Genomic DNA, 106,866 nt, shown 5'->3' with positions numbered 1-106,866 from the left:
TGCGGTACCCAGTCTGCAGCAGGTCAAGGACAGAGAAGTGCCTTGGCAACGGCAACCAGAGGAGTCCTTACGCCTTGAGCAGAGGTGGATGGGCTGAACAAAGCAACTATGGTGCTCGCCAAGCAAAGGGATGGCAGCGGCATCCTCTGTATGGCTGGGAGAGGGCAGGTGGGGAAGCTGGCTGGGGGCAAGGTACAAGCAGGATGGGGCAGCCGCAGGCTGCACATGCCAGAGCTCCTGCCCTTGCATGGCCTTTTCCTTTCAGTCACCTGAAATAGTTCAGGGGATGGTTCCCCTGATGGTGCACCTGGGCTGTCCCCATGGCGATGGCTGTGTCCCCCTTCTTCTCCCATCCCTGCCATCATTAGGTGTGTGCTTGTGGCTTCTGCAGTCTATTGGCTCATTTTGCCAAGTCAGGTGATGCCACCTTGGGCCGGCACTGCCACCCCTGCTTTCACCTGCTCCTTTGGTCCCCAGATAAATCTGGGCTGGGGATGTCCACTCTGGCCAATAGCCTCTTCCTGACAGACATGCGCAGAGGCCGCAAGCTGCTGAACGCTGAAGGTGAGGATGGATTGTACTGCAAAGTGACATTTCAGATGGATAATGCAGGAAAGAGCCTGTGCCCATCCTGCAGCCCCACAGCTGGCCCTGCTCCTCCTGGCCAGAATGCATGGCTGCACAGCCCCCTTATGTCCTGCCTCTGCTGACACCCGCTGCTGATTCTGTGGCCCTAAACCTACAGGGAATACCACTTGGGGTTCATTTTCTCTTGCCCTCTGTGAACTGCTGCTCAGGGTCCTGCTGGGGCTGGAAGGAGGAAGAGGAGCATCAGGTACCTGGTTTCTACGTGGCAGCGCAGTCCCTGTGATGCAGACATCCATGCAGTAGGTCATCATCTCTTTCAGTTTCTGTTCTTACTCCAGGCTATTCTCTGGGCACTTCACCTGAAAGATCACAGTACATCATTTCTTAACAGGAGCCGGGAGCTGGAAGCTAAATCCATTCTAACATGGGAGAGAAGTGATTCAAAAAACTTCCCTTTTTTGACCAAATGAACCCTTGCATGCACTCCCCGGGTCTTTTGAAGCAGTTCCATGGTTAGGGTGATGACATTACTGCTTTCAAGGGATGCAGTGACAGATGAGCCTGAAAGAACACAAGTTTCAAGAAAAGAAACAAGTGCTGTGCCTTAGGTCATTGTATTTGAGAGCTGTGAGCAACAGCAGCAAGGTCAGAGAAGGCAGTTTCTAGATTTCTTTATGCTGTTTGGAAACAGAGAGGAAAAGCCCCTCACCTAAGTGCTGTGGCCCTCACCTAGAGCTCTTCTGCCCCAGAGGCAGTGTGTTCGCTCACTCCTTCTGGCTGTGCTTCCCTCCCAGGTCAGCTTGCTGCCCAGGGCCTGGCCAGCAGTGCCCATGGTTACATTAACACCCCTGTGAAGTACTGCCCTGCCCAAGTCTAGTCTCATACCTGTGCAGCATACATATTACATATTTGCTGACAGCTACCCATCCCTTTGAGAGGGAAAACCAGGGCTGTTGCCACAGATGTGGCAGGTTTGAAGGCAGTTGATGCAGAAAATGCCATGCTGTACACCATGCTTCCCACCCTGTTTCTTTCTTCTCCCTCTGCTCAGTTCAGGTCCCTTCCCTCACCCACCACACCTCCTGTGCTGTCCTTAATCATTTCATCCACCACAGTCACCCCTCACCCCTCCTGTACCTGCTCACTTCCGAGCTCCCCACACAAGGAAGGAAGAGGATTTTGCATGCAAGTGGTCTGGTGCATCTGCTTCTTCATGGGCATCCTGCTGGGAAAACCACTGGATGTTTGCCACCACAGTGCTACTGTGGCACCCACAGTGCCTTCAGCCTCTGCCTTGCTTCTCTTCCTCCAAGCTCTGTTAAGGGTCTGGAAGAAGCCTGATACTTGTTGAGCTGCTGGAGGAAACAAGCCCACCCTGGCCTTCCATGGAGGGGGATGGCTACTGCCCAGTTCTCCCCAGTCTATGATGGGGGGAAAGCAGGACACACGCCACAGTACTGTTGACCTCGTACGTTGAGGCCCAGACTGTTCCTGGTCCTCCAGCAGCAGCAAGATGCTGTTATACAGCCATCTCCATCCTTTTCTCACAGCTGCACGCTGCTGCCTAGCTCCTCTGATGCTGCAGCCACCTTATCTACCCCACCGTAAAGCATTTCCAGCAGCCACAGGATATGCTAGCTTGTCAGACTGCATCTTTTTAAAGATATTTTGTGCTCAGCCATACCCATCTGTGCTACATGGCCTGCTTTAAAACTCTCTGCTCATTTCCTCCCTCCTCCCACCAGTCTCTGATCTGCCTGGAGCACTTCTGAGCCCCGATGCTGGGAACTGCATTCGGGCCACATCTCCAGCTCTAAGGGTGGTGTCAGCCACAGCCCTTTCATGCAGCAGAGCACACCAGCCCGGTTTGCCTGCCTTGTACTCCAGCACAGAGGCTGCTGCTGGCATTGCAGACCAGAGCTGATGAAAGCAATCTGGGCATCAGCCACGCCAGCAAAGACGTCTGCCTGATGCAGTTAATGAGCATAACAATGCGGCAGCTTCAGCCTTTGATGTAAGCTATTTCCCTACTGCTACTTACTGTAGTTGGAACCACAGGGAAGTGACAACAGAGCAGCTCAAAACAGTTAAACCACAAATGGAAATCTTGGCCCACTAGAAGGAAGTGCCCCATAGAGTCAGCATGGGAAACATTATAGAGTTGTTGAAATGCATGTGATAGCTGTATCTCCTTTGGCTTCATGGTCCTTGACTCTGAGCATCTTCTGTCTTGTAAATACCTAAAATATTCCTCCAGGGAATGCAAATCCATATTCTGCTCATTTAAACCTACAGACAACTAACTTTCTTGGTGACAACTTACAAATAGTTTCCCTAAAAGTGTTCTGTCACCTTCTAGTGTCTGCAGACCACATGCTGAAACCACTGTCTAGACACCAGCCAAACAACATAGGAAACAACCATTCCCATCACAGAAAACACTCCTCATCCGAACATTAGATCTAACTGCTTTGTGTCAATACCTTGGCACAGGACCCAGCATGATGGAAGCTCAGCAGAAAAATGGATGAAACCATTCAGGTCAGTCAGTTGATCATTTATGTACCAATTTTCTTTGATGTATTATTTAATGCTCTGACATTGATGGTCTTTCACTGCAAGCAGAGCGCATGTGACCAACTTAATCACATCACACACTGCTTGGCCCTCATTCTGCCTTTTAAAGTCTCTTTTCAAAGAGAGCAAAAGAAACCAGACACAAATTGTGCCTGAACTGACGAATCATCTGGTGCTTAAGGAGATGCGCGAGTGTTGTCACCCTTGTAGCTGTCAGCAAATACACTGCTATTAACTATCCTTGGAGAGCAAGGGGCTTAGGGTTCCTGTTAGCCCATTCTCCTTTATGGTGTGCTGTCAATGCCCATGACAGGCATCACTTACGTGTCCAGGCAAGAGGTGTTCAGCAAGGAAGACATCTTCTGCTTTCAGAAATAGCACAGAGGGCCTTCAAAAATGCTCTTTCCTGTAGGATCCCCTTCTGGGCTTCTGCATCTCATTGGTTATAATGAGTGCCTGTTCCAAACAGATTATTATGAAAATGTTAATTACTTCAAAGAGAGATGAAGGCTGAGCCATATCAACCTGTTACCCTACTGTTAACCCAGAAAGCAAACTACATACTTGTTCTCCAGACCCTGTCATGTTCATGCTTTCTGCCTGTTGCCATGGGGCACCTTGCCCAATTTCCAGTGAGCTCCAATGAAGTTGTCTACTCTGAAATACAAAACGGTAATGCGTTTGTGTCTGTGGCCTCCTGGGTAGGCCTCGTAGGATGGCAAATAAAAACTGCTGTTGAGATACCATTTGCTACTGCTTTATAACCAAAGAATTTCAGAGCAATTTCTTCCCCAAGCACAGAGTTTTCAAATCCAGGAAGGATCACAGACAAGGCGCTCTATTAAATAAACTAAACAGCTTCCATGGCTGCACCCCAGCCAGCAGCTAAGCACCACACACCTGCCCGCTTACTCCCTGTTGATGCCAAAACCAGTACAAATGTGCTAAAGCATTTATAGCTGGCATTCCTACACATAGCCAAGCTTGCTGCATACAGAGCTGTATGAAGTGAGGGGTTTTCTCTTGTAGGAAGCAAACTGAGGCCTCCCACTGTTCATGTTCTACATTAAAAGCATTAAGTGTTTCTTTTTCTCATTGTAAAATAGAAATTGTTGACTTCACAATCCCAGTCATCATGAAGTAATGGTTTTTGTTGTTTGCACTGACTGCTAGGAAAACAAAAAAGGAAGCATTTTTAGCAAGTGATAATAAAGCTATTTCATAGTATTATATCTATAAATAAATATTCATTCATCACCATTATACATCAGAGTCCTCTATTATTAATGCTAAACTTATACCAGAGATTGTGAAAAGAGACTTAGCTAACATGATATAAAAGCTGCCTTACAACAGGGTGCTTCCAGTGCAACCCTAAGATGAGCAAGGATCTTTCTGATTACCTGAAGGCGCAGATACTGCCTGGGACAAACATTAGCATCTGCTTTACATGTCAAGTTAGAATGATGTTAATGGTGGGTTTCTGACACCTGTCTTCAGTCAGAACAAAACCTCAGCTCCATGAGCGCTCCCAGTAAATGGAACAGCACCTTTGCCACAACAAACCATGGAACCTGGCCCGCAACAAACTAGCAGCCATCACACAGCACTGGAATAGGTAACACTGCTATCCACACAGCACTGGAATAGGTAACACTGCTATCCACACATCTTTCGTATTTCCTTGCACAGAAGCCTGGCTCACAACAGTAGGAGGCAGCAGCCACAGTCCATCAGAGCTCCAACAAGCAGAGCTGGACCACTGCATTCTGCTGATGTTCCAGCAAGATAGAATCTCTCTGTCCCTTGAAAGGAAAAGATGCTGACAATGGCTTAAACTTTAAATGAGGAAATTGATGCTGCAGTAAAAATTTAGGCTGTGGGGAGCAGGGGGGACATAAACAAAAAGCAAAAATAACATGCAAGGAAAGTAATCCAGATTCTTGCTTCTGTGTGAGCAGCCATCAAGATTCAGCAGTTTTGGCCCTTCTAAGCAGAAAAGGCAGGGGCTGGCATGAGGCATTATTTCACTGTGTTGATGCTGTGGGAGTATGGAGAGGCTGCAAGCCATACAGAGAGTCCTGGAAGCTGTCATTAGCAGTTCCTACCAGGAACACAGGAAAACCTCACAAGAAGGGCTTTCTTTGCCTGAGAAACAACCTCAAGCAGGACATCAGGCAGAGCTTACAAAGGAAGGAAAAATGACTGTACAAAACAGAGTTAAATCTTAGAGATCAAGAAGGACAAAGATCAAACAGGTCTCAGCAACTTCTTCCCTTAGACATGAAAAACTACCTATAAATTACAAGCAAACAAGTGAGATCACCTGGTACTGCTGCTGCTAAAACCAGCAAACTTGTCCAGGTATGGCCTGAAAACCACCCTATTGCTTTGTCACAGCTTTCAGTAAGGATGAAGAACCCAGAAAGTCCAGAATTTTAAAGGAATTGGCACATGAAATCTCACACCAGCAACAAGGCTTTTAAATAAGGCAGACAAAATAGAGTCAGGGGGCAAAGACCACCAAACAGAGCCCTTGCTCTTCTTACACGCGCTGGTTCTCAGTAGTGCCCCCAGACTACCCTGATGGAGAGCTGCCAGCAAGGAAGTGAGAAAACAGCACAAGTCACCTGCACTGTGCCACACGGTGACAGCGCTCACAGGGCTGAGACAGGCTGAGAACTGCGGGGGCAGGGGAAAACACCAAGTGAGCATCACTGCTCCAAGGCAGAGGTGATAAAACCTGCAACTGGATGGAAGAAAGGGGCCAGAAGGAGCTGCAAGAGCCTAGAGGGTAGCTGGTAAGGAGCCGAGGTGGAGAAAAGAAAAGCATGAGGATCCTGACCCAGTGGTGTCCAGCAATCAGGCAGAGACCCCAGAGCCACATCTGGAGACACACAAGGTCTCTGCAGGTAACACTTCATCGTAGCTTTGCCTACTGGTAGCTGGTGTTGAGTTGCTCTGACATATCCTGGTGAGCCTGATGATCACAACCAGCTGTTTTGTGCCTGGTAACATGATTTGTCCCTCCCTTGAAGCCTCACCAGGCTCATGGGAGACACAGCTGCCCTTGTCTGGTGACCACAGCACCAAGCTGTGGATGGGAAGCATCACACCAAAGAGATGTTTTGAGCTCCCTTCAGGCTTCATTTTGCCTGCTCATGGTTAATACTGCTAGTGATTGCCTTGATACAGACAATAGGAATGTGTGGACAACATCTGAGGATGATGCAAAGTGAAGTGTTTTCTGTACAGTGGTGAAACTATCACAACCCAGGAGCTGGGTGACTTTGAAAACTAAAGTACTAACAAGGACCATGACATGAAAATGACAGTGGTTGGGGATCAACGAGCTGGGCGTACTAAGTCAGTAACTAATTTATAAGCTTCCACCAACAAGCAGCCTAAGAAAGGCAAAATCAGTCCCTGGAAACTCAAGAGAAGCATTTAAACCAAGCTCTATACTGAGTATACTCTAATAACAAGGAATTAATCTCAAAGGCTGGTTTGTAATGCACAGACAGACAATGCAGAATCACTTCTGAAGCTGCTTTAAGACAACCTGGAAAGTGGGAAGGGGAAATGCACTTGCCCAAGACAGCAGTTCAGGGTACTGCAACCACAGAGCAGTCACAACGTCAGCAGGTACAGGGGCACAGTGCCATGTATTCTCAGCATTGCTGGTGGAACAGAACTATGGAACATGAGAGAATTACTGTGATTCAGACTGAAAACCTGTTATAACAATCACAAAACTGTCTGGAAACCACAGCACTCACTGCTCTGTGAATGGGACTGTGGGCCCATTCAGGTGGCAGTCCCACATCAGCTCCAGCAGCAGCAGTGGTCTAGAAGGCAGAGAGAAGACCTCAGGATGCTTTGAACCCCCCAGTAGGTCCCCTACAAAAAATGTGCACAGCTCCAGGAAGGTCAGCAGCAGTGGTCTAGAAGGCAGAGAGAAGACCTCAACATCAGCAGTTCAGCATTTCCACTGCTCATGGAGATGCATTTGCTTTCCTTCATTTCCCCTTTGTCACAGATCACTTTCTTCTTATTTCCTTTGCCGAGATTCATTATCCCCTCACTGGTGCTGTTGCTCTGAAGGGGAGAACAGGCTGATCTAACGTGTCCCTGCCCGCCTGCCTCCAAAATGGGTTTGATTTGTGATGTATGTATGCATTTTCTGAGCAGGAACAAGCATCTGGTGAGCTGTGGGAACCTGGGCCCCTGCTCCTCCACCTCCCTCTGACAAGCCAGGTGTGGGCAGCACTGGGAGCTTTCCAGGGGACTAGTGAAGCCCCACTCTCCAGAGTGGCTGCCCAGGTTAGCTCTGCTGTGCCTATTGTCAGCTTGAGCTACTGATGGGCTATAGAGTCCCAGTTTGCTGGTGCTGCTGCTTGGCACTGTGCCCTGGAAGATGGCAACATGAAATTCAGGTTTTGCAGCAGAGGCAGATGTCAGAGCATCCTCTCTTCACGGTCAGGTTGCCCAAGTGCTGGGAGTTGAGACTTGCCAGAAAGGGGTCACCATGCTCAAGCTGCCTGTGCCCATGTGGTCCAGACAGCAGCCATACCCATGGCATGGGGCTGGTGGTGCTGCTGTGGCTCTGCATGGCCCAGGTAGATTCAGGGCTGTGCCAGTGTCCAGACAGGAGGGAACACAGGGTGCACCACTGGGAACTGGGAAGAGTCTGAGAATCACAGAATAGTTAGGGTTGGAAAGACCTTAAGATCATCTAGTTCCAACCCCCTGAATGTGACCTGCAGCAGAGTGAAACAAAGAGTTTGCTGGCTGGGTGCTGTGGACATTCAGTAAACTGAGCGTTTCTTCTAAACACTAGAGTTTTTAGAGCTGGTGTTTCCTGCCAACAAATGGCCGTGCCATTGGCACTGGGCTCTGCCCTGTCATACTGGAGCAAAGGGTGCTGCGGTGTGGAGTAAAGCAGGATACAGCAGTGACCCTATTACAGATTAGGAGGAGAGAGCTGATTCATAGCAGACTGTTTTCTGAGTGAGTTTGAAATTGGTGAGGAGATTGCTCACCACCAAAGTAACTTAGTTGTGCAATTGATTTTGATAAAAGAGCATTGAGCTGGACAAACCTGCCTGAAAGAATTGCCCTGCAAGATCCCTTTCAGATCCATTTCTTTTTCTTGTCTATCATCTCCTACTTCAAAGAAGTGGATGAGATGAGAAAGCTGAGAAGGAAGGCAGCATGGGACTTGCCCTTGTTCTCTGCTGCCTTTCCTTTCATTTGCTCCTACTCACCAGCCTGACATGCTGCAGTCCCTCTATGGTCTCTGTGTCTGCTGAGGCTGCTGCCAGGGTCAGACCATCTGGTTAGCTCTTAATGGCACAGTGTGCATTGTGGTGGGCAGTGACACCAATGTGGCATCCCTGATCTGCTTGTGAGGGGCTTGTGGGCTTCTGAGCAGCCTTGGCAATGAGGAGATCTGAGCCATCATGTCCTGAGCCTGTCCTGGCTGCAGCCTGTGGGCCTCCTGTGGGATGAGAGTTTGGCTGCGAATGCCAGAGCACACATTCATTTTAAAACCACTGGACTATTATATTCAGTTCTGTATTTTTGGATAAGTGTCTGCCACATGTACCTATTTTGACAGAGTTATTTTTGCTCATTAGAACAACCATTTTTTGGTGTACTGTTATTTATTGCTTCTTCCCTTTGTGACTTAATGATAAGAAAAGATAACTCTGGTTCTGGCAGGAAGCATTGTTTTTCTTCTTGAACTAATGATAGCCTTTGAATAGCTTCAGATAAAGGATTAGCGCTTGGTTTTGGCAAAAAGCTGTTTTTACTGCTTGAAATAGTCTGGAGTGTGCATTTTGAACGGGCAAGTTGCCATTAAAAATTATTTGTGCTCACCTAACTGAACAAAGCCTGGCTATTTTTACTCCTGGGATAAAGCAAGGCAGAAAAATGTATCCTAACTGGGATTTATTTGAACATGGCTCACCTGGAGAGAGCGCCTGGCCAGTTCCTCCTGTTCCCATTCAGTGCTGATTTACCATGGGCCAAAGCATCCTTGGGCAGGTATTCCAGCAGACACCTGTGCAGAAGGGAAGGCTTTTCCAACCAGTGCAGTCCTCCTCCTGTGCTAGATCTGAGGAAGCGTTTGGGTTACACAGCTGTCCATAGCCCTCTCTACTGGGTGGTTTGAGCCTCCTGCTCTTCTTGATCCATGATGGCCTGCAGAACATGGTTACAATGAGCTGGGTTCAACGGTGTTTGCCAATGAGCAATGGCAAAGGGTGCCTTTTGTGCCTCCCAGCTCTATGCCTGGTGGGTGACTGCCCTGTTCCATCCGCTTGGCTTCCAGGGCTGTCGCAACTGTTCCAGAGCCAGTTGTGCCCCATGCTTCCCTGGGATCTCATGGGATTGTTCCAGATATTGTCTCTGTTGTGGGAGAGAACAAAACTTGATTTTAAAAGAACTTTGAAAAAATTGGGAGTTTAATGTGGGATGATGAAACAAGCTTCCTCTGCTTTGAGAGGAGAAAACTATTGTGTGTCTCTGACAGGTTTCTCAGAATGCAGAGGAAAGTGTGAGGGAAGAGACAAATCATTGTACAGCAGTTTGAGAACTGAAGGTTATGGGGCTGATTCAAAACCTATGAATCTCTTGAAAGTTTTGGTTAGAGTTAAATCAGTCCCCATCTTCTCTGAGAAAAACCAAGACCCAATTTATGTGGGATTGGATCAAAACTACTAATGCCCTAAACTGAAAACATGGTCTTGTAGTAAAACTGTTCCACACGGCTATTCAAGGAAATGGAGCATTTGGAAACATCAAAGGCACCTCAATAGAGTTAGAGATGCAGTAAGGCTTTCCTGGGGGGTTTGGACAGAGGTGGATTGCTGTGCTGGTGCCCCTCTGTACAGGTTGCACAGAGATGGAAAGGTAAAACAATAATGTCAATAGTGAGGTTTTAGTGCTGATGGCTGGAGTAGTCAGGACCTGCCTGAAGGTCCATCATGTGAGTGCTGCTGAGGAGGTGCTTATAAGGACTAATACAAATCAGTTTCCCACAGAAAATGCTTCTCTTCTATCTGTAAATATTATTTTAGTTACCTGTCCACCTGTAGCCAGCTCAGTTTTTAGCTTTTTAGTGTAAACAAGCATCTAGAAAGGTCATCTTTTTGATGCTGAGTTTGGATGAGAAGTGGTTTTTCAGCTGTTTGGAGGTGCTGGTTTCAGTGCAAGTATGGAGGTAATGTCTGGCAGTGGGAATGACTTGTCTCTGGAACAGATGGGCCAGGGAGAAGGTCACAGCACCTCACCCCAGCTGGGTGCAGGTTCCCTGCCAGGCATCTTCCTGGGAGAGCTGCCTGAATAATCAATCCATATGACCAGTAATGGTGAAATGCTCATTGGACTAGTTGGTTTTAAACAAAGTGTGCCTGAGCAAGTACTGTGATGGGTGATCAGCACCCTGCTGACAGGATGGGCTTGGTCTTGTTCTTCCTGGAGAGCTGTCCAAGCTCACTCAAGTACAGCCTCTGGGCAGCACATGCAGGTGAGGTCTGATTCTCTGGATCAAATTATACATGAGAAATTGCCCTTGTTGGTGATAGTGGTGCACAGTCCCAGGAGCCCTGCAGAGCTCCAGCTGGCAGAGAAGCCCTTGCCCCATGTTGCAGTCCCTGCACTGCCAGACCCCATCATCCAAGCAGCAGAACAAACACATGGGCAGGCAGAGATGGATCAAGCAGCACAAGCAAATAGGGAGTAGTAGGGAGCACCCAGTATGGGGAAGCTGGCTGCAGAGGGTACCAGGTCATATGTGGTCTCCTCCTGATAACAGTGTGAACATCCTGCAGAGCAGGATGGCAAGGGCATTTGGAGTTCTGTTGTCCAGGGCAAGCTGCATGCTGCTCTCCACTTCCAGCAATCAAGGGCTTGGCTGGGTATAGGAGGCTTATTGTGAGGGTGAAACTGGGGCTTTTAATGCAGATGGAGAAGAGGGCTGGCAGGGGAAGCACCTGAATCACTAAATTGAAGTCCTAGAACAGATGTGTGAATGTTAGCTGTACAGGGATAAATCACAGCACCTGCTGAGTTCTGCTTCCCTGTGTGTGACCATGCATGCAGCTACTGCTCTCTGTGCTTCTCAAAACAGGTGGTGTTCAGAAATTTGACCTCAGCAATTATAAATGAGAGAATCATGTTTTTATTAATATCATCTTATTCTTTGCTGTCTTTCTGCATATAGAGTACCTGTGTTTTCTGTGGAGGACGTGGTAGGTATACTAGTGATAATGACATTTATAGTGATTGTGCATGCTATAAAGATGGGGATGGATGAGGTAAGAAAAACCCAAATGGCAGTCCAAATGGCAGCTTGGTTACCAGGATCTCATTTTTTTCTCTGACAGTGGAGGTGAGCAAATAGATGCTACCTGCAGCCCCAGGTCAATGAAGGATGCGCACCAGTGTGAGAGTGGTCAAAAGCCCTGATTCTAACAGAAGATTATGGCACATGTGCTGAGCTTGCAATGAGCTTTACAAATACAGAAAAAGCCTTGGGACGTGGTGGCTTGGTAACAGGGTCCTTTGTGAGAGCTGGCTTTACAGCCACCCCATGCAGATAGCTATTAATGGATTATGCCATTTTAATGCTTGATTTCCCCAATCAAAATAAATCTGTAAATCTGCTTTTCTCTCTGCAGAGACATTTGGTAGGCAGGATGTAGGGATTTCCCTCCCCCCCCCCCCCCTTTAGTGTTATTACCCAAAAACACAGATGACAGCACTCTGGCTTGCTCAGCTCACCGCTCTTCCCACCCATTGCTCTGTGGTGCCGGTGAGCTAGAGTGGCAGGGGGATGCAAGGCTGCACACCAGGAATGCTTCCCCTGTGCCACTGCTGTGTGTTAAGACTGCTTTCCCCAAACACCCAAATTCACGTGTTTTTTCCTTGCATAGGTGCTTTTCCTGCCATGGGGAGGGCTGGGCACCTTGTGATGGGGCAGCAGAAAGAGCCACTTGCTTTGTCACTCAGACTGTAACCTGGCAAGTGGGACCCAAATGAAGCTGCACTGGGCAGCTATTTCTGCTGCTGGATTTTATTGATTGAAGTCCTGCCTGCTGACAGCAGCACTGACCCATGTGTCTATTGGTTTGCTTGTGGCTGTAGTGGGAGTTGCCGACCACTTGTTAAACCACTGACTCCCTCCAAGCTTTAACAACTCCTTTAAAACTTACTGTACCCTTCTGCAAGTGATACTCCCCTTCTTTCAGAAACAGTACCCAGACATTCCTTCTGCTCTGATCCTCAGCTGTAACTGCTGGGATGAGCAACAGCTCATTCATAGATAGCTACAGCCAGGTCACATTTCTAATTGCATGTGATAATCCCCAAATCCCATTGTTCGATGCTCTTAAGCATAACCCATTATCTTATTCCACAGAATCAAGGTTTTCCTTTGCTGCTTTTTTTTTTTAGCTTTTTTTTCCAGTGAAAGGAGACAATTTAGGAACAATGTTATCAGGAGTAATGAGTAACCAGTGACAGTTATCATGAATAGCCAGTAACCAGTGGTGTCCCTCAGTGATCGGTGTTGGGACCGGTCTTGTTTAACATCTTTGTTGCTGACATGGACAGTGGGATTAAGTGCGCCCTCATCAAGTCTGCTGATGGCACCAAGCTGTGTGGTTCGGTTGATACCCTGGAGGGAAGGAATGCCACCCAGAGGGACCTCGACACACTTGTGAGGTGAGTTGATGCCAACCTTATGAAGTTTAACCATGCCAAGTGCAAGGTCCTGCACCTGAGTCGGAGCAATCCCAGGCACAGCTACAGGTTGGGCAGAGAAGAGATTCAGAGCAGCCCTGAGGAGAAGGATTTGGGGGTGTTGGATGATGAGAAAATGAACATGAGCCGGCTTCAGTGTGCGCTTGCAGCCCAGAAAGCCAACCGTATCCTGGGCTGCATCAAAAGGAGCGTGACCAGCAGGTTGAAGGAGGTGATCCTGCTCCTCTACTCTGCTCTTGTGAGACCTCACCTGGAGTATTGTGTGCGGTTCTGGTGTCCTCAACATAAAAAGGAAATGGAACTGTTGGAACAAGTCCAGAGGAGACCACAAGGATGATCAGGGGACTGGAGCACCTCCTGTATGAAGATAGGATGAGAAAGTTGGGGCTGTTCAGCCTGGAGAAGAGAAGGCTGCGTGGAGACCTCATAACAGCCTTCCAGTATCTGAAGGGGGCTATAGGGATGGTGGGGAGGGACTCATCATTAGGGACTGTAGTGACAGGATAAGGGGTAATGGGTTAAAACTTAAACAGGGGAAGTTTAGATTGGATATAAGGAGGAAATTCTTTCCTGTAGGGGTGGTGAGGCACTGGAATGGGTTGCCCAGGGAGGTTGTGAATGCTCCATCCCTGGCAGTGTTCAAGGCCAGGTTGGACGAAGCCTTGGGTGAGACGGTTTAGTGTGAGGTGTCCCTGCCCATGGCAGGGGGGCTGGAACTTGATGATCTTAAGGTCCTTTCTAACCCAAACTATTCTATGATTCTATGCTCTAACAGGCTGTTTGGTACAGCTTTGTTTTTCTTCCTATCATACTACTGACATGCATTTAAGGTTGTAAGCACTCCAAAGCAGTTATGGTTTTGAGCTGTTTAGAATTATTGTGTGTGGTTTTTAATTGCTGATGCATTTCAAAGCTTCTGAGTCAATATGCAAAATGGAAAAGGAGCACTTTGCAAAAGCATGCTTGCAACATAGCATGAACAAGCCAGCACATCCCTAAATAATGCTTTGTAGCTGCACAGTCAGTACAGCTGTTATAAAGTTGCTTGTCAAATGTTCTCCAGGCATTTGACTGGAGTGGGACTGCATCATGTGTGGATGTAGCTATGTGGTAGACCATATGGTATTCTCTGTACGATGGGGCATGTGGCTGTAAGTTTGTGCCGAGATGTTGAGCTCTTGGAGGTCAACATAGCTCAGTGGTACTGGATCGCTGGGGGAAAATGATGGCAATGTCTGTACCAGAGCTGGCTCTGCACACTTCATTTTCCTTTCTGTCCCAGTGTTCACTTTGTCGCTGGTGAGAGCCACAGAGGAACTCTGCCAGTGGGTTACAGGACAGGTACTGAGGAATGGAAGTACCCACATCTCAACTCCCCTACCTAGAGCCCTGGTAAGCTGAATGGCAAATTTCTGTTCTCTGGTGTCATTCACACTGTTGGACATAACTGTGTTGGCGGCTATTGTTGCAGAGACTGTCTGAACATAGTTAAAACCAGCTTGCATTTGTGGTGTTGATAGTCTTAGCTACCTTAATTGTATTCCCAAAGGAAGCTGCCAGTCTCTCCTGTCCAATTTTGTAGCATGCTGCAGTGAACGGAAACACAATTCTCACCAAGTTGTTGTTACAAGAGGGCGGGATGTTTGTGTCAGAGCCCAGCTGCCCTTCGAAGGACTGAGGTGGTTGTCTCCCACGGTTAGCTCCCCTGGAAGCCCATAGAGGAGGTGGGTTTCTGCAGGACTCCAGAGCGGCTGTGGAGGGCAGCTCTTCCCTGCCTGCCCCTCTTCACCATGTTTCTAAGAATCTGGCCCTCCTGCCAGCCCCTGGCTGCAGTGCTGGGCTCTGGCAGCATGCTGCTAATGGGATTAATGCTGCATGTGATACCACAAAGAGCAAAGCCCCTCCAAACACTTGTGGCTAATGGGCTAATTAACAAAGACTGGTTTGGACTTGAATGGGGAAAGGATAACCTGGTGTTAATAATCATGACTAATAATCAGCCAGGGCAGGGGCCGGTGAAGCCATGCTGTGAAAGTTCAGTATTGACTCTGCTGGCTCCCCCAGCAGGCTTCAAAGCAGCAAGGCTCTAAGCTTGCAAGTAGTACAGTGTGGCTGGAGAGTGTGCATACATTTAGGATGCTTAAGCCATCTATTTGAGCTCTAAAGGGTGGGGGAAAAAGAAAAGCTACTAACAGTAGCTGCACAATTTGATCTGGAAGGACCCAAAGGGACAGCGGCTACTCCAGCTGCTGCCATAATGGAACATCTGATGAGGCTGTGGCAGTGCCTGACTTGGCCTTACTAGCTCTGCCCTTGACAAAACAGAGCACTCCACTCTTTACTCAGTGTGTATTTCAGCACGTGTCTTGTCCTCTTGGAATCTGAGATGCTCCAAGTGACAATGGCTGCAGCATCCTTCTTTGGAACCAGAGTAGAGTGGGTGAGCAGAATGCAGTGGTGCTGCTGAGGCCGTCGTCACTGGCTTATAACATTAACAGCTCCTTCTCCATGCTCTGAGACCATGTGGAGAAAGCACATATTTGAGGTACCCAAGTTAGGAAAGCTTAGGGTAACTTGGCCACTGTGTAGTCATTAGCTCATTGCACAGCTATCATGTTCTCTGCGGACTCGGACATGTACGGGGCTTGTGCAGGGATGCACTTACTCGTCTAGTAAAAGAAAGGCACTGAATGAAGCATTGCTGATACCTTCTCTAGTGTCTGCAGTTGAAGGTACCAGGTATTTAGTAATTATACTGGATACTGGAAAAAAGGTAACACCAAGAACTTTGGATACATGGAATGTTCATGTGATGTCACAGAGGTGTCTGAAACATCTTCTAGTCTCTCTATGCCTCTCCAGCTCTAATTTGGTCCTTCATGCAGTCTCTGTGGTTTCTGACCATCTTCCTCTCCAAGGGGGCTTCTGTTAGGAAGCCAGCATGGTGTGCATGGGCTGTCTGGCACTTTCCTTCCTGGCAAACTTCTGCTTCACCCAGCTTTGACAGCAATTCATTAATTCCTGACATCTGCATTGTTTGGCAGAGGGGAGTGGATCAAGGGGCTGGGTTTCCTTGGTGTGAGCAGAATTTGCAGAAAACAATGTATTCCAGAGGAGACTGCTGGGACAGGATCATCTCCGCTCCCAGCCCTCGTAAGTGGAACAAGAAGTGAAAGGAGGCAGTAAGTGAAACTAAAAGAAATACATTGCATGCCAAGCTGATGAGTTTCTCTACTATTTTTATGCTGTTGTACTTCTTGATTAAGATATTAATGAGCTGTGTTTTCAAGTAATATGTTAAAAATAACTGTTTCCAGAACTGAAATATCTTCCACCAAATGTCGGTATATGCACTCATCCAGTTGGTGTTTGTGGAAGGAGCTGGCACATTGGTTGTGCCACGTCTCTGACCTAAATGTGATCTTTAGGCACAATACACAGCACGCTGACTCCAGTGGAACAGGAATCCTTAGAGGTGTGAACTTAGCCACTGAATCTGTAATCCTGAGATGTTTCCTGGGGTTGTCTTTAATGTGGGCTTCTTGGAGTCCACTATAAACTGCTTGATGGGTTAGAGATTAAACTGGGGCTTGTTATCTTTTAGCAAAATGCTGCTTAATCAAAATAGCTGTCATGATGGAGTCTTGAAATTATGCCCTTGACTATATCTTTTTCATTAGATGTTAATATGGTGCCTGAAGAAACTCTAATTATGCAGAGCCCCAGTGAAATATTGTTGTCACTGATGTTACTGAAAGTAATTGAGTTCTGAGGTTTCTTAATTTATGAATGAGAAAAGCTTTGATTAGGTTAAATAAAGATGGTACAGGAAGTTTCTGCTTAATCAGATGGGTAAAATGAAAAAGTCTGTGGTCCTGGAGGTGCTGTGTGGAGCACTGACATCCAGCTCCCCCAGGCAGGTAGTGCAGCAGTAAGGAAAGTGATTGATGGGGATGAGACCTGCAGGTTAACTGCTAGGGTTTGCCAAAGATAGAGACTCTCACAAACTTTTGGCTATGTATCCAGTCCTAAATGCACTGAAGATGGGGGTCTTCCTGCTGACATTGATGGGCTTTGGCTCAGTTGCTGCTTGCCAGCTGCAATATTTGCTGTCTCTATGGGTTGTCTGGAAGAGTGTGTGGGGAAAGCAGAGTTTGGCTCTTATTTATACCTGCATGGGACTTGTCCCTCTCTGCAAAGGAATCTCCCTGAGCAAGAAAGCACAGTTACTCCTCTGGCAGGAGGAATCCATCCCTGGTTCCCATAGAGAGGTTTGTTCATGCCAACTTCCTCTCCTTTAGGGGTTCTCTATAGCTGCCCAACAGTCATGTCCCATGTATTGAGCCTTGACAACGCAAGCGAGGCTTAGCAGACAGCACCCTGGGGTGAGAGATGAGTGAACTTCCAGTTGAGAAACATGGTCTGAGTGCATACCACTGTTACATCTGACTGTTTCAAGCTCATGCATAAAAGCCTGATTTTAGACACCAAAGGAATGCAAATGATAAGTGCACATGGGCCATGTGGCTCTTGGGCACCTCATGAAAGCAAACTAGGGTTTCCAGCCATGTAGGTCTTTACTCAGCTTGCAGTCTCTTACACTCATTGCAGTTGATCACTCAGAGGCAGCAGCAGGGAGAGGTGGCAGTGTCTTGGAGGTCATTGTGGAGGACAGGGAGTCCTTCTGTAGAAGATGCTCAAAGCCGTTGGTGTCCCTGTGCAGGAAGGGCAGGAATACGGCAGCATGGACAATTGCCCATGTTTTAACCACCATCCAGCACTGCCCTATTTGCTTACAAAAAGGCCAAACCTCTAATAACATAATTTTCATCCAAAGGTGAAATCATGTTTTGATGCCGGCTTGGATGAGTCCAGTGGGAAGCTGGTGTGCACTACAGGAGGGAGTACAGGTGGTGAGCTCGGTGCCAGGGTCCTTGCAGCATACCAGGTTTTAAGGAATGCTGTGATGTGGATTGTATATAAGTCTAACAAACAGTGCTTCGAGTCAAAGGCTGGAACTTGCTCTGTCACTACGGTGGTAATTTTGCCAGCTATTTTTGTGTATGTAGAGCTGGATCCCAATGATAGAGAGCAAAACCTGAAATATCAGATGACTAACAGCCTAAGCTCTGAATTTTCTGGCTTTGGTCAAAGCCTATCTCAGACTTATTGTTGGTTTAAAACGGAGCTATGTGTTCATGTTTATAGACTATTTTGATTTCCAACAACATCACTGTAGCAACAAATGTGCAGTTGATATATTTACTCTGGATTTGGGATATTTTTAACCTGGTCATTTAAACCATTTCTATTGGACTGGAATTTGGTACTTTTATCTCCGTGTTTTGTTTTAAACAGGTTTTTGTTTAACATTTGCACATTAAAAAGAGACATTCAGGTTTTCTTGATAATGTGTACATAAGTCCATTATACTTTGAATTGGAAATCATAGACTCATAGAATACCAGGTTGGAAAGGACCTTGAGGATCATCCGGTCAAACCTTGGCAAAGCATGACCTAGACTAGATGTGTGCCTAGCAGGGCACTTGCCGACCTGAAGAGGGCTGTGTGAGTCTTGGTGAACTGAAAAAATAGGAGACCTCACTCAGCAGGTGCAGAGTCCTTTCTGCCCTTAAAGGTTTGTAAATGCTGTAAATTCTGAGTGGGAAGTTCACACTATTTTCAATCATGGTTGTGTCCTTTCCCTCATGAGTACACAATTGTATACAGGCCTATCAAAACACCAAAACTAACCACCAGCAAAATAGAGGGAATTAAAGTCACCGCTCCAGTGTGGTTTCCCACCCTGTGGCATGGAAAAGGAAGCTGTAGTTTTATCATGACTCAAGCTCCAGCAGACTTGCATTGCGAGCTAGTTGGCAAGTGAATCCAAAATTGATTGAGATCCTTGAAGATGTTTCTGTTTGGTCTAGACATGACAGAGATAATCACACTGAAGGCATCTTATGGATTTATTTTTCATGGCTATGTTCTCTGTAGTGCTTATTACTCACCATTATTTGGAAACCTGTGCTCCTTTGGCTCAAGGACACCCTTGTCTTTTGTGTGAGGGATGTGACATTTCAAACAAAGCATTGTAGTTTCCTATTTTCATAGGAAGATATAATGGAGAGATGAATTTTGCTTCCTGGAAGAAAGCAGCATGCTCCCAGCAGAGAAGTCTAGTAAATCAAATTGATGGATGACTACCCTCAACCTCTCCATGCCTGTCAGACTGCAAGTTGCTGCCAGGCTGGCATTTCCTGGCTCCTCTGTGCGCTCTTTCCTTGCATGGACTGAATTTTTGTCATCAGCTGCTGCAATAGAAAAGGTCACCGGATAAAAGGCTTAATAAAAAGAATGGTTTCTGTGTTGGGCATCAGGAGGACCAGTTGCTACCAGTGGGTATTTTTAGAGTGGTACCTAAGGAAACAAACTGCTGTCCCACGAGCTGAATTAAAATAAGTTGGAAAATTTTAGAGCAAGGCAGTGAGCTTAAAGAGCAGAGTCATTGTTGATCAATCTAAGGACTGGCGTGTCAAAGGCAGCCAAGTGATGCTGGCCTTCTTATCTACATTTGTGTCCCAGTAAAGATGTAAACGTGAACAACTTTGAGCTCTTCAACTGACCAGAGAGCGTCTCTGGGTCTTTGGAAAGTTCCTGGTGCCTTTCTCCTGCCCGTGTGCTTAACCCATCTGCTATGGGTGTCCATCCTGGCAGCTCTTGCCTGCTCCCTGCCAAGGGGTGCGGATCGTGCCCCAGGCTGCGGGCTCCTCGCCTCCGGGCTTGTAACGCCCGGTCCTCGGCTCTCCCGGCAGCAGAGGCAGCTGAGGACCTGCAGGGCTTTGGCACCTACACAGGGTGTCAGTGTTGCTCCACTTCAGCACAAGGACTGAGCTCCTGGAAAGCGAGGCACTGGGAAAGGACAGCAAATCCTCTGCCTGCCTCTTGGCCTGTGATATCTGTTTGGTCTCTGCGTGCACTGTCTGACCTCCAGGCTCCCTCACTAATATTTCTGTGTGCTGTAGGTGACCGGGACCCAAAGCCGGGATGTCTCCTGGTGCCTTTTGCACCCCAGGAACAGCTGGATGACTGTGAGTGAATCACAGAGGTATATGCGTGGCACTGATTTTGTCTATCTGACAGTTCGCACTCTGTTAACTTTTCTGGCAGCAGGGAAACACCAGCAGCTGCCTATCCCAAGGTGGACAATCCCATGAAGCCCTCCCTCTTGTGCTCTACAGCTACTGCAATGGGCATGTGCCTGCTAGCTCACAGATCACTTTTACCTCCCGTGCTGCAGTTTGTGGCCTGCTCCTTTTGCAGGCAGGTATGGTTTGGGAAGTAATTACCTTTGATATCTGGCTGTGCTTCTCCCTGCTTGGAAAGTCATCAAGACCTCAGCCAAGCAGGGAACTGGGACTGCTATGCTGCCTTGAGCAAGGTAATGGAGCCAGTGCTGTGGACACAGGCACTGCCCACTCACCTGGGAGCTGTCCCAGTGCTTTGAGGAAATGGCACTGGGGTGGGCTGAACAGGCAGCAGCTTCTGGCTGGGGTGTGTGGGATGTTTGGAGTGAAGCAAAATGCTCACCTGGGACTGGCTTTCGGTGCTACAGCTGAATCTTTCTGCAGCTGTGAGCAAAACCTGCCCTGGGTTTAAACTGGGCTTGAATTCCTCAGTTGCCCTTTCCTATAGGATCAGACCCCTGTCACCACCTCTGGAGTTGATGGGTGAGTGCGGGGAGCAGAGGAGGGGGCACCCCTTTGTGCTGCACCGGCAAGCAGCTCTTGGGAGCGTGTGTTTTATGCACTTCTTTTGAATGCAGCTCAGCACAGCCCTAGGCTGGGAGGTGATCCCCTGCATCAGCATCCCGAGCTGGCAGGGCTCCCAGGACCTCAGACATGGCAAAAAGGATGTCCTCACCACACTCATCATTGGCCTCTAGCATGTCCAGGGCAGACACAGACCCCTTGGCACCAGCAGTGCTGGCAGCATCCTCCTCAGAGATGGGGCCCAAACTCTTAAAGCTTTGTTTAGAATATGAGTATCACACAGGTTTTGTGCTAGTCCTTCTCCCAGGGGTCAGTTATTGTGTCCTTTATGCTCTTATTGCTTATTGTCTTTTTTTGTCTCCTGATTTTCACCTTGGATTTTAAAAAACCCAAGCCAAAAGCAAGTACGCAACACACCTTTTTCCTTTGTACATGGGGAAGAGGAAAAAGCATAGTTCAAAAAGCAACATTTAGTCCATAGTAGGATAGGATGCTGGGAGTCTGTTCCTGCTTGTTTTCTTCACCTACACAAAGGATTCAGACTGGATATCTGGTGGCTTTGTGTTTCTCAGCCTTAATGAGAGGGGAAAAAATGGCTGCAGGACAGTGATCAATGTTTCAAGCCAGCTTTCAAACCTTTACCCAGCCTGCTGAAGGCGAGGGTTATTTTAGACCACCCTTTAATACTGACTGATATTGCATGAAGACTTTGCTTTAGAATACAAATCCCTTATTCTTTTTGCAATAAGACAGTCACCAGCTGTGATTGGGTAAGGGGGTGAGTGCTCCCACACGGGCTCCACTTCCCTTTCTTGTACCAGGTTAAATACACTGCATGTTTCCTGCTAACCCTTTGTAAGTTAAGATACAAACCTGTCACCGTTGCCTCTCAGCATGCCCCCCATGACAGAGGCGGTGGCCAGGCGAGCCCTCCTGTACTTCACGTCCTTGCGGTGCTGCTATGGGAACAGGGTGGCAGGGGAGCTGGTCTTCCAGTGCCTGCAGCAGCCAGGCACCTACTGAGTGGGTACCTCCAGAACCAGCATCTTGGGCAGCTCTTGGGAGGGGCTGGGATAACTTTCAGTCAAACAGTAGCATCAGGCCATGAGGAGCCATCCATTCATTAAATGAAACAGCTTCCATCCTACTTTAAATGTGAGCATACAAGTGATTTCCAAGGGAAGTCTACTTAAGAGCTGACATTCAGCTTTTATAGCTGAAAGGTCCATCCTCCTCTACAGTAAAGCATCACGTAGAAGCATTTTCCGACAGCCCAGCTTTGGCAATAGGGCACTTTCCTTACCTAAACTGCAGGAATCTACCCTGCAGCTTGGTATTTTGGGAAAAGGCAGAGTGACCTGTAAAGCCCCACATCCCAGCCGTTGTGAACATTTCGTTTCACAGAAAAAGTGGGCTTTGATTCCCTGGTTTCATTCCTCTATCTGAAGATAGTTATTGCAGGTTTGGTGCTTGCTGGCTCTGGGGTCGGTCCTGGTTTGAGGACTGGCTGTCCATGGGGTGACCCAACAAACCAAGCTGGTGGGTTCTGTGTTAGGCTTTGCTATGGGTCCTGCTTGGCCAGCTGGCCAGGGGTGTGCTGTTGTGCCCTATTCTGGGGCTTCTTGGGTGAGAAAATGCAAGAGCATTGAGGAACAGGTTGCTGGGAGTGCCCTATAATAGGCACTGTAGAGCAGATATTCCTTTGTGCCAGCGCTTGCTCCAGCTAGCTTTTTCTACACAAGTTAGAAAAATCCAGGAATGCTCCTGAGACCTGGCATTAGCGAATCACAGTTCACATTTAAATGCCTACTTTGTACAAGTTGGTTTTCTGGTCAGTGTGTGATTTTTCTCTTCTAGTATCGACTGAAGACATTCAGTGAGTCGAGGTTAAGCGAGTGGGTGTTTGAGCCCTTCACCAGTAAGTGATTACCCCAAATCCCACTGGAATAGCTCTTCTGAGATATGACCTATACATTGGAGCTGGGGTCTGTGGCAGTGCTCTTTGTCCAGGGCTCATGTAGCTCCTGGAGGTGACTTGATCCTGGTTTAACATGCATCAGGTGGATCTGCTCCCTTGTGGCTATTTGGACTCTGCAGCTCCCACAAAGCTGGGGCAAAATGCCTTTATAAGCCTAATTTGCTTCTCTCATTCTAGGGGAGGTTTTGTGGCATACCCTGGGAGCAGAGGCCCTTACTTCCCAGTAATTTCCTATCAAGTGCCACGTATAGGCAAAGATTGAGATGGACATCTGTGCGCAGTGAAGCTTTTTATGGGCCTGCTGAGGAGTGTGGGGGAGCCTCAGCCATGGATTTTGGGTAACAGCTAATCCCAGGTGCCTGTATTGCCTTGGGGGTTCTGCTGGGAGGGCTGGGGAGTGATGGGGACTGTCACGGTGGCAGGAGGATGCTCAGCACCTCAGGGTGCCGTGGACCATGTAGGGTCAGTACCTGGTGTGATGCTCACATGGGGATGCAGTCTGTGGGTCCTCAGCAGTGCCAGGAGCTGGCCAGCATCCATGCACCACCTCCAGCAAGATGGGTAAGATGCCATCCCCTCCTGCAGAGCCCGGAGCAGCTGCACCCCCCCCAGGGATGCCCCAAAGGACCTTTGGGATGGGGAGGTTGGGCATCCCCCACTCTTCCAGGGCAGGACATGGTGGTGCCAAATGCCCCGCTCAGCACTTGTCAGAGTGGGTCTTCCCTTCTTGTTAGCTGCTTGTCGAGCCCCTTCCCCATTGATGGCCTTGTGGGGCTGGGGGACCTTCCCCATGATACTCAGCTCCTCAGGCATCTTTTGCAGTTCTCATTTTCTTTGGGTTTTCCTCATTAAACACCAGTGAAAACAGTCAAGATCCCTTCTTCCTGGTGTTTTCTTCCTCTCGAACTTTGAGGACAAATCTTGCTGCAGCCTTTTTGAGAAACAGCAGTGGATAATCTTTCCTCTTTTGTTATTTTTTTTTTTCCAACGTTAGGAGAACATTAGTTTCCATGACAGATCCCATTTAGCTTTTGACAAGCTCTATAGCCAGACAATTTATTTTACTTTTTAAGTGAAATGATGAATAACAAAAAAAAGTACTTTCTTTTGCCAGCACTGCACAGATATTTGCCTTTGTTAAATAATTATTATTTATGACTCCTTTAATGGTCATACAGCACAATTTTATGATGTTGGATTCTTTCCAATTCGGGGCAGAATTTTATCACTGAATATAGATGCAGGAAGGGTGCCTGTGCATAATATGACATACCCAAAGTCCCCGGGAAGCTCTGTGCATGAATAATCTTCTGAGTTCAGGACTCAGATGCCATGGTCACGGCTGGTCCAAGTGCAGGGTGTGCCATGGGACAGGTCAGGTAAGGAGCTAGAAAACCTTCTGCCAGGCTGCATTTCCCATTCCTCTCAGCTCAGGTTCATTTGTAAAATCGCAACACATTCTGTCTTATTATGAGGGCTGGAAACATGGGGCAAATTCTGTTTTATTCCCCCTTTGCCACCCTGTATCCCAAAGTGGCTCATGTTCAAATCAAGCTTCCAGGTCCTGCAGTGGTGCTGAATGGGGCTGTCAAAACCCTGCCCAGGTAGCAAAGATGTCTTACCCTGTCCTCAATCAATAGCCTACATGTTATGATGGTGAGAAGGAGAATTTGCTTCTGCGCTGTTGAAATTGGGTCAGATCTTAGGCATGAGATAAGAAAAATGGTTTGCTGTCTTTCAGATGTGCTCATTTCTGTGTTTGGGGTTTCTGAATGAGAGAGGAGGCTTAACCCAGGGATGTGAGTGCAGCCATAAATCTTGCCTCCTGTCTTTATTTCTCCTTTTGCACAGATATTCCAAGGCAGCCAAAAGATGTATTGTTATTGCACAAATTTGCCACTTAAAGTTCATCTGATTAAATACAAATACTTAAAAGTATACTGCTAGCTAGGAGAATAAACAACATGTATAAAACCCCACATGTGTAAGAAAAAAAAGGCATTTCAACCAAACTGTGTCTAATTTGCATCACTAGTGAGTTTGACTGGAACACCTGATTGATCCAGGGTCACAGTTTATGAGCTATTTGGTACACTCTTCCTTTGCAATGTGTGTACTTGACATACACCTTCCTCTGCAATCTTAACTTAGCAATTATTTTGCTAATGCGCATAAAAGCTTTTGATTTATAAACCTGATGTGTTTCAATTTGAGCAGTCACTGCCTGTTTTAACTCTTTCATGTGCTTGTAGACAAGGTGTGTAACGTGCAAGGGATCCCGACACAGGCTAAAGCAGCAGAAGAGATGCCAGCTTTGCTCAGGCACAGGTCGCAAAAGGTACGAGGGGCTCCATGAGACATACTCTACATGCCTGTGTGCTTTTTCTACTTTCTACCATGAAGATCACCTACCAGATAAAGCAATACAGCAATAAATAATAAATACAGCAATAGCTTTATTCTCCATGGAAAATGGTTAGAAATGGACTTTCCCTGCTCTCATTTTTAAAAGAACTTTGATTTTAACATCTATGATTCTATTAGTCTATTATTATGGTGGTGTTCACGGCCAGGTTGAACAAAGCCTTGGGTGACATGGTTAGTGGGAGGTGTCCCTGTTCATGGCAGGGGGGTTGGAACTGGATGATTTTAAGGTCCTTTCCAACCCTAACTATTCTATGATTCATTCTGTGTGCTCTCTCAGCCCCAGTATTCAAGGACCAAGCTGGCATCCCAAACTTGTGAGAGCAGCTTTTAAGCCTTTGGAAAGTAATAATGTTTTGGCTTGCCTTTTTTTCCATCTATTTTGACCTTTCTGTTACAGGACTGTCACTTTTCCCTGCTCCTCTAGGAAACTGGAGGAAGCCTTGGGTTTTCCAATGAAAGCATGGGATGGGCCTGGATGGAACTGCAAACTCCAGTGCTGCTCTTAGGTCTGGTTCCTGCAGTGCCCGTTTGGGGTTTGGCAGGTTTCACAGCCTGTGCAGCCTGGGGAATTGTTACCACCCTCTCTTTTTACCAAACATGAAACAGGCTTTAGAATGTTCTTTAAGTGACAAAAAAAGAGAAGGTGCTGTTCTAAAGCCGTTTTGTTTATGTGGCTCCATTAAGTTTAAAATAACATAGGTGGTATTGTGCATATTCATGGCAGTCATTTTAAAGCATGAATCCACTGGGGCTAATGATGGCTTGAAGAGCCTTAATGAATCAGTTGTTAACTGCTGCTAATCTGTGCTGCACTGATGCAATCAAAATGCTCCATGCATAAGCATATGCCTCCTGCATCTGTTAGAAGCACATGCAGTGGCATCTTCCAAGTGACACTTGCCTTCCTACCGTTGTGTGGGGAAATTGTGATTATCCCTAATTAGATGTACAAATGCATTCTTTGACTAATTCCGCATTTACAAATAGATTTGAGGTTGGAATTAGTCATTTCTTTTTCCCAGCAAATATGTTGCATCCCATGAGTCACAGACCAGGGGGGATGTACGCGTGGTGCATGTGCTATTATTGACTTCTGTAGCTACTGAGCTATACAAACACTCTGAAATAAATCACTCCTGGGTCCACAGGACTCAAAATGGACAGTGTTTGCATCCTGTTTAAACCCCATTTTGTTGCATTCAAAGGTGCAATACCTGTTCTGGTTGGGGCAGCAAGACCTGTGTGACCTGTCAGGGAGAGAAAAAGCTGCAGCATTTCAAGCAGCTGGTGATAACCTGGTGAACAGCATGGGTTCAGAGCTGTTACTTTTATTCCTTATTCTACTACAAGGTTTGGGAGCTCAGCTGGGCTCCCTGAGGAGAAGCTGGGAGAGTATTGCCTTTGGTCAGGCAGAAACAAGGGCTTAGAGGGGCAGCTTTAGGCCTTAGTGATGGCAGCCTTGCCTGTGGGGCATGGTAGGGGCTGAAGCGGCTTCACAGAAGTGAAGGGTGTTCCAAGGGCACACAAGAACTCAGAAATGGAACTGAGCTTGGTACGAGCTGACGCAGCCCAGACTCAAAGCTGGGGCAATGTTCTAGGGCATTGGTGACCCAAGGCTGCTGGCTGTGGTGTTGCTCTGGCATTTCCCATTTGGGAGCTGTAGTGCCAGAGATAACAGATAGGGCTGAAAAAGATCTTAGTTTGTGAGGTTTAGCAAAAAGCCCGTTACCTGCCCTGCTGAGTGCTTCCTGAGTACTTTCCCATTTTGTACTAAATGTCTTCAATTTCCCTGCGTGAGCACCTTCGTTTTTCAAACACCATCTCTGTCCATCCTGGGAGATTGAAAATTGTCCCAGCCATGCCCACCTCACTGGTGGGACTCCTGGGGGGTGCACGGCCCTACAGCTACATGATCCCAGACAAGCACAGGTCTACCAGATGAGACCTCCAGCTCCTTTGGAGGCCATCGCCAGCTGCTATCCATGCCAGTGTCCTATGGGTAGTAGAGCAAGATGGTTCCCTGCAGTAGGAGCTGTGGCTTTGGAAAGGGAAGAAAAGACCTTGTCTGCCGCAAGGAGTTAATGGACGTAGGAGACACCAAAAGCTGTAGGGGAAGGTGATCACCATGAAGGTCTGATTTCAGGGTTATTTATGAGGAGTCATCCATGATTGTTGCATACACACAGTGATTAAGAAGCTAATGAGGGAGAGCACAAAGGTTGGGCAGGCATGACTGTTGTCCTTGGGAGCATTCAAGCATTAACTGGGCATTTAGAAAGAGCCTGGAGATAGCTCAGGGCCCTACAACCAGTCTCAGATTGGTTGTTTTCCCTTTCTCTTGCAGGAAGAGCAATGTCTTTGAATTTGTTTCTGAGCATCATCTGAACTTCCCAGGAGAGCTGCTCAGCAAAGTCAGTAGAGAGAGTATATGTAAAGATGAAAATCTGATGATGAATGCTACTCCCAGGCCAGAGGGGATCCCTTCTGAGTGGCTGTGAAAAAGGGGAATGTTCAATAGCTTCTCATGGTGACCAGCAGCTGCTATGGACACAGCAATGAGCCACTGCCCCTTGGTAGTGCAGAGCATCCTTAGTTTTCCCTGAGGAACTGAGAGTTGTTGGGTTTTCGGTCTGACAAAATGTGACCAACCAGTGCTGCAGCAGTTGGTGCTCAGTCGCCACAGGTTGCTTTTGGTGGCCATTGCCAGAGTAGCAGAACTCTCTCAGTAGTCATCTTCATCTCTCCAGTAATAGCAGGAGACATCCAATAGCACATCCATCCCTCGGGATTTTTCTGTTGCCCCTTGTGCATTTCCCACAGCTTGCACAGTACTGTCAGTGCTATTGGCTGCAGGCTTTGTAGGGAGACAGCATGGGACAGCAGCTCCTGCCCCCTGACAGAGCGCCTGCATGGCACTGCCATCAACAAGCAAACCAGGAGCTCATCTCCAAGGTAGGAGTCAGGATCCAGCACAGAGTTGCTGTTCTGGCCAGGGCTGCTCACTGGGCTGCTGTGGGTACCTGCAGTGCAGAGCCCTTAAGCAAGATGTCCATCAATGCTGACATCTCTTGTCCTCCAGCTCCTGTGGTACAGGGCTCCTGGAGGGAATCTGCCCCTATAAACCTGCAAAATTCTGGGGCAAAACAGTCCAAAACCGTCTGAAGCATGGTGTTCTCTCACAGCCAATGCCATTTCTGTACTGCTCAGTCCTCAGCCTGAGTTTCCTTTTTTAATGCAAATGCGAGTGAGTGAGGGTTTAACTGTGCCTTTTTATTATTTATTAGCTGTTTTTCAGTAACCTGTAGAAACTTTAGTCACGTACTAGGCCTGGGAGATAGGCAGCATCCAAGCACAAGCCAGCTCTCCCCCAGAGAGCTATTACTCAATGTCATGCATCTGTAGTGAAGACTTTGCATCTGGTGTTGCAGAATCCCTTTGGGTTTTGAATCATGCTTTAGAATCTGAGTCGCTCTCCAATGAATGCTTTAGATCTGAAGTCCTATGAGCATTAAAATCAGCGGGACTCTCACATAAACAGCTATCACTCCTGGCTATGCAAGAAGTAACTGCATTCGTAACTAGTTCTGCTTTGCCCCAAAAGCCCGGTAGGTCTGTAAAGTGCCCACATTCTGAGGGAAAACAAAGGCTTTAAAAAGCCTTTCAGGTTTAACAGTGCTGTGCTGCTGGAAGAAGGTGACAGCAAATCCTGATGGGGCACAGAGTCACCCAATGCCAGTTTTTAATCAAACCTGCCAGCTTAGGAACAGCAGCCTCTCCCCATGCTGTCCTGCTCTATGGACAGCATAAACCTCTGTCTGGAGAGGCCAGGCACTATTTTGGACACTTCTGCACTGCAAGGGTGGGATGGACATGCCTTTGTGACTCTGACCTTAGTGTTTATTCTACATATTGCCATTATTAGCCCAGATCTTCCATTGTAACAGGTGAAATGAATGTATTTCTCAAACAGGTCTCCCTTCTGCCCTGTTGGGTTTATTTCTTGCAGGTGTACCCCATCATTGACTTCCCTGGACCCGAGATCTCCCTGGCCTAGCAGTGAGTCATTGCAGAGCACAGAGCAGCATTGGCCACGTCCTCCTGCATCCTCCAGCAGGTAATGGGGAGCTGCTGGCATGTTCCCCTGCCTGCTGCACACCCTGCTAGCCATGGTGGATTAGAGGCTGGTTAAACACAATAAGATGTTGGGAATAGTCACTCATTTCCTTTCATTTAGAGGTGATCCTTAGCAAATGAAAAGGAAATTATAATTACCAAAGAGATCTTTGTTATCAAGTGAAATACCAGGGAAATAGTTTCTTTGAAATGCTTAGGAATTGAAGGATGTAGGTGACTGATGTTGTTCCTGTTCCTTTTACCTTTCCAAAGCCCTGGCAAACGTTATTTATTGCTGCTATTTTTATCTTAGAAGCTACTTTAGAACAAACATTAGGATTGCACTCCATCTGATTCTCGCTAGTGTGTCGTAATGTCTGCTGCTGCTATTATAAATATGATTGCAAATGCAAAAGTTTAGCTAGAACATACTGTCTTTTCACCCACAGGAAAGAGAAGGTTTCACATTAAAAATGCAAGTAAACTTCAAGACCAAAATAAACTTAAAGGGAGATGGTTTGATTTTCCATGTGGTCTGTCAAAACCAGCTCTTTGGCAAATTTCTGCCTTCCAACTTAATTCCAGCCTATAATTTCCACTTCTCAGCATCAAAGGCAGTTTGCTCACTAGGCTGCTGCATCCCAGCCAAAGCATCCCTTAACTGTATAGGCAAGCAGGTGCTGAAAACCTGCCCTGGCACATCCATGCACCACGTGGTATTTATGTTGATCCAGGCTGCCTTCTCCTGGCGCTTTCCTCATTGAATTTTTCACCCCCTCTGCCTGTGGTTGGCTGAAGTTGTTCTGCTTAACAATGAGCATCACTTAGAGCAATCTGGAGGAGGGTAAAATCTCCTCTTCTTTGCATGGCTGATGCTATTCTGGCTTCTTATGGTGTTGGCTGTGTGCTGGAGGTAAATATCAGGATCATAGATAACCTCTGGAGTTAGAGGGGCTGGAGCCCAGCAGACATTGAGCTTTATCTAAAACTGAGGCTTTGCACTTGTAATTGCAGCAGGAGGTGAGAGCCAGAGTGGGTCAGGAGACCTGAATGGCTGCTGAGCACCACAAGGAACGGAGCAAAGTAGGGCCCTCCATGAGGAGGCAAGGTGCCACCATAGCACTGCCTCCTGTGATTCAGCTGGGAATAATAATTACCACAGAAATGGAGATGAAAGCATCTTCCTTCCCCCTCAGACAGGAAGGGAGCAGAGCAGCAGAGGTTAAATATGCAGCAATTTTTGCTGCAGTAACACAACACGGTGCAGGCATCACTGGTGGAGGTGCCTAAAAATTGGGGCTTTTTTCTACACTACGTGTGTTGGTCTAAAGCAAGATACAGCACTTGCTCCAAAGTGCTTATTTAATTTGAAGTTTTCCTTTCCCAGAGTCAAACAATTGAGCTAATCTCCCTCACAGAAGTTCACTACTAGTATTCAGGGAAGCCTTACCTCTACTACATCTATGGGCTCCAGAACAAGGTGTATGCACTGGACTACCCTGAGAGGTGCTGCTGCAGCTGTGCCATCATCTGAGAGTTGGTGCTGGGAGAAAAGCATGATTCTGGCAGTGATTACCTAGTGAAACCCCTTCAGGGAGCAGGGATGCTCCAGGACCTTGCTCCCAGGCATGCTTGAGTGCAACATGCCTCTCCCTTCAAACCCCTTGTATCTCAGAGCTGGGGCCAGCTCCAGGACTCCTGCTGGGTGCATATCAGGCCTCTGGGTAAAGATTTCTCCCTTTGGATATTTTCCTTTCTCATTGCAATGCTGTATCATGAAGGTGATGGGTATCGACATTTTCAGTTCAGCTATGCAGTTTATGGCTGGTCCTTTCTTTGCCCATTTTATTTGTCCATTTTCCTGAGTTACTATATAATCTATAATGATGTATTTTTAAAAATCTATCCAATTAGCAAGTCAGACTTTAAAGGATTCCGTTTTTAAATACCCAGCATCTGAGGTTGTACCAATATGAAAATCATTGTCTAACAACAGGCTCCTACTGTTATGTGCTGTGTGTGATGCCCTTGGCAGCTGTGCCTGTGGGTTGGGGGCATGAGCTTTGCCCTGGGGCTACTCCTGGGCCTCATCCAGACAAGGGTCAGTGGCTCAAGTGCCTGCAGGTGGCAGTTCCGCCCTGTTCTCATTGTTTTCTCTATCACCAATCCGGCAATGTTTATCCCAGAAAAGCTTGCAGGAGAACTTTGGCTTGCTCTGGGTTTCAGGCTAATTTAATTTAAGTGCAAACACTAGTGTTTGCAGTGTAGAACTTGAGGAGAGGAAGCAAACAGACCCTACAAATTTCAGAAACGTGCAAGCAAACAGAAAGACACCAACATTCATATTTAAACACAAATCAAAAAACCCTCCTCTCCTCCCCGGTGACTTTTTTTTTTTTTTTTTTTTAAATTTTTACATAGTTCTTGTGCTGTCTGGGGCCTTACACAGGGGTTTTGCATGGGTGGTATGGGCAGCCCCCAACACTGCAGTGTCCAATGGGGGTGTGCTGGCTGCAGCCTGGTGCTCTTTGTCACTGGGGTGCCAGCGGGGTTTGTAGGTCATCACAGCAAAATCCAAATGGGAGAAACAGATCGAGGGGCTGGGAAACTTTGAAGACTTAGAGTGCCATACATCAGCTTGAATGGGGATTGTGAGGGGTGAGAGGAAAGAGAAAACAACTGGGAAAGGACATTTAGCATCTGACAAGTTTTAATCACGTGAGTTGAAAATTAACTTGTAAAGGAAGTGTGTTCTAATGCTATTTCTAAAATGAACAAACCGATCCTGTTCCTGCTAATCTGAGCTTTCTTGATTTTGTTGTGGGGGAGAGACACACGCAGCAGCTGCTGTCCTGGCACAGAGTGATGCTCCCCAGTGCCACCCTGCACAGAGCAATGCGCTCCTCCATCAGCCCCAGCACTGCTCTGCCGCAAAGGGAGTGCAGGCGCTAATAGCCTCCTTACTAAGCCATGCTGAAACATTTGGGGTTTTAATTGCTAATTCTGGACCGGCTCCTTACCTTTGCATGCCCATACAAGCATGCCCCAGAAGAGAAAAAAACACCACCTACATTTTTCCTAGCAAAACTTTGTTCAGTTGTAAAAATCCACAAGGATGTCACTTCTTTTTTTTTTTTGGCAAACCTTCACTTCAGAGCTTTGAGAGCACAAAGGAGGTGACAGCAGGTTTCCCTAGGCAGCACTGCAGGATGCACATGCAAAGTTGGTCCTTCCCATATGTGCTGTGTACTTACATATAGATATATATGCATTTTCTATAGCCAGGCTTAGTGGAGCAGCCCATGGGGGCACATTAATCAAGCAGCCTGCCTGCCTGGTAGTGACAGATTGCTTTCAGCAGGTTCATCTAATGCACTTTTAGCCTGGCTTTACTTGGGTTAAACAAGTCCCTGACCTGCTTAAGGCTGACAAATGACTGGATGAGCTTGATCCTGCAGCCCATCAGGCTGGGTGGCCTGTGCAGCACTGAGCAGCAAGCTCCAGTGCTGGGATCCCCTGGAAATAGCTGCAGGAACCATCACTATGGTCATGGAGAGCTCACACTGTCTACATGCAGGAACTTCACTGTAGTCTCTGCAACCACAGGCAGGGCTTAGTTTTGTCTTGTGTGAAAAACTAAGCCTGGGTGGGAGCTGAGCCCATTCAGCTTGAAGCTGGGCAACAAATCAGCAGGGAGACCTGAACTGCTGCGCATCAGCATAGAAATGGGTATGATTTGGTGCATACACAGAAGGTAAATTGTAGAGAACGACAACAACAGAGAGCACAGAAAGAGCTGGAGATGGCTTCCACAAGGCAGGGAGTTAGGGCTGGCTGGTGAGGAGGGAGGTGCAGGGGGGTTTCAGGCTCAGAGGCTGGGATGAGCAGAATCAGCAGCCAGGCTGAATCCCTGTGGGAGCATCAAGATGCAACTACCAGCCACTCTGCAGGTACAGTCGTGTCTTCTGTAGAGGGTACCTGAGGGAACCTTGCTGTTTGAGAAGACCACACAACACCATCCGGGCAAAAAGGGAAGGAAGAAGGGTGGCTTTCTTCCGAGCCACCAACAGGGAGGGACCAGACAGTTTGCACAAGCTTTAGAAGCAATCCAAATAGCCTAAATAATCATCAGGCTGGATTCCTTTTGGACTGAGCAGTTGCTAGTGGTTGTTCAGAAACAAATACAAACCCCTCTTCACTCTCATCGAGTCATTCTTGAAGCACGAGATAAAGTTTATCCTCTCTGCATCTGCTGCCAGGGCAAAGGCAAGAGGCATTCACCACGGGAGTGCTTGAGAGCTCTGGATTCTGCTAGATGCTCAAGCCTGCCTCTGTTCCCATGCTTGGAAATGCTGTGGCCACGCATCTTACCTGGGAATGGTGGGGTCGGGAGGGATAGTGGGAGCAGCCAGAGGGGGGCCATCAGCCCTTCCTGCACTCACTTGCTGGGCTGCAATCCCTGTGCTAAACCGTTACCCAGACAAGGCAGGACGAGCATCCCTGGATGAAGGCATGTGTGGGAACAAGGGACTGACACCAGAAGCCAGTGCCGGCTCCCTCTGTGACAGTTTTGGGGTGGGAGCCCTGCCATTCCTGGCGTGTTTTTAATAGAACTTCAACTATATTTAGATCAAAAATAAATACATACTTGGCCTGGATATACGTTTCAATGCCTGATGAATGAGTGGGACCTCTTCCACAGGAAACTATAAAATTCCTGGGGAGATGGCTGGCCTCTGCCAGGGCAAAGGGAAGCAGAGCTCTGCCCTCCTGCTCTGCCTGCCAGCCTGTGCTCCAGCGTCTGCACTAGCAGAGCACCCGGGTCATTGCTGTTATTAATAACTGCACTACTAATTTTATTATTAATGCTGCATGGGAACAAGGCAAGAAACGTGATGATGTTCAAATCCTTATCCCGTGCTTTAAAGAAAGCAAAGCTTTGTAAGGTGCTGCTGTGTGAGAGCAGAGGCACCCTGGGTTGGCTTGACTGTCAGAGATGCTCTTTAGGGATGGCAGATGAGCATGGCTATTTTCATAGAATCATTGAATGGTTTGGGTTGGAAGGGAAGTTTTCTGCCATCTCCTCCTCTCATGCTCCCCAGCACCATAACTAGGGATGCTTGGGGGCCTTGCCTAGCTCCTTAATTTCTCTTTATGGACTTGCTGCCTAGGGAGTCATCCAGCATCCTCCTGGGCACCCGCACCCTGTGTGCCTGTGCAGCTGCCTGGAGTTACAGACACCACAAAGGCAGGCTGCAGCTCGAGCACAACTGTGTGTTTGCTTAAATTGGCTGTTACTTTGGTTGCTGCAGCATGTGTCTGATTAACTTGTTAGTGGATGCCCTGTCTGTGACTAAAAGAGCAAACTCTGCCAGGTGAGTCTAAATTTTCCCACTGCCCCCCTCCATAGCCCCTGGGTCTTTAAGGGTTTATAAAACAAGTTCAGTCCTTTGACAAAACAGCCCCCAAGTGCAATTTCATGCAATAAACATGATAAATTGTTCACAGGGGCTGTGCTTTCAGCTCGTGATCTCCTGTTCTTGGTGTCAGGGAAGTGCAGCATCACCAAAGACAGGAGGAGAATGGATTCCTGGTGGGTTTGGTTGGGCTCCCTGTGCTGACTCACTCCCTGCAGTCCCCTTCCACAGCTCTGTCCTCCTCCAGGGTCCTGAGCTCACTGGGATAGCTCAAACACCTCCTCCAGACCAGAGGGATGCACCAAAGCCACCCGTAGGGCCACCAGTGCCTGCTTCAATCCCAGGAGCTGCAGGCAGCAGCGTGGGACAGGGGGGGAAGGAGCTTCCCCCCTTCCTCAACTCAGTTTAGCCTCATCATGTGTTTTTGCTTCTAGCACCCATAAAATAATGTTTCCTCCATCTGCTAGGGCAGGTTCATCTCTTTACATTGAGAAAACAAAGGCATACTGAAGAAACTGTTCCAAAACCAGTATCTGCCCAGGGAAAAAAGAAATTCTCACAGCATTGATCTGTCCATCTGTCTTAGCACTGAGGTTCTTCACAGATTGACCTCCTGACACAGCCTGCCTTTGTGGAGAAAACTGCTCTGAATCAGGCTGCTTTTTCCTCTCATCTTTCCAGGTCCTGGTGGGTTTACTTCCAGTGTCTGAGGCTGCGCAGGGCTCCCGAGCTCTCAACATGGCCATTTCATATCTGTGTTTTGCGCTTGCTAATCACCAGTCAAACTCCCATTTTAGGGCATATTTTCACTGAATTGCTGCCTTATTTGGCCTTTTCCTCTCTGCGATTCCGGTGACATCACCCACCAAGCAGTCAATTCAAACCGCTATCACCCTGTGAATCCCTGTGCTGCAGAGCAAGGAGCCATGGGGCCGGGGGGGTTGTGGGGGCCACAGGGCCAGTGTCCCTTCCTGGCAGGGACCTGGGGACAGTGGGGCCATGAGCCTGAAATATAGGCTGGGCAGTGCTGGGATCTGTGTTTGAAGGGAGCTTTAAACCTTCCTTTGCAGCACAGAAACTGGGATGCACTGGGGCTTTGCTGTGCCACATCTTGCCCAGTGAAAAACCTACCTCCAACCACCTGCTGAGTCCTCTCTTACACGTATCTCCATCGTACACGGTGTGTTACAGAGCACACAGGGAGACGTGGGTGCCACCTAAGTACCCAGCTGTCCGCAGCAGTGCCTGGTGATGGTGAGGCAGCTCCCACTTTGCTGGCTGCAGCGAGCTGGGTTTTTTCCATGTCAGTAGTTTTCCTCTCTCTGCCCTCTCTGCAGCTCTGGCTGATCTGGCAGTGATTTTTACTGGTGATAAAACCAGGTAAATTGGTGGCAGCTCTGCAGTAAATTAGACATGCTATTTCCTCCGCTACAAGCCAGACATCTTTTGCCCTTAGAATAACAATAAACCAGCTTCACAGCTTACGTGAAGGTCTCGTTCTAAGCCATGCTCCCCCCAAACTCTGCTATTCACTGAATAACCCACACAAAGATCACACACTGGAGTTTTCTTTCTCTGCCCATCTCACAAAGCATCAGAGCCCGTGATTGCTCAGCAGCTGGTTCTTGCCTGGCAGCTCTGGCTGGAAGAAGAGCACCAGTCCTGATGAATGTGAGATGACAAGACCAGTGTCTTCACTGTCTGTTATTTACCCCAGGGAAAGAGGAATTCTCCTGCTGGGACAGGTTAAGGATCTGCTTCCCAAAGTACTTCCATCACACGTTTGCAGACACTCGGGCTGCCCTCCATGCCAGTGCTCCAAGCCCTATGCCCTGGCAGACCCAACAACATGCCAGGGTGGCTGTGTGCCCAGCACACAGGGTATGGCATGGGAGAATGCCATGGTTTAAGCTGGCTTTATTTCCCTGGGACAACCAGCTTTATTTCCGTAATCCAGAACTTTCTTATTGCCATGTCAGAAATTCACAACCCAGCTCTATAAATCTCCCATTGGCTGAAACACTGCTATAAAAATGTCCTGTGCCAAGAGCTAATTAGAAATAAAAAGAAGATTAATTTTGGAAAACCTGAGATGAAGTGGGATATTTCTGGGTTAGGGATATTTCCTGATTGCATAAACCCAAACAAAACAAAACTCGCATATTAATGACTCCTAAGAGATAAACCAATTTATTTTGCTACATTTAAGAATTAATCTGAGTCATTTTATTACAAGAAGGGGTTTTGCCAGCTCGTGCTGCCAATATTTCTGGCAATAAAATGGCTGAGGCCTGTTTAGTGTGGGATATCCATTGCCACTGGCTGGGACTGGGCGGCCAGGACCATGGTCATTCAGTGACAGTCGCTTATGGATGCTCACTGCTGCCTTGGGAAACCCTGTATTTAGTGCCATGTACCTTGTGGGTGTTGAAACGGCTCAGTAAGGCATCCCAGGAGGAAAGGGAGCAGGATAACCTTGAGGTCAGCTTTCAGGTGGGGATGCAGGAGCTGATGGAGGTCCCAGTTGGGGGATGCTCTTCCGGATGTCCCTCCACGTCCCTGTCAACAGAACAGAAACAGGACTCCCCAGGGACACAACAAAGACTATAAAGCACATTTTCCAGCGTAAGCTGCTCTGTTATAACAAGAACCTAGAGAGTGGAAAAGCATTAAAAAGCCTTCGTATTTGAGGCAATATTCATGAAACAGCAGCAAGAATTGTGGTAATCCCTTTGGTAACTCCATGGATGTTGGAGCTCTTTTGACTTGTTGCATCTATTTTTAACATGGAACAGCTCAGATGATGAAGACATCAGCTAGCCATGCTCACACTGCTTTATGACAAACACGGGAAGGAAAAAAGCCCTTAAAGCTAATTCAGGGGTCAAATACTCAGTGTCTACCCATGCTGTAAGCAGGCACGTGCAGGGCAGAGTAGCACCAGTGTCATATCCGCTACTGCAAACTGCTTATAATATGGTTTCCCTGAGCAGGGTACTGAACATGGGGCTCTGCTTAGGAAACAAATACACAGAGCCCCATGGCTGTGCAGTTCAAGACCTTGTAGCACAATCTGAGTGGTAGGTTTGCAGTTCCTGGGGACTGCTGGTGATCTGATGCTGGCAGGTCTTTCTGGCTGGGAGGGCAGAAGCATTCTCTGCAGAGACCCCAAGATCATAAGGCTTTCTTCACCTTGCCAGCAAAATCAGAGGAAAGGATCAGCAAGACCATTTATATGGTATAAGGAAAACACCAATTAGACACATTCTGTAACCCACTGAAATGCAGCATTATCGGCCTTTGTTTTTTTCTCTTTCTTTGCCTACGTTACTCCGCTCCCCCCGATAGGTGACATGTTTATGTGCCTCAGCTGCAGTTGGGAGCTTGTACAGTCTTATCACTGTCAAAGCACAGACTAGCAGAGAAGAGATTTTATCTTTTGCTCTCTGTTATTTTTGCTCCTTCAGGGCTGCCCTTGCAATAGAAAAGTAATTAGTAATTGGGCAGCAGCTCAAAAGAGGTTTTGTGCTCCTCTGTGCAGCTCCTCGCTTTCCCAGCCAAGCAAGTGTTTCTCTTTATTTTGTATAGTTCTTGGGTTCAAAATGACTATGAATTAGCTACAAGGCTCGCTATCATAAAAGAGTATGTTTTTAAGGACAAGAAAATACATTAATTGGTTCAGGCACTAAGAACATATGAAATAAATTGAAATTCATTTTGGGATTAAGGAGGAAAATCTAGGTAGGTTCCAAGACAAATTTGAGCAAATATGATAGCTTCAGTTCATTGAAGTGTTTCAATTGAGTTTTTTCTCTTAAACGTTTGAAACGTGTTTTCCCGGAATTGGGATCTTTCACAGAGAGCTGTGATTTGGGCTCACACATTTCACTTTATATCTGATACTTCAAAACTAACTGGAATTTTGCATCCAGCTGCAGTTAAAAGCAGTGCCAGGATACGTAGATTACTGTCAGTGTTGTATTTTCACAGGGGTTTTCTGCTCCTCTCCCTTTCCAGTCCTCCACTGGCTCTTTCCCAGCTGAGCAGCGCTGTGGCAGTGCTGATGGGATGCAGCCTGTGGCTCCTGGGAGGGGGGATGCTGCAGGGCTGGGGCACCCTATGTGCTGCTTCTGCCAGGCTGAGGCAGCTCTTGGGGTGCACACAAGTGTTTGAACTGCTCAGACCACCACGCCTTTGATCCAGCAACCATGGCTCCAGTTTCTTTGCTTCTGTTTGTTTTGAATTCATAGGAAAATAATAGCACCCAGATGTCCTGAGCGTAGAGAGCAGCACTCACCCTACAGTGGGTGCCAAGAGCATTGCTGTAGCTGTTTCATTGGCCCTCTGCTCTCACCTCAGCTCCTACCCCAGAGCTGGATAATTTCAATGATGTTTTCACTGCAGCTTTCAGACGTGGCTTTTGTGCTGGCTGTTACCTGGGAAAGATTGATGAGATGTATGAAATAATAATAAAGATTTCTATTTTATTCTAAGCCACTTGGAGGAAAAGAGCTCCTCTCTGCATTAAAACAAATAGAACAAAGGAAACACTGGGATCATGGGCATCCTCAGAGGGACATGGTGTAACAGCACTCTCGCAGAGATAGTGCAGAATGAAGAACCTGGCTCTGGAGCAGGCCTCAGCAGGCTGAATATTCTGGTTTATGCAGCAAACCATAAACAAATATAATCATCATCACTATTACAAACATAATCATCATCACATTCTCTATGCAGACATCGAAAACCGCGGCAAAAAATTGAGAAAGCTGAAATCCAGCTGGAAGTTACCCGAAGCCCTGGAACTGCTGTTAATGGTGGTGCAGTCGCAGGGCTGTTACTTATGGAGAGCGTAAGACAGCAACAGCACACCCTTCTGCTTGAACCAGACTTGGAGTATAAGTTGCAAAAAAAAGTGACGTCTGAGGAAATGTGGTGCAACCTGGACCCCACTGATGGTACCCATGAACTCAGCAGCAATGAGTGGGGCACCACAGCCTCCAAAAGCTCCACTGTAGCCAAACACAGCCCCCTGCATGATGTCCTTTCCCACCACTGTCCCCACCATTCTTTCTGGGCTTTTTGTGATAACCACTCAATGCACATCTCTTCCTCCTAGTTCTTACCATGCCAATACTAGCTGCCTATCATCCATGAGGGAATGGCTGGCCTCTGTGTGTATACTTAGAATTATCTTTGCATGCAAATACAGATGTGAGCTATGAGGCAAGGGCAAGGCTTAAATTAATATCAGTGTTTCAGCAGCACAAAAGAAAGCAGAAGCATTGTTGCACTGCCTTGCAGGAAAAAGCGTTGATGTGCGAACATCAAGCGCAACCCTAAACTTCCAGTGAAGGACAGGAGGAGATGAGAGGACACTGATTAGATCTTCCAGCATCACCTGCAACAGGGAGATCAGTGTGAAAGCAGACCAGTCCCTGCTGTCTTACTCCTCTATGGGGTCCACAGGTGACCTGGCACCGCTGTTGTTAGAAAGCCCGCCTGCAGAGCCTGGGGCAGTGAGGACACCAAAAGTGCCAGTAGTGCTGGAGGTTTCTGGGATTCGGGCAGAAGCCCCCAGAAAGGCTATTTGCAGCTGTCTGGTGTGAATCTTTGCTAGCAGCAGCCAAAACAGGCAGCAGACCAAGTCCTGTGCTCTACGGGGCTGGTGTTCCTGCACAGATGCTGCATGTTCCGCTTTCTGACGGCTGGGAACGGGCTCCGTGAGCAAGCTGCAGGCTCTGTAGGGACTGTGGTTAGTGTTTAATACCAAGAGGCTGGTTGCCTGAGGCCATAGACAGCCCTTTGAAGATGTATTTTGTCAGAGGCCCAAAGCGATGCAATGGCTTCCTGTTACAACCAAATGCATCTGGTTTGGGTTTTCGGATTTATCCCTTGATCCCTGCCATCAGCAGCTGGTGCTTTGCCAACCCATTGTTTCTCAGTTGGAAACAGATGGCATGGGCTAAAAATCTGACTGCAGTCAAAACCAGCCCAAGGTATTCCGTGTCAGCCTGTCGGCCAGATGCAGTTTTAGAGACCAGCCCTTGTGCCACATGAGAGCTCTGTCCCCTGCAGTGGTGGTGGTGGGTCTGTGGACCTGGGGATACAGCACACAACAGACATGCTCAGGACCCATCCCCAGCCCTGGTCTGAGCTCGCGTTCCTGGGGCAGACAGGCACCCCATGTTTGAAATCCATGAACCCATTCATTTCCATGTTAGAACTGATTTGCCGGATCCTGATTCACCTCTGCCTGGGGTTTTTCTGCAAACTAAGTGAAATCAAGAACAAAAGGTGATCCAAGAAGTTAACTCTGATGAAAAGCTTACTTCTTCTTGGAAGAAGGTAAATAGATTCTCACTTTCATGGCAGCCTTTCTAAGTCAGATTTTTGGGAACTAAGAACCATAAAGAAAAACTATGTCAGGGAAGACACATTTATCTTCATACAACATTGGTTGTATGACCATCAAAATTGATCAAAACTTAGCATTAGAGTTTTGCAGGAGCTACTGATGTTTTAAAATGTGCCCTGATCTAAAAGAAAAAACAGACAGACAGCCTTTTTCCCAGGCATTTGTAGGAAAACCCTTGAATAATCCTGGCTTGCTTTAGTGAAAGATCCTGGAGATCCTGGGGCAATTTTTCTGGTGCTGTAAATAGATATTTTTCCCTTAATCCTCTGATCTTCGCCATGAAGAGTGCTGTCTACAGTCTCCATCTCGCCAGCACTTGTGCTTGCAGCAGCCCTGACTCTTTCTCCAGGCTGTTATTCAGCCTTCAAAACCTGATGCCAAAATTCTTCTCTCCAGGCAGAGTGGGCCAGGTTTTCCCTGCTGCTACTCAACTGGCTGCAGCGAGTTTCCATGGGGGAATGTGACCCGATGAGTTTAATCACAGGGTACTTTCATGCTCTTCTGAAGCATAGATGGAAGTCACATGAGGGACTATGGACTGGGACATGACAACCAGAAATCCAAACGCCATGCCCTGCTGAAGTGTTTAAAGCCAGACCAAGAAAACAAGAATAATATAAAAGGAAAGAAAGGTTTCCTCTTGAAGATCTAAGAGCAGGCTGCAGCCTTGGATAGATCAATTGCATTGAAACTGCCCACAGGGTGTGAAAGAGAAAAGGGCAGGATTTCTGGTAAAGGTAAAACAAAACAAAACAAAACGGGGCCAAGGATGCCGTCAGCTGCACCCTGCTCCTTCCTATGGGAAAAAGTGACACTGGCCTTATTTTCATAGGTACCAAAAGGTGCTCCTCTTGGAGAGCAGCTTTACTTCCTACCCAAGTCAATATCTGTGTCATGGTATTATGGGCTGGGCATTTCAGACTCCAACCAGCAACAAAGGGCAGTGTCTGTATGGGAAGGCTGCAGACAGCTGAGCACTAACTCCATCCCAGCCAGCCCCCGCACACTGGAGAACAGGAGAGAGTGGTGTGGTGAGAGCTGGTGCCGTTTGCATGTCCCTGGCTGATGTGTGGGTCCACGTGGCATTTATTGTGGTTAGTGGAAAGCATGCGCCATATGTTGAACTTTTATGGTTTAAATATCATGCCCGACAGTCATGTAAATTCTTGTATATCCTAAACAAAGCAGAAGATGCAGTTTCTTTGCTGGTTACTTTCAACTGTAAACACTGGGGGTTGATTTGTCTGACTTTTGTCCTTTTTGGGAAAAAAAAAAATGTCTTGAAGGATAGGGCATTTGTAACTTTTTCAGTCTGTTTGTACTAAAAAAAAATCACAGGGCTCTTCTTTTGGCTGGTGTGCCTCAATGAGCACATCTCTGGCATGTTAAGGAGGGCAATGTGGGTGCCGGGCAGAACAGCTGGAGCTAAGGCAGCTTCCAGAACCACCAGGAACTCCTTGAGGTGGCCTCTCCTCAGGGGTTTATTTCCCGTAGTGTGGGTTATTCCCTCTTTATTGTGGTGCTTTTGGGACTTGACAAGTTTTATCAAGTGTTGGCTTTTCCCCAGGCCAACTTGCGCTGAAGCAGCAGGATAGCAAAGAGTGATGGAGAGGTCTTGATGTCCCTTTCTTTTAACCCAACATGATGTATTGAAACAAAGCCTCACCCCAGAGCTGTGCACATGGCAGCAATCCAGGGCAGTGGTTTGGTCAGCTAGCACCCAGGGAAGAGCTCTGCCACAGCCCCAGGCACAAGCTCATCAGCTCTTGGAGCTGGAGGACACCCATGAGGCAGTGGTTTTAGATGAGCCACACTGAAAACTCTCAGAGACATCATCTTGTAAAGGCATCTGGGCTTTTCTTCCTTGCTTGCTTCAAGTCTTCTCACTTGTATAGTTTATGGCCATGGCCAGCTTTTAAAGAGGTGCCTTAGAGATCTAACATCTGGTGACGGAAGGTGGCGTTCTGGATGCTGATATGTCATGGTAACACTTCCACATCCTTTGGGCAGTGTTAATATTTGGACAGTGTTAAAATACAGCCGGTGTTTCTTAGTTTAGATTAATGCCCTGGCTGTGCCCCAGCCCTTGCCAACCTGCGAGACACTGCCTGGATTTCCTCCCAGTCCCCCAACAGCACAGGGCTTAGGGCTTGACATTGGCACTTGGTATTTAAACAAAATACACATTAATATCTGTGGAAGTAATGCCTGAGTAATAGCTCAGGAACAGACACGATTAAATGCTGTGGAGAAAAACAATTAAGCTGATCAACCAAAATATTAGGAAAGCAGCTCTGCAAATACCGTTTTTGCCTCTCTCAAAAACAGAGAAGGAGCCTGAGGTGGGTGGGAGCTGTGCTCTGAATATTCATGGGGTATTACGGGTCCTCCGCAGCGTTCGTTTGCACAGGGGATAAGGAGAGCCACCAACTGTTAACCTTTGTAATATAGTCTTTCATTTCCCCCATTAGTACACTAGGGAAAAAGCTCAGAGTGGCAGTCATGGTGTATTAGCCCTCATAATGGCAGTGTGAAATCAGTCTGAGCTCCCTTGTTTGCCTGGATCTGAGCCTGGGTGGGGAAGAGGGGGATTTTCTCATAGCCCAAGAGCACTGGCAGCTCCACAGGGGCAGAGGGAAGCACGAACCTGGGCTGAGGGACTGCTGGACACTGACAGGCAGTGTTCCCATGGGATGAATGCTCTGACCTTTCCTCCTGAGAGAGCCAGAGGTGAACACAACAGCTCTGCTTGCTGACCAGCCTTGAAGGTCCTGCTTGCGTCATGTTTGTTTTGAGTTTATCATCTAGTCATGATTAAACTCTGTCATTTAAAAATCAGATGCAAAGAGCTGCTGACTGACCCCGGAGGCACTCAGGGGGATGGGCATGCTTTTGCCTTTACACTGTCAGAGGCAGGCAAATAAACTCTGGTGCAAAACTTGGAGCTGGTTTGGATTAGGTAGACTGCCCAAGAAGGTTTATTTTTCTCACCAGGCCCTTGTATTCCAGCACACCCAGGCTCTCCTGCCTGTCTCTTCATTTTGGGGCAAGTCTCCCGTTCTCCATTATTTGCAGATTCTTCTTTGGGTCCGGTGACCGGTGAGTGCTATGTGCCATGTGATAGATGCCAGCACTATGTAGGATGGTGCTACAGAAAGCAAGTAATTCCTTTCCAAAGCAAAACTTCAAACTGCAACGTCATTTTGCTTCAAAGGATGAAAACTGAAGCCACCAAGTAGTGCAGATCTGGATTTACTCATGGTGTGTAAAGTGGGAATGTGGGAAGGTATATATTCTCTGGAAGATCTAAAGTATAAGCAGGTATGTAGAAACAGAACAGTCTCTTGTAGCTCACTATGAACATACTCCGACTGCAACGGGGATGACTCAAGGCTGTCACTGGTTTGCACATCCCCCCTCCCTGATACTCCTGGTCTCCTTGGTAGGTGCTGGCAGCAGTCAGGATGGAGTCAGGAAGTGCTTACACTGCCCATAGCCACCCGCTGCAAGGCTGCAGGTCCTGTCCCCATTCCCGAGCTGCCTCCACCCTCACCCGTGCTCGCTGCTGGCACTCACCCGGGAGGTGCGGTTTGGCACCACGGGGCATGGAAACACCCATGGAAAAAGCAGCCCGAGAGCAGCATGGCTCTGTCTGTCCCGTGGCCCAGCTTGTACAACAGCCATCTGTTTGCTGGCCTCTGTGCTGGGAGGAAGCACTGGTGAATTAAAGGCTGAGGAACAAAACGCTTCATTTTGGTTTGTGGCATAAGCACGTGTGCAAGGGCAGCAGGAAGCATGTTGAGGGCTTGGTTTGGCTTCCTCCCCGCCAAGAAAAGTAAGATGTAACTCCAGCATCTTGCCCATTTAAGGCCACGCAGACACCTTGCATGGTTAGAGACAAACTGGCTCTTAGAACGTTCCTGACCACAGCCCAGCTCCGTGAGGAAAACACAACCCAAAAATGGAGTCCCTGTGCCTACTGACTGCTGGGATGCTGCCCATCGCTGGGAGACACGGGGAGGAAGAGCATCTCAGTGCTGCCAGGGGTCACACAGCCGGGATGGGGCCATGCACAGCCCTTCCCATGCACTAATACACTGGAGAGCAGCCTGGACCTGACGGCTGGGTCTCCACTATGGGAAATCACCTCACCCCCTGTGCAGGGGAGGGAAGGCTCCGTGCCCATGGGATGCTGTGGAGGTGATGTCCCTGGGTGTGGGGCAGCCATGTGGCATGTGCCTGGCTAAGACTGAACAAACCCTGTTTGTCATCACTGGGCTCGCAAGCCTGGTTGATAGGAATGCAATGCTTGCTGGAGCGATTATCATTTTTCCATCCTAACCTGCCCCTTCTTGTTTTTCCTTGAGTTTCTCATCACATGGTTTAAGACTTCTTTTATTAGCATGGGAGCCACAGTGGTGTACCTGTAGAGGGATGAGCATGACAGACTCGGCCATAAACTCAGATAAGTACGCATTAGTCATCAAGAAGCCCAGGAACACAAAGGAACTTCATTAAAGCAGAGCTCTAGTGCAGACACGAGGAAACCACTGTACACACACTATTTATAAACTGGCTGATGGTGTTTGCAGAGGGATCCCCTTGAACCACCACTCCTTTTTGTTGTTTGTTCTCCATTCTAGGCAGGCCAGCACTCCTCCTCTTCCCTAGCACAGAAGCACTACTGAAGCTGTTTGGCATGACTCCACTCTTTTCCAGCCACAGGAAGGTCCATCCCAACATTGGACACAGTCAATATATCAAGAGTAGTTAATTAAAGGCAACTTGTTATTAATTTGGAGATTCCCAGATTATGTGATTGTTTAGTCCCTGTAAAGTTTACAGAAAGGAAGAATTGCTGCAACAAGTTTTCCTTGGATGTGAAAGATTACCTTTATTTTCTGAGTAAATTCAGAGCTGTAAAACCAGAAGGCTGGTGCCTTCCAGTTGAATGGCTTTTGAGTCCCATTTCACTAAAAGGGTTGTTTTTCAAGCCTTGTCAATCTAAGGAAATTTATTTAGGCAGTCTCAAGGGAAGGTCTTGGCCAAGTATTAATAGGTCTCTTTTATAAAAGGGACCTTTATTCGCTGGTCTTTAAGTTGGCCTGTGTCTCATTTGGCTTTTAAAGTTCAGGTGCAGAGAAAATGTCTCTCTTTGACAGTTTCCATGCTTCAGCACCGTCACAGGACTCCGAAGGAATTTGCTAAGCTCATAATGAAACATCTGGCTCAACAATAATACAGCTGTGCACAGCTCCTTCTCATGCCAGTGGTGAGGTGCTGTAGCCCTTGCCACCATGGACATCTCAACTAATGTATGTGGCTTAGTGCAGCCTGGAAGTGGGCAGTATGCTGGGTGATTCACATGCTTTCTTACCCCAGACCTGTTGTATCTTGCCAGCTAAGGTGCATCAGGACAGAAACTGCTCATGGAAAATCCCTTTTCCCCCTCTGGATGGTAGATGGAGCTAAAGAATGGGCAGTTGGAACCCCAGGGGACCGAGCATGCTTGTTGCGTTTGGGACGTGCAGACCTGGACTCGCCACGTGGATGTTTTGCCCCTTGCCACCCCACGGCCACCTTCCCAAAGCTCTCACCAACACAGGCTACTCGTTTTGAACCTAGCAGCGAGGAATGGGCAGAGGGTACCCAGGTGATTCAGTGGGACAATTTCTAGCAAAGGCTGTAGAAAAGCAGTGGGAGAATTATCCTTGTCAAGCAAGTGGAGCAATGAAACATGTTAGCAAGGCCACAGCTCAGCCTCACATCAGCAACCACAGCTGGGTGCGCTGCACTTCCTTGCTCAGTGGGGTTCCCTGTCTGCAAGACGCTTTGAGCCGACACATGGAAGTTGCTTAAACAAGTACAAGTGGTTATCTGAACACTATTAGGCATGATTTGTTCAGAAGGCACTTTGCAGCCTTGTTCCTTTCAGTTTTCCTTTATTAGCAATACAACACAGTACACGGATACGCAAAGTCATAGATCAGGTATTCCAGCAGATGTGCAAGGCAGGATGGGATTAGCACCATCTGATGAACACTGTGCCATGGGGCTGCTGGAGACCCTTGCCTGCGTCAACTCTTGAAATAGGGCAACACCACATAAAAACCTCATTGTGGAGACGTTTACATTTGGTGATTTGGCTGAAGAAGTGTAGTTAAAATGTAAATAAAAGCTCAAATGAGATTTATGTAGGCATAATTAACCTCACTTTTTCTACAATAACACTTAGCCATATGAACTTTATTTAGCTTGCTCCTAAAGCAGCAGCTGTTGCAAGCCTGTGGAAGAGCGTTTCCACTGAAACACACCAGCACTTCATGAGGACTTGTTTTTTCACCTCTTAGCTCTTCTCTCAGAGGCTTTTAAGCAAGTTTTATTGTAGTGTTTATATAGCCACCTCACTCTGCCTGTGGTTTATGTTTTTCTCACCTGAAGCCACTGAATTTTGAGTTTATCAACAGGTATCTGAAATTACATTCTTTTAAGAATAGAATGAATTAATAAAAGTGTTTAAAAGTTTCTGTTTAAGTCAATTGTCCTCCATTCAAGTATCAAATTCTTATTGAATTATACTCAAGATCAACAACTTTTCTATAGGTGTTACTCTCAAGGTAAATAACAATCTCATTGGTTCCAACAAGTCACCACCAAGTCTGTTCATTGCAGAAATATCCAAGCAAACAAGTTTCTTTCTTGAAGTAGATTGTGAAGGGAACACTGCTTAGCTTTTCTTGCCTGGAATGATCTGAAACACAGCCCAATCTAAACTTCCAACTGCTGGGCCAGAGCACAGCAGCCTCTTCCAAGTGGAGCGGAAGAGTCGTGCAGCACAGAACTGCTCTCACATCCAAAGCTGTGCCCTGCAGGAAGAGATTAGAAAAACATATTTCTTCCCCTCTTTTAAGGGTTTTCTACCTTTTCTGCACAGCCCTAGAAGCCTGGGGTGTGCAGAGTTGGCCCCAGGCCCGCACACTACCTGTGCCCCGCAGCACCCAGCTCTCACCCAGTCACCATCCACTCCTGACAACAGAGCTCCCCTTTCACCAGTTTAGGGCTCAGAAGTAAATCACAGCACCCAGGTGTTTTCCATAAACCCTCGAGGGGAACTTCTTAAATGCCCTCCTTTTGACCCTGCTTGGGGAAGCCTATATAAAGCAGTGGTGGGAGGAAGCCTTGCTGTAATATGCTAACCAGCTCCTCAGTACTGCTGGGTTGAGTGACATCTAGCCTTGAAGGTAAGATGCTGTCCTCCTGTCTCAGGAATAGCTAATTTTTTCTTACCTATCTAAGCTGAGAAATTTTATTTCAAGTTTTATTGTCTTAGTCCAGATATTGCAAATACAAACCAGGATCCAGCATTCACTTAAGCAAAGGGCTCCCTTCCTTTGGGCCCTTGCTGAGGTGGATAAAGGTATCACTCCATTGACTGCTCACTTCTTGTCTTTATCCCTGCCTGAGCAGTGAAGGCTCCAGGACAGCGCCCAGGGAGCCCCCTGAATGGGGTCCAGTTCCCCCTCTGGTGTTAGGGAATGCATGGTCCAGCAGGGAAGGCAGACGGGAAACCTGTGAGAACAAAGGTGACCTGAAGGAGATGCTGTACTTAAACAGCCTCTGCCTTTACAGTGCTGAAATCTTCCCAAATCACAAACAGACAGTCCCTTCTTCCTCAAATATTTCTCAGAAAAAAAGGACCGCAAGTGAGACAGCACTGCAAATATTTGCAGATTCAGATCAGTTCAGCTTTGAAAAGCTTCAGCTTGCAAAACTTCAGCTGAAATGTGATTTCCACCCAGTCAGAGGTTATTTTCTCTCTGCTGGTGGGTTCTACCCTCCCTCCCACTCACCCTGTGTTCCTGGTTGGGTCTGCAGTTGCAGGGAGCAAGAGAAGGATCCCCTGTGCTCAGCACAGCTTCTTGTACCCCAGGTGGGTCCTGAGGCTCATCCCCTGGCTGCCAGCATGTGCCAGACTGTGAGCTCTGGGCCAGGGCTCTGGCACAGCCACTGCTCCCTGCCAGAGCTGCTACACTTCAATACTCATTTCTCCTGCACTAAAGAGTTTGCTTTCAAAGTGATTCCCCTCTCAGACCATTGCAAGGAAATACTGGAGGTAATAGCACTCACTAACTGGGTTAAATCATTAGCCTCAAATAAGTAACAGCACTGGGCAATGAGTTAACTTTATCTGAACAGGAACAAGCATCCACATGTTTTGCAAAGTCAATCAGGAAGCTTCCCCAGGAAACCTGCAGGCAGCTCCTTGACGGTAAATGCACGCCTCTGCAGGCAGGGCTCCCCAGGCTGTGACTTCATGTTAACTGCATCCCTCCGTGCGCCCCTGTGCTGCTGTTACAGTCTCCTTCTTTGGCTCTGTCACAGCCTTTTTTACCAACAGTGTCTCAGCCATAGGGATGACAGCGTGCTCTGGACTGTGATAAGCAGCAGCACCTCAGACCTTCCTCTGTCGCCCCACTGCAGCTCCTGAGCTGCTGCCCTGAGACTGGGAAGGAAGCAAAGCAAGACTTGGGAGACTTTCATATCCAGGACCAGTTTAATTGAAGTTTCAGGAACATGTTCATGTATTGTCAGTCTTATTTAGGAGAACAGTTATACAGAACATTTGAGTTTAAATTGGAGCTAAATGTTTGTGTAGGAGGCACAAAGTCTTTGCACTCACCATCTTTGGCCATCGAAAGGCAAAGTAAATATGTTTGTCCTTTGCAGATTCACAGGTTAAAATACTGGTATTAGTTGCCAAAATACATGATGCTAAATTGACCATTGGACAATTTATCCTTATGCTTTCATAGAAGTATTCAATGGATATTAAAACCCCCCATGTGAGATGCTCAGCTCAACAGTTCAGCTTTTATGGACTGCTCTGGCCTGCAAACACCAGTGCTCTGTGCCATCCTTTGTGCCATGCAGCAGCATTTGAAGGGAGCAGCATCCATGTCTGGACACAGCTGTAGCACAAGATGCGTTTCAGACAGTCACACAACACAGGCTTTGCCCTTAGTCTATCCTATTATACATAGTAACCCTGGGAAACTGCTCTGGTTTTATTAATTTTCAGGACAGACCCCAATATGCTCACTGATGGCTCTGTAAATGTAACCATCTCGAAAACCAGAGCTCATGACCTACAGAAGGCAGCTGCAGCAGCTTCCTTTGCTATAGCTAACAACCCATAGCAAAACACAGTGTAATGTCTTCACTTGGCACAAATATCTTCTCATGGTTACACTGAGTTTCAATTTTAATAGCAAAACTGAAGAATCACATACATCTTGAGCTATTAGATGCATTAATTTCAAGCTTTTGCTCCTAACACTTGAGAGGTCCAGGATTTTGTTAAGCTGTGTAATTGCAGCAATTTTTCTAGCAATGTTTTACAAGCTGCAGAAATACCTGAAAGGTTTGAGTGGATGCCAGCAGTCCAAAAAGCCTGAAGCAAGCATGTGTATACTGAAACAGGGACTTCAGACAAGATTTACAATTTATAGATCACAAAATCAAAATCCAAAGCTTTGGGTTTTGATGCCCATACAGGCATCTTCTCTCCAAGTAGCCAAATAAAGGTATTAGTGATCAAGGATTGTGTTCATGGAGATAGACTGTGCAAGAACTTGATGCTACTGTGTGCAGACTGTGGTCACAGCGCAGCAAGATAAACCTAACCAAGATAATATGATTGAGATCCATACTTGTATGTAAGGCAGGCTTGACCTCTGTCATTCAGAGACCATCCCACTGCAGAGAGGGTGGTGGAATGACCCAGCCCTGCCCTCACAACCCCAGACCGATGACTCCTGCCTTGCTGCTGCACTGGGGTGCCAGTGCTCCCCCCGCAAACTCCCATTCTCTCCCCATGCCTCTGCTCTGACCTTTACCCAAGCTCCCACCATGCACATTCTTCTTCAGCACAGAAAACAAGAGCCACCTCTTCTCCACCTCCTCCCTTTGAGCCTCTATTGTAATCCTGTCTGCAGTGGAAGGGGCTCATTCTATCCCAAACCCTGAAAGGACTATGCAGCCAGCCGAGGCAAAACAAACACACACCACTCAGGGAGAAGAGGGCAGCATGCTGTGATGGCAGCAGTTTAGGTAATAGTGTCTCACATTGACAAACTTGATGTTTTGTTGATTTTATTTTTTCCATTTAATTTCCTTGCAGACACCTATGCAGTGGCCACGCACCTATCTTGTAGGTGATCACCTTAAGAGGTAACCAGCTGTGTTGTAAATGGACACCGACTTTCCATCAGTGAATGCTGTTTGGATGTTAATGCCTGGCCTTTCATTGGTGAGTCACACTATTCCTATCACTGCTTACACTGAGAGTATGCACTTTTGGCTGCTTTAACATCACAGGGTTTAGAAAGTGTCTTTAAAAAAAAAATGTATAAAGATGTAAAACCATTTCCTTTGGAAAGAAAAAAATGAAGAAGAGGCAATAAAGCTAATAAGCACTGGGCTTTATTTTTCATTCCCACTTTACTTACAACCAAAGAGCCCGTACCCAAGGTTGATCCAAGGGAGCTTTATTATTCCTAGCATTGCTCGAGGTCTATACATCCTCTCTTGACTTGAAGCATCAAACCCTGGCACTCAGCACAGCCATCCACTAACCCGAGATGGACAAAGGACCCCAAGAGCATAGGCATCGTGACACACTGCAAAACACATCCATTACCCCACAGCTACTGCTGTGGCTGCCACCTCAGGATGTTTCTATTCCATTTCATTTACCCCCTTCAAATACCCCAGCATTTCCAGGAATATCAACCATGCAGCAGCATAGAGCTGAGCAAGGCTTAACCAGCACTGTGCCCTACATGCAGATATGTCTTTATACCCCCAAAACACATGGCAGAGGGGCACAACCTGGCCCACAGCTCAAACGCATCTCAACCCTGCAGCATGTACAGTTCCCCCCAACTCTCATTTGCAAGTTATTTTATCATAAGCAAGCAAACATCCACAGCATGGAGCATGCTTTAAAGAGAAACCAGCATCTTCTGTAGCAGAAAGAAAACCCAGTGACTGTGAGCTCCTTGCACATTCACCTCTGCAAAAAATATTCCAGTTCTCTGGCAAATAATGTATGTTTAATATAGGAAAAAAGACTGAGCACAGACATTTGCCAGCCTGGACTAGCTGAGATTTTCAGTGACTACCAGAAACATTGCTTGATGTAGGGAACAAATACTAATGGCAGAGACTCAGTGCCAGATCCTGGGATAGTGTCACCCCTATCAGACCCAGGAGGTCACAGGGACCTTCCCTAGGGATGGGAGAGCTGCAGGACAAGGAGCAGGGCAGAGTCCAGGTCAAGAGTGGTGCCAGCTCCAAGAGGAACAGTTCCCTGGTGTTTGGAGGGGGTCATTGACATTACAGGAAAATCCTGGCACTGCAACGTTTCAGACAGCTTAGGCTGAAAAGCTGCTTTCTATAACATTCCTGGTCAAACCCAGCCAAAATAAAGGCTCACACTTTAAATACTTAACAATGTCCAGCACTGCAGTAGAACACAGTGCTGCTCTGTGGAAACACACTTGCCTGCAGTAACAGCGGTTGGAGGGAGGCAAGGGGCTGGGGAGCCTGGTTTTGCATTCCCATTTCAGGACTAAAGCTCACAAGCAATGAGCTGTCAGTGTCCTGGGGCAGAGCTGCACCCTTCCCATCTCTCCAGGGTTAAACCAGTCTCCCTGTGTGCCAACTTGTTATTTATGCATTACTGTACACTAAGGAGGGGAAAGCCACAGCTACATGTTGCTGCAATTTTATATCATTTGCTTTCAGAAAGTAATCACCCGGGTTAATCAGATTCTTCAAACCCATGGCTTTAGTACAGCTGTCAGCAGCCTGTTAGTCTAAGCTTCCAGTATGGATTTCCAAAAATATGAATAACCCTTAGTTTTGACCACAGCCATAGGTTTAGTATGCCAAAAGTGACTCTTGAGATGTGTTATTTCCAAAAGCCTATTGCAAGATCATAGTCATAAGAAGCTTGGAAAGACTTTATAAAAAGAACAGCACAACACAGAACCTCCTTCCAGTCCCTCCTAGTCAGATACACTATGTACCTCCCATCCACAGGCACATGAGTTTCTCTTGCTTCTTCCCCAAGGGAAATAATCTCCTGCAAGCTGTATTGGATGCAAGGGGGCACTTAGTTGCTTGGAAGTGAATAGCCAGGCTCTTAATTGCATTTTAACCTTTCCCTTCTCATGTACTTGTCAAATAACCCCAGTTCTGGGACCTCGGGGACCCCGCTTTGGCCCAGGCTGCTCCCTGCTCAGAGGTGTTTGCTTTTGCTGCAGGTCGTGCACAGGAGGCTGGTGTTGTCCAGAGTGAAGGGTTTGCCACTCAGCAGCGTCTCGCACTCCAGGCAGGCAAAGTGCTTCTTGTGCCAGGCCATGCCTTCTGCCTGCTGGTAGTCTTCCGAGAAGATGATCTACAGGGCAGACAGACAATTGCTTATTTCCACTGTCTCACCAAGCTGGAGCATGGCAGGAACAGGGAGAGCCCACCCCATGCATCCCACCAAATAGTCAGCCATGGAGCCAGGCTTTGGAAGGAGTAATTAAGAGAGATAGGACGTCCTAAGCAATGAGTCATGGGCTGCAATTAAGCAGTATAAAACCATCAGGTTTTAAATACAGCTAGAGCTTGATTGTTGCTCTGAGATAGATACAGCATCGCCAGCTGAGACTATCATTAATATTACTCCGTTTTGCCCCATTTTCTTTAGACATCTCCAGCTCCACAGCAGCCCGGTAACCAGCACCAGAAGGATGCCTCTCCCAGGAGGCACGAGCAGGCAGGCAGGTTAAGCAGCCCTCAATTAACCCACACCAAGAGCCCAACAGGGTCAGGGAGCAGCCGGTCCATACCTCATCGCAGCCAGCGCAGCGCGGCCGGAGGCTCTCGCAGTAGTGGCGCCCGCACCAGGCGGCCCCGCTCTTCCAGAAGTAGATGAGGTCGACAAGGGGCTCGGAGCACTGGCAGCACACGAAGCATGCTGGGTGCCACTGCCGGGAGTAGCCCGCCCTGTCGGCATACACCACCGGGCAGTCCTCGGGCAATGCCTGCTTGCAGGTCTCACAGTGCTGCAACAGAGACAGTGGAGTGAGCATGGACCACGTAGCTGGTTAAGAGCACAGTTAGCAAAGCACAACACCATGCTCTCTAAGCGCATCCTCAATGCTTCCGGCTTCTACATAGCCTGGAGGACCTGTGGTTTCCCTGCTCAACATCCCATAGCACCAAGGAGGACAGTGGAAATAAAATGTTTAATTCCAGGCCTGCTAAGCTGTGCAACTTTGGTTGCTTTCATTTGAGCTCTTGTTCTGTGAAGGGAATCTTGAGGGTACCAAAGCTCGACTTCACAGCTGTATCACCAGCCTGAAATGAGGCTATAGAAACAGTGCAGCGAGGTGGAAGAACAAGGGAATGCTAAACTGAAGAGAAAGCAATGGTTGCAGCTCAAGAAAAGTGCTGAGAAAACATCTCAATTGTGCAGTAGGACTCAAAACAACACACAGCATCACAGGGCATTCACAGCCAACAGAACCAAGATGTCTCAGCCTACCACACTTCACATCCTGTGCAAACATTTGGACCAGTGCTATGCATGGACGGAGTATCAAGATGTAAAATAATTAAAAGTCATTATAAATACATATTGGCTAGTCTTCCCCTGGAATACTGTTTACTTCTGTCCACAGCCAGATCCAGGCAGGTAGGAATAGCACTGCCCACCATCAGTTAAGTGCCTGGCCTTTGGGACCCTCCTCCCAAGCTAAAACCAAAATCACCAAAATGCCAAGGCTCCCAGAGTTAGAACATCCTCTACTGCTGAACTGCAGCACAGCAAAGATGTTATTTTGCATAGAGATTAGAGACTTGGTTCTTTTCTCACTACATTTTAATATATATATATATCTATGCATAAGACAGATGTCACTTTCAGCACAGTGCTTTCAGTTTATAACAGCCCAATTATTAGACTTGGCTAATCTGAAGATTAATTAACATTTATGCACATTACACACAAGGCCAACCGGGCTTACTCTTTATCTGTGCCTGCAGAGTGATCCTGTGATTAGCTTAGAGCAAGCTTTAAAGCTCTCCTCTCAGAGGCTGACAACTGATGAGCTGTTATTTAAATTCCCATTTAAGTCTGGATAGTCCAGGTCAGGATAACAACTTGGAGCCTGTGCTTTGTCACTCCCTAAACAAAACACTCTTAAGTAGCGGCTGGAGCCTCTTCCAGCAGAGCCCTTGGCTGCAAGGCCAGACTTCTACTAGCAGTCTGTTGAAGGCTTTTATGAAACGGAGATGCAGTGTGAAGCAGCTTGCGTGTCGCATGTGTTGTGGTTTCAGCTGCTGTGCCCAACCAGACTGTTTGCATGGCCTTGGCCCCCTTCCAGCATGCTCCAGGCAGCATGGGGTTGGGAGTTTCCTTGCATTCAGACAATGGATTTGCTCACAAATACTGATTTAAGCCAACAAGCTTCTGAAAGGTGGGTAGAAGAGACACAAAACCAACATTTCTCACCAGAAGGTAAATAAAACTTCCTGAGCTGAAGGAGAACATCAGGGATGGGGCGAGAAGAGCGGGACATTGCACAGGGCAGCTGTGGTCCACAACCTGAGGAACACCACCCTGATGCCACAACAGACTGCGAAACTCACCCCTCTGTGATCCTCCCTGATACAATCCCAGTAAAGCAGCAGCAGAAACAGCCTCTCTGGGGCACAGAGGGAGTGGGGCTTCTCTGTGAACTATACATACGTCAAACCAAAGGCAAGTTTCCCACCACATCCACTCTTTTGCTAGTTCACAGCCTGACTGCCAAAGAGGCCGTTCTTTGCATCTAGGGAGTTTTCTTAAACTCATTTTGCCCTTTACATAGCAGAAGGCTTCAGGCCCATCTACACCCACCAAGTGGCTTTTCTTTGTTTTGTTACTATTATTCCTAGCACTCCTCATTATTGCCTCCTCCTTGGTTCAGTCTGGATTTTCATTAGCTGCCCCGCAGTCCTTGGAGTGGTTCCACCACACTGACGGGCATCTCCTATTTTACCAGGAAATCCAGTATGGCTAGTGAAGGCAGCAATAGAAGAGAGACAAAATGTTTCCTGGCTTGGCTTTTCCGCAAGTCTGAAAGGGGATATGTCTGCTTACACCACTCCTACTGCAAAGGGCTTCAGACGCATTTCTAAGTACTCCCAAGACCCACGCCAAAGAAGGAGTAAGCTCAGTGGCATGGAAGCCATGCTATTTCTGGTCTGTATGAACAAGGAAACAGGTACATGAAGCTGCCATGCTCAATGTGGATCACTACTGGTACACCAGCCTCACTGGCAGGGGGGGCAGATGGGCACCAATGGATTCGGCACCCATTGTATGCGACTAAGACCATATTTTTCCTTATACACCTGATACCTCCCCAAGGCACCAGAGCCCAACCCTGCAGCTGCCTTCGGGGGTGACAGTGTGGAGAAACCAGAGCCATCCATCCCAGCCCTGCTTATCTTGCAAGATCTAACAGCGAGAACAAACACGAGCAGCTTTCCAACTCTGAGCTCAAGTTTCTTGCCAACAAGAACTGTTAGAAAAACAACTTTGCTGTTTCTTTCTATGGCAGTTATCCACAGGGCTTTTCCTAAGCATCATATAACTTCCACCGCTCTGCCATTTACACTAAATAAAGTGGCTCTTCAAATTTAAGATGGCATTACAGCTTGGTACTTATTTTACATCTCCATCATGTAAGGAGAGGAGTGAAGACTTTATTAGCAGAGTAACCAGAGGTGTTGGCCAAGAAAGTGTCCCTTTCTCCTAAGCTTTTCCAAACTCACCCTCTCCACTAGCAGCTACTTTGCAATCGCATCTCCCACAGAACGAGTGCCACAGATGCTACAAGGCTTCCCCAGAACACTCCCTACATTGGTAACCTCAAGCTTTTTGAGACAATGGCTAATTCTAATCAACTGCTTCAGATATTTTGATTCCAGCACAATTGCTCATAATACCTGAAGACTTTCCAGTTCTGAGGGGGTTAAAGATGATTTTATGCTCAGTGGAGAACACTCAGCTCCTAGGACAGACTTATTGCAGCCATGGGGCCCCTTCTCTGCAGCCAAGATGAGTTCAAAAAGCTGTTTGAGCTCAGATGCCTCTCTCATGGCGATTTACATTGGCCCTGTATGTTTTCCTTTGCACACCAATTTCAACACAGCTGGCCTGAGTGTGCAATAAGAGGTTTAACAACCTTAGTACAGGGACCACACAAACACCCAAGGAAATTCCAGCTTATTTCCTGGTGCAGCTTTGGTGCTTTCTGGGTTCATTCTCTTCTAGAGCAAAGGTAACGTTTTTGTTTTGGAGTGTGCTGATGTACATTTCAGCCCTGAATACAGCAAGAACATTAAAACCTCCAGTATCACTGGCTTTATGCACTTCATTTCTCAGTCCCTTCACATCTATTCTCAGCCTTCATATAGCTCATTTCACTCACATCTACTTTCAGCCTCACACACATTGCAAACTAAAGTGCTATCTCATTTTTCTATGGCAGAACTTTCCCACTGCAGTTTCATGAAAGCCAGTAGACCTTCTGGAAGTTCAGCACATTTCAGATCTTGGGACATAGTCCATTCCTATCAGGTCAGCATCATTAATTCCCGCACAGGAGATCAAATCAACATGGGCACTGTTTTCTTAGAGGGGGAAACAGAAGTCCTGTCTTAGTACAGCAAGAAACCACAGCACTCCATGGGGCTGCTGTAAACTGAGCTGCACAGTGCATTGGTCAAAGTGGATCTTCTACAACTGCTTTTGAAGTGGTTTGATTTTTCAGCTAGTGCCTCGAGAAAAATGATGCTTTAAGGAGAACAACATCACAGCTATGTAATTTTGGAAGGACAAACTTGCAGTCTAAGTAAACCTGCAGTGCTAAGCTAACTTTTATTAATAAATGTTTAATAGAAACCTTCCTTTCCTGGCTATGTTTTAGATTTTTTTTTTTTTTTGCCTGATTCAGTATTTTGTTGCAACGGTGAAAAACTTTTACTGTATCACTGGGCTCTGAAAGTCAGATGCATGTTAGCAGAAAAGGCCATAGCAGAGGGGATACATTACCCAATATGGAATGAAAATGAAAACTGCTCTGAACATGTTACAATCTCAGTGCAGCAATGGCAAGAAAAATCTTGTCTTATAAACCCTCAGACACCATTTTTCTTTTACAGCTTTAAAACCTCTGCTGCAAGTCACCCTCACAAGGGACAGTTTGATATATTTTCACTCACCATATTTTATGATAAGCATGTGTTCAGCAACCACAATGGCCACTCCAGACAGCGCTGGGAGAATATAAATCTGAAAGGGTGTTAGGGAATCTCAATCATTTCCCTGTGGAAATGTATTTTTATGCCCAGGGACATCTGTTCAAAGTTCCCCCAAGCAATTACAGCCCTGGAAGCATTATCTCCACGTTCACAGCTCTGCATTAATTACAGCGAGCCACCACCTCCTGTCACTTGCAGTCTTTCCACTTGCTCTGGTCTGGATGCCTAGCTGGAAACACTCACTGACTCGCAGTGAGATGCCTTGAGTACCTTACTGACTCCCAAACACCTAGGGCAGAGCTGCAAAGAATCCAAAGTCAAAATCACTGCTTGTGCATCTAGCAGAGGGTTTACTTACCCTGGTGGTTCAGCACAGTTTTTGCTGTGGAGGGAGGGTGATGAAGAGGAGATTATAACCACCTCTCTTCACCCCTGTTATACAGACAGGCAGGACTGGCAGGAGTACACACGTCCCACTAGGGTGTTTCATAGTGCTCTACAAAAGCATGCCATGATGAAACTGAGCATTGCAGCACTGCTTCAAGTTGTTTGAAAAAGCACTGCAGCAGCCCTGCAGAAGCCCACAGGAGCAGTATTGTGAACAAGGAACAGACGTCCCGGGCTGATGCAATCTTTACCCACCTCTAGTGGAGACCAAAGCTGTTCCCTGAAAGCTCCCCAAGCTCCAAGCAGAGCCGGGACACCCCATCCAGCCCATCCCACCGCCACGGACCACAGCACTCACATACTGCCCTCCTGCAGGCACGTTCTCCAGGGCCCCATTGGTGGACTCAGAGGGTTTGCTGGCTGCAATGCTCTTGTCCTGCTGCTTCCCCTCCTCCTTGCCTGCGCCACCCTGGCCCGGCAGAGCCACCTCCCCAACGCCCAGCGCCTCGGCTTTGTACTTCTTCACAAAGTCTTCCATCAGCTTCAGCTCGCCCTCGGCGAGGCCACGGCACTGGGACGGGTCCTGGTCGTACAGCGGGAGTTGTCTCATCAGCTGCCGACGACGGTAGTAGGCCCCCTCCGTTCCTGCCACCGGCTGCATCTCCTTCGGGATCAGCTCCAGGTACTGCATGGCCTGGGATGGAGAGAGCACCAACAGTTACTGAGCTGCCTTTGGCAGGGAAGCGCAAGCGCTCATCACATCCACAGTACTTTGCAAACAGATGCTCTGCTCACATTATGGAGCAGTGGCAGAAAACACGGTCCTTCTTTTCTCCCTTTGTGTTTTTCTAACATTTCAGGAATGAAAGGCTAAACTTACTCAGATGCAAGCAGTAGCCAGGCTACATGTAAAATAAGTACCAATCACTTCATCCTCAGAAAACAGGTTGGGTGGGGGTTTGGATTTGTTTGGAGTTTTTCTTCATTTTTTGTTTGTTTTGGGAGTTTTGGGTTGTGTGCTGTTTTTTAAGCCAAAGAAAACCCCCAGCACTCCCCAGGAAAGCATTGAAGACTTACTTAGTTTTACACCCAGATCCCAACACACCATCCCTCACATGCCACTATCCTGGGCTGCTGAAAAGACCAGAAATCTATAAATATCAAAACTCAAGACCAGGCAGCTTCCTACTGCCTTGTGCCAGGACAGGGAGAGCTCTAAGGAGCAGGTCAGCCTGCATCAAGACACCCCATAGCCCCCATGGGTTGCATGAAGCATAGTTTACAGTAAAAGCTCCCCTTTTATCAATTAAAACCAGAATCTTAACTCAGGGAAAAAGCAGTCAGCAGCTGAGTCTGTATGTAACACAGAGCTGCCAATGCTGCACAGATATTGATTCTGCAGTAAAAGGAAAGCGTTTGGTCATTGATGCCTTGCAATATGGAAAGTAAATGCCAAGAAGCCATCAAAAATAAAGCCTCCTACTCAATTGGCTACTAGCTGCTGTCTTAAAAGCAGATTAAAACGTAATCTTGCAAGAGGTCTGCCCCAAACTGAATTAGCACTTGCAGGACAGCGGGGTCTGCACAGTTAACTTCTGCTGGCCTGGTACTGAGGGGAAGGGAGGCTCCACTCAAGGCATTTTTCCTATTGTAGTGTGAAGAGCTACGGGGCAGCCAGTTGGCACTCTGCCATTCCGCTTTAAAGACCAGCATCCATCTGCATTAGATTTGTTTCTGACTTGGTCAGCATTTGAAATCTGAATTTTACAAACCATAGAGAAGTGATTAACTGTTTACTGTGCATGGGCCAGGTCAGTTGGGTCTTTAAATGCAGAAACATCTGCATGGCACCAAACAGCTCACCACATCTGCAAGAACTTCAAAGTCAGCTTTCACCTCAGCTACTTTCAGCCCCATAGAATCATTGCAGGGTAAGATTTCTGCCTGAAGATTCACAGCAGCAACAGATGAATTATTTAATGAGTCAGGGCCTCTTCCCTATTTCTTAGTGTGCATGTTAACATTGCTGCATAGTATGTTACACATCAACACTCGGTATACTATGCCTCTGTGCAATGGCAGGATTGATATTCAGGAGTTTTTCCAGGGGAGGAAGAAGCACATGGGAGAAGGTGCTGCTTGGGAATAGCTGGTTAGAGAGCTACAGGATGCTGTAGAAGTGATCTGGTGCACAGATGGCTTTCACAGAAGTGAGAAATCCTAATAGGAACTACAGAAGCAGGAAAACAGAATTCCTGACAGCTCCTCCCAGGCCTCACACAGGCACTGCCCTACAAAATAAGGATACTGCTGGTATTATCCAACAACTGGAAAGAAAAACAACCAAAGCTTCAATGCTGTACAACACAACTTCAGGACAGCAAATGCTGCACAGTCTGCACTGGCTTGGTGCAGCTGCAGCAAGAGCACTAGCAGAGCATTAGCACAGTAGGATCTTAATGGAAGAAATTCTTAATCCACTACAAACGTGCCAAGACTAATGAACACTTCTACCAGCACTGTGAGAAAGCACCATGCCAGCACATGCATGTGAAGCGCCTCGTTCCACTCTAGCACCAGACTCTCCACTGCCAGTACAAAACACCTGTGCTGAAAGCGAGAGAGAGAAGCAAAGTCTTAAGCCTTTCTTGTAAGTACAGCTGGAGTGCTCAGTGGCAGGGTCCAATATCTGCCCAGAAACACGGTAGGATTTCACTCACTGATCAACAGAATGCTTAAGGTTATAATTGCTGATGTCATAAAACATCCACAGAATACCTCAGGGAAAGCAGGATGAGGAAAAGTTGTTTCTTCTGCTGCTACCATGTATTACTATGGTGAAATGCTTTACTCTAGGGCCTTACTGCAGGTAACAATGAAAATCTAAAATGCTCTTCCTCAAAATTAACTACTGCACATCAGGTATTTTATGATCTGCTCTTTTCACTTTCCCCAAGGACCCTAACTACTTCATAGCTTCTCCAGGCACGGCTTAATGAAAACACACTCTGGACTTCCTTCTATTATTGGACCCTCCAAGACAACGATATTAAAAACAATCCCAAGTTTCCAACGTGCCTTCAGAAGGAAGCCACTGGAGCGAGTCAGTTATGCACTAAAAGCTTTTTGGCCCAAATCTCTTTCAAGCTATCCTGAGAATAGCCGACATCCCGCATCGCTCCTGAAGGTCTGTCAAATTGATCTTCAGACCAAAATTCATCAAGGCTATCTACAAACTTCCTGGATGTTGGTTACTTGAACTAAGATATCTTCTAGCCCATTCAGGCAATATGAAGAGTTCAAAAGCTTTCATGAAGCATGTACCCTCTAAGCTGCCCCTTTGCCAGCATCCATGGGGGGGGGAGTTTGCCCCACTGGGTGGCGGAGCTGCCAGGCTCCCCAGTGCCCCTGTTAGATAGGGATCACCCCAAACATGCACCCACAAGGGGTTATGGTCAGGGTTCAGGCCCATAGAAGAAGAAAGCAGCCCAGAAACTGCAGAGTTTGGGCATCCCTCACAGTAAGGAAGTGACCCTGCCCCAGGGAGCTGGCAGCACAGCACTGCAGCCAGCTCAGAGCTGTGAAACCCAGGCTTCTGGTAAATCCCAGGCTGGGCAGCAGGCTGAACGGGAGGAGTGCCATCATTGTTCTCTCTATCCCTCATGAGCTCCTTGATTCCTCCTGGGACTTGCGGAAGGCAAACACTGGTTAAACAAACATTCCTGCTAGGCAAGCTCCTACCAAAGGGAAGGGAAGGGAAGGAGGCCGAGAGCAGCAGTACTACAATTAAACAGCCAGTGAGTCAGCTGCATGGGGGTCTCGGTCCCTCATTGAACCCCAGTGGTCTGCTCCAATTGGCACCACAGGTCACAACTGCATTTTCAATGCAGATTTCATGCCACCTGCAGTCAGCTTTTCCAAGGGGGGTGAGGGCAAGTGAGTTAAGAAGAATCAAGTCTGCCTCTTGGGCCTGAAGCTGCAATTTCACATTTGTTTCAATTCTTTATAAAAATCTGGTTGCAATTTCCAGCAGCTTTAAACTATTTAATTTGAAGAGCAAAAGCTGTCCACTAATGACAGTGTAATATATAACTGTTTTAGTACCACAATACAGTTAAAAATCAGTTAAATGCTTTCCCTCAAGAAGTGCTCTGCTGGCTAACACTTCCATACACCAAAACACACATCCATTCCTTCCCACACAGAAATATTACTTGCCTGGATGGAAGCTGGGGCTGGGGGGGGCTTGTTTTCAGATCCAGCCCTGAGCACAGGGCCATACTTCCCATCTCACTTTCTTACCCTGAGTTTTCTTCACAAAACCTGAATACAAATGTTTTCTTTTATTTGGACCAGACTATGTTTATCTGTAAGGAAACAGATCCCAGCTCAGTGCTGGATCTGGGAGAGGTTCCTCAGGAAGCAGCAACGGGCAGAGTTCATGCCCATGCTGGCAGGGGCTGTGGGCAGGATGCTCTCAGCCACAGACCTCAGCTTCACTTTCCTCCAAGCTATCACACCTTAGCACCATGAGTTTCCATGTTCCTGCTCCACAGGGAAGGAAGATCCATGAGTCTGCTGGGAATAGGGACAGGCTGCTGTTGGAGAGTCCCTGGGCACAGGGGCTCCAAGCCCAGTGCTCTGCTCAGTCAGCTTGGGCTGCTGCAGGAGGATGTTTCCTACTAAAGCGATGCTCTTCTGGGAGCAGGACATGGAGAGCCCCAAGGAACAACCACCCAACTGCCCACCACCACAAGAAGTTCAACCTCCCCTCCCTCTCCTCTGCTTGCCCAGCAGATCTGAGCTGAAATTAAAGGGAACAGCATTATAAAGCTGTTAAGCCATGAGCCGATTGCTGTCAGCACGCTGTTTTGGCTCTTTCAGTGTTCCTACAGACAGTTGTCCCGGGCTGAGGTGATACAGCATTCAACGGAAAACAAGGCTGCATTCTGGGGGGGGACTTAGGGCCATTCTGTGATTTACAGCAGCACAAGTGAGCAGTAGTTGCACTCCTGGTTAATAAGCTTGAGATGCCAGGTCTATTTTAAGTCCAAGATTTTAATAACTACCTCATCAAGCAAAGAAAAAATAATTATCTTCTATTTTAAAGACAGCCATTATTTTGCTATCGTCATTAAAGCCCACTTCTGTAACAGAGTGATTTACAAACACAGCACTGGATGTAGATGCAGCATTACTTTTTTCCACACTGATTTATTTTCTCTGCTTCTGAGGCAGACTGAAGCATGATTTCCTGAAGTGTTTGCTGAAAAGGCCTCCAGGTTAGTGAAAGTGTCCCAGCTACCTCTACCTCTGGAGTTAACTTCTTGTCCTCATCCCACATCTTGCACAGCTTTCTGTCTCCTTGGTGCTCAGGGAAAGGACCAAACCCCAGCCCTGACACCCCAAGGTGGCCTGGAAGAATCGCTCCCACATCCAGCCCAGGGCTCTGGAGCAGGCAGATGCCTGCTTGGGCTGTGCAGGTATTGTACAACTGACAGGCCAGCAGAGATGGGATCTCTCCTCAGCAATGTTTTTACTGGACATGAGCTTTATCAAAATGGTGAGCATTCTAGTTGTAAAACCCATTAAGACTTCTCCTAGAAATGTAAGCAAAGCTATAAAAACCCAAAAGCAATCCATTCCCCTCTCCCACCTACCCCAGTTATTTATGTGGTTTTCCAAAATACAAGATGTTATGTGCATTTTAGCTCTCTGAGACAAGTTGTATGTTTTACTGTTTTTCCTCCTAATAACTTTATTCCAGAGCTGTGTTATGATCTCCATTAAACAACAACTACCCACCAAACGCACCATGGATTATCTTACCAGCTTCTGGGTGAGCCCTGGTGGAGCCCATTCATACGTGATGGTGTCAAAAGTGGGGTCTTTCCGGGAGACGATGGGGTTGGTGATGATCATGCGGTTCCTTTTGTAGATGCGGATGCCATCACCTCCTTTCACCCGGGCAGTGAGCGTGGCGTACTTGGAGTCTGAGAGCAAGCGCCCGATCTTCCGATCATCCTCCAGATCCGAGCTCAGGCTGTGATCCTCCTGGCTGCACTTGCATGACTTGCAGATCTTCCTGTGGGTGACAAGCAAGAGCATGCTTTTGATGGGAGCTGGGCCATAAGAGGCATATGATCATGTGATGGTGCAGCCTCTTCCAAAGGTTGAGCACAGAGCAGGGTTATGGCATAAGACCTGTGGCATGTGGGCTCCAACAGGTCCATGTCCTCCTTGTGCTGGGGCCCCCAGAGCTGGACACAGTACTCCAGGTACAAAGATCACACTGCTGGTGATGCAGCCTGGAAAGCCAACCATAGCCTGGGTTGCAAGTACACATTGTCAGCTCATGTCCAACTTTTCCTAACAGGGATTGGCAGTGGCAGAGCAGAAAGCCACAAACCCCAACCCCAAGCAAAAGCAGCTGCAGCAGTGCTGATATAATGCTGCCTGCCACCCACCATGGGGAGCTACCACTATCTGTGCACTTTGAAAGCCCCTTCAAGCACCACTGTATCTCCCACCCTCACCAGTCCCCAACAGCTAAGCACCAGCACTACCTTCTACAAAGCTTTACATACCATTAAAAAAGTGACTGCTAAAAGGAATTGATACTTCAGTGTCTATCATTTTAATTATCATATCTTTATGATTTATAGCTAAATCTATAAGGCCACTCTCTGCTGGCCAGCTTTTCAATCAAATGCTAACAGCAAAAAGGACAAAGTAACTCTGATGCAACCCCAAGTATTTCAGCAGGATCCTGGGACAAGCAGTATTCAAACCAGCCTTTAAGTCAATTAAAAAAGTAGTGATTCCACCAAATGTGTTTTAAAGTTTGGATTTCCACACAGCTGAGGCATTGATCTCGGGAACTGAAGGCTGTAGGATACTATTGCACAGTGAAGCCTACTGAAGCTTGCCAGCAGCACACCTAAAGACCTCAGGCCCCCATGTGCTACTGTGATAGGATCTGGCTGTCCCACAGCATTCAGGAGCTCTCCAGGCTCACAGAAAAGAGTCCAGTGTTTTGCAAGACAGCCTCAGAGAGCACCAATTCTTTTTTAATTCATGACATCTGGATAGCTCCCTTCTATTTCAAAGCCCCCTTTGTTTCTCCCATTTGGGTTTGCAAGCAGATAGGGCAGGAACCTGCTGCCCCTGCCCAGAGCTCAACACCCAGTATGGTCAGCCCCCATCAGCTACCAATATTGGTGGCTATTTACTTTAATTAGTGTTTTTAAGTGGAAAACCAGAAAATAAAGTGTCAAATAACAAGACACTTCTGGCACTTCAGCCGTTTGGATGCTCAGGATGGCCATCAGCAACAGCCACCATGGTGCTGCCAAGCAGAACACAGCACTAAGCCCCCACCAAGGGCTTTCACTGTGCCAGCTCTGCACCCACAAAGCCCTCATGGACAATGGTGACAGCCAGGCACCTGGCACACCTCCTGCCAACAGACAGGATTGTCCTTTCGATCAGAATTTCTCTGTCTCCAAAACAAGCAAGGACATAATTGTTTTCACAAACTGATTTCCAAACAATCTGACAGGCTGGGAAGGCAGCATGTGGCAGGCAGAAGATCCTGTACACAGAGGATCCATGCTCCAGAACACACACTATGCAGGGCATCAAGTGGCTTGTGCAGAGCCATGTGGAGAAGCTTTGGCACCATGCTCCCTTCCCAACATCCCACTGAACAGCACCAGCCATGCAGTGCTGTACCAGGGATGGTCCCATGTCTGGTGAGACCCTTCTTAAGATGGGTCATCTCTCATCCAGCTCTCTCTGTTCCCATGCCACAGCTCACTGCCAAGACCTATGACCAATCTAGCAGAGACAGTCAACTCCCAGGGAGAGGGCAATGGTAGCAGAAGTGGAAAAGAACCCCAAACCCAGGCATGAGACCCCCAGCTTGATTTAAGCAGCACCAGTGAGGGAAGGGGGATAGAGAGCAGGGAGCATGAGCATCTCCCCAACTCAGCAGCTGTCCTAGCCAGAGACTGTGTCCTCTGCACCTCCCAACACACCTCAAGCTACCTGCAGTTCTTTGCATGCAGTCACTGGAGTCTGAACATCAAGAGGACCAAAGGGACAGTGTCAGGACAGGGGCCGTCAGGACCAGGACATTACCTCCAAGAATGTGGCTCAAAGCCCGTGCACATCCCTCTGCAGCGTAAACAAGGCACACCTCTTCCTGACTGCAGCTGGCTCACCGACATCTGGAAAAGAACAGGACACTGCAGTTGGAAATGCTTTATCCTCAAAGATTATCTGAGACTAGAATACTAATTCTGTGTTTTGTCCTTCAAATGATTTCTTCAGCCATGTCTTATGTCCTGTGAAACCTCAAACCTCACAGAGGCCATTTGAGCGCTGTCCATGCAGACCTGCTCAAGCTTATTTAGAGATGCTTGGGATGAAGGCTTTCACCTTAAGAGAAGATGGCATGTCCGGAGCAGCGTAGGGGGGACAACACATCAAACACAGCAAGCATGCACACAGCCCAGATAGCCAGCTTAATCTCATACACAGAGGCCTCAGGTCTCATTAAAATGCTATTTTTATTTACTTTATATATTTGCAAATGATTCTGTGCAAGTGAAATTTCCTCCAGTGGGACATGAAGTGCACTGCCATAACCTAATGCTGAGCTTGCTTTACTGCAGCTTGGGCCTCCTTGGTCTTTCTACAGGGGCCCATCAGAAGAACAGTTAAGGCTGCAGAAGTTTCTAATGCTGGAGAGGCTGTTGCCTGCCTGTGCAGTATTAATCTAGCCCATATGAGCTTCTGCGTTATGACAGCATATGATCTTGTAATGAAAGCCTATGTAAGCCTCCTCCAGGACCAGCTCCTCATCTTCCTCACCCAGCTCCAGCTCCTCTCCCCACTCAGCAACTCACAACCCTTGTCCATGCACACTGCCTCCCTCCCCAGCAAGGTCAGAGGCTTCCACAGCTTTAGATGGGGATGGGTAAAGGCAGTCTTTGCCAAAGCCCATATTCCAAGGGAGGGATCAATAGCAGTAAAAGAACAGAGGGTATTTTTAAAGCATGTAGTGAAGGAATGTGCTCAGCTCCTTCACTCTTCAGTGCTGTGGGTGGTTAAATCCCCTTTTTGAGGAGGCTCTGCAGGGATCCTGCACGGGTGGCTGGGCATTGCAGGCAGTGATGTAGTTGGTGACCAGCCTGAAGCTCTGCCCAGCAGCACCGGGCTTCACAGCTCCACTGGGATGCAAAGCTGTTGATGACACTGGCAGCTGCCCCTTCCTCCTGCTCCTGCCCAGATCCACCCATCCAGCTTTCAGCAGTGGCTCCTGGGCTCCTCAAAGCTCCTGCAGGGATCTGGAGCGCCCCAAGGTCTCCTCTGACATTCAAACTCATACTCCAGTTCCCAAGAGAAAAAAGTTATTTTATGGCACTTCATTAGGAAAGGCATTTAATTTTGACTTGGAAACCCCAGTGTTGCTAATAAGGACAAAGCTTTTATGAACAGAGGGGTCCGGAAAGAGCTGCGTGCTGGTTTGCCAATTTTAAGGTAAAGGAGCCTTTACATAGTCGTTTTTGCACAGAACTATCAAGCCTCTACACAAGGCTGCTCGACCTTGAGAAGCACAGCCCTAAGGGTACGAAATGGCCCATTTCAGCTCACTTAGCCCCAGGGAATGCTATTTCATTTGTGTCTCCGCTTTCACCTGCAGTTTTCACCTCTTCTCACCTGCAGTTTTTCTAGATATTTTGAAGCCAGTGAAAAGACCTCTCGCTCTGGGAATTCATAAAAACACATCTTAAAAACAGCCTTAACACTCACACACACTCCCCACCCTGCCCCAGAGAAACAGGCCATTTGATTCTTCAGCTATGTGCCAGCTCTCCAGAAGAGAGAAGTTTAAGATCCCCACAGACCACACAATCTTGCCAGTTCTGTAATCATGTGCTCAGTGCCCACTAACTGATGGGGATTTTTAACAGACTCTGATCTTAATGAGTTAGAAGCTGAGTATAGGCAAGTGACTGTGAATGGCTGTTTATTTAAGATACAAACATCTGGATTAAATAAACTCATTTGGAAAAGCTTCATTACATACAAGAGGAAAAGCAAAGAGAAAAAAGCCTTACCAGTAGCAAGCATCAGTACATGAAACCCCCATAACCAGACTGATACTTCCCAGTCTAATTAAGTGCCTGTTCAGGAGCTCACAGCCATTTGGGGTGACTACCAGCCTGTGACCTCCACATTGGTATGTATACCCAGCATTTCACACTGTTCCTTCAGTGTTAACAAGCCCCTGTCTCGGTAGTTCATTCTACTTGTCCAACCATGACTTCTGGTGCATGTCCTAGGTCCAAGTGTAATTGTGAGTAACTGATGTTTACTCAGTCTAACCCACGGAACTATCTACTGAATCAGTGCTCCCAGAACAACCTTGTGCCAGCTTTCCAGAGCAGGCTGGCACTACCCATCACCCCAATTAGCTGGAGGATCTCTGCCTCCAAGCTGTTGGATCTGTTTTAGACATCTACCCAACTCCAAACACTGCCATTCAATGGCTTGGTCATGACTGTCCATTGCCAAGGGCAGGGTGAGCATCCCAAAGCCTGCCAGCTGGCAGAGCTGGGATCAGATGGGTGGTGCCCCACATCACTGTGGGCTGAACAACAGACCCATAGACAAGTCCAACAAGTGGTTCCAAGCCAAAGGGTGGCACAGCCCCTCCAGACGGGGAAAGGGCACATAACCACTGGCTGCTGCTCTGCCTTGCCCTACAAGCTCAGGGTCCTCTGGGCAGCATCTCCTCACGGCTGCCCAAATCACAGCCACGTCTCTATTTGGAGGACAGCATTATCCCTCACTCCCTCAGAAGCGGAGGGAGGTTTGAGCCACTCATTTCCATCTCTGTGCAGGGGCCAAACCCAACAGGCACTGCTGCCTGTTTTTCAGGCTGCCTGGTCAGAAAGACTTCCTGCCCAGATATGGAGCTTCTCCTCACAGCTCCGCTCCGGCTCCTTGAATATGCATAAAAGGAGATTTCTTTAAGAAACAGACATAAGACACTGCAAAAAAAAAAAAAAAACCAAAACAACCCAAATCCAGTAAGATAATGTGAAACAAATGCTCCCTTGACTATCTTAGACTCCACCTATGCCCAAGCCCATTTGGGAACAGCAGTGTTAAACAAGGCAATACTGGAGTTTAAGAATGTGAAGACATTTGTAATGCCTTTAAAAACAGGCCTGTGTCAACAAACCACTTGGAAGAAAAGCAAATTCTGCTCACCATGACTAGATATACAACGCATTTTGAGAGCTCTGATTTGGCTTTGTGTCTTATAGCATTCTTGCTATTAAAAGCGAGAAAGCAAACCAGTGCAGAGGAAATTCTTCGGTAGTGAAATGATAGGAAATTGAGGCCATTCTACCCACAAAAACATCTCTGACCAACCTCAGGAATACACTAGTAATAGCATGGTTCACTATTACACTGGCCAAAGGCAGGGTCATCCTAGACACTGGTAAGTTCACTCAGTGGTTGGACAATAGAGCCTATTATGACAAGAGACAAGGAAAACATCCAAACATGGGACCACCTTGGTTTGCACTTTGAGGACTCCTTTGGAAAGGAGCATTGAGCTTCCAAAGCAGGTCTTGTAGCATGGACCACTGGTTAGAAGCTATGAGCGGGTCAGAATCCCAACTCCACCAGCCTGTTCCATTTGCAGCTCAGCTGAGACTCCAGAAGGTTCTTGCTGTGCATCATCACGCCCTGACCAGCCCAGCACACCTTGGCTAATGACCCCTGGCCAGAGGGCGTACTGAAGCTAGTTTGACAATAGAGTTTGGACCATCCTCAATGGCACATGGAGAAAATGCTGGGGTTTACATCCATATGACTTGAAAATCCTTCCAACAAGCGGAAGCTTCTTCTCACACTCACAACCAGTTCAGTGCCAGAGATTCAATGTACCCAAGAGGAGACTTCAGTCTAAGCTTAGGTGTTTCCCAGCAAAGACCCCTCCAGAAACAACCAGGTTAACACTACAGACAAGGAGACCAAGCTTCTAGACCGCAAATAGGCTTAACTCAGACCTGCATGTGCTCAGACACACCAGCTATCACAGGTACATACAGTGAGCATGTGCCATGGGGGCTGTTTCACTGCCTGCAGTCTGTCCCCACCAGTCAGAGGCACCCACCTTTGCTAAAGAATTTGCTACTGCAACTACATAAGGGAAATGCAGTCATGAGTCTGGTACTTGCTTGTCGGTGATGCTTACTTTTCTTTTGTTATTTGTCTGCTCCTTACGTCATCTTCCTTCAGCTATGCACAAGGCACAGCATCAAGACAGACTTGATAAGTTCATTTTGATCTCCAGCAGAAGCATGCTACACAAAACAAACTAGGGTCTTGGTTAAGTGACAAACAAGGTGGAAAGAGGAAAGTGGAGCCAGCTCTAGCTGCTAAATCAGTCACTGTAACAAAAGGATGATAACTGAAGTACGAGACGCTTATCAGATCGGGGATGCTTGGACCATACTCCCTAAGACAAACGCCCTTAAAAGCCAAGGTACCTTCTCACAGGATGGTTTTGCCATTAGCAGCACATACACCACATACCACAGCAAAGCGCAGGGCAGCCTCAGATGGAAGAAAACAGCCCTTTGGCCAGCAGCACTTTCCATCATGCTGCTGTGGATGGAGGTGTGGACCTGTCACAAGGGTCACAAACCCAGCTGACACTTTAATTTGCAGTTGCGTCCTCAGACCAAACCTGAAATAGAGCTCAGAGTTGTGGCAAGTTTGGTCAATGTGGTTTTTAATCAAGGGCTGCTGAAGACTCAAAGAACATACACCTTCCTGCAAGAGTTCATTTCATACACAGTGATGCGACATGCAGCAGGACTCCGCTTGCTCCAACTCACCATTCTCAATGCCAGCAGAGAGCACAAGTACCATTTGAGCAGATCCAGGAGTGGGATGAAGGGTAGCCCTACAAGAGCCTTATTCCTCCCTGGCACTGCAGTGTGTGTTACTCACTGCTCTCCATCCTCTGAAAGGGCTTTGGGGACCAGCCACTGCAGCCACTGCTCCAGAAGGGCTGGTAGAGAAGGGCCCTCCTGCCTCTGCGGAGGCATCTGGATCCCAAAAGCACTTATTGCACAGCACCTTATTTGGAGACTAGAAACGGTGATGGAGTCACGTCACTACCTCAGGTATGCTTTGTCCTCCTTTTTAGGGAGGGGAGAGGAAAAGCTGCTTTCCAAAAAGTTACTACAACTTCACAACAGCCATTCAGAGCAGAGGTCCTCATTTCACCTCTCCCACGTGCTCCCCAGCACCCATGTAAACCTTTCTGCACAGCCTTTGGAAGGCCATCATGCAGTCTTGGTGCTGGATAACCTACCTCAATAAATCACAGCCAGGGCAGAAGAGAGCTCAAGTGAAGCAAAAGGGGCACATGAACACTTTGGGTGGGTTCCTCCAGCTGCAACACATTTTGGAGATTAATAACTCTAACTTGGAGAAAGTCCCTTGAACAAAGTAAAAGGGAAAAGTCATACAAGATTCACATGGATGGGACCAGTTTGCTCAGAACAACTGAGGAGTTAGGGATCTGGATAGATAGCAATCAATTTGTCATCATTACTTGACTATAATAGAGCTAAGCTTACATAATAATAGGGAGCTAATTCAAACTTCCTTAAGGATTTTCAGTAACTGGAGGGTGCAAGTGTTTATATCTAACAGAAGAGGTATCACAGCAATAGGAACACTGCAAGCTCTGGAAAACTACACCACCATCAGTTAAAGCTAAGAAGCGTTATACCTGGGCTGCAGCAGAAAATATTTTGCTATTGGTCTTAACTAACTGATTTAACACATCCAAAGGTGCGTGTTTTAGTTAAAGCCAGGAATAAAACCAGACTCTGTGCATACAAAAAGCCTCTTTAGTTGCATTTTTTTTCATCTTAGGAGGCTCCCTGCAAATCTTCTACTAACTGGAACTACCATAGTTTTGAGCCCATAATGTTCTTTACGCTAGTGGGAATCTTAAATAAGGCATGTTTCTAATAGCTATACACAGTAAAGGATCATCTAAGTAATATTCACACTGAACTAACAAGAAACCCATATGAAATAGTCTCAGTCCTATTTAATTTCCTAATTCAAGCAGAAAACCAGATGCACTAGCATTAAACTTCTCAGTTACCTGATCAAGTTACCAAGACTGTTTTCCTTTCAGTGGATCCTACACTGGCAAAAGGTTCACATTAGTCCAACAAATCTGAACTCACGGGTGTTTGGTTAAATGAGGCCTAGCATTTGCATATACGTTCAAGTGCAAGGGCAGTTATCACTAGCACTCCTTAGGTTATCCATAAACCTGCATCTCAGCAACACTGAAAGCTGAGCTCTGCATTCACAAGGTACAAGTGAAGAACGTGTCAAGAGTCAATCCTCACTTAAGTATGACCTAAACAATGGTCTAAAATTGGACAAACTAAAGTACTAAATCATCAGCTCTGGAGATGATCCTAGGGAAGTGGATTTTTCTTTCCACTTTGTCAGTGTCAGCACTACAGACACTGATACAAGAGAGCAGAAGAGCCACAGCAGCAGAACTGCTGCTCCTGAAACACATCAACTTGTCCAACAGTTTTACATCTTGGGTATTACACTAGTTCTCCACTCCTGCTGATGACCAAACATCCTCCTTGACAATACTTGATGCCCAGTGAGGTTCAGGTGTGCTCAGGAGTCAACTCCCAGTACTAGCACAGAAGAAAACTGTCTAAAACATACCTTGGACCAGCAGAAGGGCAGGCAGGAGGGCTTGCCTCAAGCAGGAGACTGGGCTCTGCTAGACAAACTTTTCTGGATTTTAGAAGGGACTCCCTGACAGCACCTACAAGTGGAATAGATTTGTGGAAGTGCAAAGAACTACTCTTAAAACACACACTTGCTACTATAATTTTGACTGAGAACAGTGAAGGATTGTTTTTTTTTCCTCTCATTTTCATAGACAGAAAACATCTATTGTAATCATGACCTGATAGCAATTCATTTCCCTGCCAGATTCTGAGCAAGCAGTTATCTATCTAAATTATCACACTCACAGAAAAATATCACTAACAAAAGGCTGTCTTTCATCTCAGATTCTCCCCATAGGATGTAAGTCACCAGTGAATGAGTTGGTCTCATCCAGAGTACTGCAAGCACTTACTGATATTAAACTTTGTAGAGTGAGAAGTTTGCTGCCCTTTATTTTAGCAACATAAAGACCAGGAAAAGGCACCAGTATCTGAGAAAAGTATTTCAATGGAGCTGCCAGATCTCAACCTACAGGATGAGAGATACAACACAACCAGAGCCTCTGCAAATAACTCACTCTTCCAAGAGCGCATAGTTGGCAGCATTCCTTTCTCCACTAACAATGTGTGAATTAATGATAACAGAAGGGCAAACTGGAAAGCAAGATGAATAGATTCTTCCACAAGCAAGACAGTGTTTCAGACACTTGGTCTTAATTATAAAACCAAGTCAAGCTGCGAGTAGGTGTATGGAATGGGAAGAACCCACCCAAATTTAATTAAACAGCAGCTGTGCTGGATTCCAGAGTGCTCAGGTAAGTGTCTCATTGTAATCCCCAGTTACCTTCACTTTGTCCTTCCCACCTTGAGCGCATGGAGAAGATGCTGAACTTCCATCAGGAACAGGGGTCTGTGGGTACACTCGCACATTGCACTTCAGGAGCTGCTTCTATCAAGTTTCCGTATAACATGATTGATTTTGTCCTCCTAAATACCTTCTCACCTCTACTATTCACATTTCACAGCAGTGATCAAGACACAAGAGAGCTAAAGACATGCCAAGGGCACAAAGGCATTTCACAGCAGAGCAAAGGGCAGAAGCATGCCTGGACCACTCATCCCTCTCCTCCGCCCCATCCTTCCTGCACTGCGGCCTCACTGTATCAGCTCCAGCATTTCTATGGGGTCTGGTCACTATCATAAACCATTCCAAAAATCTCAAAAGGCCCATCCAGCTGTATAAGAATGACAAAAAAAGATAGCTTGGGCATGAAGCACTGAATAGGCAAGGTACGGTGAATTAGCAGCTCTGTCAGCTACTGAGAAGTTACTCAGCCTCTGGGGTACAGGTCTGTGTTCCCACCCTAAATGTCCAGATCCAGGGCAGCTACTTTAAGCTAGGAGAAATACTGATCAGTTATTATATCCTGATACTCTGGATTAAGACACATGACTGACAGGAGCCAGCTAGCTGCCCTTCTGCACACTCCCTGCTGTAGCTGGCACTTGCAAGATGCTCTTTAGTAGTCCAAGCAGACTTGGCAGCACGTGTGATGGGAACACAGGGGGTACTTTGTCCACCCCCTGAAGCTTTGAAATTTTGACAGAAGTTGCCTTCTTACAGAGAGTGAATAAAATAAAGGGAGGTGATTCTGAGTGACACATTTCCAGGTCTTCAGTAAAAGCAAATCAATAAGTTCAAGTTAATTTTGTGGCTGTTGATGCCCTGAACTCTTCTGCAGATGCTGAAGGGCTGTGCCACCTCAACTACTGCTAAGGGATAGGCAACCAGCCACAAAGCTTCTGGGCAAATTTGTTTCCCTGTGTTCCTCTGATAAAACAGGTTTTTCATCCTATGCCAGGCTCCTTCCCATTGAAACATCTGGAACGATTTTCCGAGGACTATGTAAAATAACAGAACTTAACCTGATTTCTTAGTAGGTAAGGCAATAAACCTCCAACATTTAAAGCTTCCAACAGATACATACAACTGTGCTAGAAATTAATAATGATATTTGCACAGCAGTTTGTATAAGTCACCCAGCTGCTTTAATGCTTGAGTGTTTCTCTTTAATGCAGCTTTAACACTGCAGGCACAAGCAGAAGCTACTTTCCTAGAAGCATGTATTTTTGCTTGTCTGAAAGCACAGCTAACAGCATCTACAATTAAGTACTAGCAGAAAAACATCTTCCATCTTCCTTATTTCCTACTACTCAGCCATCCCCTCCATTTCCCTAGTGTTTTTATTTGTACCATTTGACTTAAGTGAGCCAGCGGCACATGATCCTGTCCACTAGTCCCTATTTGAATTCACTGGGATCACTCAGTCCCTTGTGCTGAGAAAGGGACAGCTTTCCTTTCCCTTGCCCTTCTGATTGATTCTAAAGAGCCACCTCTGATTCAGGGGAGCCGTTCCTGAACAGGTTTGAGATACTGCACCCAGTGAGCTAAGAATTAACAATTTACAATGCCTTATCTGCCAGTAATTAAGTCAAAGCTGCTCTTTGTTTCAGTTGCATCAACTACTTTTAATGCTTTAACACATGAGCAGGGCTACTGAAGGGGAGTTCAAAGCCAGCACACCCAGAAAGGAGAAAGTACCCACTGCAGAAGGAAATAACAGCTCTGGAGCAGCTCGGAGGCTTTTAGTAACTGAAGAGATGGAGTCAAAGGGTTTGGAGTAGGTGAGGTGGTAAAAGTATGAGGGATCACCCGCATCAGGAAACTCTTGTTCTGCTGAAAACTGCAAATAGCTGCCCTGAAATCTTTCACTTTCTCTGAGCCCCATCTTTAAACAGGGCATCAAGCTAGGACATCTTAATACCTCTTTTCCTGAATGGCTGAAATACAATATTTCCTTTGAAAACAATAAAAAGTTCTCAACTTAAACAAATACTCCAGACAGAGCAACACTACAGGACAAGAGGGATTTTGTAACTTGTAAATTGTATTTTATGGGGCTGAACTTAGCTCTGAGTCCAAGTCCCAAATAAGCTCTTTAACCCATGTGCTGCTTTATGATTTCATATCTATAAATACTTGTTCAGTGCTAAGCCAGTTTCTTCATTAAGATCAACATCTGTTTCCCCATGACAGCTGCAGCAGCACTTCCTCCCTTGGGCTCCAGCACAAGGGCACTGTTCTTGGGCAGGGTTTCAGTCCCACAGCTCTCAGAGGGCACACCGGGTGATAACAGCCATCTCCCCAGCCATCAGCCAGGTAAAACCCAGTGCAGCGACCAAACCCCTTGTCCACCAAGAAGAGGATTTACAGCAAAGGCTCCACCTTTTCATAATGAACCTGAGCTTCTGCTAGTGGAGACCATAACCAGAAAGCATGAACATGAAAGTAGTCTACAGAGGATGAATAACATTTGGTGGTCTAATTACCAGTTAAGAGATCCAACTTTCAACAGCAGAGGTGAAACTGCTTGTACCATTACTGACAGCATTTATACAAACAAGCCCTAGCACATTTACACAACTAAAAAAATGGCTTTGTGGGCACTCACTGCAGTTTACAGCACTTGTTATCTTTATCACTGTGTGCCTGAATGGCCTAGAAGTGGTTTTGGACAGAATAGAGGTCTCTCAGATGTGTCCTGCAGAAGATGACTTCTGGGCATAGCCCCCATTATTTAGGGCTACCTTTCTCTGTGATGCCAGCCACCTGCCCAAGCACTCACCATTCCAAGGTGAAATCACAGGTAGGGATTCAGGCAAAATGCTCTGCACACCTTGATCAAGGGACATAGTTTATGAAAAAAAAATGAAGTTGTGTCTCCAGTGTATTCAAGTATTTTAAGAGCTCTACATTTTTGGACTCTAAAAGGGCAAGTTCCTAATTCTTAATAGTGTTCCCATTCACATCTGCAGATACATATGCAGAGGAGTCTTCAAGTGTCCAGATACTTTGCTGATGGAGAAGGGAGGCTTCTGTCTCCACCCACATCACCCAGACACTTGCACACACTGGGACCAATTTATCACACCAGCAGCAATACCTTTTTCCTGTCCTACAGTCTGCTTCAGATGTCTGCAAAAACCCATTGCTAAAGAACTGCAGGAAGAAAAAGTTCAAGAACCAAAACTTGTATTAACTGAGTAAACTTTACCTTGGCTTTGAGCAGTGCTTTTAGCTTAGTGGGTTATTTTCCTCTCCTGACAAAAATGGACTGAGTTTAGTGAGAACAGTACACAAATTCTGCTGCCTGCATGGTCCAGCTGAACCAGCTCCAGTAACACATGAAATGCCAGCCATCACTCTTTATCTTCGTTTCACGTTTTAACTCTCCATTTAGAATTTAATCTAAACAACCCATTTGCCAAACAGAATGCCAGCCCACTCATGCTGTTTTAATTTCCTCAGAAAGAATCCCATAATACGCTAGGCAAGACATCAACAATAATTAAACCCAACAGTGATTGAAAATCGAATTTTCAGGGCCTTGCAACAGGCCCTAATGAGTTCCAGACTTGCCTTCCCTGACTTGCTCAAACTGGTTGCACAGCACTGCCAAGCCAAATTAAAACCTGACAGCATTCCACCCCATGCCCAGAAAAAGTGCCCTTCTCATGATTCAGGAAATTAAACAGCCGTCTACTGCAAAGACATCCATTTGTCTTTGGACATGCATTATTTAGACAGTGATCCAGGGTCTGTATTTTTCTATCTTTATTATGTCATTCATATCTCTTTTGAAAGGCAACCTAGATGGGACTTTTCCTTTTTTTAACACTGATATGCCCAGTCCCACCCAGGTGACAGGAGACAGGCAGCTCATCAGAAGGATTACATGGACAGAGGGCATCATGTGCTCCTTGTCCCGCACCAGTGCTCTGAGTAGATCTCACAGCAGAACTACACCCTTCCACTGCAGACAGTCTGTACGGAACAGATTTAAGTGAAATTAGTAACAATGTCCTGTTCTTTGTGCTTCCACCAAGGGGAGCCAAGGATCCTGCCACATGTTTCACAAAGGCTCCGGTGATGGCTGCACTCACAAGTCCCTCATGGTGAACTGTAAGCCCCTTTTGTACCCCTGTGCAGCCTCACTGCTCCATCCCCTGTGGGTGATGTTCAAGAAGCTCCTGGCAGACGGGTACAGTGCAGTGGCAGCTTTACTAGGGCATAGTTAAGCTCAACAGCACAGATTTGTTCAGCTCTCTTTGCTTCCCATGCCTAGCCCTGCTCCCTTACAAGGCACCCCCGCCCTGGGGCTGCTGGCAGGGCTTTACCCTACTCCAACCCTCCAAACTCTAGGCAAGGCAGGAATCGGGCTGCTGTCGGACAAAGCTAGGCTGACCGGCACACAGGGGCAGTTACCCATGAGAAAAGGTCAGTTTTCACTCTTACAGGATCGATCTCTACCCAGAGTCTGGTGATAACTTCCCCAGGGGGCATCCGAAGATGTCCTCCCTGCCCCCCCCCCCCCCCCCCAGAAGCTGCAGCAACCAGCGCCCCATGGACATGCCTAAAAGGTTACCAGCCACAGGGAGCCTCTGCAGAGGACACGTTGCTTGGTCTCTAAGGATGACACACCAGAGATCTCCCCAGCAGGTCCTCACCAAGCAGGGACAGGGGAGATGGGCAGAGCTGGGCACAAGAAGGAGGAAGGGAAGGAAGGAGGAACCCCTCAATCCCACCTCACAGCACCAGATATTTCAGGCAGGACACAGAGCAGGAGCATCGTGCGGCAGAGAATAGTGCATTGCACAGCCCCAGCCACCCAGATTGCAATGCAGACACAAGCCCTGCTGCCAGACGCTAACATTTGCCCGGGACAGCCTGTAAGGAGCATCCTGTTTTCCACAGAACTCGTCAAATAGTTTTTCTTCAGATCCAGCAGTTGCACAGCTCAAACCCAATAGGACAGAGGGAGCTACACCTCAAAGGCAGGCAGGCTGAGCTTCCCTTCCTGACAGTCCGGGAGGGAACTCTCAGGACAGCATTGGCAAGAAACATCTCAATAAGCTCCCAGCACACAGTGCCATCCAGCACCAGGAAGGTCCCAGCAGAACCACAGAGGACAGTCTCAGGGCACAGCATATGATACTAGGCAGTCAGGGCCATCTGGCACCAGAGATGGGATTACAATGTTGAAACCGAGAAGTGCTGACATTAGGTGTTTAACTCATCTCCTAATTATGCAGTGACAAAGGTACAGAAAGTAAGGTCACAGGAGCAGCTGCTCCCTGACAACCCATTCCACACAGATTTTTATTTAGCAATTAAAATCCCTTCCATTCAGCCATGCCAAGAGGGCCTTTTAGTTATTCTGGTTCTTTTGCTCATCAAAAGACACCGTGGCCAAGACCCAGGATATCCCAGGAAAAGCAAGCCTCTGACAGCCAGAGCATAAGGCACAAAGGCTTTCCAGCGGGCCTAAAGGGAGACCAGCAACTCCCTCCAAGGATACAGGCGCTCAGAAGAGCAGTGGTCAGAACCTCACACAAGTTAGTCTAGCCGACAAACAGTTGCTTTTTCAGCAAAAGCCTCGTTGAAGTTGGTTTCTTGTATAGGAATAGGCTCAAACCCAGATGCAGTGTGCCTGGGCAGACCCGGAGATGGGTTTTGCCCACTCCTCGTCCCGGGCGTGCTTCGCCCCCTCCTCCTCGCCCATCGCAGCCGCTGGTACTGCACAGGAGATGGCTGGAGGCGAAGGGATCGAAGGAAGCGGAGCAGGTTAAACGGGGCAGCCCTGGCGCGCCTTCCCGAGCACGCAGTCACCCCCGGCACCACGCAGCCCCGGCGAGGAGGAGAGAAGAGGAAGCAGCACCCCACGGGTCGCCCCGATCTGTCTACCGCTCTGCGCGCTCCCCGCCCGCCGGCGCGGACCCACCTTCTGCACCGCGGGGCTCAGATCCATCCCGAGCCGCGTCCGCCACTCACCCTGGGCGCGCCGCCCGACGGCCGCCTTTCATTGGCGATCGCTGCTGCCCCGAGCAGCCCTCAGCCAATCCGCCGCCGGCGACAAACTTTTCTGCCCAATGGCGTGCGGTGGGGCGGAGCGTGCTGACTAACGCGCGCACGTGTACGCGGCAGAGCCCCTCCGCGCCCCCCATCCCATCCCATCCCATCCCATCCCATCCCATCCCATCCCATCCCATCCCATCCCATCGCAACCCCCCCCAATTCCCCAGCGCAGCTCCCGGGGCTTAACTAAGAAAAAAAAAAGAATAGGGCAAAGAGAAAATAAAAGTGGTTTTAAGAGGGTCTGCCTGAACTGGGGCGAGGAGGATATGCAGGGGAGGTTGGATGGGGGCCTGGGAATCTGGCCCCTCGCAAGGCAAGTCGCCATTCATGGCCGGGCTGGGGCTGTCCCTCTGTCCCGCCGTCCTTCTGCCCTGCCGTCCCAGGCTCTGACACCAGGCACAGGGAAATGGATTTCCCAAATCAGGCAGGAAGATGCTGGGAAAATGTTTATCACAGAAGACAGATGAGGAAATTTTTGCAAAAGAAACTCTCCAAAACCGTGTTCCTTATGTTATTTCAATATGTCAAGCATTGAATGGCAATCTATTATTGCTTTTGGGGGCTTTGCTTTCACATGAAATGGCAAAGTCTTCTTTACAGCTTTCAACAGGCATTCCTGCCTTGGCTGGGAGGCCCAGCACAAAGCCCCTTTGTGCAGGTGAGGGTGAGAGGGCTCTGTGTGCTCCTGCTCGCAGCTCTGTTCCCTGGTTTCTCCCTCTCCGCTGTCTCCCGCTGTTCTCCTTCCTCTTCATGCCTGAGTCCAGGAAAAACCCATGCTGAAAGAGCAGAATTCAGGATCCAGCTGCCTGCTTATGCTCTGTGATCAACACAGAGCTACCAGGAGCAAGAATTCAAACTCAGCCCAGGGCTGAACTCTCTGGTTACAACTGTAATTTGAAGAGAAAAAAGAAATCCTAAACTCTTGTGTTGATTTAATATCTCATGTCAGTATGTTTTCCCAAGATTTCTTGCATACGTTCCTGCAGAGAAAGGAAACAGATATCCCAGCCTCCTCTGTATTCAGTTTCTGAGGGAACTTCACGATTAATTGCGTCCCTTTCCCTCATTGTCACTCATGTGACCCTGGCAGGATTTATTAGCGCTCACATTGCATTTTGTTCCCCAGCACCTGGATATGCTTTTCGAAAATCACATAATAGACTGGTTCGGGTTGGAAAAGGGACCATAAAGATCATCTGCTTCCAACCTTCCCGCCACAGGAAGGGACAAAAAGAAGCAATACAATTTGTAGCAGCCGTGTGGAAAGGAAAATGAGTGAATGGCAGCAAAGGCTGGTACCTCACTGGAGGAGATGGGAACGCAATGCAGGTGCCTGCGTTTCCCTTCTCATGCTCCAGTCATGCTCTGCTTTGCTTCTTACAATGTCCCTCAGTCTGCAGAAGAAGGAAAGGGCTTTCTGTTGCTTTCTAGCCATGGGATGGGTTACCTGGGTCTATGCAGAGAGGGGCAAATCTGCCTCATGGGGAACTGGGTGCCCACTGAGTTCTAAATTCTCCAGTCCTGCCTCAAACCCACTTAGGGACAGTGGCAGTGCTATTCCACAGCTGGTGAGTGTGGGGCTTTCCTCCACAGCCATGCACAGTGCTGGGTGCTCTCCTGCTCCAGCACAGGACCGAGTGGCTGATGCCTCCCAGGATCCAGCACAGGGAGAAGGGATTCACTCTGTTCAAGAGAAGCAATTGGGATGGAGCTGTGTAGGAGTTGCTGGCCTGACAGAACAAGCAGGCCAAAGGCATGAGGGGCTAGCAACCCCCTGGGATTGGGAATGTGCTCTGACACACAGCGAGGATGTCTGGGGCTTTTTTAGAAGTATTTTAACATCTTCAAAAAATCTGGGTTAAAAAGCAATGGCAGAAGAGAAATTCTGGAGTGATAAAGTCCCTCTGGGGAGGGTGTTTGAACCTGATCTTCCAGAGGCATTTTGGGAGTGAGTAGAGGGAACAGCACCAGGGATATTGTTTTTCAAACCCATGCTGCTTTTCAAACCTTGGCAGCCACAAGAAACGTTTGAAATGGCAATGAGGTGACATTAGCTCCCTTTCTCAATGCACACAGCAACCTGGGAAATAGGCAAAGACATACAAAGGGATTTCTGGGAGCCACGAGGCACAGGGTGAGAGGCCAGGACACCCCAGGGAGTGCTAACATTGCCCCACTGCCACATGGCCCCAGGGAGAGCTGCTACAGGTCCCCATCAGCTCCCGTCCTCATTCACAGCTGGAAGGCACACTCCAGCCAGCATGGAGGGAAAGCGATCCATCTGTGGGAGGCAAATCTGTGTTGTAGGGAGAGGTTACACAGAAAAGTGCTGGGTTTGAGGGATTTTAGTTTCTTGGGTTTAGTTTTAAATAGCAGCTGTGAAGCTGTGCACCAGCAGGCTCCGGGTGCCAAGGTAGTGACCAGGCTCTCCCCACGTAGCAAAGGCTTTTCGTCAGCATGGAAACAATGCTTGACGCAGTGTGTAATTAGAATCATAGAATCATAGAATGGGTTGGAAAGGAACTTAAGGATCGTCCAGTTCCAGGGATACCTTCCACTAGACAAGGTTGGTCAAAGCCCTGTCCAACCTGGCCTTGAACACTGCCAAGGATGGAGCAGCCACAGCTTCTCTGGGCAACCTGTGCCAGTGCCTCAGCACCCTCACAGGGAAGAACTTCTGCCTTTTATCTAAGCTAAATCTATGCTCTTTCAGTTTAAAGCCATTCTCTCTTTTTCTGTCATTACACACCCTTGCAAAAAGTCCCATTAGGCTCTATGATTCCTTAATACTGGAAGATAATAAAGCCATGATCAGAATGTGACTTAAAAACACCCTAGATGCTTATATTTGTATCTGGAGTTGTTGTAGTTCATGGTAACCCAATTAAGTCATGGTAAGCTATAGCTAAGTGTAGCCAGAGTGAAAAGCTAAATCAAGGGCAGATTATTTCTCGTGTTTAGAACCCCCTTGAGAAGCTCCTGATGGTGGGTGCTCTCAGACTTGGGAAACTCAGCCAAGCCGGCTGGTGACCATTTTAGTTTACAGATTTCGGAACGACTCAGCCTGTCATCAGGAATAGACAACCACAGAAGCTGTCATTGAGAAGGAGATCTGCTCTGGCATCGTGGCAGGTTGCGATGCAGAGCAACATGCAGTCAGGGAGAGGCAAAGGCAAGCTGAAGACGGCTCTGAGGAGGACCCGGCCTCTCACACTGTGCCTCGGGAAGGATGCCAGCACCAGTTATCACTGACGGCCTCTGAATAATGAGTCTGCGCTATACTTAGCTCTTTGCTAGGAAGAGACAAAATCATTCTATGACTAAACACAGCTAAATCTCTGCAGTAGTCATTCCCCATAAATTGCCAGCAAATGGACAAAGGGGAAAGATGCTCAATTATGAGAAACAGAGATTTCAGCTTCCTGTTGATTCACCAGCCACTTTTATCAGGGCAAAACTATCCCCACTGAGGTGTCACCAGACTATTGCATCCTGAAGTGCACTCAGTGGTCAGCTGAGCTCTGAAGGCAGAAGCCTGTACTTGAACAAAAAAATAGTTGATAGCTGATATCATGGCAGCAAAAGGCTGGCATTAGTAATAATTTCTGAAACAGAGCTCCTCGCTGCTTCTGACAAGATGCTGAGGGTGAATCCAGACTTCCCGTCTCTTTTGGGTTGGTCTTTATTGGCCTGCAAGGTCAAGAGTTTATTGAAGTCACTGAGGACAGGGGAGGAAAAGACGTATTAGGTCATCTGTCTCTCCTTGGGCATCATTCTCTGTGATTTAGAGCGACCTAAGCAATACTCATTTCTTAGGTCAGAATCTGTACTTTCTAAGATGGATTTTGCAAGGTCTAATTCAGTTGAGTTTGCAGCTTTATTCCTCATTTATATTCCTGCCACTTGCATTGTTTCAGCCGTGGCTTTGAAGAATGGAGCAAGTGGTTTTCCAGCCCTTCTGACTCTGAATCTGGGGGATGCAGGCCAAATCATCCCTACCCCTTCCCAAACCCCACACGCTCTCACCAGATGCTCCACTCAGCAGAGAGGAGCAGGTTGCCAAGCCTGGATCTCCAGTTTTAATCCTGATCCAGTTTTAATCCCTGATCCAGTGTGCCTCAGGGCTGCACCTCAAGGTGGAGAGCCTGGCTCAAGGCTTTATCCTCATGCATCAGAGGCTCACCAAAAGGTGGGAAGAAGAGGATGAAAAAGGAGAGGAGCCCATCAGGTGCTGAGGTGTAGACAGGCATCACCTCCTTTCTCAGGCATCTCAGGGAAACAGGATGAGTCTCAGGGGAGGTGAAAGGGTGACATGGAGCAAGGTTAGCTTGAAGCTGTGTGGCTGGGGAGTCGGGTTTAGGCTGCGGGATTGGGGTTTAGGAGACAGAGCACAGACAAGGCTGAAGTCCTGCTGCAGGAGAAAGGCAGTGCTGGAGGAGCACAAAGATCTTCTTAGGAATGTCTTGATTTCTTCAGGAATCCCACATGGAGGAAAGGGCCAAATTTCTGCCTGGAACTGATGCTGAGCTGCTTTGTTCTCGAGAAATAAAAGGCACCACTGCAGAAAGAGGAGTGAAAAACCTTGGAGCTGAAAGTGAATTTTGCTGATAACCAGAAGGCTGATGCCACTGGGCTGTCAGAGCTGACCCCAGCCTCACACAGCCCTGGCCCTGCTCTGCCCAGGGTGGACCCACACTGATACTGTGCATTTAAAACTGCTGCCTGACTTGCTCCTTGGCTGATGCAAGTGAAAATTTGGTCCAGAGGCAACTACTATAAATTTCTCATGCCATGAGCTAGTTGAAATCTCAGAGAGCACGCACCGATGTGCTGGTGTGGACCACCACAGCCCCAGCGACACAGGAGTCTGTATGAGCTGGCAAAGCCTTTTGCCTCTTTGAGAGCAGTCTGTGTACTGCAGATCAAGCAGCTAATGCTATGGTAAAAGGGATTACTGCAAACTATGCTGTGTTTTCTAGTGAGAGAATTTGCGGTATTACATTCTTGGCTAATTTTCAGTTTTTCTCTTCTGTACAAACATAAAGGAATAAATGAAGTAGAAAATACTGCTCTGCAGCTGCTTTTGCTTAAGTTTTTGCCCCTCTTCCATGAATGTAGTAGTAGTAAAACTACAGATTTGGTTGAAATATTTCTGAAGAAATTTTGATCTCCTGGAGACTCAGAGCAAAATCAAAGCAAAAGAACAGGAAAATAAATGGAAGAAACAAATCAGAAAGGCAGACAAATGACAATTAAATCCAGGCAGCTCCTTTTCTATTGATTATTGAATAAAACAAGCCAAATTCCTCTATGGGATGATTTTGCGCATGGTTGGTTTTAAAGAGATACATGATTGCAGTGGTGAGAAAAAAATAATACTGCATCAAGTCTAAGACATATTTTGTGGCAACATACTATGTTTTTTTCACTGGTTGTGATCAAATGAGTCATCTTGCTTGTAGTCAAAAATAGATCCAGTAATGTAGATTAAAAAAATAAACCAGCAATACATGTGGTTATGAACACAGCTGTTACGATATGGGTTGCCTAATTTGGGTATATTCATGAAAAGTCTTTCTTTCCAAAGCTTTACGCAGTTAGTTTCATCATCAAAGGATTATCTGTAGTGAGTAAAGCTCTTGAAGTCATGTATCAGTCTGAGTCTCTGAATCCTGTAAGTCTATCCATAAAGTAAGAAATGACATAGTGTTTATGAAGAAAATGAATCACACTTTTTGCCATTTTATTTTGAATCAAAGACTTGTTTTCCACTTTTGCCTTGGCCATGCTGCTCAGAGGAAGTTGTTCCCATGTGGACGGACCTGTTGGGAGGTGGGTGCCTGGCACAATCAGCTCAAGCCCCATTAGCATCCCTTGCCCAGGTGGCCACGCTGCCAGGGAAGGAGTGGCTTTGTCCACCTGGTAGGAAGGCAAATCTGGGAAGGGAAGAAACTGAATGAGGCAAAACCTCCTGAGAAAGCTGTGGGCGTACACGAAGAAACTAAGAAATGTTCCAGAAAGGAGGTTTCAGGGCGAAGGGCTGCTTTTAGCTGACGTATGTGGCTGTAGAAGGTCAGTAGATGGATCCAGAGGGCACTGTTCAGACAAGGCACTTGAGATGATGGGGGTGGTAGGGCAGACAAAGGCCAGCTTTGGAATGGCCATGGGAGCCAGCTGTGGTGCTTAAGCCATAGTGAAGCCATCCTGGAGCAGGAAAAGTTTAGTTCAGGGTTATAAATCTTTTCGCCTACAAATGGCAGAGATCTCTGATCCAGCAATGCCAGTTCCTTATTGTGCATTCTAAGTACATGCATATAAAGTAGTTGCCTTCAGGTCTGGTCCTGCGTCAAGTATCTGTGTCACCCTCCCTGTATGTTTCTGTATCAGGCTGCTGGATTTGTCTTTACATGAGGACTGAAGTGTTAGGGCATTAAGACCCTTACTACCTGAGCAAGAAATCTTAGAAGGTTGGACAGAGCTTTGGATGACATGGTCTAGTGTGAGGCGGCCCTGCCTATGGCAGGGGGTTGGAACTGGATGATCTTAAGGTCCTTTCCAAACCAAACCATCCTGTGATTCTATGATTCTATGAATACAAAAGTAACAAAAGCAATTTTTCAGATTGTTGTAGTTAAAAAATAGAACCATTAACAAAGTAGAACTAACCTTATCTGATGCTTCTGAAGAAGAGTCATTTTATGGATTATATAGATTTTCATTATGACACTAAGAGTCCTCGTTCAACTTTCCAAAGGGCACATCTGAACACAACTCAGGAATCTCAGAAAGAAAAATAAACCCAAAGATTTCTCCTCTTCAAAGTGCCTTCTTAATTGAAACACAGCCCCAAAAGTGTCTTTCCCAGCTTCAACTTCAAACCCTCTTTTGGAAGAATTTAAGACCAGCCTTTCACAAAATATGCGGTGATGCCCGCTAGCCCTGCCAAATGCATGCCTACACCCTAGGATGGACAAAGGATGAGGACTTCTTTCAATATCCTTTATGAGGAAAACACTGATTTTCATGTTTTCCCTCTTTATTTTTGTGTTGCCACTTGCAGTGTATACCCAAAGGTGCCTCACTCATTGACTGCCCATGTAATCATAGGTACCAGTTGGAAGGATCTGCTCCTGCATGGTAACATGTTGCCATTTAAATCACTACTGGGATGCTTCAGTAGCTCCTTTCAAAAGGTTGCCATATCACCACCATTATTCACTGTAGAAGGACCCATTGTAGTTTGATAGTAGGTGTCCTGTTTTCTTAAATTAATGATATACTGCAGAACTGCTAGCATGTATTTAAGTTGCCATTTACTACAGTAATAAATATTAATCAGCCTCTAAAAGAAGAAATGTGCCATTGTTGGAAGGAAGTAAAAGAAAATTTTATGTTACCCTGGGCTGTCTTGTTTCTGCAGGGAGAGAAGAAAAATGGTGTTTATCATTTGGTATTTCAACAGAAAAACACTGTAGGCCTTTTCAAAATCCATCTAGCTTAACTGGTTGCTCCCAAGTTCATAAAACAACTATGGATTTAAAAGAAAGTATTTATTTCCCTATAGTTTAGCTACAGTTTATCAAATGTTCTTGCAAGCTGAGACCACGCAGCACTTAAAAAATGAACGGCATCTCTGTACCATACGGGCTGTTTCCGAGCAGTGGCAGACAAAATCACAAATGTAATATTTTCCATTATTTAATGAAATGGTTGTAAGGGCACCAAGCATCACCAAAGGATTCCAATCCAAGTATGAGCGTACATGCCTAAAACATGAGCCCAGTTCCAAAATGCAAACTCTGCCTTGCAAAGGGACTTTCACAAGCCTATTCACTAGGATGGCCCCATGTAATCAGCTCTGCGTCCATCTCTGCCCTCACATTGCTGATTACTGCATCTGTTCAGTGGTGTGGGCTCTGGTAGCTCTCCCAGCCTCAGCAGAGCTCAGACTGCTGAACTACAGGCTTTTCTCCACTTCACAGCCCTACGAGCCCCTGTTGTTATCTCTTCTTGCTCTCCAGGTGTGGATGCCAATAAAAATGTACTCGACTGTAAAAATGTGCTGGACTGTAACTACGTGTTTGCACAGTCACACTCAACAGCTCCAGAGAGTCAGGCAAATAATCCTCTTGTTACACTTGGATGGTCTGAGGACAGGAGGCAGAAAGGTTTGCAGGGAAGGTAAAACCTCTCCAGACCCACTGACAGAATTGGAACCTGTGGTGTGGGTAGAGTTGGGGTCTGATGAGGTCTGCCAGTTCAAAAGCTTTGGCTCCTTTTTCCAAGTGTATCAAGTCACATAATAAAAGATAGGATCCCGTACCTTACCCAGATTTTGTCCAAAAAGGTTGAAGGACAAGGAACTTCACAAGACCTGCTTACATGAACAGGGCAATTCTGCATTAGAGCCGCAAAGGTTCATCCTTGTGCTGTAGCCACAAAATGATCTTTTCCTTTGGACAGGTTTTTGTACTTCTGTCAGTAAGAAGTCCACCTGTTAACCAATAAAGTCCTTTGTTTAATTAATGATTAACCAAAAATGACTAAGACTTCAGACCATACCTAGAAATCTGACACACTGTAATCTCTGTGTCAACCCACAATGCAGGTTAATGGGTTGGTTTAGGCAATCTTAGCTTTTGAAAGGGATCTGCTATGATGGAAGGGAAGGAATGGGCTGTTTTCACCTCTTCTTTGTCCTGGTTTGCAGTTCAGAATCAACTTGTCAGTATGAATTTCTTCTTTTTCAAAGCTGTAGGAGCCATTTTTGTGGCACCCTGAGCACACGGGGGTGAACTTTATGAAGGGGGAACTTTATGAAGCTGGGGGCTGAATGCCATGTGTGCACTTACCTGCCTCATCAGGCAGTTGAAGTGCCTTTCTAAACCTGGCTCAAGCATAAAAAGGAGCAGCTTAGACTAGCAGCTCTTTTTACCATGAACAGTGAATTTCCTTTCTTTTTCCCTTTCATTTCAGTTCAGATCATTCATTTTCTGTTAACACAGTGTAGGATTTATGGCTGTGATTTAGTAGGTATGAGTTACCTATTCCTGTCTCAAACATGTTGCCAGAAGTCTGGCATCCTACCCCCTCTGACATTACATGGACATTCCCTTATTTATCTCCATTCGTCCATTAGTTTTGTGTTAATCTTGTTTATTACCTCGTTTTTACTCTTCAAAACCCCATTCATCTTGCAGAGGCTCCCATTCAGATGCTGTCTGCTAATTTGATTTAAGGAGCTGTAACTCTTCTGACCTGTCATTGGAAATATGCCCTCCTTTAGCTCAGAGCTGCTTTAAGGAGCTCACAGTCTGAATCAGCATTGAGATGGAGGGGTTATTAAAACACATCTCTGTCTAAAGAGTCATGATGGGAGAGAAGCACATCTGAAAATGACACTTCCCAATAAAGGCCCTCATGTTTTTTGTCAAGTTTGATCTGCTTGCTGCTTCAGGGAAGTATAAACACCAGGCAGGGTCACACACTCCCCTCCTGCTCTTGTAGCAGGGGCCACATGTACTCAGAAACCTGCAGGAGGGGGAAAGTGAAACCTGAGATTTTTCAGTTCCCAGCTGAGATGTGGAGACACTGTAAAACCATTATTCCCCATTAACACTCTCATCTCCATCTGTCTAGATTGGGTGATTCCCAATACATGGCCAGAGCATAGGCACACACTGGAGTGAAAGCTAGAAGATGCTGTTCATTGAGCAGAGCAGTTTCACATGCTCCAGGAAATGTCAGCTGCTTCGAGATCTCTGTTAATCACCTCTGGGTCTATCCCAGCAGTGTTTCCTAACAAACCTGCTTGAACAAGTCTGCATCCTAAAGCCCAAGCATCCTCTCTGCGAGTGCCATGAAAGTAATGGAAAAAGAGCCCAGAGACAGGGAAAGGCAGGCATGCTGAACTGGGAATGGAGCTGAGAGATACGGCCAGAAGTGCTAAACAGGGGACATGGGATGACTGACATGTGATGAGTATGTTGTTGGTGATTTCTTAGGGATGCGGTGCTGAAACCCCTAATTGGGAATAAAGGAGAGGATGTTTCATGATTTGAAAAGATAAAGTTGTATCTGTTCCCTGATTTGGTCTTTGAAACATCTCCCTTCTGGGAAATTCATATAAATGAGAGACATACTCAAGTTACCATCTGAATAGCACCAATATATTAATATTTCAATTCAGTAATGGAGGCTCCATAAAATAAACAATGCCAACATGTAGAACTCAGTGATGTGCAAAATAGAAAGTCTCTTCTCATTTGCTTGAAGCAGAAATGATCATGTTTCATTTAAGCTCGATAGCTTACTCTCAGAATGGTGGTGTGGAACATTTTTCTCTGTATGCATCATGAATGGAGTTGAAATACTCTTGAATAATAGTGGTTGATCATAACATAATAGAAAAAACGAGGGAGTGAGGTTACAGCTTGCAGCATATCTGGATCCTACACAAACACACTTAATCTGCTGTCCAGGCAGGGGCTCCATGACCAGTAATACAAAGTCTGTGGCCTTTCATAAGAGCTATAAAAACATCTTTATTGCACCTAGTCCCTAATAGCTGTTTCCACGGAAGCATCACATGATGGTCTGAGTTATAATCTGGAGAAGGTGCTGTTTGATATTGAACATGAAGTTCCCGGTGTTTGAGAAAGAAAGTGGATTGCTGGTGATGATTGATTGTGACGATGGTGCGTACATCCATCCATCCATCCATCCATCCATCCATCCATCCATCCATCCCAGACTGACAAGCACACACATTCACCACATGGTTTTGGAATGTGGCTGTCAGCAACAGACAAAGCCAGATTTACAGCTCCTAGTTGCACAGCAGCATGTGGAAGTAAATCTGGGCAAGGGAATTTCTTTGTACTTGTCACTATAAAGATTTTACACAGCACAGTTCCAGCGGAATTATTTATCTGTATAATCACATCAACAATACAGGAAACAGAGTGCTACATAAGCATTATGAAGAGATGCTTTTGCATCTGCTATTCATTTGACCAGGAATATGATAATGCAGCTCCAAATAGTGTAACTGGACATTGGCATAAAAGAGCACAAAGACAGATTCGATTACTGGAGTCCCCAACAGGCAGCAAAAACTAATTAGCTCGGTAGGCATATGCTGGTAGGAAGGCAAGAGTGAATGCCTGAAGAAAGGGTGTTGAACAGAGCAGTACACAGGTAAATGGAGTTTGCCATTTCTAGGTGGACAAATTTATGTTTAATAAGTGATAAAGTAATAAATGACTTTGCTAACCTTATTGTTACATCTTGAGCTAGTGTCTAATCATTATTCTAAAGCTTTTAGAGAAGAAATCATCTTCCTTTTAGTGAATTCTGGTCTTTTGGGTTGAATTGGGTAATGAATAAATGGTGATTAAATTGGGGATATTCTTATGTTACTAAATAAAATAAAATGGGACTAGGGAACGTATTAATGCAGCATGTACATGCTCTGTAAGTAGCATTCTCATCTGCACAGAAAGTGGTGATATAGTTATGCTCATAAATACTGGGGAGAAAAAGTTAGGAATGACAAGGCTGAAGTGAAAGCTTGAACTGAGGTTCATGTCTCAGTGCATAAAAAAAGGCCATTCAAGAGAGAAACTCAAGCTTATGTTCTGGATGCCTTAAATAATACAACCCCTGCCTCTGTTCTCATGGCCAGTTGTGTTCAGAGCAGAAGGGTTCCCTGAGGATCTTCATGTATCTAGCCCAGCTCACACTGCAGCCCTTCTCCCAGCAGCAGCAAGACCCCTTCCAGCCCCACACCACTGTGAGCACTGTGCTGAGGACTCAGGGAGGTTTTGGGAAATTCAGCTGAAACCCACAAATAGGAGAAAAAATTCTTGCTGGGAGAAGGGAGGAGGAACTGGCACGGTCACAGGACAGCTCTGGTGCCTGTCTTGCACCAGCTCCTAAGCCATTGCAAGGGGGTGGTGGCTGCCGCTCACCTGGGGCATGTTAAAGGCTGAGCATGAAGCCTGGGGACATCAGGTCTGGGGACTGTGGGGCCTTGCAGTCTGTGAGAAGGCAGAGCTTTACCCAAGCCGGAGCCTTTGAGGGCTGCTGGGAGGGGTCGCTGACCTCTGTTATATTTATAATGGCTGTTTTATGAGGAGTAAAGAACTGTGGAGTCTAAGGGAAAAGAAAAAATAAAGAAGGCAAGCAAACAAGCTGGAGAGTAAGTTAGAGCTACCCAGAGATTTCTGTAATTCGTTTTCTGGCCTCGGTTACGGTTTTATGTGTCTCTTTCCTTTAAGCAGTCAATAAAAACAGTCCTTGCTATGGCAACGACCTCCTTCATCATTCAGACAGACACAACCCACTATTCTGAGGATGCTCAAGACAATTAGCACGGAAAACTTTTATGGACAACGTATTTTAATGGAGCTACTCGTTTGCATTATCATTTTCCATTAACGCCTTTGGGTTTAATCATTCAAAACGTGCATCAGTGATCAGATTCCAGCACTGTATGGGGATAATGAACAACGGAAATTTTTCAGGGATGGTGCTTCCTTGAGAGATCCACATTTGGAAGGGAGCATCCCGGCCTTTGATGCGCACACAGTGCACATCCGTAAGCACTTGCACTCGGAAGCCTCAGCAGAGCCCGATCTTGAATCAAAAGACGAAACTACTTTTTTTAACTTCCAGCTGCAGCATGGTACATTCCATATTTGCAAAACAGAGCTTGGCACGTCTGCATAACTCATGGCTGTGGAAAGAGTCATCAGGATGATGTATTGAAACACAGCCATCTCCATTATGGTATGCCACGTATGTTTTTAAAAGCTATTTTTAAAATTAATAGTACTCTGTAATGCTGATAAAGGAGAAAGCATCTATAATTTGTTGCACTCCCAACCTCTTTCTAAATCCACATTAGTCTGCTTTCCACTTGGCTGAAGTACATTTTTTTAAAGGTATGATGGTTTGAAATTTATTAATAGTGTATTACGGGAACAAAATTTTCATTATTTAATGGGTGCATCATTATAAAGTGTTATATAAAAGCTGCTGTGCTTACTTTCCACTACTAATTTAAGTCTCAGTACTTTATGTTAATGCTCCTAGTGCTCACTGCCACATGAGCATTCATGCTTATCTCATAGGCTTCTTGCTCTTGATCAAGGGGTTAAGTAAGGTACGGTTACACTGCTCAGGGAGACACCTTCAAAAGCTCCAGCTGGTTCATGTACTTACATTAATGCGAATTTCAAGGCAAGGTATTTAATTCCACAGTGAAAGCTCCAGGAAAGAGCACTTTGCAGTACATTCAACTTCATGCCCATAGCACTGATTTTTTTAACCATCAGGTTTGAAAGACCTGGATTTCCAAGAAACTGAGATTCAAACGGTATGAATCATTCTCTAGCTTTCTCCTTCAAACAGGCATCTCTCTAAGCCTGCAACTAACACAAAGAATGGAACCTTCTGGCAATTTACCTCTTTTCTAGCTCATGAAGTCAGGACCTGCAGGAACTGATCTGACCTCAGCAAAGCAGCTTGCTGCCTGCACATCCTTCCATGTCTCTTCTTCATTTCTTTGCCACGTGCCTCACAGGTTATGCCACCCTCTTTTCTGTCTCCATCCCTGAAGGCTTTGTAACTGCTGAGCACTGAGAATCAGCAATCAGTTTTCTACTAGGTGTTCATACGAAGCTGGAGCAAGCAGAAATGTTTCTGCTCAGAAGACACCCTGACATGACGGTATTGCTCACAGGAGGGTGCTGCAGGTCTTGGTTTCAGCAGTTGCCCTGACACAGGGGTGGCTGCCCTAGAGCCCCTGTGCTAGCCCTGCAGGGCTGATGCATGGTGGAGGGAGCACTTCAGGCAGCTCACCTCCTGGCAGGGTGACACTGGGCTGACACGGGGAAAGCTCATCCCCATGGATGCAGCACCTGTAGCTGACTGCCACCAAGACACAGTTAAACTCCCTCTCAGCTGCCAGAATTGCACTATATAAAATACTTGATGTAGATGGACAAAGACTAGGGCATAAATACACCCAAAAGGATCTATCAAAAATATTAATAGTGTTTTTCTAACCTCTTTAATGAGGAGACACTCACTTCCAACAGCACTGCCTGTGTTGGCATCCCTGATTATTTTTTTTTCCAAAGAGGTTTAATTGAGTAAGTTATAAATAGCATATCAGTAAACAAGACCTTTTGGCTCTGTGAATCATGTCTAAAATATTTGCAGGCCCTCCACAGCCTCTCTGATGGTGAAGAATGTGCTCATTAGGCTGGTCCAGATGCATTCTGCAATCCAGCAAGAACCTCATTCTCCAGTAGATCAATCACTGCAATGTTAATGTACTTGTTTGCAGACAACAAGCACTACAAGGCTGCAGCAGATGCTCAAAGGACCTTGGTGTGTGTGTCTATTAGGACTTCCCAGATTTTCAGAGTTCCACACAAAAAGGGTTTTGAGACAGGAATAGCAAGAACCTATGTTTATTTTATGCCATTCACTTTACCCCCCTGCCCTGAGTATTACAGAATGACTCTAAAAAATCCCATAACGAAACCTCTACTGAGAGCAAAATGGACACTGCTAAAAAGGAGCAATTGCTACTCTGAGTTTACTTACTTGGGAATTTCTCAGCTGACTTTTTAAGTGACAAACATCTCCATTTAATCTTGCGTTGGTAATCTGAATGAATAGTCCCTATCGTCTTCAGGAATGCATTTTATTTTTCTTCAGTAATCTCCATGGCATGAATTATGCATGTTTAAGAGCATATGGAAGTTTGCAGCATTGGAAACTATCTCTAAAGTTGAACTAGACATAAAGCCATGTATATGTGTGGATACGTATCTTCACACTACCCAACTAATCACCTGAGTTATGAAATAGACTGGTAAAGCTAAAGTCAAAAAGTAGAGACAAAATACCTCAGAGGTGAAGGGTACATTAAGTATTGTTTTCACCTGAATAATGACTGTGAAATGCCTAGATCTAAACATATTCTAGAATATGCTTAGGTCCCACATCCTTCAAATTTCCTGAAAATGCAAACACGGGGATGGGAACTTGTTTTTATCTTGCCTAATTCCTCTTGGATATTTAATTTGTTGCATTTATAGAATGCCTTTTATCTGATGATTTCAGAGTGTACTCACTGCTCATCTTAATTAGAAAAAAGGCAGGCAAGCAAGCCAAAAGGCTGTGAGCACACAGGAGAACAGAGCCCAGGTCACCTGCCAGAATGACCTGCTGGTTCCTTTCATACACCCACAGCATCCCTGATGTCCAGTTCCACTTTGAACTGAGCACTGAACTATAAAAAGGCAAAAACAAGTGGTATGCTAGTTGTGATCTCCAATGATAATCTGCAAGCTGACATATTTTACTAGCTGCTGCTTTTAAGCCTCCTGTCCCCTGAGAATAGCACATATAATAACTGCAATAAATATATTTTATAAAGCCTCCCAGCTCTGTTTCTGAGCAATTGCATTATACATCTGATATTTTATCACTTCTGGTGGGGATTTAATAGCTTGAAACTGAAATCCTGCATGGCACAAAACAAGACCCAGATGCTTTTCAGGGACAGGTGGTTTTGGGTGATTGTATTGTGGGAATTGTCTTACCTAAGCATCACCCCGTCATGTGAGGGACATGGTTTAGTGGTGTACCTGGCAGTGTTAGGTTTACGGTTGGACTAGATGGCCTTAAAGGTCTTTTCCAACTGCATTAATTCTACGATTCTGTGTGAGGCATGGTGATCACTGCATTGTTTCACAGGGTGCAGGGGCATTGGGCTCCTGTGGAAGAAAACACAGCAGTGAGCATTAATGAAAGTCTTCAGTGTCAGTGCTGGACACTGCTGACCCTCTGCACAGCTGGGTGGACAGGAACTCTTGGGTCATAAATGTTTCCCATTATTTTCAAGCTATCACGTACCTGTTTTATTCCAGAATCTAAGGGAGAAAAGTACTTGCTGTATTCAGGAAATGCACCTGTGGGTTCTCACCGGTGTGGAATGCACTGAGCCTCACCCCAGTGCTGCTTTGCACACTTGCAGATCCCACTGCTTGAAATAAACTCCAATTTCTCTTATCAGCTCTTAGATTAGAAGCTAATAAAAATCTCAAGCATAATGGATGATTTTATTTTGGTAGTCTTAGTGCTAAGTAAACTCAGAGATAAGAAATACAAAGTCAGTCCAGAATCTTAAACTACGTATAAAATGACTATTTTTCAAGTATTTTACAGGCTAAGAGAGGAACAAGAGAGCCACTCCCAAATCTGTATCCCTGACTGAAAGCCAAAGCACAGGTTGTACTCAGAACAAGGTGAAATGGTCAGACACGAGCTAAGGTTTGTTTGAGATAAATCTCAGTTTATATTTGCAGAAAAACAAAGGCTGAGATTCTTCTTTGGGAAAGGTGGAAAGATTGAAAGATGTTCTTGACCCTTTCATATTTCCCTGTCATCTATTTGCTGGTAACACTTTCGCTTGGTCTTTAGCATACCCAAGCACACAGCTCTCTTAGCCAACAAGCACAGAATCACAATATGCTGCAGGAAGGCTGGCTGCCCTTGATTAAGGTACAGAAAAGTAAACTGTTCTATATTACAAGCATGGAACAAGGTAGTTATTAGTTTGTTACTTTTGCAATCTTAAAGTGCATTTAATCAGGTAGTCTCAAATGTGCATTATCATGTACAACTTTAAAAAAAGTAAAAAATGTCTTTTAATTATATTGCCTATTTCCAGGCACTGCACTTCCATGTGCTAGGAAAGCTCATCTAGTGCAATGAATCACACACTCCTCTTTTCTATAATCACCAGATCCTTAAACTGTCATGGCAGTTACAATTTGCTTAAACTGTAGTCTTAGGACAAGCTCCTCAGTGCCTGTAAATCAGCATCTCCCTGCTGACTCTACTGAACCTACACTGATTTCCTCCAGATTGGAAACTACTATATTCATTTTTTTAACTGAACCTTATTCTTCATTGATGTGACATTTATGAATGTTGCAGACATGTCTGTGTGATGGCATATGAAAGGACACAGTACAAGGAGATAGTCTTCAGTAAAAAAAGCAGTTGATTCAGGAAAACTTCCAGTAATGCTACTCATGTCCCCATACTCCTTCATCACTTGAAGGCATTGATTGCAAATCCAAGTCCAGCCATGGATGTACAGTTCCCTCATCCCTGAATAATTCTGCTGAGATTGTCAAAAACATGGGCTTTTAGTAGCAATGCCTTCTGTGATTTGGTCACTGGTGTGTTGAGAGCCATTTATCCGGTTTGTTTCAGTATTTCAGAAGTACTGGTTTCCTATAAATCTTGAGAAAACAGAAATCAGAGTAATGCTCCTAATATGCAAATTGAACCTTACTGAAATCTATGAAACTACCTGTAGACTGGAGAACTCCTCTAAGTAAAGCATGGTCCCTGCTAGCTTTAGCTAGATGTTGTGTTATTCACCATTTCCCTTATTGAACAAAAGCTTCTTTTCTGTGTGATTAAAAGGCTAGCACCTGGTTACTTATTTGTAGTGCAAAGAATTCCCCAGATACAGAAGAGTAAACTTGGCAGTGATGTGAAGTAATCCTATGGTCAGGAACTCCTTCAGATGGTCATGCAGATTTGCCCAGGCTCAACAGTGTCCTAGAGAGCCCATGGTCTCTGACACCATTCTTGGACCTGGCTGTGCTATCCATACTCTGGCTTGGGGAGTGCCTCTTCCTTCAAGGAGACCTCTCAATGGGAGATGAAATAATGGTGATGTACTCCTCCGTGGATTAAATGACAAAATCTAGCTGTATGCTCCTACTCATCCTTTAAGTGTACGTTAGAACCAAGAAGCGCGCACCCAAATATCAAGAAAATACTGGCTGAATAACTCCGTTAAGTAAGGTAGCATCCGCCACCTAGAGAGTCATGCAAGAAATGCAGGGAAACACTTCAGTGATTAAAAGCATACATAAACTTTTCCTCTTAGGTGTAGAAAGCTCGTACCTATTTTGATCTTTCCTGTGCTCCTGCACCTCATGAGGCACCCTCATTTCTGTGCTGATGGCCCATTGCCAAGGAAGGGATGCCACCCTTCCTCCCCGAAAACCTCACCAGAATGGGGCAGCAGAGTGAGCTCATGAGCTCAATCTTGTCTTCATGGCAAATATTGTTGTTATAACATAGAAAGAGAACAAAAGTGCACTAGTGCATACTACAGAACAGGGTGTGTGTCTACATATTGCTGATGATGTACACAGCAGTACAAGGTGCATGAAGAGGGGTATACTGGAAGCCACCAGAGATCACTGCTTTGGGTCTGGCTCCCTTCTCTAATGGAGCAATGCACACATGTTGTCTTAGTTTTTAATCATTTCAATTAAAAATCCCTTACCTGCTCATACAGCAAAGCAACAAGGATGTGGACTTGCTACCAGATGAAGTCTTTGAATAAGGAATGGGTGCCAACCCAAACACACAGGCACTGCATGGGGCAGCCAGAAGAACCGCACATCTGGCAGGGCAGGCACTGTCCTACCTCACCTGAGCAAGGTGCACCTCTGGGGAACACTGCTGGATCTCATTTTTGCTTAAGAATCTTTGCTTTTGCTTGCTGCTTTTAGTCTGATGTTGCTCTTTTTTTCCCCATCTATCTCTGTCCATTTCTCCCCATCTTGAAAAATAAATCGGTCATCACTGAAAATGCCAGGTCAAGAAATGAAAACAAAGGGTTTATTCCTACAGTAAAAGCACAAGTCCTAATGGTAAACTCAGCCCAACAATCTCCCCACCACCACTACAGCAAAACCACAAGTAATTTATTCAATAAATTCTGCCTCATTTTCTTGTCACAAATTGCCAGTATTCACTATTCAGTTCATCACAAAGTAATTCCCGCAGACAATTCTTGAGCTGAAGTTCATTTGTAGCTCATCTTCAGAATTAATTTCTTTTTGTTGGACACATTAATGGAATATTACTTGTAATTCTTCTAATGAGACTTCCAGCATGAACACTTGCATTTGCAAGTTCAAAACAGGTTTTATGGAAATATTCCCCACTTGGCTAAAATTGATTTACAAAAATGTCCCAGTAAATTGCTAAATATTCATGAGAAGTGGATATAAAATACCTCTGAGCAAATATGAAACCAGCTAGCCAAATATTTTGGGTTTACCTCTTGTATTCTTACTAGAAACCTTGTGACTGAGGGGGAAGAGAAATCCATTTGCTCTCTGGATAAGAGATGTGTATAGGTTATAGGAGATGCCAGCTGGGGCTAGGTCTTTCTTCTCACTGCTTCCCATTGCCTAGCCCCAGGAGCTATCCCCACGAATGGGAGGCTAGAGGCAAAGCTGGTGTCTGAGAGATCTCTGTGCATCTGCAGCGCCCGATTGTGGGTCCTGCTGTCAGCAGGCTAATACTACCCTTGCTGTGCATGGAACCACTCCAGGGCGTCACGTGAACCTCAGATTTTTGTGGTTTCTGGAATACTTTTTCTTTTTGTGGGCTTCCTTTTCTTTCTCTGTGACACATCCTGCCATTGCTGTATTCAGCTCAAGGTGTCTGCTCCCACCCACAGCTGCTGAAGCTCTGGCCATTGGCAGCCCTGGAGGAGCCTGCAGAGTTCCTCCCTGGTTTCTCCAATGCATCTGGTGAGTGCTCTTCCCTACCTCTGTTTTCCCAGTAACATTCTGGGTTAAATGTTGTCTCTTACCAGATTCATTAATCTTTATTTACAATACTCTTGTAAAAATCTTCCTACGTTGGCTTTTTAATCCATTCTGTCAGAGATGTTGACTTCTCTGCATTAAAAGAATGGTGAGTTAATGAGTGGCTCTACTTCTGTATTGAATCTTCTTGATTTCTTTCAGTTTAAAATCCGAATCCATAATCCCTTGATCAAGAACGTGGAGAAGTTAGACAATAATATTTTTCATGGCTCTACTGAGAACAAGTGTGTTCGATGCTTCTGTAGAGATGCCAGAAACACACGCAGGGTTATTTTTGTCAGTCGTTGCCAGATTTCTCTGAGCTCTGTGTCTATTGAAAAAATAAGAGGCCTTATTTAAAAGCTATAACCTTTACCACTGTCTCCTGCAGGTGAAATCAGGTGCCCCTGAAGACAAGGCAGAGCTCTCATTCAGATCTGAGTCAATGAGCGGTGAGGGGTTACTGGTTGCATCTGGCCTTCAGGTTGGAACACCAGGGCCATTTTCTATGTTTTAGTGGGAATACTTCTGTGAGGGCTCTGGCACCCTGATGTCCTCTCTTGTAAAGGCAGTGGGCTCACGGTGGGAGCTCAGCCAGTGTGCAGGCTGCTTGGAGGAGCCCTGGGACTGCAGGCTCATCCCAAATCATGACCTGAATAATCCTCATGGGCTGAGGGGAGCCAAGCCCAGTGAAGCTGTGGAGCTGAGCAGGGCTCTGCAGTCAGGTCTGGGCAGGTACCTGCACTGCTGTTCCTTCATCACTGACACACTGATGTAATCCTTAACCAGCAGCATAGCCGGTGCACTCAGGAGTAAATGCCATCTGGCTCATTAAGACTTTGTGCTGCAATATCATAGATTTGTCCCCATGGAAGACTGTATATGTAAATGTGGTGTGAGCTTCCCAGATGTCAGCAGCCAGTGGGGAACTTCGCTCCAGTTAAAATAAAATCAGCTGAGCAAGTCTCTCCCTAATCCTCTCTTATTCTTTCAAACAGGCAGGGCTCAAAGGGATTTGCAGCATGTTTCTGAGGATGAAGTACTAGTGATAAACACTCATGCTGGGGCTACCCCTTGTACATCTTTAATTTCAGTTACACAGAGTAGCAGTCAGATTAAGGGGAAGTGCCAGGATCAGAGGTGAACAGATAACATGTCTTGAGGATGTGGGCCCTGTAGCCTGGACACGCTTCCATCAACTGCTGCTTGCAGGATATCTGTTAGCATTTGGGGTACAAATATTAAAATAAACTGCATAGAAATAGCCACAGGTCGAAGAGAACTGACAGCTCTGTGGGGAGGTTAAGGCTTTACACTGCCCTGTCATGCCATGGGTGTCAAAACAAATTATGTTTCCTGGAGAAGAATTTGTGTGAGCTTATGTTGCCCTAATTTTAGAAAGAATCAAAGACTATGGAGAAGGCCAGAAAGCTGCCAAGGCTTGTACCAGAGCAACACAGGGATTCAAGGAAGCGGTGACAGTACTGGAAGACAGTGGATATAGCCCTGAGGTACCAAGCACCTGCACTGTTGCATCTCTTGTGGGAATGGGTATCCCATCAGCCTCAGGCTGGGAGGTCTTAAAACTTCTCTTCCTTCCAGGAAGAGAAGGGGGGGATATTTGGCCAACTGGGTGCTGCCATTTCAGACAGCACATTTGTCAGCAGCAAGAACATTTCTTCAGTAAAACCTGGGCAGCAGTATTTCCATGTGAAACAGCTCATCTCCCAAAGAGCTTTTATTAATATTTTAAAGCTGGCCTTAATCCTGCTGTATCTACTTAGTTAAAATGAGCAATGACAGATCAATTGGAAAGTCGATTGAGAAAGTACTGAAAGGTTTGGCTCTGAAAACGGAAAATCTGACTATCTGACAACATGACACGGAGACCTCTCCTTAGATAGTAATGAAAAAACATCCCGTAAGTAAGCCTGAGTGATTCTTTGCATATTTCTTGTTCACGCCTTAGAGAGCAATCTATGTCCCTTAAAAGCAGAAGAAATGGAAGAAATGTTCTCAGAGCAGAGCTCCAGCTGGAAGAAGGCCTCCTCCCCTTTCTGACCTGCACCTTCCACATCTGGATTGAGAATGATTTCCATCTAATTGCTTCAGTTTTACAGCAGTTTGTGATAGCCCTGATATGCAGGAGTTATCACATATTCCAGGACTGGGTTTTCATTTGGTCCATCAATGGCTGCTGTAATTCTTCTATTGATTTCAGCGGGTAAAATGTCCACTAACTTTAGCAGAAATTAACTCAAGCTGTAAGTTGGTAATGTCAAAACATGGCACAGATACTACTAATTTTTCAGATTTATGTCGTTATTTTGAATACTTTCTAGCATAAGGCTTTTCTATAATTAGGTGTAAAAAGTATTTGCCTTTAAGGAAGCAACAAAATAAATCAAGTGTCTTGATAGAAGTCAGCAGCTCATGCTTATCCATGATTAATTACATGCTACATCCAAAGTAAAACAAATCCAAAAGGAAAACAAAACAAGCCATTTGTGCTATGGAGAACAAAAATATAACTATTTTCATTTAATGAAGTGCATTTTTAATTCTGATTCAGAGAGAATTCAGTTTTTTTCTTTTTGTTTTTTTTTTTTTTAAGACTCTTCTCTGGAATTAAAGGAATTTTGGATTTTGTACTGAAAAATTATAGCAGGGGTGCTATGGGCCAATACATGAGAGGATGATTAAGCAGGAGATGGCTGGTGAAGCAAGTACAGCTGAAATGTTTTTTTCTCTGTTACGAAGAGCAACCCACAAGGCCAGCTTGTGCTAACTCCAGGCTCAGCTTTGCGGGATGCATTGTGTGCATCCTGATGCTCAGTCAGGGGAGGGCAATAAAAATAATGTACTGCCACTCTGTGACCTGTCAGAGCAGCTGTAATGAATGAAGTAGTGCCAGCTGCAGGAACAAAAACCCACCAGCAGCCTGCAGTTATAGTGCTGTGGAGACAACCAGGAGATTCTCAGTTCACACATCCCAAGGTAAAGGGTTAAAGGAAGGGTTAGACACAATACAACAAAATACTGGTGGTCTCACATCTGGGATTTCTTACTTATTACCCACCTCCTGTAGGTGCTGGATGCCAGACAGCTCTTTACACAAACAGCAAAGAACAACATTCAGCACAATAAGTTATAAACCTGACGTTCATTTCTGAGGCATTAAACTGCTGACACTCACTGTGAACATGTATTCCCAGCTGCTGCTGCTGCGCCATACCTTTGGGATCAAACCTCAGCCTTATTTCTATTCAGCAGGTCCTCTGGTATTATCACCTCAAGCTATCTTTGGATCCAAAATGTCAATAATCTAAAATCCACAGCACTGTGGGTGAGAAGCTTAGTATTTTCTTGCTCTACAGAGCACAGCACATCAAAGACTAGGCTACCAGATGAGAAGCAACAGTGGGACCACAGGAGCTGGAAGGGCAACAATGGGCCCTGGAGCTGTGGAGCTGGGACAATATCAAACGTTCTCCTGCTAAAAGGCATTTTAGACAGGAGCCAAGTATTTCTGAGGGGAACAGGAAGGAAATAAAACATATGGGGTTTGAATATGGTTGAAGCTTTATTGATGTAAGATAGTCCTGGAAAAGTTTGTGCCATGTACAAACATAAATCTGGAGAGACAGAGGGATTGCTCTGGTGAAGGCTGTGACCTAGGGCTGAAGAGTTATGAATGGAAACTCCTACTTCTGCCATGGGTGGTAGTGGTCAGGTTATTTCCTTCTTGCAGCCCAGCTGTGCAGCATCCATTGCAGCAGTGCTTCCCCTCCAGCTAACGCTGACCTGGTTCACATGGATTTGCGCCGCTCTGGGGCAGGAGATTCTGGACAGATGTGCAGCCCTGAACAGACTGTCAGATGAGGGGGGAAACTCGTTTTCTTTGCCACTGTAGGTGCTGAGCTCAGCAGGACCTCAGCAGGAGCTGCACAGGGAAGCATGATGTTATCTTCAGCATACTCCAGGTGAGAAGTTGGCCCTTGTCTGTGCTGAGGTCAGTAGCCAGTGGAGCTGGGTTCCTGTGAGGGTGCTGGGGCTCTCAGATGGATCTGGCAGCAGTCCTGCTGTGTGCCATGTGCCGCATACCACTCGCCACATGCTGGCTGCCCCCGTGCTCTCCAGCATCCCTGCACAAACTGCGCCAGGCAGTCAGTCATGCAAGGTGCTCACCTGGGCAGGATGGGAGGCCACTGCTGCAGTACCAGTGACAGGGAAGGCAGTGGGGATGAGGACATAATTCCTGGATATAAGCCCCTTGACAGTCCTTTTTCTAAGCACAATGGCCCATCAGAAGCACATCTGAAACCTTATCTGCTCGTCACAAGGGAAACCTGCTACTTCTTTATCAGTTTCCTCTGATGCAATCGGAAAAGCTGACCAAAAGGAGATACAGGAGCTTCACAAATGATTCATCTTTATTTCGGTTTCCCAGAGTGATGTAACTTGCTGTGACAGGCTCAGGGAAATACGAAGCATGAGGCATCCGCTGGGAAATGTAAAAGGAAGTTGCTATTCCTGCCACTAAACATCTGTAAATATTAAATGGGTTTTACAAGTACTTTCCAAGTCGCTGTACAAATTTAGAGCTTGAAACGTTTAAGGGAAGGAAGGAAGGAAGGAACAGCAGAAGGAAGGATGATACTGACACTGGAAAACTTTTTTTCTATATTTCTTTGAAAAAAAACCACGTTTACTTCACATTTTTCAATGCCACCTACAAAAGAAAAGTGGCATCAGTAATTCTAGGGTTTGTGGCTTATTTGGCCTTTCACTGAAAATTAATTATACATTTGTTAACGTCTTTGTGTCACTTTATTTTTATTAGAAGTATTAATTTTTGTATTCTCGATGTGTGATTTTACAGGTCAAGGAGACAAGTGCAAGTAATACTCCCAATGAACAAAGTTAGCTTCTCTGTACAGCAGTGGAAAAGCTAATATTAGTCTCCAGCATAAAAACAGTAACTACAAAAGAAAAGGGGGAAAAAGCAGTGACTAAAAAATCTTTCTGATCTGTTTATAGCATTTTGTTCTGCTGACTAGTGACTCTACTTGTTTGGTTTTGAAAAGCTGTCAGTATGTACAAGCAACGGTTAAAGGATTCAAACTGAAATCACTGTGTTTGTAGTCACATGGCCATAAACTGGACCAAAATCTAGCTGTTATGAAAGAAGAGAAGTTTCCCTGTGCCACATGGGCAGCAGGCTATCTGGGACAGACTCTGGCTTACCTCCATCTTCAGCAGCCCCCATGCCAGGGCCTGTGATGATTCTGGCTCTTGGCTGAAGCTGGCTGCAGTCCTGGTCTGTCCTGCTGCCTTTCACAGGGCAGGCGGTGTTACGCCCATCAACGGCTGAAGTCTGCCTGGTGTAAATACCTTTCTTTTCATGGCAGATGAATCCCACTCTGATGCTGCAACTTGGAATGTCCTTGCTCCTCAGAGAAGCATACAAGTGTGAAAGCAGAGATATAGCAAAGCATTAGTGTCCCCAGAACTTTCTAAAAGAGTTAATGGCCAGGTAGTAGAAGGAAGAGTGCAGGAGCAAAGATATGATGGATTATTCAGACATACAGCAATAGGCATGAAAGAGATGCTTTAAGGGGCCAGCCAGACTAATGTAGAGGTGATATCTATGTTTGGAATATCTGAACTGAATCTTATCATTTATTAAAACTTTCTATTGAATTAATCTATTAATAATTAACTCTTGACAGGACCCATCTCTCTCATGTTAGTCAGAATAGGTTCTGAATAATGTGAGATGTGTTAAGGGTGTGAATAAGAAGATCGGAGCCTGTTCCTGCGAGGCAGTGAGTGGTGATTGCTCAGTGCTTGCACCTTATGTCTGTTCTTACACACAAGTGCCAGCCCTAAATTTGGGGAATTAGCTGTCACAGCGAAAGCACGTCCATACTGATCCTCTGCTGCATGCTCAAGAGTATGGCAAATCTATAAAATAAGGCCCCAGGGCATCCAAACAAGTATTTCATCTCTTTATGTCCATTGTAACTTAAGGCTGGAGAAGGGCATCCCTCTTTGAGCGGTATAGGCCAAATGAAAGGCTGACATGTAACAGGAGAGGCAGGAGAGGTTTTTGGCTGCACTTGGAAGCTTGTTGCTGTGAAGCAAGACCTTGGGGTATAGGCTTAAGTCACAAGAGTAGCTGGGAGGGAGTCATATACTGAACGGATGCTATGCTAAACCAGGAATCAAACACTTCATATTCCAAAAGGAGACTCTGAATGCCCAGGATGAGCATTCAGACCTAGCTCTTGGTTGTTGCTTAGTTTTGTCTTACCTTCAGGACACCGCTAAATTAAGGTATTATCTCCAGCGCATCTCTGAGAGGAGCTTCTCCATCAGTGAGCTCCCACCTTCCATCCTTCACGTATTTTCACTTCCACATCAGACACCATTCTAAAAGGAAGGGTGGGGGGCAGAGATGGAGCCCTGCAGCACTCCATTGGCACACTGCATCCTCGCCAGGGGAGGAACCGCAGGGCTGCTCCTGCTGTCAGC

The 106,866-nt window shown here is 46.5% G+C and overlaps 2 protein-coding genes and 2 long non-coding RNA genes across 11 annotated transcripts; 2 read left to right on the top strand and 2 right to left on the bottom strand.

Annotated features, from left to right (window-relative positions):
* Positions 1 to 624: 624 nt before the first annotated feature.
* Positions 625 to 3,877, bottom strand: LOC134169647 (uncharacterized). Of its 3 annotated transcripts, none has more exons than XR_009966969.1 (3): positions 3,490 to 3,877; positions 1,061 to 1,149; positions 625 to 947 (listed from the first exon to the last, which is right to left on the bottom strand). It is a non-coding gene; the product is annotated as an uncharacterized LOC134169647 (long non-coding RNA). The 3 variants fall into 3 exon arrangements; XR_009966968.1 differs by lacking the exon at positions 625 to 947 and having other exon boundaries at positions 1,005 to 1,149; positions 3,490 to 3,621; positions 3,730 to 3,877; XR_009966967.1 differs by lacking the exon at positions 625 to 947 and having other exon boundaries at positions 1,005 to 1,149.
* Positions 2,647 to 3,911, top strand: LOC134169648 (uncharacterized). Its single transcript, XR_009966970.1, has 2 exons — positions 2,647 to 3,454; positions 3,871 to 3,911. It is a non-coding gene; the product is annotated as an uncharacterized LOC134169648 (long non-coding RNA).
* A 17,080-nt stretch (positions 3,912 to 20,991) lies between these two features.
* SSUH2 (ssu-2 homolog) lies at positions 20,992 to 30,862 on the top strand. The gene is given in 8 exon segments (XM_062630193.1): positions 20,992 to 21,735; positions 22,570 to 22,630; positions 24,011 to 24,069; positions 24,943 to 25,028; positions 26,323 to 26,415; positions 27,462 to 27,573; positions 29,124 to 29,231; positions 30,618 to 30,862. Coding segments are annotated over 8 exon segments (795 nt in total). The 5' UTR covers positions 20,992 to 21,606; the 3' UTR covers positions 30,765 to 30,862.
* Positions 30,863 to 52,842: 21,980 nt separating this feature from the next.
* On the bottom strand, positions 52,843 to 89,067 carry LMCD1 (LIM and cysteine rich domains 1). Of its 6 annotated transcripts, XM_062630403.1 has the most exons (8): positions 80,481 to 80,585; positions 73,631 to 73,733; positions 71,022 to 71,211; positions 66,962 to 67,050; positions 64,649 to 64,904; positions 59,178 to 59,513; positions 53,968 to 54,183; positions 52,843 to 53,528 (listed from the first exon to the last, which is right to left on the bottom strand). In XM_062630403.1, the coding sequence occupies exons 4-8, from the start codon at positions 67,048 to 67,050 to the stop codon at positions 53,370 to 53,372; spliced, it is 1,056 nt and encodes a 351-aa protein (XP_062486387.1). In that variant the 5' UTR covers positions 71,022 to 71,211; positions 73,631 to 73,733; positions 80,481 to 80,585; the 3' UTR covers positions 52,843 to 53,369. The 6 variants fall into 6 exon arrangements, with proteins under 6 accessions (XP_062486387.1, XP_062486386.1, XP_062486385.1 ...); XM_062630402.1 differs by lacking the exons at positions 71,022 to 71,211; positions 80,481 to 80,585 and adding an exon at positions 88,938 to 89,032; XM_062630401.1 differs by lacking the exon at positions 71,022 to 71,211.
* Between the last annotated feature and the right edge of the window lie 17,799 nt (positions 89,068 to 106,866).

Source organism: Pezoporus occidentalis, unplaced genomic scaffold, assembly GCF_034315485.1.
Source record: "Pezoporus occidentalis ecotype Australia unplaced genomic scaffold, CSIRO_AGI_Poc_V1 ctg35, whole genome shotgun sequence".
In the NCBI taxonomy this organism is placed as follows: domain Eukaryota; kingdom Metazoa; phylum Chordata; class Aves; order Psittaciformes; family Psittacidae; genus Pezoporus; species Pezoporus occidentalis.
This window is presented reverse-complemented; position numbering and strand designations above follow the sequence as displayed.

Excerpts from the sequence above, each read along its gene's own strand:
- LMCD1 (XM_062630399.1), bottom strand. The coding sequence starts at position 89,017 with ATGCAGAATTGCCCTGTTCATGTAAGCAGGTCTTGTGAAGTTCCTTGT. Across the intron at positions 64,905-66,961 it reads TTTGAGCCACATTCTTGGAG|GAAGATCTGCAAGTCATGCA; the intron begins GTAATGTCCTGG and ends TGTCACCCACAG. Across the intron at positions 59,514-64,648 it reads CAGGGCTCACCCAGAAGCTG|GCCATGCAGTACCTGGAGCT; the intron begins GTAAGATAATCC and ends TCTCCATCCCAG.